Source organism: Amblyraja radiata, chromosome 14, assembly GCF_010909765.2.
Source record: "Amblyraja radiata isolate CabotCenter1 chromosome 14, sAmbRad1.1.pri, whole genome shotgun sequence".
Taxonomy (NCBI): domain Eukaryota; kingdom Metazoa; phylum Chordata; class Chondrichthyes; order Rajiformes; family Rajidae; genus Amblyraja; species Amblyraja radiata.
In genome coordinates, this window is record NC_045969.1 from 17094876 (window position 1) to 17239054 (window position 144179).

General features: G+C 40.5%; 3 protein-coding genes and 1 long non-coding RNA gene across 10 annotated transcripts in view; 1 reads left to right on the plus strand and 3 right to left on the minus strand.

Annotated features, from left to right (window-relative positions):
- Positions 1-2604: 2604 nt before the first annotated feature.
- tbc1d23 (TBC1 domain family member 23) lies at positions 2605-68443 on the minus strand. 4 transcript variants are annotated; one of them, XM_033032628.1, is made up of 19 exons: positions 68301-68443; positions 55576-55687; positions 50311-50416; positions 44586-44790; positions 41468-41591; positions 37969-38093; positions 36705-36751; positions 33491-33594; positions 31078-31200; positions 30158-30250; positions 29148-29318; positions 27295-27337; positions 21601-21710; positions 20554-20696; positions 20057-20101; positions 10442-10530; positions 9621-9756; positions 8817-9011; positions 2605-3690 (listed from the first exon to the last, which is right to left on the minus strand). In XM_033032628.1, exons 1-19 carry the CDS (start codon positions 68363-68365, stop codon positions 3609-3611), a joined length of 2118 nt encoding a protein of 705 aa, XP_032888519.1. In that variant the 5' UTR covers positions 68366-68443; the 3' UTR covers positions 2605-3608. The 4 variants fall into 4 exon arrangements, with proteins under 4 accessions (XP_032888519.1, XP_032888522.1, XP_032888523.1 ...); XM_033032631.1 differs by lacking the exon at positions 68301-68443 and adding an exon at positions 56444-56547; XM_033032632.1 differs by lacking the exon at positions 8817-9011.
- A 701-nt stretch (positions 68444-69144) lies between these two features.
- LOC116980434 lies at positions 69145-78703 on the plus strand. The gene is made up of 3 exons (XR_004413960.1): positions 69145-69465; positions 76175-76177; positions 78694-78703. It is a non-coding gene; the product is annotated as an uncharacterized LOC116980434 (long non-coding RNA).
- Positions 72761-87637, minus strand: LOC116980433. The gene is made up of 7 exons (XM_033032633.1): positions 87309-87637; positions 85802-85921; positions 80457-80579; positions 77518-77648; positions 77185-77346; positions 75290-75516; positions 72761-73913 (listed from the first exon to the last, which is right to left on the minus strand). The coding sequence occupies exons 1-7, from the start codon at positions 87373-87375 to the stop codon at positions 73793-73795; spliced, it is 951 nt and encodes a 316-aa protein (XP_032888524.1). The 5' UTR covers positions 87376-87637; the 3' UTR covers positions 72761-73792.
- Positions 87638-107414: 19777 nt separating this feature from the next.
- filip1l (filamin A interacting protein 1 like) overlaps positions 107415-144179 on the minus strand; it is a 202941-nt gene continuing 166176 nt past the window's right edge. For 3 of the 4 annotated variants that reach the window (XM_033032634.1, XM_033032635.1, XM_033032637.1), the window contains 2 exons: positions 133119-135903; positions 107415-109119 (listed from right to left, as the gene is read on the minus strand). In XM_033032634.1, the coding sequence (XP_032888525.1) occupies positions 109000-109119; positions 133119-135903 (2905 nt within the window). In that variant the 3' untranslated portion in view covers positions 107415-108999. Of the gene's footprint in view, positions 109120-127451; positions 127713-133118; positions 135904-144179 lie in introns of those variants that run through there. The other variant, XM_033032636.1, reaches the window with a different exon arrangement.

The window sequence follows — 144179 nt, forward strand, 5'->3', positions numbered from 1 at the left end:
TGTTCCAGGTGTCAACTTCTCTACATCGGCGAAACCAAGCGCAGGTTCGGCGATCGTTTCACTGAACACTTCCGCTCAGTCCATCTTAACCAACCTGATCTCTCGGTGGCTCAGCACTTCAACTCCCCCTCCCATTCCTAATCTGACCTTTCTCTCCTGGACCTCCTCCATTGTCAGAGTGAGGCCCAATGCAAATTGGATGAACGGCACCTCATATTTCACTCGGGTAGTTTACACCCCAGCGGTATGAACATTGACTTCAGATAGCCCTTGCTTTCTCTCTCCATCCCCTTCCCCTTCCCAGTTCTCCCACTAGTCTCCGCCTACATTCCATCTTTGTCCCGCCCCCTCTCCTGACATCAGTATAAATTAATAATGAGGGTGCTTGACAGGGTGACGATTAGGGGGGCTGTTGTGTTCTGGATGGCATCAAACTGCTTGTGATATTGATAAACTCAACCAGGCACGGAGTATTATATCATGCTTTGTAGTTGGGGGAAAGATCTTAGGTCACCAGGAGGCTGCTATACAATACCCAGTCTCTGAGCAGCTCATGTAGCCACCCTGTCCACCGACAAGATTTGGATTATCTTTGGGCAAAAACGAATAAGGAGCATGTAACATTCACGCAACAGAGACACAATTTCTGTAAAGAGTGAATGATTTCACTTCAAAAATGATATTCCAATCTCTAGGATAAAACGGGCCACTTGATTGGTATAGCAGCAATTGCTTGAAATATTTACTCCATTCACAAACAAAAGTGGCCACAGTAGGTGTGAGCTACAAGATGCATTGCAGTATATCAGACTCATTACTCACTGTCATGGTGCATTAAGCTTACCATAACAAAAACAAAGGCTACAGGTGTAGCACAGGCAGCATCTGAGAGCAGGGAAACAAATATAACATTTCTAATTGATGACCTATTATCCAGAAATATTATCTTTGTTTCCCTTCTCTCAGATGCTGCCTGATATGCTATATCTGGTTTCTCAAAGAATGGTTTTGGAGTTAATAGATTTGAGTCCAGCAGCCCTGCTAGTAGTGCCACTGCATCGCAGTGCCAGAGATCCAAGTTCAATCCAGATACATTCTTCCTGTGATTATGTGGGTTACCTCATGGTACTCTGGTTTGCTCCCGCACCCCAAAGATCTGCAGTAGGTAGGCTATTTGGCCTCTGTAAATTGTCCCTAGTGTGTCGGTGAGGGGCAGAATCTGAGAAATGATGAGAATATGGAGTTTGTGTAAGAATAGTGCAAATATGATGGTCCGGGCAGACTTGGTAGGCATGTTGCTATGCCCTCTCAGTGACTCTAGATTTATTTGATGTTATTAGATAAAAGCCATAATTTCTCATATCATTATGCTGATGGAAATCAAGATGATTTATGGATTCAAAACTGAAATCTCTAGAAGATTTACCAGTCAGATTTTGAGAAACCAGAGAACATTCTTATCCAGCAATATAAAAGGTATAGAAGTGTGAAAACACACATCCAGATACAGGGACAATTTCTTCCCAGCTGTTATCAAGCAACTGAATCATCCATGATTACTTAACATCCATGATTCAGCCATGATCATATTGAATGGCGGTGCAGGCTCGAAGGGCCGAATGGCCTACTCCTGCACCTAATTTCTATGTTTCTATGTTTCTATCCTACCACAACCAAAGAGCAGTGCTGAACTACTATCTACCTCTTTGATGACCCTCGGACTATCCATGATCGGACTTTGCCGACTTTACCTTGCACTAAACGTTATTCCCTTATCATGTATCTATGCACTGTAAATGGATAGATTGTAATCATGTATTGTCTATCTCCTGACTGGATAGCTCGCAACAAAAGCTTTTCACTGTACCTTGGTACACGTGACAATAAACAAAACTGATATCAGATTCCGATGGAACGACAGTTGCCAAGAATTCTGCTCATTTTAAACAGATTGATGATGCTTTAAATGATTTTAAAATACAATGCAAGCGTTTCAACAACTCTTGCTTATTGTATCAGAGACCACAGCAAGGCTTTGAAGTTTGATGTTTCATTGCTTTTGTAGTATAGATACTTCAATGTGCACATCACCTACAACCTTTTTACTTTCCTGTTTCCAGAGTTTTCCAGTTTTGTTTCCAGATTCTTTCTGAACACACAGGTGCCTTACTGTGGCATGGCTCCTATTAAACATATCACTGTATTTTGCTTGATGTACAGGATTCAAAATAAACGATTAACACTGGAAATCATAGTCAAGTATGATTCCAATTGTATTCTTATTTCACAAATATATAATTCTACAAGGTGTTGCATACAGATTTGGAGTGGGATTCCTGAACAGTTATTCTTCTGTTGGTCTAACAAGGTAGCAAGATTCACATTCATCAGTTCAGTAGATCTTTTTTAAACATTACTTAGGAACCGTCTTAGCTATTTAAATGGCATGTGAAAAAGATTTAAGCAGTAGAACTTTTCTATCATCTCCTTTAGAAATCTAGGCTTTAAATGAAATTTTTGAGATTTACAGAATTGTGACATAGAACAAGCTAATTATATTCATTTTTCATTACTGTGGAGATAGTGCAATGAGACAAGTTTGAGGAAGATCAAGTTGCTTTTATTAAAAATACAGACTCTGGATAACAAAAGGATTTCTATAATTGTGGCATGCAAAATGGCTGGAGCATGTGCCTTTGATGCTAATCAATGTAAGGGAAAACAACCATGTTATTAAATTCTGTTAGATTTTAAAATCACAAACCTCAAAAAAGTTTTCGGGAAATCTCCTGTTAAACTTATCCAAAACACATCTATTGTAAATACTGCAGTAAATCAGCGTTTAACACTCTGAAATGGCAATTCTTTGTAAACAAGAAATTCCTGACATTACCCTTTTAACATGTAAATGCAAAGTTGTATTACACTATATAGAGTTATAAGTGACAAAGACAAACAAGTGCCAAAATTAAGATTAATTTCTGCCAGTTTATTTACAGCTATTTTATGAACAGAAGTGGGATCCAGTAAAAAATGTTTGCATTAGTTTACTGAAAATTATATGACTGAAATAGGCACAAAGTAGTGGTTGCATCAGGAACTTCAGAGAACAGAACTTGAGATAAATCATGAACTGAGTATGCCTGGTACATGCATATTTATGCTGAAAGCCTTGTGAAAATAATTTTAGTCCCTTTGTGCTGTATTAAAAGATCCTATACAACTTAAGGTACTTAAACAAAAACATCCAAGGTAAAATCTGTTATTATTTATACAGTGATTATTAAATTGAAGGGAACAACTGTAGATAGTAAGGATATTTCAAATGAAATCGTTTGGAAAAACACATCAACAATTATAAGTTAAGAATATTCAAAACAATCTGAACACTTTGCCTTCAACTGAAGTCGAGATTTTAGGAGCTTAGTTCTCAAAAATCGCCACCCTTGTCATATACAGGCTTCAAAAAGTTTTAATGAAACGCCCACAAATCTGTGTGGATTTTAAGCCAAGCTCCAGATGTTCCACCATCAGAAACAGGATCACCGTTAAGTCAATCTTGTCTCAGTCTCTTTAATTTTGGAAGGCAATGTCTTCTCTCCTGTTAATCAGCTTTCTAGTGCATCAAGGACTTTCATGATTTGCTGTTTTATGGCTTTAGTGGCATCTCCTGCGTTTGGTATTAAATACCTGGGTGGGAAAAAAGTAAAATGTTTCTATATTTGACGGCAACTTGTTCATCATAATTCAGAGAGTGTCATTAATGATAAATTGGAAATCCAGAGTAATGACCAAAATTCTGACGTCCACAGCAAATTCTGTTAAAACCACCATGCAATCTTTCACTGTGCTGGCCTGATGATAGATGACACACTCAAAAGGTGAAATTTGGTATTTTTATTTGAACATTCTTCTAAGAAACACATTCTTGTTCACCATATATCAAATGATAAAATTAACCAACTTCATGCAAATGTGGGCACTTTGACTATACTCAAATATTTGCAGAACATGAGATGCTTGAACATGTTTTATAGCTTAAAATTAGAAGAGTTTTGAGAAATCCCACCCCCTCCCCTCCCCAAAGACTTAATTGAACTTCTGTGAGGTTGAAGAGGAACCTATTGCCAACATGGATGGAAAAAAATCATGTAAGCTTTCTAATCACTGAATCTGTGAGAACTTGAAAGATGGAGGGAAGTCACATCCACTTCCGAAAGCCAATTACAAAACAAATCAATGCTGCACATACATTTTATAAAAGCCTTGCCCTGCACATTAACTACTCACTCATGGATAATTAGACTTCCAGACGGACCTAGCTGCCTGCTGATCAGTAAATGAAAAGTAGGTAAAGTACAGTGGCTTGCAAAAGTTTTCATACCCCTTGAACTTTTCCACATTTTGTCACGTTACAACCACGAACGTAAATGTATTTTATTGGGATTTTATGTGATAGACCAACACAAAGTGGTGCATAATTGTGAAGTGGAAGGAAAATGATACATGGTTTTCAAATTTTTTTACAAATAAAAAACTGAAAATTGTGGCGTGCAAAAGTATCCAGCCCCCCTGAGTCAATACTTTGTAGAACCACCTTTCGCTGCAATTACAGCTGCAAGCCTTTTGGGGTATGTCTCTACCAGCTTTGCACATCTAGAGACTGAAATTTTTGCCCATTCTTCTTTGCAAAATAGCTCAAGCTCAGTCAGATTGGATGGAGAGCGTCTGTGAACAGCAATTTTCAAGTCTTGCCTGAGATTCTCAATTGGATTTAGGTCTGGACTTTGACTGGGCCATTCTAACACATGAATATGCTTTGATCTAAACCATCCATTGTAGCTCTGGCTGTATGTTTAGGGTCGTTGTCCTGCTGGAAGGTGAACCTCCGCCCCAGTCTCAAGTCTTTTGCAGACTCTAACAGGTTTTCTTCCAAGATTGCCCTGTATTTGGCTCCATCCATCTTCACATCAACTCTGACCAGCTTCCCTGTCCCTGCTGAAGAAAAGCATCCCCACAGCATGATGCTGCCACCACCTTGTTTCACCGTGGGGATGGTGTGTTCAGGGTGATGTGCAGTGTTAGTTTTCTGCCACACATAGCGTTTTGCATTTAGGCCAAAAACTTCAATTTTGGTCTCATCTGACCAGAGCACCTTCCTCCACATGTTTGCTGTGTCCCCCACATGGCTTATGGCAAACTGCAAACAGGACTTCTTATGGCTTTTTTTCAACAATGGCTTTCTTCTTGCCACTCTTCCATAAAGGCCCGATTTGTGGAGTGCACGACTAATAGTTGTCCTGTGGACAGATTCTCCCACCTGAGCTGTGGATCTCTGCAGCTCCGCCAGAGTTACCATGGGCCTCTTGGCTGCTTCTCTGATCAATGCTCTCCTTGCCCGGCCTGTCAGTTTAGGTGGACGGCCATGTCTTGATAGGTTTGTAGTTGAGCCATACTCTTTCCATTTTCGGAAGATGGATTGAACAGTGCTCCGTGAGATGTTCAAAGCTTGGGATATTTTTTTATAACCTAACCCTGCTTTAAACTTCTCCACAACTTTATCCCTGACCTGTCTGGTGTGTTCCTTGGGCTTCATGATGCTGTTTGTTCACTAATGTTCTCTAAAAAACCTCTGAGGCCTTCACAGAACAGCTGTATTTATACTGAGATTAGATTACACACAAGTGGACTCTATTTACTAATTAGGTGACTTCTGAAGGCAATTGGTTGCACTGGATTTTATTTAGGGGTATCAGAGTAAAGGGGGCTGAATACTTTTGCACGCCACACTTTTCAGTTTTTTATTTGTAAAATAATTTGATAACCATGTATCATTTTCCTTCCACTTTACAATTATGCGCCACTTTGTGTTGGTCTATCACATAAAATCCCAATATAATACATTTACGTTTGTGGTTGTAACGTGACAAAATGTGGACAAGTTCAAGGGGTATGAAAACTTTTGTAAGCCACTGTATATATTTGTGACACATATGCTATCAATGATTAAATTCGTGCAAAGTGCTTTAACGATGTATGTTGCAGAGGAAATGGAGGCATAGTGTGCAAGCATACTTTGAAAAAAAATCAGTTATAGATATTTATTTGGTAATTTTCTGGTGGGCCATTATTAATATCTGCCTAAGTTTGCAGATGACACTAAAATTGCTGGGGTCGTGGACTGTGAGGAAGGCTGTCAAGGTATACAGCAAGATATAGATCAGCTACAGAAATGGGTGGAGAAATGGCAAGGTGTTGTACTTTGGGAAGTCAAATTTAAGGGGAAAATATACAATTAATGGCATGATCATTAACAGCATTGAAGTAGAGGGATCTTGGGGTTAAAGTTCATAACTCCCTGAAAGTGGCAACACAAGTAGATAATGACAAAAAAGGCAAATGTTATGCTTGTCTTCATTGGTCAGGGTATTGATTCAGGATATCATGATGTGGCTTTATAGGAATGTGGTTAGGCCACATTTGAAATACCGCGTGCAGTTCTGGTCGAGGGTGGAGACTTTGGAAAGGTTACAGAGGAGGTTTAGAATAATGCCCGGATTAGGAGCATTAGCAACAGAGAGAGGTTGGACAGAATTGGATCGTTTTCTCTGGAACAGGGAGATCTGATAGTAATATGTAAGATTATGAGAGGCTTTAATAGGTAGACAGTTAGAATCTTTTCCCCAGGATAGAAAAATAAAATACTGAGAGCATAGCTTTAAGATAAAGTGGGAAAGTTTAAAGGAGATGTGCAGGTCAAGTTTATTGGGCCGTGGGTGCCTGTAATACAATATACATCAATGATTTGGATGAAGGGATTCAAAGTAACATTAGCAAATTTGCAGATGACACAAAGCTGGGTGGCAGTGTGAACTGTGAGGATGCTATGAGAATGCAGGGTGACTTGGACAGGTTGGGGGAGTGGGCAGATGCATGGCAGATGTAGTTTAATGCGGATAAATGTGAGGTCATCCACTTTGGTAGCAAAAACAGGAAGGCAGATTACTATCTCAATGGCGTCATGTTGGGAAAAGGGGAAGTACAACGGGATCTGGGGGTCCTTGTACATCAGTCTATGAAAGTAAGCATGCAGGTACAACAGGCAGTGAAGAAAGCGAATGGCATGTGGCCTTTATAACAAGAGGAATCGAATATAGGAGCAAAGAGGACTTTCTGCAGTTGTACAGAGCCCTAGTGAGACCACACCTGGAGTATTGTGTGCAGTTTTGGTCCCCTAATTTGAGGAAGGACATTCTTGCTATTGAGGGAGTGCAGTGTAGGTTTACAAGGTTAATTCCCGGGATGGCGGGACTGTCAAATGCTGAGAGAATGGAGCAGCTGGGCTTGTACACTCTGGAGTTTAGAAGGATGAGAGGGGTGCTCATTGAAACATATAAGATTGTTAAGGGCTTGGACACGCTAGAGGCAGGAAACATGTTCCCGATGTTGGGGGAGTCCAGAACCAGGGGCCACAGTTTAAGAAAAAGGAGTAAGCCATTTAGAACGGAAACGAGGAAACACTTTTTTTCACAGAGAGTGGTGAGTCTGAGGAATTCTCTGCCTCAGAGGGCATTGGAGGCAGGTTTTCTGGATGCTTTCATGAGAGAGCTAGTTAGGGCTCTTACAAATAGCAGAGTCAGGGGATATGGGGAGAAGGCAGGAATGGGGTACTGATTGGGGATGATCAGCCATGATCACATTGAATGGCGGTGCTGGCTCGAAGGGCCAAATGGCCTACTCCTGCACCTATTGTCTATTGTCTACAACTTCCAGTGGTGGGGAAGGCAGTGGATTTTAAGAGACATGTTGATAGGCACATGGATATGCAGGAAATGGAGGGATATGAATAATGTACAGGCAGATCAGAGTTGGTCTTGGCATCATGTTCGGCACAGACATTGTAGGTTAAGGGCCTGTTACTGTGCGGGACTGTTCTATGTTCTATCTGTATTGTGTTTTCCAAAATTAATACAAAAGGCTAAAATGTTTTTGTTACATCCATGGTTGAAGCTGGTTACCAATTTCTATCAGGCAACATTGTTAAAGAAAGTTCAACTACTACCTCTAGTTTAGTCCCATGGCCTTACTATCTGTTTAGTTTGGGTAGACAGTGGGACTATCTGAATCTAGTCTACTATCTGCATCCCAGCTTCCATTAACGCCAATTCAATTTGACACGGCTTAATTCTTCTTCCAAGCTCCAGTGATCTCAGAGCAACAACTTATTTGCTGTTATCCTCTAAAATCTTATCCCATTTCCAATTGCAATATCATTCCCAATACTATCAAAGACCCAGCCACTAATGATCGCATCCCTTCTTTGGCATTGAGAAGCATGTCTGTGTACTTTTGATACACTTTGCATTTTACAGGGCATTTTCGATTTGAAACAGCCTATAAAAATTAAATGTGTCCAAAAGAAAGTTGTAAAATAATGCATTTTCACAAGAATGGACAGGTTAATAAACCAAATGTTAACTAATTCATCCTCAGAATGAATGAGAAAAATGACATTTGACTAAGTTTGAAGCCCTGCAGTGTTCCAACACTTCACACCAATGCCTTGATAACTCAACACTCCAACACTTCACACCAATGCCAACGTAACTCAATCTCTAACTGTAAGCCATGTCACAGGAGATCTTTACTGAGATAAGATAATGCATGTTATATCTTATATAACTTGTATAAGATACAAGCAAGTTGGTTTAGATTCATAGAAAATCGCAAACACAATGCTTCAGCAAATTCGATTCATTTTCATCAAGTGTCCAATCAATTGTATGTTCAAGCTCAAAGTGTATTTATAATCTTACCTTTCTACAGCCAAAATCTCTACTGGTGAGACATTACTGTTTCCAAATTTAAATGTGATCAGCTCTGGGTGCTTTTTCTTGGAGGTAATTTTTACCATAGAAGTTAAGGCCTGTCGTGATTGGATATAAGCAAATCCTTTCCGAGATGGAATTTCTCGCAAACAATACATATGCGATGCTGTTACCATTAGGTGACTAAAAGATCAAATAAAATAAATCAGCTGCAATATTATTCATTATCAACTTGCATTAATTCCAATTATAAAAAGGTGGAAAGATTTGAAGAGCGTAGTAAAAACAGTCAGTCAATTCTGCATCAAATTGCTGAGTAAACTGATTGCATAAAGTTACAGCAGGTTTTACAGGTCATTCAGATGAATAAATCCATGTATGAGCCCATCTCAAAATAAATTAAATCACATGTAAGATCACACCGATGCACTCGTAACAATACTGGAAATTTACATTAAAGATATCCTCCAAGATCTACCCAAGAACAGGATCTGCAGCATTGCAAGTAATGACATTCAGATTTGGAACAGAATAAGAAAGAAACTGCTAAATAGTTTGACCAATGTCATTGAATTTTTTTCCAATTTTTTTTGAAAGGCAGCTAAAAATATTGAGTCAATAAGATTTTCTTCATAGTCTATAGTATATTGTTAAATTGTAGCTGTTGGCAAAAGCCAACCAACTTTCCACAGGGGTAGATATTTTAAAACTTAAGATAGAGCTGTCTTGATATTGTTAAATGTTAATATTTTGAAAAATGTACAATAAGCAGGTCTATTGTCCATTACACACCTTGGAAACATATGTCCTGTCTCTTTCACCTCATTACATGGAAAGTGGTGTTTAATGTCAGGCTTGTTCAACCATGTCTGAATGTTCACCATCTCCTTCCGATCATCATCAGACATGGAAGAGCTATCAATCTCATCTATAAAAATAAGTGAAGATAAAAATATCTTTCATTATTAGTATTTAATTAAAAGGACCAAAAACAAAGCAGGTAAATAAACATTACAGTATTTCTAAAAGTCAACTATTGAGTCATGATTTATTATAGATACTATACATAGTCGTAGATAAATGCTTGAAGGAACTGCTTTCAGAAATACCTCAAATGTGTAACAGAGGTGCTGTATATTGTGACGCAGGCAATTGAATCCTGTCAAACAACTTTTTTCAATTTGGCACTTTGCCACCACAGGGTTAAAACTGAATTTTAATTTGCAGGTTTTGTAAAGAACATGTATGAAGAACATCCAAGGAACCAAGCCACTATATCAAAACCAGCTTTTAAGGAGTTAATCCATGATAAAAATTAAACATTATCCTCTCTGCCGTCCTGACCAAATTCCCAATCTTAGTCACATCATTAAAGTAGAACTGGAATTGGCATTGGCATACTATCAGCCACAGGAGACACATGTACCAAAATAACTTGTACAGTCAATTATGGTAAGAGAGTAACAAGGTTTCATACTCCCATTTAACTATTCTCGACCAACTGGAAAGCAGGTTAAAATTTTATTGTATGAAAATAAATAATTATAAAAAAGATAGATTAATTTATTCATCTAGTTGAGCCACCTGGAGATACCTGTAATGGATTTAACTACCTGTATCATATTCTTCTTCATCTCCAATACTGAAGACAGGCTTTACCCCACGATAGGGTTTTCCTACTCTGTCACTGCTGCTTACATGCCTGCAAGGCAAACATAGACATCAATAAATATATATATTTAATTAAACCAAGTACTGCCATATGTTAACCAAAGAACATTCACACTACAAAACGAGTTAAATTACTTCAGGTTTCCCGGCATAATGGAGACTGCAAATCTTCTTAGATATATTGGCCATCCTTACATTTTTGAGTAAAATTACAGAACTGGTCTTAGCAGCTAAACAGATACACTAGCAATTGAACAGAGGACCAGCGAATTTAGCATTTATATATTTAGTCAAGAAATTTCAATATTGCAAGGCGTTGATGTTGCAGGCTCTGGGATTTTTGGATTACTTAGTATTTTTTCTAAAATATAAACATTTTCACATCAGTGGCAAAATGCTGAAACTAGCCTCTGGCCTGAAGCAAACTGCCAACTAAGATCAAGCCATCCGTGTGACTTGAATTGCCCATTTTTTAAATTTCTGTTGTTGTATGGAGTCAATAGCAATGGATCTCTGCCAACAGCAGTGAAACATCATCATTCAGGGTGAAAAGACAATCCCATTGAAGAACTCAAAGGGAGTAAATAAAATGCAAAATGCTCAATTTTTAATTGATAGTTAAAGCATTTTGCAGCGTGTGAAAGAACAATCGGAACATACAAAATTATAATAGATGTCAATGTATTCAAACATTTTAAATATGAGATACAGATTATTAAAACAAACACAGAATATTTAAATAGGTGCGCACATATAAAATTTGCTGTTAAGGGCCAGAAAGAGTATCGTGGTTATGATTTACTACGTCATTAGAACATACTTTTTGTTTTCATGCTTTAAGCCTCATGCTTAAAAAATTTGTTTTAGTAAGAATAGTTTGCAAATGCCTTTAGTTCTTATTAATTCATTGATCCATGAAAATGAACCTGGAGTAGGCTGGAAAATAGTGTACCCGACAGAGAAATAGGAAATCAAGGACAATAGCTTCTGGGTTTTCATGTTTGGCAGTGCGTGCGTGTACCTGAACAATTGCTGTAAGGTTCATAATTTAAATACAATGAATGTTGGCAGTTTTGCCAATATCACAAACTCAGGGTTTGAGCCAACAAATCAGCAGTTATGCTTGAGGAGCTGAAGGTAGAGACGACAACAGTGATTGTGTTGGAAAAAGTTGTGCAAATATGACAACCATGCACACTTTGAGAAAAGATGTTTCATTTTATCGTTAACTCTGAAGCAAGTGTTTGTATAAACAATTCTTTGATATAACGTTAAGTATTTAGTAATTAATATTGACGTATTTCCTCTTGAGTAAGCAATCTCTATAACTTTTATCTGATTTCAAACACACATTTGCTATAGCTCTGAGTACTCATCATTTCCTACATTAAGTCTAGGTTTTGGTTTAGTTTAGTTTAGAGATACAATGTAGAAACAAGTCATTTGGCCCATCGAGTCCATGCCGACCTTCAATAACTTGCACATTAGTTCCATGTTATCCCACGTTTTGCATCCTATACACTAGGGACAATTTACAAAAGACAATTAACCTACCCACCTGCACGTATTGGGAATGTAAGAGGAAATTGGAGCTCCCACAAAAACCCATGGGACACAGGGAGAATGTATAAACTCTGCACAGACAGCACGTGGTCAGTTCGAAGCCGGGTCTCTGGCACTGCGAGGCAACAGCTTTACCACTGCACTCATGTGCCTCATTCAAATGACACCATCTCTGTATTTTGCACAGTGGTCCAAAGAATTACCAACCTGATCAGTCAATAGTGTTAGAGTCAGAGAAATACAAAGGCACTTTCGCCCACACTGACATTACGTGACTCAAACACCCATTTACGTTAATCCTACATGAATCCCACTTTTATTCCCTCCACATCATAGAAAACATAAAAAAAGTACAGGAGGAGGCCATTCAGCCTTTCGAGGCAGTACCGCCATTCATTGTGATCATGGCTGATCGTCCCCTATCAATAACTCGTGCCTGCCTTCTCTCCTTGACTCCACTAGCCCCAGAGCTCTATCTAACTCTCTCTTAAATCCATCCAGTGACTTGGCCTCCACTGCCCTCTGTGGCAGGGAAACCATAAATTCACAACTCTCTGGGTGAAAAAGTTTTTCTCACCTCAGTCTTAAATGACCTCCCCTTTATTCTAAGACCGTGGCCCCTGGTTCAGGACTCACCCAACATTGGGAACATTTTTCCTGCATCGAGCTTGTCCGGTCCTTTTATAATTTTATATGTTTCTATAAGAAAGCCCCTCATTCTTCTAAACTCTAGTGAATACAAGCCTAGTCTTTTCAATCTTTCCTCATATGACAGTCCCGCCATCCCAGGGATAAATCTCGTGAACCTACGCTGCACTGCCTCAACCACAAGGATGTCCTTCCTCAAATTAGGAGACCAAAACTGTGCACAATACTCCAGATGTGGTCTCACCAGAGCCCTATACAACTGCAGAAGAAGCTCTTTGCTCCTATACTGAAATCCTCTTGTTATGAAGGCCAACATTCCATTAGCTTTCTTCACTGCCTGCTGTACCTGTAAGCCAACTTTCAGTGACCGGTGTACAAGGTCGCCCAGGTCTCGCTGCACCTCCCCCTTACCTAACCTAACCCCATAGAGATAATAATCTGCCCCCTTGTTTTTTCTGCCAAAGTGGATAACCTCACATTTATCTATATTATACTGCATCTGCCCACTCACTCAACCTGTCCAAGTCACCCTGCAACCTCCTAACATCCTCTTCACAGTTCACACTGCCACCCAGCTTTGTGTCATCCGCAAACTTGCTAGTGTTGCTCCTAATTCCCTCTTCCAAATCATTAATCATAAACAGTTGCGGCCCCAACACCGAGCCTTGCGGCACTCCACTCGCCACTGCCTGCAATTCTGAAAAGGACCCGTTCACTCCTACTCTTTGCTTCCGGTCTGCCAACCAATTTTCTATCCATGTCAACACCCTACCCCCAATACCATGTGCTCTGATTTTAGTCACCAGTCTCCGTGCGGGACATTATCAAAGGCTCTCCACTACATCCACTGGCACCCCTTCATCCATTTTACTTGTCACATCCTCAAAAAATTCCAGAAGATTAGTCAAGCATGATTTCCCTTTCATAAATCCATATTGACTTGGACTAATCCTTTTACTGCTATCCAAATGCCCCATTATTACCTTTTTAATAATTTACTCCAGCATCTTTCCCACCACCGAAGTCGGGCTAACTGGTCTGTAATTCCCTGTTTTCTCTCTCACTCCTTTCTTGAAAAGTGGGATAACATTAGCTATCCTCCAATCCACAGGAACTAATCCTGAATCTATTGAACATTGGAAAATGATCACCAATGTGTCCACTATTTCTAGAGCCACCTCCCTGAGGACCCTGGGATGCAGACCATCAGGTCCAGGGGATTTATCATCATCAGTCCCATTAGCCTACCCAATACTATTTCTCGCCTAATGAAAATTTATTTCAGTTCCTCTACCCCCTTAGATCCTCTGTCCTCCAGTACATCTGGGAGATTGTTTGTGTCTTCCTTAGTGAAGACAGATCCGAAGTACCTATTCAACTCTTCTGCCATTTCCTTGTTGCCCATAATAATTTCACCCGTGTTTGCCTTCAAGGGGCCCACATTTGACTTTGCTACTCTTTTTCCCTTAACATATCTAAGGAAGCTTTTACTGTCCTTCTTTATATTCCTGGCCAGCTTCCCTTCGTACTTCATCTTTTCAGCCCGTATTGCCTGTTTTGTTTCCTTCTGTTGTCCTATGAAAGTTTCCCAATCCTCTGGCTTCAGGCTACTCTTTGTTGTGTTATACATCTTTTCTTTTAGTTTTATTCTATCCCTAACTTCTCTTGTCAGCCACGGTTGCCTCCTACTCCCCTTAGAATCTTTCTTCCTTTTTGGAATGAAATGATTCTGCGTCTTCCAGATTATGCCCAGAAATTCCTGCCATTGCTGTTCCACCGTCATTCCTGCTAGGATCCCTTTCCAGTCTACCTTGGCCAGCTGCCCTCTCATGCCTTCATAGTCTCCTTTGTTCAACTTCCGATTTAACGTTCTCCTTCTCAAATTGCAGATTAAAACAAATCATATTATGATCACTACCTCCAAGCGGTTCATTTACCTCGAGTTTTCTTATAATATCTGGTTCATTGGACAACACTAAATCCAGAATTGCCTTTTCTCTGGTCGGCTCCATTACAAGCTACTCTAAGAATCCATCTCGGAGGCATTCTACAAACTCTTTTTATTGGGGTCCTGAACCAACCTGATTTATCCCAGTCTACCTGCATATTGAAATCCCCCATCACCACAGTGGCATTACCTTTGTTACATGCCAGTTTTAACTCCTGCTGCAACTTACACCGTACATCCGGGCTACTATTTGGGGGTCTGTAGATAACACCAATTAGTGTATTCTTGCCTTTACAATTCCTCAGCTCAATCCAGTGATTCTACCTCATCAGTCCCTATGTCTTCCCTCGCAAGGGACATCATGACAAAGGAAACTGGGCACTAGGTGGTCACCTGCTATTGTTTATGTGTCTGACTTGTCGGGATGGTAACACAGTTCATCTCATTATAAAACATGAAAGGCGAATGATTGCCAGTCAAACTCTGTTTATCCATGTCCTCTACAGATGCTGCCTGATCCACTGAATTACTCCAGCTCTTTGTGTTGTCTTATATGGCAATTGGTTCAATGGCTTTAAATTGAAGACATTGCATACACCACTTCACAAAGTTATCCAATGCACTTATAGACATAAACTATGATGTGCATTGTTTTCCACTGTTCTATTGACTGTACACCAGTTTTTATTAATCCACATGCTCTCCGCATGCCATAAAGTATGATTCAGAATTAGGAATACAACAGGAGACTTGTGTCAGGTCAGAAAAGCAGCTTGTGTTATGATGGCTATCTGGCCCTTTTGATATGTTTAAAAAAATTCTAAAGCACTATCCATAGAAAATGTAATGGTCGACCTTTTTAAAGACATATGATTATTCTCTGCAGCTGCAAACTGTGCAGATATGTGAGCAGCCTGAAGGGCCTCGACCTGAAACATCACCCATTTCTTCTCTCCAGAGATGCTGCTTGTCCCGCTGAGTTACTTCAGCATTTTGTGTCTACTTTCGATTTAAACCAGCATCTGCAGTTCTTTCCTACACAACTCTTCACAATGCAATTTTGATCGGGCACTAGAGAAGCACTTAAATGACATCCGCAATAATCACACACTGTTGTATCTGAAGAATACGGCTGCTACTTTAACCAGTGGACAAGTGATCATTTCTATTGACACTTGTGCAATGATACTCGATTAATCAATGTAACATACATCCTTAAGTATTGTCATCTTGCAGTGACAAATATAAAAACTTACAACTTTTATAAAGACCTTTAATTTTGAAGATCCTGTGGAAAAAAATAACTTATGCGATTTTGAACGTTTCTATTCCCTAAACTCCTTTCCCCCACTGACACAATTATTTTTAAAACGTGAATTTCAAGGGACGCAACAATCATGAAACAGCAGAATTACTTGTACAAGCGATATTTTAGGGTTTAGATTTTACTGTGAAATCAAAAATAAATTAATAGTGCACTATCAGCCTAGAGGAATCTCGTAAACAAAACCACAGAGGTTACATTACAGACTAAAAGGTGAACTGAATTATTAAATGAGTACTGATATCAAGTGGAAAGCCAAAATCCAGCCTCATCAAATTATTGCATTTCATGTAAAAGAGCGTTTAAGTATTTCGCAGAACCATAATTTCAAAACTACCAATGTGCAAAGGGAAGGCCCCACCTCCTCTGGCGGAGGGTGACAGCCCGGGCTTGAGAGCAGCCGGTCCCTGTCCCGCCCCATCGGGTGACCGGGGGGCTCAAACGTGTGGAGTACTGGTGGTTGAGCAAGCCCCCGCTCAGCCGGAAGTACTCATCGGACCAAGGCGCCGTAATCCATCCCGGGAGCCGGTCCCACACAATTTGAGCCGCCTTTCCTCGACACCCTTCGTCTCCCTCCGAGACGCAGGGAGGCGTGTCCTGTACAGGCTCCTCCTCCACACCCTGCACTTCCTCGCCCTGGTCCACCGTCCGGACACCAAGTGGCGGTCGGTGTTCCCTTCCGGTCGCGAGGGGGGCCCCCGGTGGGGGTCCCTCTACGCAGGGATTCTCCCCCTCTACATTGGGGACCTGGGGTGGAGGGTATTGCACCGAGGTGTTCCCTGCAACCTGTTTCTCTCGCGGTTCACAGACTCGCCAGCCGCCTGCCACTTTTGCGGGCTGGAAGAGTCTGTGTACCACGTATACATGGAGTGCGTGAGGCTGCAGCCACTGTTTGAATATCTAAAGGGGCTGCTCCTTGCCTTCTGGCTGCATTTTTCACCCACCATCCTCATCTTTGGACACCCTGTGCGTAGGGGAGAGGGTAGGGCTGAAGATGTCCTGGTTGGGTTGCTCCTGGGCCTGGCCAAGCTGGCCATCCGCGAGTCACGGCGCCAGACTGTGGAGGGCTCTACCCGAGCCAGCTGCCTGCCCCTTTTCCGGGGATACGTCCGTGCCCGGGTGCAGATGGAAAGGGAATACACCCTGTCTACGGGCACCCTGAGGGAGTTCCGGGACCGCTGGGCACCGAGGGGGGTTGAATGTATCCTTGACAAGGATTGCAATATAATTGTTTAGCAGTTGCTGAGCATATCTTTTCGTCTTGTATTATGGTGGTGTTTTGTTTTATTGTAGTGTCAATACTATTTTAATATTTGAATAAATATTTTTGATTAAAAAAAATAAATTAAAAAAAATGTGCAAAGGGAGAAAGGAGGCAATATGAATATATAACCAGATCAGACCCACACTGATCAGACATCGATAAGATCATAGCTAATCTGATTTATGACCATGACACTACTTTCAAGTTTATGTATTCATTCAAGACACCCCCATAACATTTCAACACATATTTTTGCCTAAAAAGTATCCCAAAACTTTGCTTCCACTGTCCCTTGTGGAAACATGCTCTGAAGAATTATTAAGCTCAATAAAAATATTTGCATAGATCTCTATCCTTTGTATTATTCTTATTTCTTATTGTGCTCCTAGTTCTAGATTCTCCACAGGACAAAATATCCTCCCCACATTCCACTGTCAAGTTCTCTAAGTTAAGTCCTCAGTTAAATCCCTTAAACTGCAATGGATACAAGCCGATCCCAAATTTTCTGCATTAGATATTTTGCACGTTCCATTCATTCAAATCTTTGAATTACTTCCAAAGCATTAACAGAACTCCAGCATTAAGCATCTGCACAGAACTCCAAGTGCAATCTTGCCAATGCCCTGTAATTTAAAGCATAACCTCTTTACTTGAGTTCCCTGGCAAGAAATGGCAACATCCGTTTGCTTTCGAGTCATATTTATCGAGTGATACAGTGTGGAACCTTCGGCCCGACTTGCCCACACCGGCCAACATGTCCCAGCTCCACTAGTCCCACCTGCCTGCGCATGGTCCATATCCCTCCAAACTTGTTCTATCCATGTACCTAACTGTTTCTTAAACGTTGGGATAGTCACAGCCTCAACTACCTTCAATGGCAGCTTGTTCAATACACCCACCACCCCATGTGTGAATCAGTTACTCCTCAGAGTCCTATAAAATCTTTTCCCCTTCACCTTGAACCTATGTCCTCAGGTCCTCGATTCCCCTACTCTGGACAAGAGATTCTGTGCATCTACCCGATCTACTTCTCTCATGATTTTATATACCTCTATAAGATCACCCCCCATCCTCCTGCGCTCCAAGGAATAGAGACCCAGACTACCCAATCTCTCCCTATAGCTCAGACCCTCGTCCTGACAACATCCTCGTAAATCTTCTCTGAACCCTTTCAAGCTTAACAATATCTTTCCTTTAACATGGTGCCCAGAACTGAACACAGAAGTCTAAAGGCAACATGACTTCCCAACTTCTATACTCAATACTCTGACTGATGAAGGCCAATGTGCCAAAAGCCTTTTTGACCACCTTATCTACTTGCGACTCGACCGTCATGAACCATGCACCTGCACTCCAAGATCCCTCTGCTCAACAACACTCCCCAGAGGCCTACCATTCACTGTACAGGCCCTGCCCTTGTTAGACATTGCAATATGCAACACCTCAATTAGACAATAGACAATAGGTGCAGGAGTAGGCCATTCAGCCCTTCGAGCCAGCACCGCCATTCGTGATCATGGCTGATCATCTGACTAATTGTTTGAACCTACGTACTAACCTTTTGCAAATCATGCACTTCATTTACTGGATCACGTTGCATCTCAGAGCCCTGCAATCCCTCACCATAATATGCTTTTTTTTTTTAATTTTCCTTCCAAAATAGAAAACTTCACATTTGCTTGAATCATACTCCATTTGTCAGATATTTGGCCACTCCGCCTCACTATAAACTGCTGAAATAATTTCCACAACTTACTTTTCTACTTGTGTAGGAAGGAACTGCAGATACTTGATTATATAGAAGTTTGACACAAAGTGCTGAAGTAACGCAGCAGCATTGCTGGAAAAAACGGATGGGTAACATTTCAGGTCAGGTCGGGTTGGAAAATCTGAAGGGTTCCCACCGGAAATGTCACCCATCCCTTTTCTCCAGAGATGCTCACTGACCCGTTGAGTTACTCCAGCACTTTGTGTCTTACTTTTCTACTTATCTTTCTATCATCAGCAATTTTAGTATGAATACCAGTGTAAAAAGTTGAGACTACAGCACTAATTTATGTTGGACCTCACTTGTTACATCTTGTCAACCAGAAAATGCATACACACATATATATATATACAAATATATGTATGCCAACTTTTTCCTGTTAAACAACTGTCCATCCACACCAAAATGTTATCTCCTATACACTGAGCTTGAAGATAGATAATCTGAAGTTTTAAGAAAATAATTCACTCCCTTTATCCACCTGTGTACATTGCTCTCCAGGCCATAATTTACATTGATAATGTTGATGATTTGAGTGGCTTGATTGCCCACTTCAGAAAATGGGTTAGAGCCAACCACATCCTCTTGGCCTAGTATCACATACAGGCCAGACCATACCAGGATGTTAATAAGCATGAATAATCAATTACAGCGTAAATTGGGGAAACTTATATGTCAGTATACATTCATGGTTAAATACCAATAATTTTATGATTAGAAATTATGAAAAAATACACAAAGCTCAGAGCAATGGCATAAACAAATAGCATAACTTAATGGCAAGATGAACTTTGCAGTAAATTACTTTGCAAGACCCTCACAGATGCCAGACATGGTCAAATATACCATGTTACATATATGTTTACCTTGTGGAAAAGCAAGAGCAATCCTCTCTACAGATAGACAAACCAAGTAGAAATATAAACACATAGTCGTTGCTCAAGGCATAAGATGCTGCAGCAAAGCAGTGAAGTTGAAATAGAAAGAGCTTGCACAACATGCTGAAGTACACAGGCCAGAGCTATTCTGAACACCATCTTACCAATCTAGGTTCACCTTTTCTGGCCAAGGAAGATGAAAAGTCATTCTATTTTAATTAATAATAGAAGAAAAAAAACATAATAAATTTCAAAATGGAAAAAGCTACAAAAACAAATTAAAAATTAAAACTATGACAGATGTCAATTAAAAAGAAATAATCCTCAATCGAAAGACATTCAATTTTTTTACTTCTGTATTCAGACACCTTTTTATGTCATTTGGATATATATATAATAATGAATACTCATACAGATTGGATGTAATTCCATTTCAATACTGGAACCAGATTCCTAAATTGGAAATGGAAGCTCTATTAAATTGAACCTTTATCTAACTGGAAATGTAATGCAAAAAAATCATTAACAATGAAAGACAAAAAGTACTTTGTCTTTCAAAATTTCTCCCAACAGAGGAAACAGCTGCTTAAAATAGCACACAAGCTACCTTTAAGTCAATATGGTTATGAATTACATTAAAAACCAAGTACTCCTACATTACCTTTCAACAGGGGCAGACGTATTCTCAATGAAACTGATCACTTTCTCTTTTACATTTACTGATTTGGACTTCAGGGCAAAGGTCATTTTGTTGACTAAAGACTTCACACCTCTTCCATCGCCAGATCCGTTTGGTGACTCACCCTGCAAAAAGCATTCAATAAAATATAATTAAAGAAAACTTAACATGCAGCACTCTGTGCTTTGTAATTTGTTAACAAGTTCATGCCGTATAAGAATTCTGGAATGAAATGTGATGCAAGAATAAGAACTTTTTTTTAGAAATCTTTGCAATTTTATATATAGTGCCCTCCATAATGTTTGGGACAAAGACCCATCATTTATTTATTTGCCTCTGTACTCCACAATTTGAGATTGTAATAGAAAAAAGTACATGTGGTTAAAGTGCACATTGTCAGATTTTATTAAGGGGTATTTTTATACATTTTGGTCTCACCATGTACAAATTACAGCTGACATATGATGTCACGGTATAAAGTTCCACACATCGTCATTGTACATGACCAAAATCCAATTAAAATCTCAGTCAGACACTAGACATTTCTGGACACCCATTATGCCTACTCCATGCCAACCTCAAGATGTGACAATGCAGCATTTTTCAGCGTATTTTCATTCCCTTCTTTGGATATTAACGCTGGGTAGGAGCCAGGAAATTAGCAAAGGGTCTTTGAACATGCATCCTAGTTTTAAAGGGAGTGCCTGTTGTGACATATTTCCGAATATTAGTAGATTTAATGAAAAAATACTTCAGCATCAAATACTTGATAAAATAAAGAGAACAATTCAGAAGGCAGCCCTTAATGTTGCAGTGGAAGAAGTGGATAGATACATTGCATGCTGGTGTTGCACATATTCTAGAGTGAAGAGAGAAACATATCCAATTGTAAAACAAGAAGTATTTTCTACTTTTAAATCAATTCTGATTTATACATTTCATGCTTTACTTTAACTGAACCCGTGAGCTCTTCAACATTAATCAATCATCTTAATTAAAACAAAAGTGAAATAAGGACAATGTACTTACATCAGCTGAGGAAGAGATACTGCCACGTGACCCAGATGTACTAACAATCCAGTGACCGTAGCCATTTTCGGGCCCATCTACATTTATGTCCACAAGGTGCTGCTGCAATGCTGCAAGACAGTGCATCTTATAGATACTGACAATACTCAAACAAACCCAATCTTACTTCAAAAATTAATCTTCAGAAAACTTGGTAACTAGAATGCTGTTCACCAGGATAACCTTTCAATTTAATCAGATTAAGTTCAAATCTAAATTCAAGTTTATTGTCATATGCACAAGTACGTTGATGTACAGGTACAGGTACAATTAAAAAATCTGTTTGCAGCTACATCACAGGCAGAGACTTGACAAATACACAAAAGCAAATTACAAATAACATTTTAAAAGAATGAAGAGTGTGCAAAAACATAATTAGAAAAAAATCAAGGCCAAAGTAGTGCAAGAGGCGAGCTGTAATGTGACTGCTTATCTATCGCTGTTTGATCGTTAATTAAAATAAATGTAAATTTGATGGAATAGTTTCGCTTCTTCATTGCGAGGGATGAAATAATTTAATATTACAAATTACAATTTTGATGTCGTTAATTATGAATGTACTACCAACAAAGGAAACACGGCTCTCTGGTGAACTAAAATATGCCATGATTATGGAATGAATTATTGATGTGAATCATGCTTTTAGGAAAAATAAGTTTTTATCAGTTTTTATAAACAGTACAGAAACGATTCATTTTCCATTTTATTCATTATTATAGATCTTGCAAAGCAGTACAGATGAAGATTAAAAAAAAGCACAAGAGCCATGAAACATTATGAATTAAGAATGATTATAATTTGATGGTTGTATCATCTTATACCTCAGGAAATGGTCCTTAAAGGGTGCATTAATTGCTAACAAAATAAATTAAACCCAATTAATGCAGATATAAATCTCCAAATTAACAAACTGAATTACTTCAACTAAAATAATTAAGCTTTTATTGTTACTGGGAGGGGGATATTCTGTTTGACCAAATAAGACAGATTTGGGGCCTAGCACCGTGGAGCGGCCTCCAACTTGAACGACCCGGGGACTCGGGAGACTGCGGAGCTGCGGACTACTCACCATCGTGGGGCTGGCCGGCCTCGGAGCGTGGGGAGCAGTGGTGACTCGCTGCTGCGACTCGACTCCTGTGGCTCGGAGGCTCCAGCAACGCAGCCGCAGGTCCGGTGGACTGGGACATCGGGAGCTCGCGGGTCCGGGGGGAGAGAGAGACCGCTTCCCGGAGCTCCCGCAACGCGACTTCTCCAGCCCGTGTCGCGGGGTTGGAACGACCCGGAGCGGGGTCATACATCGCCCGGCACGGCTTCATGGCCGTGGGACATTCCAGCGCCCGCCGGGGGCTCCAACTTCGAGACTTCTAGACTGGGAGCGGGGCCGTAAATCGCCCGGCACGGCCTAAAATGGCCGTGGGACTTATCATCGCCCGCCTGGGGCTTCGACATCGGGAGAGACATGGAGAACAGGGGAGAGAAAAGACTTTGCCTTCCATCACAGTGGGTTCACTGTGATGGATGTTTGTGTGAACTAAATTGTATGTATGTCTAGGAATTGTCTTTGTTTGTATGGCTGTGGAAACAGAATTTCGTTTGAGCCTCACTGAGGCTCAAATGACAATAAATTGTATTGTATTGTATTGTATTGTATTGTATTTGGTTTTGCAGTGCAAGATAAGAGATACCATGTGGTCCCCATGAGGAATACAGTAATTGGAGAAGATAGCTGGCCTGGTCCTACTCGCAGCATTAGAGTGATCAAGCCTGTAACTGAAGAAAGTCAAAGTAAAAAATAAATGGTTTCGGAGGCTGAAATCAGATAAGGTCTTAGAGGAATTTAAAGGAAACAGCAGATAACTTAGACAGGGTATCAGGAAGGCTAAAATGAGCTATAGAACCATAGAAAATAGGTGCAGTAATAGGCCATTCGGCCCTTCGAGCCAGCACCGCAGTTCAATATGATCATGGCTGATCATCCAAAATCAGTACCCCTTCTGACTTTTTCCCCCATATCCATTGATTCCCAGCCCTTAAAGCTAAATCTAACTCTCTCGACATCAAGAAAGGGTAGGGGTTTTGAAGAATGTTTAGTAAGTCCACAGGCCTGATGGGAACTATCCCAGGTTATGGAGAGAGACATGAAAGGAGATTACTGGGGAGCATTGATGAGGGGAAAAAGGAATAGGTGACGTTTCGGGTCGAGACTCTTCATCAGACTGAGGATCAGCTCAGTCGGTATAAACCAGCATCTGCAGTTCCTTCTTACACATTGACTCTATATAGACAAGGATAAGTAGCTAACATTGACGATTACCAGCTCAAATTGTATCTTCCCAATAACAGACTATACTACTCTTCACAAACTGAATCCAAGGAGATTCTAAACCAGGACACTAACAAAATGATACAGAAAAGGACGCAGGGTGCTGGAGTAACTCAATGGGTCAGGCAGCATCTCTATAGAACATGGAAAAGTGACACTTCTGGTCCCCAAGTACCCTTCTTTAGATTGATTGTGGGGTAAAGGGAGGAGGGGGGAGGGGGGGGCTGTCACTAGTTACAGTTAGTGAGAAGAGGGCAATATTTCTGAATATTAATTTGTACTATAATTTCAGCTCCAGGATGGCAGGACAGCAAGTCTTACATTGAGTAACATCATACCATTTGTAATCGGTAAATATCGGCATTTATATAATAAATACAAGTTTAGAAGTTAGAAGGCAGTGGAGGCCAAGTCAATGGATATTTTTAAGGCAGAGATAGATAGGTGTCAGGAGCAATGGGGAGAAGGCAGGAGAATGGGGTTGAGAGGGAGAGATAGATCAGCCATGGTTGAATGGTGGAGTAGACTTGATGGGTTGATTGGCCTAATTCTGCTCCAATCACATGAACATGAAATCTTTTTTTGCATCCTGTAACTCAGTACTTTGCCTCAGAAAAATAAAAATATCATATTGTACCTTTTGGGAAGAATAAAATGCATAAAATTTGAGTATTCGGAAAATATTCTGACACACAAAATATCTGTATACAGATTGAAAGGAAATCTATTTAACAGCTTTAAACCATATTGCTACTACCATTGTAAATAAACTTTAACTTGAAACTAAAGTTATTCTCCACCTGCAATATGTTATTTACCTGAGAATCCAAAATACTTAATTAAAGAGCTCTAATTTGAACAAAACAATAGTAACTGGTTCCCATTCTTTATGAAAGTTGTTTGAATACAACAATTTTTTTGTCTAACGTGGAATTCTGGAGAAAATTGATGCAATGGATCGTAAAATCTTTGATGGAATAAAATCTGAATATACCAAGAATGTCATTATCATCATTGTTGATGTTGAGTGTTCATTAATGAAATATTTTGCAATAACACAATGTAACTACAGAAATGTGGACAAAAAAGAATGTCCTCTGCAACTACAAGTTTGAAATTTAAAAAAATTTCTACCTTGCTTAGATTGGTGAAAATTAAAATACATAGAAGAAAATGTAAATAATGTAGATTGGAAGCAAACACATAATTTCAGCAGATATGCTTTTGACTTTAGTTACAGCGTGGAAACAGGCGCTTCAGCCCACCGGATCTGCTACGAGCAGCATCACCCCGTACACTATGACTATCCTACACACAAGGGACAACATAATTTTACCGAGGCCATTTAACAAAACTATGTCTTTGGAGTGGGAGGAAACCGGCGCACTCGGAGAAAACCCACAGGGAGAACGTACAAACTCCGTACAGGCAGCACCCTGTAGTCAGGCTCATACTCACCCTTTCCTCATGCTCAACAATTCCTAATTGCTATCAAACATATATTAAGTATGCCTCATTTTCACCGGTGATTTAATTAAACAGTTCTTCAATCTAAGACTGGTCATTCCAAACCACAACCTTCGGAGAAAGTATGGTGCGATTCCAAAACCTAATTAATGACTTTTCTGAATAGATACTTTAAATTGTTGAGTGTATTGTTGAGGCGCCGACCTGTAGGGGGTATGGCTGCCTAGCCTGCAGCTGTCTGTTTTTTCATCTTTTTTCTTATTTTTAGTTAGTTTAGTGTTTTGTTTTTGAGGAGTTCTAGCTTTTTTATGTGTGGGGGAGGGGGGGGGGGGACGGGGGAAACAAATTTTCAGGGTCCCTACCTGGTCGTAGATGCAGCTTTTCTCCGGGCTGCACTTTCGACCCGTCCTCGCGGCCTACCAGCGGGCCTGGAGCGGCGTTTCCTGAGGGAATCGCCCGGGGCATCGGCGGCATCGGCGGCGGCTGTGGGTCCGAGGAGCGAGGGGACCACCCTGAGCCTCGGCATCGGCGGCGGCGGCAACGGCACCGGCATCGGCGGCACCGGCATCGGCGGCGGAGCTGCGTGTGTGAGGATGGCGGTGCAGCGCTGGAGCGCCATTGCGGGGCGGGCGGTGCCTTGCCGGGGTCGCCGCGCTGGAGCTCCGGTGAGCTGGGACCGGCGTTAAAAACATCGTGGAGCTGCGGGCGGCGGCGCTGAAACTTTACATCGGGAGCCTGGGATCTCGCGACGAGATCGCCAGTTGAGCTCCATTCGGCGCGGCCTTGTCGGCTCCGGAAGCCACGGTCTCGAGTAGGGAGGCGGCCGTTCCAGGGTTCCCAAGCCGCTGAGAAGACTCTCCCGACGCCAGAACACCATCACCCGGCGAGGACGGCCTGGAACATCGGGCCTCCGTGAAGGCAACTGTGGAGGCCTCAATAGGCCCAACTATGGGTGAACATTGGGGATGGAACTGGACTTTGTGCCTTCCCCCATAATGGGAACCATTGTGGGGGGATGTTTTTATGTTTTCATGTTGAAGCTATTTATTATTGCTATGTTTGTATTCTTTTTTATGTGCTGCATTGGCAAAAAGAATTTCACTACACCTAGGTGTATGTGACAATAAATTTAACCTTTGAACCTTTGTATCCTTTCTTACTTGTGCTGCATAATCCTTTACGTAAAACTATGAAGGAAGGGTCTGCCTTCAGAAAATGGCATGCTAACTGAGAAATGAAAGGTCGGTGAATGGACAACCATGCTACTCTATAAAACCTGCAAAGTAACATTAATATGGTGACAAAAGTTGAAAGCACATGATAACTAAAATTAAAAAAAATAATGAAGTGACTGCTGAATAGCATCGTCATAAAACTGACAAAATTTGTGAACACAATAGCTATAGATTAGTTTGGTCCACATCGACCAACGATCATCACCCATTCACACTAATTTTAGATTATCCCACTTTCTCATCTACTTACTACACACTGGAGGCAATTTACAGAGGCCAATTAACCTACACATAAATATTTTTTTAATTGCACAATTTCTGTAGTAACATAATCAAAACAGCAGTGTTGAAGCCGATAGATTGATTACAAAGAATGAAGCATGAATGGAACCAGAATGAGCAATTTTTGGCCAATCAATCTAAAATGGAAATGTATGCACAAAATACTTGGCAAGAATATCTTGAATATTTATATATATATTTCCAATCAAATTAAATTATGGAGCAGGATTGGGATGTGCTTTTGTCAATAAAGTGGGAATTTGATCAATAACTTCAGTACTTCATTGCAGTATCAATTTGATTTGCTGTTGAATAAAATGAAGTAATAATCAGATTTTGAGAACTTACCCATGAAACCTCCTCTTGCAATACTAACATATTCTTTGTTTTTCTAGAGTAGAACAGAAATATTTAAATAACATTTAAATATTGAGCATAATCATAACATACATACAGTGCCATCCATAATGTTTGGGACAAAGACCCTTCATCTATTTATTTGCCTCTGCACTCCTTAATTTGAGATTTGTAATAGAAAAAAAATCACATGTGGTTAAAGTGCACATTGTCAGATTTTATTAAAGGGTATTATTTATACATTTTGGTTTCACCATGTAGAAATTACAGCTGTGTTTATACATAGTCCCTCCATTTCAGGGCACCACAATGTGTGGGACATATGGTGTTTGTAATTGCTCAGGTGCCTCCTTAATGCAGGTATGAGGGCTCTCAGCACCTAAACCTTTATTGCTGTTTATCAACATGAGGACCAAAGTTGTGCCAATGAAAATCAAACAAGCCATTATGAGACTGAGAAACAAGAATAAAACTGTTAGAGACATCAGCCAAACCCTAGGCTTACCAAAATCAACTGTTTGCAACATCATTAAGAAGAAAGAGAGCACTGGTGAGCTTATTAATCGCAAAGGGGCTGGCAGGTCAAGGAAGACCTCCACAGCTGATGACAGAAGAATTCTCTCTATAATAAAGAAAAATCCCCAAACACCTGTCCGACAGATCAGAAACGCTCTTCAGGAGTCAGGTGTGGAGTTGTCAATGACCACTGTCCACAGAAGACTTCATGAACAGAAATACAGAGGATACACTGGAAGATGCAAACCATTGGTTAGCCTCAAAATAGGATGGCGAGGTTACAGTTTGCCAAGAAGTACTTAAAAGAGTAACCACATTTCTGGAAAAAGGTCTTGTGGACAGATGTGGCAAAGATTAACGTATATCAGAGTGATGGCAAGAGCAAAGTATGGAGGAGAAAAGGAACTGCTCAAGATCCAAAGCATACCACCTCATCTGTGAAACAGTGGTGGGGGTGTTATGGCCTGGGCATGTATGGCTGCTGAAGGTACTGGCTCAGTTTATTGATGATACAACTGCTGATAGTAATAGTATAATGAATTCTGAAGTGTATAGACACATCCTATCTGCTCAAGTTCAAACAAATGCCTCAAAACTCATTGGCCGGCAGTTCATTCTACAGCAAGACAATGATCCCAAACATACTACTAAAGCAACAAAGGAGTTTTTCAAAGCAAAAAAAATGGTAAATTCTTGAGTGACCGTCAATCGCCCGATCAGAACCCAATTGAGCATGCCTTTTATATGCTGGAGATTAAACTGAAGGGGACTAGCCCCCAAAACAAGCATAAGCTAAAGATGGCTGCAATACAGGCCTGGCAGAGCAAAGGGTCTGATTCAGTCTGAAGGGTCTCGACCCGAAAGGTCACCCATTCCATCTCTCCAGAGATGCTGCCTGTCTCGCTGAGTTACTCCAGCATTTTGTGTCTACCTTTGATTTAAACCAGCATTGCAGTTCTTTCCTACACTTTTGTTACTGTTGCATATTTGAATATCAAGCATATGCAGGGTCCGAAAAGGGTCAAAGGCAAGCATTTTACTATATTTTATCATTTGTAAAAAGAACCGTAAGATGCAAACAGAAACATTTCTTCCTTGAAAATATTTTCTGATGTACACTTACAAGGCTTCCTGAAATATCAGGGTCACCTGTGTATATATTCTGCACAATGAAAATTTCATTCTCAATAAGTTTTTTTTATACTCAACATATTTATACAACCTGGTTGTTTTGCAAAGGTAAAATATAAATTCTTAAAACATTGCATGGACTTTGAATTTTACATTTCCTGTATGATCAGGATGTCTATGACCATGTTATATCACACCTGAAGAAAGTGGGCCAGCACCATGTTCATGTACATATCTTCCTCCTCTCTGCCACTTCCCATGAAGCACAGATGTTCACCACTTGCTACTGATCCAGACTCTATGGACTGTTTCTGTGCTTCCAAAAGAGATTTAACCGAAAGTGCAAACTCTGCAGGGTTTTGTAACATCTGTGGAGAATTATAAAAGTTACAAGACACTTTGCAATATATTTACGAACACATTTCAGATTGCGGTGCATTTTACATAAAAATGAAAATGAGTCCAAAAATTTATACAAAACATATTTGAATTGTGGTTGCGTTAATTTCAGGTTTCCTTTATGAAGCTTAAGAAAATGACTAATTTTTACGAAGTTCTTTGGGAAAATCACCATCCATTGATAATACCTTTGTGATCTCAAATAACTCTGAAATGCATATAATTATTTTTTATAAACAGATTTACCGCTTTTGCTCAACTACCATATACTCAAATGAAAAACAAAAATCCAGTTTATAGGCTTGCTAGTCATATGCCCACTGCCTTTACGCTGTATTTATATTATCCATCCTCAACATATTAAAAATTGAAGCAGACATTTTGCCTGAAATAAAATTCAGTTTAGCACTGAGATCGTTTCCTTAACTTGATGATCAAAACCAGGAAATAATTCCTCTTGAGCCAATTGTCCAAAACAGTACAAAATGTCCCAACAGAACCTTACTAAGGATCAATGAGGTTTAATTTTTTAATTTAGAACTGTCCTAGTCCATATGTGTATGTGCTGATTCATGGAATTTCCAAAGGTTCCTTTAAAAGCTCCTTCCAAACTTTCCAGTAACAGAGCCCCTGCGTGAAATCTAATGGAACTTGAACCTGCAAGGCAGGCAAATATCTCACATTGTCTAGAAACTCCCAATAAGGAATCCAAAAATAAAACACAATAAATCTCCCCATATTAAACAACCTTCGTACATGTATGCTATAAATACATTTATCCAATACTTTACATTTAGCTTTCACTTACCAGGTCTGAATCCAAATGAAACGCTGTAGACAGGTGTCCAGCATTATATTGTTCTGCAGGTCGACAATCCACTACAAAGAACCGAACACCGTCCTGTAATGAGGAAAAAAAGGCGAATAGCAAACATACTGGATGTATCTACAAGTGTAGTGATGTAAAGTTACTTACTATATACTAAAGAATCCCAATACTAAATTACGCCATCTTTTTATCTAAACATTCTTATTTCTGAGGAAAGATCATTGAGTCACGAGGAAAGAGCATTGAGTCACGAGGAAAGATCATTGAGTAACTTTGCTTCTCTCCCCACTGATGTTGCTGAACCAGAGTGGTACCAGCATTTACTGTTTCATAGTTCCATTGTATTTTTATAATATTGATATCTCAATGCAATCTTGTCAAACTATCACATCATCCTGCAACTGTAAAGCAAATATCTAATCGGAGGTTAATAAAGCTGTTGTAAATTTCTAATCCAACAAAACTATTGCCTTTCATCTATGTGTGGTAATGCAAAACTGAATACAATTATGGTTTAGGACGAGATGAAATGTTTGTGGTTGTGAAGAATCTGTTTTCATTTAAACAAGTGAGGTCATTAAATAAAAAATATACAATCAAACAGCAAGAATGATGCATCATCTTTTGATGTTTTGTACCATCAAACTATAATGAATAGATTTCTTTTGAACAGCAGTTTCTGCAATGATTCTGGCATTCCAATTAATGTCTGCTTAACCTATCTTTTGCTTTTTTTAATTGTTCCATTTACTTTTACATATCATCATAATCTCTTTTGATATTTGCACAAGCACCTTCAGTACTATCTGACCTTCCCTTTTGTTCTTTCCTCCCTTACTCACTAACACTATTCAATTATTTTGTTTAAATATGCTGGCCAGTTTAATTTTAGATCTTACCCCTTGAAGTTGATTTGCCTGTAGTATTTCTGATACCGAAACAGGCAAGCATAACGCTTGGCTTAGATCCATCTCATCATCCCTCAGGCCCAGCAGATTACTTCCGAACAGATTTTGGTTATCCTGCAAACATTTTAAATGTTTAAATTAACAATCGCTGTCAACAGCTATACAGCAATAGTTGTGCAGCTGCTAAAAATATTAGCAATTGAACTGGAGGTCGTATAGAACATAAGATTCACAAAAAAACACTGGAAAAGTGAAAACAACTTAAACTTTGGAGATTACAAATCAAGATGCAAGGAAGACTTCCACTTTCCTTAAAAATGTTGCTATTCGATAAAAGAAAGTGTCCAATTCTTTATTAGTCATTTGTTATGAATTTTGATGTTTATTAAGATGAGGGAAGTCAGGGCAGAAAAATAATGATTTAATTTCACTTTTTGAATTTGTGGTCAGAACAAGGTAGTTAAAGGTGAGATATAGAATAAAGCTCTGTTTTGCAGTACCCCAATAACAGGCATTTGCAACAACACTCAGTATCTGTCTTGGCTCAGCAGAATCCTTACTTTTGAGTAATAGTTGTAGGTTCTCCAGAGATACCAGCACATGATCCAAGTTCTTAGCTTAATGGAATCACGAGGGAAGTGTTGCATGATCTATCGGCTGAAACTATAGAGATAAAAAAATCCATGATTCTATCTTAGACATTGGAGATGGATTTTATCCATATGGAGGAGTTTTCTTAGCCAGATTTCATTGCCACAGATGGTGGAGGGTGCCAAGTCATCGGGTACTTTTAAAGTGGGGATTGATAGGATCTTGATTAGTAAGAGTGTCAAAGGTTTTGGAGAGGCAGGAGAATGAGGTTGAGAGGGAAAAATAGATCAGCCGCGATCAAATGGTGGAGCAGACACGATGGGCCAAATTGCCTAATTTGCTCTTATGTCTTATGAGCTTATCAGCATCTGCCCTGCAAAACATTATCAAGTTTTTTCTGGAAATGTGGTTCATTTTTTATAGGATCATGCTCTATGCATACTGACAGAAAAATCAAATCTAACAGAGTCTATTTTAAAAGTAATCCAGTAGCTAAAATACATGCTAAAACAAAATAGAAAAGTGTTCTTTTAACCTAATCCAATGCTAATAATCTGCCTATCTCTTGTATAATTTAATCCTCGCAAAATTATTGACCTGCTAATATGGTTCAAAATTAGTGATGTTCTGTTACATGGGAGTGCACTTAAGATTTGGCTTCAGATTCCACATGATTCAAGGCTGCTGTGAATGACAAAAAGTTCAGCTGCATGACTCCGAGCCACATGAGAGAGACAAGGATTTTCTAATGAAGAACATTAAATAACCATTGAAAATTGTCTTCAAACCGTGAGGTTACGATATACAAATTACTTTATTCCCTATACATTACTTATTTTATATGAAACTATGCTCGCCTTTTCTTCTCCCCATGAGCCATCCAAGTCTCCACAATGGTTCTAATCATTACCTAAGGATTGGCTGTAATGGGAGCAGTCATTGATCCTCTACAACTGGAAAACACAAAGACACCAAATACAAAATATAGTTTGACAGATGAATTTATCCAAGAAGGTTTACCATGATAGAGCTACACTTGTCCATGTCCCACGGCAATGAGAGGCACATGCATGGTTCGGGTTCAAAATAGTAGTGAGAGCATTTATCTGAGGGTAAAAAATTAGAAAAGGGTGGAGAGGAAAAAGGAGAATTAGGGTGGAAAATGACAAAGAGAAGTGATTGGAAGTGGACGTGTGTTTGAGACGATGGGAGTAGCAAAGCAAATCGAGGTGGTAAAGTTAAACAGGTAGCACGTTTGCATGGAGGCAAAAGATAAGAAGGGAATGTGGGCAATCTTGGGGAGAATTGTTTAATTATATTCTTGCTGGGAGAGAGAGAAAATTGTAAATGTAATGGAAGATAAGAGGAACAACCTAAGATGCTTGAAGTACCAAAGGAGACAGAGGGCACACTCCAGTTTGATTTACAGTTGACATCCATGTCTGCATTACAATGGTCTCCGATCTTTTGATATCAGCTTATCATTTCTCATATTTTGGCTTTAGATGAAAGCATGGCCCACTTTCTCAAACAAACTCAAGATACTTTTGTTGTGATGGAAAGCATTTTGCATTTTAACTCTGGTTAATTTTAAACATAGTAAAAACATCTTGTTTTCCCATATTCTTATATTTTCAAATAGTTTGCAGATTGAAAAGTGCAAACTATTGGTTTAACGTTTATGCTTTCTTTCTTTTACAAAAAACATGCACATTATTTGAAGGAAATCTGCCTTACTTGAATCTTGTTTGTATCCTTAGTTGACATTTACCTATCAAAAGCCCACATTACTTGATTTTCAAAATGATTGTACCTTTCGGAAAGAAGCAGGCGTTCTGGCATGATAATACAGAGCCAAGGAATACAGATCTTCTACATCTTCCGTTTCCAGGTTGCATGGAACATTTTCAAGTGAACCTGAAATTTAAGCATAGTGCAATGATCTCACACATTCGGACAACAAAAAAGGAAAAGGATAAACCAACACGAATATCCGTACAACAATGGGGTTTTGTAGTGATGTGGACCTATTGATGTCACACCGGCATGAACCAAACAAACAATGTAATAAATACATTTGCATTGGCCTTAATTATAAATCAAGAGAGGTACTGCTTAAGTCTACTTAAATATTTATGGCATACACCTGGCAGATTTCATACATATTCATTGCAACAGTTGAATCAGCAGCTCAAAATTTCAATCATAAAACAAATAATTAAAGACAACTCAAAAATAGATTTAAAAAAGTTTTAAAGTACCTATTCGTAAAATTAAAAAAAATACTTGCAGGGAGTTAACAATTTTAAGCTTGAACTTCTTCTGAAGTAACTGACAGGAAAAATAGTGGAGACACAAGAGAATACAGATGCTGGAATCTTGTGCAAAAACCAAACTGCTGGAAGAAAGTGCTGGAGTAACTCAACGGGTTAGGGATCATCCCTGGAGAACATGGATAGGTGACGTTTCTGTTTGGGTCTAATTAGGAGAACCATCAAATTACTTAAATTTACTTAATGCATGGGGTAGTGTTATCGGCAAAAAGCATCCCTTAGCTTTGGACGAATGAATTTCACCAGTCGACTCAACATTGAGTCCATTAGCGTTGCAACGGGAAGCTTCCATATTTGATCCCCAACGTTTTCTTCTGATTTTCATGATGCAATGTGCTGGTGTGAAACAAGGTGACCACACACCACAGAGTTGCTGGCTGAAAATAAGTGCAGTCAGATGCATTTACTCACCATTACATTCCACACAGCCGATTTCACGTGGAAAGTGTCCATTTGACCTAATCCTGTTGTGGCAGCTCTGTACAATTGCAATCCAGTTAATCTTTCTATCTTACACTTTTCCTGCAGCCCTGCAAATTATATCCTTTCAAAGACATATCCAGCTCTCATTTAAACATCACAACTAAATCTGCCTTCAATACACCCCAGTAGTTCTTTCCAGATTCTAAATTCCTTTCCTCAAGACACTTCAAATCTTATATCAATTTCATTCATTCAACATCCTCTCCGTCTTGAAGCCCCCACCAGCTTTTCTCTGTCAACTATGGATCCTTCGTAATCCCTTCTCAATCCCCTCTGTTCCAAGGAGAACCCCGCCAGCATCTTCAGTCTGAGCACGTAACTAAAGTCCTTCATCCCAGAAGCCATAGGGGGAAATACAGGTTTGACTCGTTACAATTTCTGGCCAACATGATTTAAAAGCAAGTCTAAAATTGAAATCACGCATCGATCTAAAGAAAACTACTTTCAATATCTCCCTGTAGAAGAGCTAAACCTGTATTATGCAGACAGCTAATAACAGGTCAGCATCATGTGAATAATTCTCTGCCTCAGCAATTAGCCGATCAATGACACTCAAAGGAAACATTCTGGCAAAAGTCTGAAAATAATTTGCATGATAGTCAAACCATTAATGCTGTGACAAATCAGCAAATTGCAGAAGAAACAGTGCTCGAAGTACAAGTGTAATAGAAAACTAGTTCTATACTCATAATACAATGCAAGGGAAAATATACTAAACAGAAATTCATCTCTCTTAAAGCACCACAAAATTCTGAACATTTCCTATTTTAGTCGCTGGTGTGACATCAACTGGCTTAATTTCTCCACACCCATTGTCCAATCCAATCTCACCCTCTCTGAATGCACAGTCCTCAGTTCATTCAATAACAATCCAAATATTAAAACCCACCAATAAGGGAGGCGCCGTTTTAATTTGGCAGACTGATCTCTACCATGCCGAGGCCAGATACCAACTCTTGGACACCTCTTCGTACCTACCACTTGATCATGGTCCTACAGACGAACACCAGGTCATCCTCTTCCAAACTGTTGCCGATTTCATCACCTCTGATTTCCAGAATTCACACACAGGCCACAGTTTAAGAATAAGGAGTAGGCCATTTAGGACTGAGATGAGGAAAAACTTTGTCACCCAGAGAGTTGTGAATCTGTGGATTTCTCTGCTACAGAAGGCAGTGGAGGCCAATTTACTGGATGTTTTCAAGAGAGAGTTAGATTTAGCTCTTAGGGCCAAAGGAATCAAGGGATATGGAGAAAAGGCAGCAAAGGGGTACTGATTTTAGATGATCAGCCATGATCATATTGAATGGCTGTGCTTGCTCGAAGGGCCGAATGGCCTACTCCTGCACCTATTTTTCTATGTTTCTATGATCTTCTCCCCACAGCCTCCAACCATACAGATCCACAGCCCTGTATTCCCTGCATCAATCTCCTTCCCAAAATACACAAACGTTATTGCCCCGGCAGACTCAATTGTTCCTGCCTGCTCCTGCTCCATAGAACACATCTCCAAATACCTTGATTCCAGCTTATCCCCCAGCCAGTCCCTTCCGACCTACATCCAACGCACCTCACGTGCCCTTCAACTCTTTGATAATTTTCAATTCCTAGGCCATTATTACCTCATCTTTCTTCGTTACGACATTATTACCTCATATTACTTCGGGACGACAGATGGCACAATGGGCTAAGTGTTCGGCTGGCAACCGAAAGGTAGCCGGTTCGAATCCCGCTTGGAGTGCATACTGTCGTTGTGTCCTTGGGCAAGACACTTCACCCACCTTTGCCCGTGTGTGAATGTGTGTGAGTGATTGGTGGTGGTCGGAGGGGCCGTAGGCGCAGAATGGCAGCCACGCTTCCGTCAGTCTGCCCCAGGGCAGCTGTGGCTACAGAAGTAGCTTACCACCACCGAGCGTGACTGAGGAGTGAATGAATAATGCGATGTAAAGCGCCTTGAGTATTAGAAAGGCGCTATATAAATCCCATCCATTATTATTATTATTATCTTTTACCATAAACGTCCATCCCCTTTACACCTCCTTTACCTAGCAATACCTATCCATGTTTTTCTGAGATGCTGGCTGTCCCGCTGAGTTATTCTAACACTTTGTGTCTTTTATACGCATGATTTAAAAAAATTACATAGTATATTAGATTTATAGTTTGAATATGCAAGTTTAATTCAGAAAAACTTTAATTGGGCATACTTACGAATGAGTTCCTCCTTACATTCTACTTCTTGGGATAATGCAATCTCTCTGGGGGAAAAAGGGAGGGTTTGTAAATTAGCAGATTGAATGTAACATTGAGCACTGTAAATATACAGAGGAGCTTTGTGGAAATGTCATGTTTCTGACTAATATTACTGCTTCTGCTTATATATTACGCTTAATGGAATGGAATGTCCAAAGGCACCAGAGAAAATTAAACAAAATCTGACACCAAATCTGAATGTATCATATGTTGATAGAATGGAGCGGCTGGGCTTGTATTCTCTGGAATTTAGAAGGATGAGAGGGAATCCTATTGAAACATATAAGATTATTAAGCGATTGGGCACGCTAGAGGCAGGAAACATTTTCCTGATGTTGGGGGAGTCCAGAACCAGGGGCCACAGTTTAAGATTAAGGGGTAGGCCATTTAGAACAGAGATTAGGAAATACTTTTTCATCCAAAGAGTTGTGAATCTGTGGAATTCTCTGCCTCAGAAGGCAGTGGAGGCCAATTCCCTGCATGCTTTCAAGAGAGAGTTAGATAGAGCTCTAAAGATAGCGGAGTCAGGGATATGGTGAGAAGGCAGGAACGGGGTACTGAATGTGGATGATCAGCCATGATCACAGTGAATGGCGGTGCTGGCTCAAAGGGCCAAATTGGGAACAAAGAAGAAGACCTTCGTCTATTGTCTATTAGGAGATATTAAGGAGCAGTAGTAAAGGAGGAAACACATAAAGAGATTCAGAATTCTATAATTTGGGCCAAGGCAGGCAAACTGATGGATGCCAACAGTGCATTGCATTGCAAATCATGGAGAGAAAACACATTAAAAAAAAATATTTTTCATCAGTGTATCTTCTTTAATATAGAAATTTTAACAATGCCTTACGGTGAAAAAGATTAAATTTAAGGACCAATGGGAAGCTTCAAGTGTACACAAATTATGTGGCTCAACATAAGGACAATATTCAGAATTAAGATGAATCAAATTTAAAATTAGTCTGTAATTTTCAATATAATAATTTGCTATAAGTAGATAATACTTAATGCATTGCTTTAAATTGAAACTAATAATGTAATGTATATATAGGAATTAAGAAATGTATGCAAGTCAAATACTCCTTTATAATAAAGAAGTTTAAAGTGCAAATCAAAATCAACTAGAAACAGCAGTTTTATACCAATATGGCATTACAAATATCCAAATGTAAAGTGAGCCTAATCATAACAATTAATTTTTTTTTTTTTTAAAGTCACTTACTTTGCATTAACTAGAATGACTAACATGAGGAAGAAAATTAGGAAAGGGTCTGCTTGCTGTAGATACACATCCCACATCAGTTGGGCAACATCTCCTGTACAGCAACCTGCAAATAGGCTTGCTCCCTTCAGAAACATATAGAAAAGGTAGAAGTAAAAGTGTTCCATAAATTAAACTGAAAGTTAATCATAGCTTCTTGGCAACACATGCTCATTTAAAAATGCTTTTTAAAGAAAATAATGGATTGTGCGTTGTATTTTTATCAGGTATAAGCCATAAATTAAGTGAAATAAGTTTAAGACATCTCTGACTAATTACACGACAACATTGTAATACTCCATTTTTTGGATTACTTAATTCATCTAGCCAGATTCAAAAGTCTTACGGCAATTCACCATTGTATTCAGCACAAAAGATTAATGCACTATTTAAGACATACCACTTCCTATATTATAAAGTATAATGTATGAACATCACAATGAATATCTTTTAAAATGCATTTGAAAATATATTTTAGTTGTGAAAACAAAGTACCCAATTTTAGAATAGTTTGTCAAAGTGTTATAGCCAAGACAATAGTTCCAATACAGGAAGGGGGGGGGGGGGTTGAGGTATTTAACAAATGCCCCACAGAAAATATTTTTTTCTTCAAGTCACTATTAGAATTTATTGAATATAAATTGCAATACAATTATTCTATTAAAACATATTATGAAAGCAGTGGATAAATTCTGGATTCAATGTGGGCCATAAAAATATCACAAACCCCCTGCTGGACCTTCTGCAGTTTGCATACCGGGCCAACAGATCAGTGGATAACGCAGTCAACCCAGGCCTGCACTTCATCCTCCAGCACCTAGACCGCCAGGGGACCTATGGAAGGATTTTGTTTGTGGATTTTAGCTCTGCATTCAACACCATTGTGCCAGAGTTACTACACTCCAAACTCTCCCAGTTGACTGTGCCTGAACCCCTCTGTCAGTGTATCACCAACATCCTGACAGGCAGGATGCAGCATGTGAGGCTGGGAAAGCACATCTCAGACCCGCAGACCCTCAGCACAGGAGCACCGCAAGACTGCATTATCTCCCCTCCCCTTTACTCTCTCTACACCAATGACTGCACCTCCACAGATTCCTCTGTGAAGCTTCTCAAGTTTGCGGATGACACAACCTGATTAGACCGATCCGGGATGGGGAAGAATCTACCTACAGACAGGAAGTGACACAGCTGGTGTCCTGGTGCCTTTGTAACAACCCAGATCTCATTTCTCTTAAGACAGTGGAATTGATAGTAGACTTTAGGAGAACTCCCCCTCCCCTCACCATCAACAACACCACAGTCACATCTGTGGAGTCTATTAAGTTCCTTGGGACCATCATCTCCAAGGACCTTAAATGGGGTGCCACCATCGACTCCAGTCAAAAAGGCCCAACAGAGGGTACTTCCTGCGGCAGCTGAGGAAACACAATCTGCCACAGGCAATGATGGTCCAATTCTATACCGCCATCGTAGAGTCTGTCCTCACCTTCTCCGTCATGACCAGGTTTGGCACCAAGCACGACATCCGGAGGTTGCAGCAAATCGTTCGATCAGCTGAGAAGCTTGTTGGCTGCAACCTTCCCCTCATTGACGAACTGTACACTGCAAGGGCCAGGAAGCGAGCGGGTAAGATCATCTCTGACCCCTCTCACCCTGGCCACAAACTCTTTGATTCACATCCCTCTGGAAGGCGACTCCGGACTGTCAAAGCCGACACGGCCAGACATAAAAACAGGTTTTTACCATGAGCAGTAGCTCTACACAATAAACAAAAGTCTGTAGCCTCCTTTTGCTCTGATATTTTATTTCATTCACATGTTTAACCTATAATGTTTTATTCTTAATGTTTTAATGTATTAATGTCAATTGTTTACTGTATGTCGTGTTGTTACTTGCAAGTGAAGCACCAAGGCAAATTCCTTGTATGTGTATATACTTGGCCAATAAACTTATTCATTCATTCATTAAAAAAACCAAAATTCATAATTTCTCATTTTTAATTATCTACGTTCAAAATATGTCACCCACCCACCCAGCAAATTATTAAGTTAGAAAATCATAAACTGTAGTAAATGAATTGTCACAAAATTATACCAAAACAATTTGAGGGGTAAAATTTCCCATTTCAAAAATTCATTCATTTCCAATATTTGTCTGACTTACTGCAGAAGATATTCAGCATGATGTTGCCTGGAATGGGGATCCAGAGATTGGATCGGCTGAGTTTATTCTCAATGGAAAGTAGGATGCTGGGCTTTACAAAATTATGGCTTAGAAATATAAAGAATGAGGGCTAGGACAGATTGGCTGAATCTATTTTGCAAGAAAGGGAGGATTTGCACAAAAGGGGACAGGTGTAGGTAAGACAGCATAAATTCAAAAGAGATCTGAAAGGCAAGTTTCCACACAAAGAGTGGTGAATATTTGGAATGAATTGCAAGAGGACGTATTGGTGACAGATATTGTTGCAATGGTTTAAAGGCATTTGGACATGTACTCGGATTGGAAAAAAAAGAGGAAGAGAAGCCTAATGCCAGCAAACAGGATTAGCATAGAAACATAGAAATTAGGTGCAGGAGTAGGCCATTCGGCCCTTCGAGCCTGCACCGCCATTCAATATGATCATGGCTGATCATCCAACTCAGTATCCCGTACCTGCCTTCTCTCCATACCCTCTGATCCCCTTAGCCACAAGGGCCACATCTAACTCCCTCTTAAATATAGCCAATGAACTGGCCTCGACTACCCTCTGTGGCATGGAGTTCCAGAGATTCACCACTCTCTGTGTGAAAAAAGTTCTTCTCATCTCGGTTTTAAAGGATTTCCCCCTTATCCTTAAGCTGTGACCCGTTGTCCTGGACTTCCCCAACATCGGGAGCAATCTTCCTGCATCTAGCCTGTCCAACCCCTTAAGAATTTTGTAAGTTTCTATAAGATCCCCTCTCAATCTCCTAAATTCTAGAGAGTATAAACCAAGTCTATCCAGTCTTTCTTCATAAGACAGTCCTGACATCCCAGGAATCAGTCTGGTGAACCTTCTCTGCACTCCCTCTATGGCAATAATGTCCTTCCTCAGATTTGGAGACCAAAACTGTACGCAATACTCCAGGTGTGGTCTCACCAAGACCCTGTACAACTGCAGTAGAACCTCCCTGCTCCTATACTCAAATCCTTTTGCTATGACTAAGCATGTCACAGACTAAGCATGTCACAGAGTTTTGCTCAAGCATGACATTAGGGTGGCTGTAAGGACCCGTTTCTGTGCTGTAAGATTCTGTGATGTTGGGAACCTAGATTGAAAAACAAATTCATTTAATTGAATTCTATCAAAAACATCAGCTTTTGTGGAGATGCATCTTCCATGAATTTAAGTAATTATGATACATAGTTAACAGGAATAGATTATATGAGATACTATCATTGATAGCAACAATTTTGTTTCAAAGATAATATTTACCCAGCTTATCGCATAGGAGTCTGGAGTTATCTTCTTTGTGTCAAGAAAAGAACAAAGCTCTGGCTCATGATACTGTAGCAGTAGCCTGAAGAGATGGAATGGTCGACCACGGGGAACAAAATCCCTGTAAATTACAGCATTCCAGTTTCAAAAACAAATCAAAGTTCAATTTAGCACATGGTTAATTATGCCAGCTGGACTTCTGAAAATACAGGACATGTGATTCGTTCAATCCTAAACAAAGCAATTAAATATTCTAAAATGCTGGAAAAATAATAAGCATTGTAAGGCAGAATGGGTGACTGCACTGGTGCTGTCTCCAACACCTGTGCAATCCGATTACCGTCGGTAATAATTTTCACTCTGCTCTTACATCGTCCATCTGTGGAGAGTTTTGGGTTGGGACCCTTCTTCAGACTACTTCAACATAGACAGTATGAGATAGTGACCAGAACATTCCCTCCACAGATTCTTGCTGACCTGCTGAGTTCCTCTAGCACTTTCTGTTTTGCTCAAGATTTCCTCATCTAGTGTCTTCTGTTCCCTTAATCCGTATTTGACTTTGCCCTTCTCCCATTTGAAATTTCTTTCATCACAGGGAGTTCTCTTGGTTGCACAGAATTGAACAGAATCCTTTGTATGAAGTTGGGTGGATGGAGGTCATCCACCCAACTGCAGACAAAGGATTCTGATCAATTCTGAGTTTGCCAATGTTTTTGTATTTGTTCTGTTGATGAAACACAAGCGCTTCTGAGGCCTTTCCTTTTCCTTCACTGTAACTCTCATTGTTGGCTGTCAACTTGTGCGTTCCATTTTCCACACATCTGCTCCAACCCCCTCATCTCCCACCTAGAGCAATATTAGTAGCCTTTATTCTCACCAACAATTTCATTAGTTTCCGCATTGATTAGATCACCCATCCTACACACGTTTCAGCACCTTCAACCCAGTGCCATTGTCTTACTTATTATTTCCTCTGCTTTCAGGTTCCAAAGGATTTTTTTTCCAAACACACCAATTCATTCTTTTATCTCCAACAAAAACCCATTCTCTTTGTCTCAGCACCTTCCCAGGCAATTACTGGACATGCAACATCTGTTCTTTACCTCTTTTCTTCCCTCTATTCAGGGACCCAAATATTCCATTCAGATTAAACAAAAAAAAGCTTACATTTCTTCCAATTTATCATATCCCCTCTACATTAGAGACATCAAGTGCTGATTGGCTTTACAGAACATCTCCATGCGTGCATACAAGGACGACTGAGTTACGGGTTGCCTTAAGCTTTATACCCCACTTTATCTTTGGCCTCTGATATTGATCTATAAAGCCAATCTATAAGGTCAATTTTCCAACTAAGCATGTCACAGAGTTCAGCGCTCAACATTGAATACAACAATTTGAGGTAACCAACCTTTCAGTTTGGATCAGAACTGGCAAAATCAACTTGGAACATTATTTCAATTTTTGTCCACACAGAACTGACACAAACTGCTGGAGTAACTCAGCGGGTCAGGCAGAATTCATGGAGAACACAAATATGCGTTGTTTTAGGTCAGAACCCTTCTTCAGTCTGAAGATGGGTTCCGAACCGAAAGGTCACCTATCCATGTTCTCCAGGGGCGCTACCTGACCTGCTGTATTACTCCAGCATCTTTCTATCTATCATCTAAACTAGCATCTGCAGTTCCTTATTACTGCAAAGAGAGAAGTTTTGATACAACATTACAGGACACTGCTGTGACCACACACGGAGCACAGCGTGCAATATTTATTTATCTCTATGTTTAAGGAAGGACATGCTTGCAATTAGGCAGTGCAGAGACATTTCAGTGGGTTGACTCATCAACCCTTCAAGTGAAGGGTTGCTTGATCTTCATATCTGTGGTAACAACAGAGGATAATTATTCATTGAGGACTTTGCCCATCTCCTGCAGTTGCAAGAATGTCCTTCCTCAAATTAGGGGACCAAAACTGGAGTATTGTGTGCAGTTTTGGTTCCCTAATTTGAGGAAGGACATTCTTGCTATTGAGGGAGTGCAGCGTAGGTTTATAAGGTTAATTCCCGGGATGGCGGGACTGTCATATGCTGAGAGAATGGAGCGGCTGGGCTTGTACACTCTGGAGTTTAGAAGGATGAGAGGGAATCTTATTGAAACATATAAGATTGTTAAGGGTTTGGACACGCTAAAGGCAGGAAACATGTTCCCAAAGTTGGGGGAGTCATGGGCCACAGTTTAAGAATAAGGGGTAAGCCATTTAGAACGGAGAAGAGGAAACACCTTTTCTCGCAGAGAGTTGTGAGTCTGTGGAATTCTCCGCCTCAGAGAGCGGTGGAGGCCAGTTCTCTGGATACTTTCAAGAGAGAGCTAGATAGGGCTCTTAAAGATAGCGGAGTCAGGGGATATGGGGAGAAGGCAGGAATGGGGTACTGATTGGGGATGATCAGCCATGATCACATTGAATGGCGGTGCTGGCTCGAAGGGCCAAATGGCATACTCCTGCACCTATTGTCACACACAGATGACCACTGATTTATGTGGGGCCCTATTCTCTCTCTGGTGGTACTTTTTCCCTGAATAAACTTAGAACATCTCTTTGGATTCTCCTTAATCTTATCTTCTGCTCGTTTTTGTCTTCCTGTTTCCCTTGTTAAGTATGCTCCTCAATCCCTGAATAATAAAACTGTGCTCACTTGTCCCAAAAGACTGGCCCACTGACACTTCAGTCACCTGTGTTGCCCTATTCCCTTAATGTAAGTCAAGCTTTGATCTCTCTCTTGTCCGGACTTCTACATATTGCCTGAGGAATCTTTCCTAAACATATTTAACAAATTCCACCACATCTAAGCCCTTGGAAACATGCCAGTCCCAGTCCCTTCAACATAAAACAAATATGATTTATAAACTTTTCTTCATTCTGACGAAAGGGCATCAAACAGAAACATTAACTCTGTTTCTCTTTCCACCAATTCTGTCTAACCCACGGAGTATTTCCAGCACTTTGTTTATATATCAGATTTCCATTAGCTGCAGTTTATTGATTATAGAATAGAGACATCATTTTCACAAGCCGTAATGAATGGTGATTAATTCAGGCATCATAGACATTTCCTTACCTGGGAATATATTTGTTCATGATAGCATAAAAACAATTATATAAATCATTGCGTGGCATTCGGAGTGGAACAAGAGGTTTAAGTAAGTCTGTCCACCCAAGACTCTGGGTATAGATGACATTTCTGGATTTGCAGTAAAATGTGATTACAGATTCAATGTCTGAAAGTAACTGCTCCTTTTCTTCATCTGGCATTGAAAGACGATCTACAGGAGATAAAATATTGAGATACAAATCAAAAATGTATTAGTATTTATGGGAACATTGCATGAGATTTCTGAAACTGAAATAATGGATGTATTTTTTATTTTAAAAGGACATTTGAAACCACTAATTTTGAAATCCATAATCTATATGGAAAGGTAACAATCTCAGGATTACTGCCTGTGCCACGCGACAGTGAGAGTAGGAATGGAGCGAGGTGGAGGATAAATGCGTGGATGAGGGACTGGTGCAGTGGGTATGGATTCAAGTTTCTGGATCATTGGGACCTCTTTTGGGGAAGGTGCGACCTGTACAGAAAGGACGGGTTGCACTTGAACTCAAGGGGGACCAATATCCTGGCGGGGAGATTTGCAAAGGCTACTGGGGAGACTTTAAACTAGTATGGTTGGGGGGAGGGACTCAAATTGGGAAAGCTAGCAGTCAGTGTGTGAAGCAGGGGGCAGAGAATGGTAGCACTCTGACCCAAAATGTAGGGGAGAGAGAAGAAAAAGAAAATAATCAGAGAATAAGAGAGGGTGGGTTTCTTAAATGTGTATATTTTAATGCTAGGAGCATTGTAAGAAAAGTGGATGAACTTAGAGCCTGGATTGACACCTGGAAGTATGATGTTGTGGCGATCAGTGAAACATGGTTGCAGGAGGGCTGTGATTGGAAACTAAATATTCCAGGATTTAGTTGCTTCAGGTGTGATAGAATTGGAGGGGCAAGAGGTGGAGGTGTTGCATTGCTTATCAGGGAAGATATTACAGCAGTGCTTTGGCAGGATAGATTAGAGGGCTCGTCTAGGGAGGCTATTTGGGTGGAACTGAGAAATGGGAAAGGGGTAGCAACACTTATAGGGGTGTATTATAGACTGCCAAATGGGGAGCGAGAATTGGAAGAGCAAATATGTAAGGAGATTGCAGATATTAGTAGTAAGCACAAGGTAGTGATTGTGGGAGATTTCAATTTTCCACACATAGACTGGGAAACACATTCTGTAAATGGGCTGGATGGGTTGGAGTTTGTAAAATGTGTGCAGGATAGTTTTTTGCAACAATACATAAAAGTACCTACTAGAGAAGGGGCGGTACTGGACCTCCTGTTAGGAAATGAGATGGGTCAGGTGGCAGAGGTATGCGTTGGGGAACAGTTCAGGTCCAGTGATCACAATACCATTAGTTTCAATATAATTATGGAGAGGGACAAAACTGGACCTAGGGTTGAGATTTTTGATTGGAGAAAGGCTAACTTTGAGGAGATACGAAAGGATTTAAAAGGAGTAAATTGGGACAGTTTGTTTTATGGGAAAGATGTGGAAGAGAAATGGAGTACATTTAAAGGTGAAATTTTAAGAGTACAGAATCTTTATGTCCCTGTTCGGTTGAAAGGAAATCGTAAAAATTGTAAAGAGCCATGGTTTTCAAGGGAAATTGGACACTTGGTTCGGAAAAAGAGGGAGATCTACAATAGTTATAGGCAGTATGGAGTAAATGAGGTGCTTGAGGAGTATAAAGAAAAGCTAAAAGAAGATATGAGGTTGCTTTGGCAAGTAAGGTAAAAGTAAATCCGAAGGGTTTCTACCGCTATATTAATAGCAAAAGGATAACGAGGGATAAAATTGGTCCATTAGAGAGTCAGAGTGGCCAACTATCTGCAGAGCCAAAAGAGATGGGGGAGATATTGAACAGTTTCTTTTCCTCGGTATTCACCAAGGAGAAGGATATTGAATTATGTGAGGTGAGGGAAACAAGTAGAGTAGCTATGGAAACTATGAGGATCAAAGAAGAGGAAGTACTGACACTTATAAAAGGAGATAAGTCTCCAAGTCCGGACAGGATATTCCCTAGGACATTGAGGGAAGTTAGTGTAGAACTAGCAGGGGCTATGGCAGAAATATTTCAAATGTCATTAGAAACGGGAATAGTGCCGGAGGATTGGCGTACTGCACATGTTGTTCCATTGTTTAAAAAGGGGTCTAAGAGTAAACCTAGCAATTATAGACCTGTTAGTTTGACGTCAGTGGTGGGCAAATTAATGGAAAGAATACTTAGAGATAATATATATAAGCATCTGGATAAACAGGGTCTGATTAGGAACAGTCAACATGGATTTGTGCCTGGAAGGTCATGTTTAACTAATCTTCTTGAATTTTTTGAAGATGTTACTCGGGAAATTGATGAGGGTAAAGCAGTGGATGTTGTGTATATGGACTTCAGTAAGGCCTTTGACAAGGTTCCTCATGGAAGGTTGGTTAAGAAGGTTCAATGGTTGGGTATTAATGGTGGAGTAGCAAGATGGATTCAACAGTGGCTGAATGGGAGATGCCAGAGAGTAATGGTGGATGGTTGTTTGTCAGGTTGGAGGCCAGTGACGAGTGGGGTGCCACAGGGATCTGTGTTGGGTCCACTGTTGTTTGTCATGTACATCAATGATCTGGACGATGGTGTGGTAAATTGGATTAGTAAGTATGCAGATGATACTAAGATAGGTGGGGTTGCGGGTAATGAAGTAGAGTTTCAAAGTCTACAGAGAGATTTATGCCAGTTGGAAGAGTGGGCTGAAAGATGGCAGATGGAGTTTAATGCTGATAAGTGTGAGGTGCTACATCTTGGCAGGACAAATCAAAATAGGACGTACATGGTAAATGGTAGGGAATTGAAGAATGTAGGTGAACAGAGGGATCTGGGAATAACTGTGCACAGTTCCCTGAAAGTGGAATCTCATGTAGATAAGGTGGTAAAGAAAGCTTTTGGTGTGCTGGCCTTTATAAATCAGAGCATTGAGTATAGAAGTTGGGATGTAATGTTAAAATTGTACAAGGCATTGGTGAGGCCAATTCTGGAGTATGGTGTACAATTTTGGTCGCCTAATTATAGGAAGGATGTCAACAAAATAGAGAGCGTACAGAGGAGATTTACTAGAATGTTGCCTGGGTTTCAGCAACTAAGTTACAGAGAAAGGTTGAACAAGTTAGGGCTTTATTCTTTGGAGCGCAGAAGGTTAAGGGGGGACTTGATAGAGGTTTTTAAAATGATGAGAGGGATAGACAGAGTTGACGTGGAAAAGCTTTTCCCACTGAGAGTAGGGAAGATTCAAAGAAGGGGACATGACTTGAGAATTAAGGGACTGAAGTTTAGGGGTAACATGAGGGGGAACTTCTTTACTCAGAGAGTGGTAGCTGTGTGGAATGAGCTTCCAGTGAAGGTGGTGGAGGCAGGTTCGTTTTTATCATTTAAAAATAAATTGGATAGTTATATGGATGGGAAAGGAATGGAGGGTTATGGTCTGAGCGCAGGTATATGGGACTAGGGGAGATTATGTGTTCGGCACGGACTAGAAGGGTCGAGATGGCCTGTTTCCGTGCTGTAATTGTTATATGGTTATATGGTTATATGGTTATAGATCTAACAGGATGGGAGCTACTCATATGAAGATTTCTTTAATGCTGCATTGTATACTGAACTTCTGCTTCAAAGCTGAAAGTGCATAAGAAAGATGTGCCTGCATTAATTGTAATGCTGATGTTTTCTTCTCATCATAGCACATTATGGTGGAAATCTCTGCTTTGTTTGAAATTCACCTTTCTCCTTAGCCATTATGTCATATCAACTGTTCTGGCACTAAGCCAGATTTCTTGTGTACATTTCTGACATTGTCCTCTGGTACTTTATGTAATTTTGTATTATTAATGAGGGAAGTTAGTACCAAAAAGTCATTTAAACTGCCCATGGCTGCTTAACCCTTAAACCATGAATTCCTATTGGCCCAAGTTCCGATTTAAGTATGCTCTTCGAACTGTGTGTTTCTCTGCTAACTTTTTCCTACGTGGCTTAGTCAAATTTTGTTTTACAATACTCTTTTAAAGTGCCTTAAGACATTTTATTGTACACACAATCAACATTATTGCAAATTGCCGCTGTCACATACCCATGCAAAAAACACCAATTTCTTATACATATTGCAGGAACAAGAACTTTCAATGAATTCCCACTACTAATTCAGGTTGTTGTTACCAAAGACACCTTTATAATAAACGAGCATGAGTAGGCCATTTGGCCTCTTGCACCAGTTCCTTAATTCAATAAGGCCATTTCTGATCTTTTACCTCAGCACCAATACGTCACTAATCCAAATCTCTTGATTCTATTAATTAACATCCCCAAATCCTTGGATCTCCTTCGTGAATGTAATCAGTGACTGAACCTTTTTATCCATCTCAGGTAATGTTTTCAAAAACGACCTTATGGGTGAAGATAGTTTTTCTCATCTATTTCCTGAGTGCCCAATATGGATTATGAACGCCATGCAACTTGTACATGCACTAGCGTGTTTGGGAACCAACAGGATGGATGGGGATGTATTTGCTGGCTCTGCAGTGCTACAGGCATCTTTTGCCAGGGGAATGGAGAATTTTCACGTGCCTTCTTTCCCCATCCCCCCACAGCCAACCACAATCGCGGGTTGGGTCGAGCCAAGCAGATTCACTCGTCAGGGAAACCAGCCGGCGGCTGTTCTTCCCGCGTCTGCTCACTCTTCCATCACAGCTGTTTCCGGGATCCTCTCCTGCAGAGATTTTGTTCATTTCCAACATACAAATAGCTCAGGTGACAATTAGTTGTCAGGAATTGAACTCCGTCATAATCTGGGGATTTCCTGCCAGGGAAAATATCAACCATTTTTCTGCCAAATTCTGTAAAATCTTTGTTTGTCTCAATGAACCTGCTCCATAGTTAGTGGCAAATGAATCACTGAAGCAAATTCCATCAAGTACTTCAATTAGTACTATAAAAAGATACTGCAATAAATTGTCTCAAAGCACTTCACAGGGGTGTAATTTGACCTAAACTGATGCTGAACTACGAAAAGCATTCTTAAGACAAAGAAGTGGTTGAAGAAGTAATTTCTTAGGAGCCTTAAAATTGGAATACACAAGCGACTAAGGGAGAGATTCTCAACTCTGGGGTGGCTAAAGTTTTAATCACAATAGCAGAACGAACAAAGGCAAAAAAATGGAGAAATGTAAAATGATGAGGATATGAACAGAATTGCACACATAGTAATTTTCAAATTGAAACATAGGTGGACTGAGCTTATTTCATCTCATTTAGGGATTGGATGCTAAACAAGCAACATGGAAGCACAGATACAGTGAAGATGTAGAATGGGGTGCTGCAAACTTACATGTCCAAAGTAAACAAATGTAAGATTTAGGAAAGAGCTAAGGAATGAAATTCAGAATTCTTTCAGTCATTTGCATAGGGCAGACTTTGAATGAGCTTTGCATTGCAAACTTTTATTTCTCCAATATCTTTCAGGTTTTAAAACTGAAGGTTAACATGACCAATCATCATTTTTTTAGACTTTAAATGTATTGGTTTCAGCTTTGATGGCATCCTGCATCCTACACCTCAACATTCCCCTTGTCATCCTGCTAGAATGCCATGTTTGATGCGGGTTGTTATAAACAATAACCTGAACATAGGCAAACATTCCATGCTTCACAATAGTTACTTAATTACCTATGAGCTTTTGGCAATCTTCTTGAATGAATGTTTGTTCTGGCAGGTCCAGAGATCCATCCCATGATCCCAGACTACCTACTTTCCCTGCCACATTGAGTGAAATCTGAAACGAAGAACCAGTTAAAATGTAAAAGCAGCATATAAAAAATGTTTTGCATTCACTTGGTACTGCTTTTAGAATGCAGTAACAATCGTAATAGAGGCAACACAGATAATTCACACACATTGGATTTTAGTTTAATAACCTTCCATCTGAACTGGCAATCAATATCGATAGATATTAAGATCAGAAAAGATTGGGACTGGAGATAGTGCAAAGAAAGATAAATATGGTTGGGAGCCCTGAATATGATAGAGGGGAGAAACAATGTTTGAGAAATAGGAAGATATCTTGGAAGCACTGGCATGGAAGGTAGCATTTTCCGATACAAATACCAGGAGGTAAGGAAACCAGGAGGGCTGAATAGAGTCCTCACAAGATGACGTGTGTAAAGGAAGAATAGTCAAGATAGTTATAGGAATCAATGAACTGGTGGCCTATATCCTTAAATTTAACCTTTATTTGTTCACAGGACAAAAATGTTTATTAGCGAGGCCTGTGGTCATTTTGTATCACAGAAAAGGAAGAGAACAATCAGAAAAAGATCAAGCAAAAGTGAAGCAGGATGGAAATTGTAACCAAAAGGTATGAATCAAGGGAACAGGAGGGGATCCAAGTATGGATTGGGCCAAAGAATGTTCATATAATCCCACAATTTCACCGACACATTTTCCAATAGCAACCCTTTTTATATGGAGAAAGTAATTGGAGTTACAACTGGAAGCATCCATGTGAGAACATTCAGCAAAGTGGAGATCAGTAGTGGGCCTATTAATTGGATCTGTGTTCTTGGGAGAAGTGAAAAGCTGCTCTGGTCTTCCTGGTTGTAGTTGGAAAGTGTGTTATTTTGGGTGTACAATAAAAAATAGAGATCAGCGAGGATATTGCAACCATGTCAGTATTTTACTGCAATTCGTGTCATGGCACCTTCTCGATCAACTTCAACTGACCTTGTGGATTTAATGCATCATCAGAAAGATGCCACTTTCGACATTGCAGCAATTCTTCAGTGCTGCACTGGAAATTATGTATTTAGGCCTCTATTATGGGTCTTGCACTCACAGACTTCTACGTTGAGTGAGACTGCTGGCAATAATCTCAGGCATGCTTAGTATGTTGAAATGTGTAAGAAAGAACTGCAGATGCTGGTTTAAATTGAAGGTAGACACAAAATGCTGGAATAACTCAGCAGGACAGGCAGCATCTCTGGAGAGAAGGAATGGGTGACGTTTCGGGTCGAGACCCTTCTTCAGACTGATGTCAGGGGAGTGGGAGGGACAAAGATAGAATGTAGTTGGAGACAGTAAGACTGGTGGGAGAACTGGGAAGGGGAGGGGATAGAGAGGGAAAGCAAGGGCTATTTGAAGTTAGAGAAGTCAATGTTCATACCGTTGGGGTGTAAACTACCCAAGTGAAATATGAGGTGCTGTTCCTCCAATTTGCGCTGGGCTTCGCTCTGACAATGGAGGAGGCCCAGGACAGAAAGGTCAGATTGGGAATGGGAGGGGGAGTTGAAGTGGTGCGCAACCAGGAGATCAGGTAAGTTAAGACGGGCTGAGCAGAGTGATTGCCGAGCCAGCGCTTAGTCTCGCCGATGTAGAAAGGTTGACCCCTGATACAGTAGATGAGGTTGGAGGAGGTGCACGTGAACCTCTGTACTTCCTATTAAACAACTGTAGCTAAATTCATAACTTCCCCTCCTCAAATCATTTACGTGTTAGCACTGTACCAGGTTGCAGAGATGGGAACCATAATACCCTTAGCTTCATTACATCACAATACACCAAATTTACACTTCTTTTTCCACTCCGCCCCTGACCACTGTGATTCTGAAGAAGGGTCCGGACGTAAAATGTCACCTATCCTTGACCTCCAGAGATGATGCCTGACCCACTGAGTTATTCCAGCACTTTGTGTCTCTTTCTTTGTAACCCACCATTTGCAGTTCCTTGTTTTAGCAGATTTACAAAGCATTTCATTTGACCAAACAACATTTTCTAAAATGTGTTTAATTTCCATTCAGTTCATTTTTCCTGAAGGTGCACCAGACTGGGGTACAATTCCATGGCACTGGAACAGAAATGGGCCATTCAGCCCGAGGTTAACAGTAGCAAAGGAAAATTCATAGGGAAAAGCATGCATTTTTATGGATGGAATATCGAAATTACACATAATTCATAAGAGCACAGGTACAGATGAACTGAGGGTTCATAGACGGCACAGTGGTGCAGTTAATGGAGTCACAGCCCCATAGTACAGTTACCCGGTTTCAAACATTACTGCATCTGTGTGAGATTTGCATGTTGTCCCTCTGGTGCTCCAGTTTCCTCCTACACCCCAAAGGTGCCCATGTTTGTAGGTTAGATGGCAATTGAAAATTGCCCTGAATTTTTATACGAGCGGCAGAATCATGATGAAAATGTAGGGAGAATTATAAAATGGGATTATTAAAGGAAAATGGATGTTTGATCGTCAGCGTGAATTTGTTGGGCTAAAAGGCCTGTTTCGGTACGGTATCTATGATTTTTATGTGCATAGTTTTTGAAATTTACAGGACTTATTGAGAGAGTACTTGGCAAAGCATGTGTGATTTTGTGGTTTAGAAATGTTGGTGTTGAAACATAGAAAACAGGTGCAGGAGTAGGCCATTCGGCCCTTCGAACCTGCACTGCCATTCAATATGATCATGGCTGATCATCCAACTCAGTATCCTGTATCTGCCTTCTCTCCGTACCCCCGATACCTTTAGCCACAAGGGCCACATCTAACTCCCTCTTAAATATAGCCAATGAACTGGCCTCAACTACCTTCTGTGGTAGAGAATTCCAGAGATTCACCACTCTCTGTGTGAAAAATGTTTTTCTCATCTCGGTCCCAAAAGATTTCCCCCTTATCCTTAAACTGTGACCCCTTGTTCTGGACCTCCCCAACATCGGGAACAAAAGTACAAAAGGAGAGGTTACGTTCAACACTACTAAGTTTCAGTTGGATCACAATCAAGAGCAGTGTGCCCAGTACCAGGCCCTACACTTTTGAAAAGATCTGAGGGTTCTTGAGAGAGTGTAGAAAAGATTTATCAGAAGGTTTAGGTGATGAGGTAGTTGGGCTACAAAGTTAGGTTGAAAAAGCTGGAGTTCGTACGTTGAACAAAGGAGTTTGAAGAGAGATTTGCCAGATGTGTTCAGATTTAGGTGGACAGAGAAACTCTTCTCATCAGTTTATGACAGAAGACAAGGAGAACACAAAATAAGGATTTGAATAATCATGAAGAACATTTTATACAGTGAATAGTAATAGCCTGGAACTTGCTGCCTCTGACAGTTGTGAAAGTAAACTTGATCAATGATTTCAGGATTAGAGCGAGGGAGCGAATGAATTACTGGTTCTGTGGAATGTAGGTTGAATGTTGTTCCTCCCTGCTATAATTATTTCCTTACCTTAACCCCCCTATTCTTCTATGTTTCTAGTAACCTTTAGGTCAAGATGAGATTCCTACTGTCACTTTTGAATGGAATAGCTTTGATTTTCAGATTGTGTCCCTTTGTCCCATACGTCACTGCTAGTAGAAAAGAGTTTCTGTCCCCTTTCAATATCTTTCAAGGTCCCCAAATTTCAACCATCCAATTATATACAACGGATAAAACCCCATTTTATGGAATTCCTCCTCACATTCTTTGAAGCTCTGGTAATGTGCTGCATTCCTTTTGGTACATACACTTTTCAACTGAAGTTCTCTACAGTGGCTATTCACATTTATACACGAACAATGGGTATAGTGATTAGAAACAAGTCATGCCATCAAATTACACACTAACAAGAGTTATCCTCTGTAAAAGAGGAGGAAATATTGCACATTAAATCAACATTGTGCCAATGCATGTGACCGTTTTGGGGACTCAACACAATTTAAGCACTCATTGGAAAGCATGCTTTAACCTGTTGAAACAATTGAACTTGCTACATTTACATGAAATTGAGAGCATAGCCATGCATGTATTAATCTAACAAATTAAATTTTAAATATGGAAAGCAGTCAATGAGTGTGGGTTCTGTTAGAATGATGCAAGAACAGAAATCTCTCGCTAAATTGATGTCATTTGGATGTAAACAGCTGCCTCATCCATGTATCCATTCTTTATTTGAAAGTTTACGCAGACTAGTTGATGCATTCTCACACAATCACTGGATTACAATTGTTAGTTCTGATTGTTCCTACTGCTTTCAGCCCACTGAAGTGAGGTCAACTCAAGGGCTTGTCCCACTTGGGCGTCATGCAGATGGCGCACGAAGATTTTGTACATCCCAAAATCCTGGGACTCCGTGCGCGACTGCCTATGTCACCAGGCGCGCATCATGTGCACCATGTGCGCATCACGACGTGTGCGCCATGACGCGTAAATGATGTCGCGTAAATGACGCCCAAGTGGGACAGGCCCTTAAAGCATTACAATTTCTTTCATTGTTGTGACTGGCTTAATCTATACATAGAAACATAGAAAATAGGTGCAGGACGAGGCCATGCGGCCCTTCGAACCAGCATCGCCATTCATTGTGATCATGGCTGATTGTCCCAAATCAATAACATGTGCCTGCCTTCTCCCCATATCCCTTGATTCTACTAGCCCCTTGAGAAGCATAAGTACTTTTTTTCTGGTCTGTATAGCTTAGTACAAAACAATACAGAGGAACTGCAAAACCAGGTCATTGTTATGTTTGTGTTAATCAGAAACAGTTAGTTATCCCATTTGCATTTTGCTTTCATCGCCACATGATAACAGTAGTTATTGCAAAATAAACAAAGCTCTAAAATAAGGTTAACAGTTTCTTCAGATACATTCCATAACTGTTTCTTCGGATGATCAAACTGCATCTCTTCACCTCTGCCTATCCTTAGCCCCACGTCCCCCTCCCTTTTCATCTGTGCTTGAATTGCCTCATATTGTGTTTTGAATTGAATTCTGTCTTTAATTTGTGTACTAGTCATGTCTCTACTATTTATTTCATTCCGCTTACATGTTTTTCCTCTACTTGCTAAATTTTTGTAAGGTGTCCTTGAGACTCTTGAAAGGCGCCCATAAATAAAATTTATTATTATTATTATTATTATTAAAATCTCATTTTGCGAGCTGAAAAATGTTGCATTTCTACACCATTTTTTTTACCTTCCACACTTTGGCTCTTTGGTCAGCTGGTATGCATCGTCCTTGAATTATATTTCTGAGTGTCTCCAAGTCACAGCCTCCTTCATCCAATGCTTCAGCTAGATCTTTATCCCTAAGACAGAAGTGAAAGGCCAACAACTTAATAATAAGATCATGATTGAAGGGTTTATTTACATAATTTAGAACACTTTTACTGGCAACTCAATAATTCAGGTTGTGTTTGTACAAATACATCAGTAGAAAAGTGTTACAAAATCTTAGCACTGGCTGACTTGGAAGTACTGGAAGGGAATTTAGTCCAATAAGGCCACTTATTAGGACTAAAAGGTGTATGTAAAAATAAGTAATATTCTTTATATGAAAATTTGAGAAGCCATAATAATTGTGTATGATAAATAAAACTGGAAATAATATTAGAAATTAAAAATCGAGGCAAAGTATATGCAAATATGAGTTCAACTCACGTCAACTTAAAATATTAACCGTCCTCTGCAAGGTCGTTAATTCTCATGCAGATACCACTAAACACCGAGTTTTCAATCTCTCACCATTAGAAAACTCTTTCTATTTGTTTATCAAACAGAATGATCTAATTTTTTTCACTTTATACTCCATCTGCCACGAACTTGCCAACAGAATAGCATGTTGATATCCCCCTGACACTTCTTTGCATTCTTCTCACAACTCACATCATCATCAGTAAACCTGGATATATTGCACTCAGTCTCCTCACCAAAATCATTGAAATTGAATATGAACAGCTAGGGACCATCCATTAGTCCCTTCAGCCCTTCATTGCCCCAAACCCAACAATGAAATGTTTACTCTTACATTCAGGTAAGTGTTTGTTTATTAATCTTCAACTCACATCAGTATGCTAATGAGACTTCAGTAACGTCTGACAGTGCCAGAAATCCAGGTTCAATCCTGACCTCGGGTGTTGGCCGAGTGGAGTTTGCGCAATCACCCCGCGACCGTGGGATTCCTCCGTGCCTCCCATGTCCCAAAGATGCGTGGGTGTAGGTTAATTTGCATCTGTAAATTGCCCCAAATGTGTGGGGAGTGGATGCGAAAGTGAGATAACAAAGAACTCATTAAATGTGTGATCGATGGTCAGTGTGGACTCAGTGGGTCGAAGGGCCCGTTTCCACACTGAATCTCCAAAAACTAAACTAAACTAAGGAAGATTCAATTTGAAGCACTCTTGCTAAAGGCCAATGTAGATGTAATGGGCCGTTGAACTCCCTTCTATGCTGTACATTTCTATGGTTACTCTCATTGATCAATTGCTCTTGCATTAATGCATTTGTAGTTAACACTAATACAACCCTATAAAACATTTTGCTATGTAGCCAATACTATGCAAAACGAATCTGAAAATAACAAATACATTGAATTCGGGTGTAACAGTTCCAAATAAATATAATTATTATTTCAAATTAATAGGAACATAAAACCATTTGGACAGCAATTTAGAAAGTGCTAGCTCATATATAAAGCCTCACTTTCGTATCCTCAAAACTTACAAATAGCAGTCAACTGCTGCTCCTTTTAAAAGGGGAATATTAAATGATGCGATTATTCAATTAGGAGCTTCACATGGAGAAAAAAACACTAAAGGGCCTGTCCCACTGTACAAGGTAATTCAAGAGTTCTCCCAAGTTTAGGGTTTCGGCCCGAAACGTTGCCTATTTCCTTCGCTCCATAGATGCTGCTGCACCCGCTGAGTTTCTCCAGCATTTTTGTGTTATCTCCCAAGTTTCCCCTGATTCGAACTCGGAGAATTACAGTAATAGCCGTTCGTAGGTACCCGGGGCACTCGTGGACATTTTTCACAGTGCTGAAAAAACGTCACGAGTTACCGCGTTTCCCGAGTACCTGCCGTTAGCTTTACGAGCCGCTACGGGACATCCACGAGCTCTGACGTAGCCGCTACGTACTCACCACGAGTGATTTTTTTTTTAAACTCGGGAGAGCTCTTGAATGACCTCGTACAGTGGGACAGGCCCTTAATGTCGTCTTGAATAATAGCAAGTGCTGGAAACTCTCTGTAGGCTGAACAGTAGTATCCATTAAAGGCCCACCAACTCACAATTATCTGGATTATCTCTCCTCCCACAATGCTTCCCATAAGGACACCATTGCATTGTCAGAGTTTATCCATCTCTTTCCTATCTGCTCCACAGATCTCTTCCTCTTTTCTTAACTCCAGCTTTCCATCTTTCATAGTTTTCAGGGCTCTCGTGTGCCTCCTCTATTCCCCTTGTTTCTATTTTACCCTCGTCTTTCTCTGTAAGAATGAATGTATGGGTCCCTTTATTTTCATTTTCCACTCTAGCAGTCCATATTCAACAGAACATCTTCTGCAATTTACATTATCTCAAGAGGGATACTACCACCATATATATCTTCCATACCATTTAAGCAATCTGATGGGATCAGTTTCTTCATGATAAGATCATAAGTGATATGAGTAGAATTAGGCCATTCGGCCCATCAAGTCTACTTCACCATTCAATCATTGCTGATCTATCTCTCCCTCCTAACCCCATTCTCCTGCCTTCTCCCCACAACCTCTGACACCCGTACTAATCAAGAATCTATCTATCTCTATCGTAAATATATTAATTGACTTTGCCAACACAGCCTTCTGTGGCAAAGAATTCCACAGATTCACCACCCTCTCACTAAAGAAATTCCTCCTCATCTCCTCCCAAAAATAACATCCTTTAATTCTGAGGCCATGACCTCTACTGATAGACTCTCCCACTAGTGGAAACATCCTCACCACATCCACTCTATCCACGCCTTTCACTATTTTGTACGTTTCAATGAGGTCCCCTCTCATTCTTCTAAACTCCAGCGAATATAGGCCTGGTGCCGTCAAACGCGCATCATATGTTAACCTACTCATGACTCTCTTCTCCACTCTTCCATCTCCACAAACTACTTTTGCAACACCTGTCATTTTACTTCACTCCTTCCCACCATTCAGTGACATGCAACATCTATCTTTTTACTTCATCTTTCCCAGCATTTAGGGTGCTTACAGGTGAAGCAGCAATTCACTTGCACTTATTCCAATCTAGAGTATTGCATTCAGTAGAAACAGAGAAACTAAACTACTGGATGACCACTTTGCAAAACACTTCTATGCACTCCAATTTCAATTGCTAGTTACTTTTATTGTCCATCCTCTTCCTTTAATGACATTGCTGCCTTTGGCCTCCTACACCATTCCAACAAAGTTCAAAGATCAGGGAATACAATCTCATCTTGTCTGGGTACATTGGAGCCTTCAGATCTTGATAATGAAGTCAATAGTTTTTGATAACTCCTTTATTCTGCTTGTATCCAAACTGTCTAGTTCTTCTGCAAGATATTTCTCCTATAAATTGCAGCACAGCTGGAAGAGGTGCTGCTCATAGCATCAAAGACTTGGGTTCGATCCTGACCTCAGGTGCTATGTGTGGAGTTTGCACATGCTCCCTGTGACTTTGTGGGTTTCCTTTGGGTGCTCCTGTTTCCGCTCACATCCCAAAGACTTGGTTTGTAGGTTAATTAACCTCTGTAAATTACCCCTATTAGGTAGGAAAGAGGGATAACATAGAACTAGTGTGAACTGGTGGGTAGTTGGTCGGCGTGGACTTGATGGGCCGAAGAGCCTGTTTCCGTTCACTACTTATAAAACTAAAAAAAATAATATTTGTTGAGGTTTATGCTCTTTCCACAGACACAGCAAGATCTGCTGGAATAGCCAGAATTCCCCATTTAGTTTCAGGGTTAGCAGCAGCTTTCACCTGCACAATACAGCTTTGCACTTCCCTTTCTTTTTTCTCTAACTACACTCATTAACCAGACAGCTTGTAAACTTTGGTATCGACTCACCGTACCAGAGGTATTCCCTTTGTCCTATCCATTACTTCCACACCCTCTTTGGAATTTAAAACTAGCTTGCTTTCTCAAATTAGCAAATCTTTGCCTAAAACATTAATACTTCCTCTTTTCTTAGATGCCATCTGACCTACTAATGATTTCAAGCATTTTCTGCTTTTATTTCTGTTCCAAGTAACTGCAGCTTTTTGATAATCAATGAATGTCCCAGATTTGTCTTTTAGTCAAAGAAAACGGATCAAGGAAGAGTAAGAACCAGTGACTGATAACACACTAGATTATTTAACAATGATTTGAATTTGTTCAGTTTTTTACTAATGCAAAATAGCCAAAGGCCCTACTCAGAGAATAAGTAAATACAATCTTAGCTTTGGAAGCTGAATGTTTTGCTGCAGTGGTGGAGCAACTAACTTTAGAGATGATCAAGAGGCCAGAATCTCAGTAAAGGCACAGACAGATATCTTCAAAAATGTGGTGCTGAAAGAAATTGCAAAGAGAAGGAGTGTCAAAATATCTCCTCAAATAAATGTTGAGAGGAATTTCAAAAGCAATGTGAAAATGAAAAAGAATTTCAACATCAAGCTGCTTAATTAGGGCCAGTGTAATTACAAAGCTGATCTTTGGATTCAATGTGGCAAAGCTAAAGGCTATCTGAGTCAGCTTCAGGTACGAAGGTGTTTGCAAAGACGCAAAGCTTGTAGCAGTGACCAAAGAGAATAGTTTCTCAATCTTTAATTGGTGGAAATATCTTCATAGCGAACACTAAATGTTAGACTATAAAGCATTCAATTGCAATTGTTAAAATGATTCAAATAGTCCAGCTACATTCCCACGAGATGGAAAGGGAGGGCAATGAGAGCCAGAGTACCCTGGATAGATTTAGAGTAAAATGAAGCAGATTAAAAAAGAGCATGCCATGGATTTCAGGTTGACACCACACGAGAACCAGGCTAATTCTAGAATGCACAGAGAAAAACTAATTACGGAACTGAGAAATTATGTTGGTATATATAAAATTCCAAAAATATTCTTTAGAAATATAAATAACAAATGCTTCTATTGACAGATGTATACCAATATTCCATTAAACAATATAACAGCCACAGATACTTAAAGCCCATCAAAACCATGGGACATCCTGATTAAATACCATTGCAACTAGACAAGAGAAGATAACAAACGTTCATATCAATTTGCCCTATTCAACAGCATTTTATTTACAATACTGTTGAGGTACGGTTACAGTACAGTGATTTTGTGTATTTTCTGACATATGGACAAAATTAACCAAAGACTTGGCATAATTGGCTTCTGAAACAAATCTTGACTGTTGGGCGTAGATCCTTGCTGGTTTTGAATCTTTGTATGTCCATATATTTGTTCATTATTATGATAGACTGAGTATGACATGTTCACAAGGCATTACAGGACATTTGGTCAAATGCAGAGGAGACAAGGGCCAAAGCTAGGATAGATAATACAAAGAGCCTGTGTAACAGCAATGCATGTTCATATTTTGAGAAATGCATTGAAACTCAGAGCCAGGACCATTGCCATGGGACAATACTGAAAACTAGGTATGCAACATACAGTGCCCTCCATAATGTTTGGGACAAAGACCCATCATTTATTTATTTGCCTCTGTACGCCACAATTTGAGATTTGTAATAGAAAAAAAAAAATCACATGCGATTAAAGTGCACATTGTCAGATTTTAATAGAGGCCATTTTTACACACTTGGTTTCACCATGTAGAAATTACAGCAGTGTTTATACATACTCCCCCATTTCAGGGGACCATAATGTTTGGGACACAACAATGTCATGTAAATGAAAGTAGTTATGTTTAGTATTTTGCTGCATATCCTTTGCACGCAATGACTGGTTGAAGTCTGCGATTCATGGACAACACCAGTTGCTGGGTGTCTTCTCTGGTGATGCTCTGCCAGGCCTCTATTGCAGCCATCTTTAGCTTATGCTTGTTTTGGGGGCTAGTCCCGTTCAGTTTTCTCTTCAGCATATAAAAGGCATGCTCAATTGGGTTCAGATCGGGCAATTGACTTGGCCACTCAGGAATTGACCATTTTTTAGCTTTGAAAAACTCCTTTGTTGCTTTAGCAGTATGTTTTAGCAGTTGTATCATCAATGAAGATAAGTGAGCCAGTACCTTCAGCAGCCATACATGCCCAGGCAATAACACCCTCACCATCATGTTTCACAGATGAGGTGGTATGCTTTGGATCTTGGGCAGATCCTTCTCTCCTCCATGCTTTGCTCTTTCCATCACTCTGATATGTTAATCTTCATCTCATCTGTCCACAAGAAATTTTTCCAGAACCGTGGTTGCTCTTTTAAGTACTTCTTGGCAAACTGTAACCTGGCCATCTATTTTTGCGGCTAACCAGTGGTTTGCATCTTGCAGTGTAGCCTCTGTATTTCTGTTCATGAAGTCTTCTGCGGTCAGTGGTCATTGACAAATCCACACGTGACTCCAGAAGAGTGTTTCTGATCTGTCGGACAGGTGTTTGGGAATTTTTCTTTATTACAGATAATTATTCTGTCATCAGCTGTGGAGGTCTTCCTTGGCCTGCCAGCCCCTTTGTGATTAGTAAGCTCACCAATGCTCTCTTTCTTCTTAATGATGTTCCAACCAGTTGATTTTGGTAAGCCTAAGGTTTGGCTGATGTCTTTCAGTTTTATTCTTGTTTCTCAGTCTCATAATGGCTTCTTTGACTTTCATTGGCACAACTTTGGTCCTCATGTTGATAAACAGCAATAAAAGTTTCCAAGGTTGATGGAGAGACTGGAGGAAAGACAAGGTGCTCAGCGCTCTCTTATACTTGCATTAATGAGGCAATTAAACACACCTGAGCAATTACAAACACCTGTGAAGATATTTGTCCATATGGTGCCAGCGCAATAACCTGGCCCTCAACACCAGCAAAACCAAGGAACTGATTGTGGACTTTGGAAGGAGTAGGACCCACAGCCCCATTTATATCAACGGGTCGATGGTTGAAAGGGTCAAGAGCTTCAAATTCCTGGGCGTGCACATCTCTGAAGATCTTTCCTGGTCCGAGAACACTAATGCAATCATCAAAAAAGCACATCAGCGCCTCTACTTCCTGAGAAGATTACGGAGAGTCGGATTGTCAAGGAAGACTCTCTCTAACTTCTACAGGTGCACAGTCGAGAGCATGCTGACCGGTTGCATCGTGGCTTGGTTCGGCAATTTGAGCGCCCTGGAAAGGAAAAGACTACAAAAAGTTGTAAACACTGCCCAGTCCATCATCGGCTCTGACCTTCCTTCCATCGAGGGGATTTATCGCAGTCGCTGCCTCAAAAAGGCTGGCAGTATCATCAAAGACCCACACCATCCTGGCCACACGCTCATCTCCCTGCTACCTTCAGGTAGAAGGTACAGGAGCCTGAAGACTGCAACAACCAGGTTCAGGAATAGTTACTTCCCCTCAGCCATCAGGCTATTAAACCTGGCTCGGACAAAACTCTGATTATTACCAACCACTTTCTGTTATTTGCACTATCAGTTTATTTATTCATGTGTGTATATATTTATATCATGGTATATGGACACATTTATCTGTTTTGTAGTAAATGCCTACTATTTTCTGTGTGCTTAAGCAAAGCAAGAATTTCATTGTCCTATACAGGGACACATGACAATAAACTCACTTGAACTTGAACTTGAAGCCATGTGTCCCAAACATTATGGTGCCCTGAAATGGGGGGACTATGTATAACACAGCTGTAATTTCCACATGGTGAAACCAAAAATACCCTTTAATAAAATCTGACAATGTGCACTTTAACTACATGTGATTTTTCTATTACAAATCTTAAATTGTGGAGTATAGAGGCAAGTAAATAATGATGGGTCTTTGTCCCAAACATTATGGAGGGCACTGTATCAGATGGCTGAAGACAGCCACTAAAAGGAGTGAATAGACCAGGTGGCAGGGAGAAAATATATAAATGAGAATGAAGGCAGCCAGCATGATTATATCAGGAAAACATCATTAAAGACTCAAAGTGCTGGAGAAACTTAGTGGGTCAGGTAGCATCTCTGATTGTTGACGTTTTGGGTTGGGATCCTTCTTCAGACTTCTGAAGAAGGGTCCTGACCTGAAACGTCACCCATCCTTTTTCTCCAGAGATGCTGTCTGATTCACTGAGTTACTCTAGCACTTTGTGTCTGTCTTTGGTATAAACCAGCATCTGCAGTTCCTTGTTTCTTGTCGATCATTAAAGACTCTTTGGACTCAAAATTATGCATTGAACAATGGATGACCCAACTTGCATTCTGTTGCTGGACTAAACAAACGCCATTACAGTCACATTTACTGGCCAATCGCTCCTCTACCAATTATTGTCGTGTCAAAATATTGCAACATACTATGCATTCTAAGATCCAATACCTTTAGTTTGAATTTCCTTGCAGTATCTTGTATCGCTATTGTAAAGTCCTGCTACATCGGGGTTTTGCCTATTTGTGGTAATCATCCACAATAATTCAATGACCACAATTATAGAACTGGCTTTTCAGCAGTTTATATCACCCTATTGTTTTTTTTAAGCAGAATGGCATGGAAAAGAATGGATTGATTCATAACTCTGTTGAAGAGAAAATTGGGAACTGAAATAGGATCAAAAGCAAAATGAGGTCACGACGGTGGATGTCAACAAAGTGAACAAAAAGATTTGCAACAGTTGCATAAAATGTCGCAGGCTAGTAGCCATAATAAGGCTATAACCTAACCAATAGATAAAGACAAATGTACTTGGTTCGGAAGGAGAAAACTAGATTTTGTAAGGTGAGCTTTTCTTTGTGTTTAATGAACCAAGTATGATGCATGTTTATTTTTTCAATAGACGCGTGTTGCTTAAAATTGTAATTTGGAACATGAATAGTTAACCATGCATGCAAATAACTGTGAAAATTACTCAGCTGATAGTCTACCAAGAAAGAGTAAAATTGATCAACAGTTTCATCAAAAATCCAGCAAAACAAAATTAGACAGACCACTGCAGAGAATGTAATAGAAACATCTTTTGAAATTACATGGATTTCAGCAAGACATAAAAACTACATGCACTGACAGAGAGATCGTTAGAGTGTTTTTCCCCTCTGTTTAAATCCTCCATACAGATTTCAAGAACAACCCTAAAAGATATAGGACGGCAAATTGGCTGGCAAAACTATAATGAAAAGGATAGAGGAAATGGAAACAAAATAAGAAAGACAACTGTTAACAGCACCTATTTCATCAGCACCGGATTTTAGCTAGAGTGAATGAAAATACGCAAATGATGGCTCTGAATTTTGTATCTCTGTTCATTTCCAGAAAGATTTGGTTTTGGGAACTGTTTACTATCTTGGAAAGATCATGATGAAAACATTTGGACTGCACATTTATTCATTTTGTTGCTGACAATAACTTGGTCTGAATGAAGCTAACATCTATGTGTGCAGATGGTGTGCTAAATAGAGGGAAGGAGAATAGATTGACTGGCCTGAAGAGGAAATGAAAGGAAATAATCAAATTCACTGGGCACCACTGCATTCTATACGGAAAAACAATTGCAGATTAAGTTAAAATAAATGAAATGCACAATGTCATGCACTTAGTTATAAAAGGCGATAATTTTTTTTTCAAGAGCGCTAATTACTTGCAGTTTCAAACATTATTGTAAGAGAATGGTTATTTCGTAATACAGAGTGAAATGAGAAGTTTTGAAAGACTTTTGGGTCTTCTTCCTCTGATTTGTAAATTGCCTGCAATCAAGCAGAAGTAGGAGAATGATTTAGTGAATAGAGTGGATAATTAAGGTTTTTGACTGTTATGACCTATCACTTGAATATACTAGATCTGCACATGCAAGTTCCCAGTACCTGTTGCATGTTACAACAGCTTTCCAAAACAAGATTTGATTTGAATTCAAAAATATGATGTACAATTTTAAAAAACATTTTATTGAGAATTCCTTACACTTATGTTGTCACATTTGTTGTCAGTCATTGCAAGTATTTGTTTGTGTAAAGTGGAAAGTGACATTTTGGAACATCAGACAAATTATATAATTAAGTCTGAACATGAGACAAGCATTGTGTGGGAAGGAACTGCAGATGCTGGTTTAAACTGAAGATAGACACAAAAGGCTGAAGTAACTCAGCGGGACAGGCAGCAGGTAACGCCTGCATTCCCTTTCTCAAAGGGTCTCGACCGGAAACGTCACCCATTCCTTCTCTCCAGAGATACGGTGCAGGCTTCAAGGGTCAAATGGCCTCCTCCTAAAACCTATTTTCTATACTGCCGGTCCCGTTGAGTTACTCCAGCATTTTGTGTCTCTGAGACAAGCATTTATCATTTTGGGAATATGGCTCCTGATATACAACACCTATCTCTGAAACAGTGTGTGCAAAAAATGCTGCTTTTTTTTTCTTTTGCACGTATGCATGCCATGAATACTGTAAAAATAAAATAGAAGAACAAATTAACCATAAGAATTTGGACTGCCTTAATGGAATTGCAAGGATCGACTGCAAATAAGAATAAGAAGCAGAAGGCACACTTACTATCACCCAGTTTTAAATTAATGTTTGCATTATACTTCCTTTAAACAAGTTTGATTGCATAGGTGACTTTCTAATTCCAGAAAGTTTCCTGCATTTTTTTTTTTAAAGTGCATATTGTTTTATTGTACCAACCAACTGCTCAAATTATACTAGATGCTCTGTTAAATTACATTGTTAAAGAATAGCAAGTCATGTATTAATAGTTATTGTGGTTCTCACATTAAATAATTGTTTTTGTGTTTGCTTGAAAAACAGTTATCAACAGATTTACTTATTGAAGGGAGAGATGATAATTGATTGTTTACACTGGTCTTTTGCAAGGAAGATCCAGTCCGAGTATCAGCAAGCAAATGTATTTTAAATACTGGATGAGCTAAAAATTGAGAAATGACATTGGAAAAGCTAACTGTATTTAAAAGATCACTTGATCTAAAAGGGCTGCATTCCAGGATTCTGAACAAAGGGTGGAAGTTGCAGAACTATTGGATACAATATTCCAAACATCTGTTGATGCTGGGGTCATGTTCGAGGACTGGAGAATTGTACATATTACACGGTTGGTAGTAAGGAAGTTTTGGGGAACAATAATCAAGAACAGTATTGGCAGTTACGTTGTTATGGGTAGAATGGTTAGGTAAAGGCAGCATGGATTTAATAGAGCCAAATCATTAGAATACTAATGTGAAAGCAAGATAATAAGAAACAGGAACAGGCCTTCAATAAGATCAGGCCTAATCCAATCCTGACCTCAACACCATTATCCTGTGTTCTCCCAATGTCCCTTGACTCCTTTGTAAATGGTCTAGGGGATACATCCACTTAAGTTAACCCAGGTTTTCCAATATCTGCCAGTTATCAATTTTCTGCCTGTGCAGTGGATCAATTGGGGATTTTTTATTTAAAAAAGTAAACAAGTGCTTTAAAAGGTGCTTGATAAACGCATAATGAGTTTGTCATCAAGAATGAAATAAAAGGGAAGTAGTGAAATGTATGTAAATTCAGCTTGATAAATGGAAATAGCAAATGGTTAATTCTTAAAGTGAAGGGAAACTCGCCAGGGGGGGAAAGGGTTCAGTGGGGTAGATGGGGGAGTGGGGGTGGGGTGTGGGGTGTTACTAGGAATATTGTTCCTAGTAACACTTTCAAACAACAAGCTTTTCTGCTTGACAAGCATCATGTCCCATCTCTTTTACAGCCAACACATAGAAAACAAATGTTCTCAAAATACTTGACAGCAGCAGAAACCAAAGTAATAACAATAACCATCTCACCCAACTGATGTCATAATAAAATGCAATGTGAACACTGTTAGACCATAAGCACATGCACAAAGATCTGCATTTTGTCCAGAAATTACAAAGCTTGATACAACTATTCACGGATCACTCAGAGTGGCTTTTCTCTAATAATTATTATGGTAGCATTTTTGACAATTTAGTCACCTTGAACAGAACAAAGTTCAGCAAGATGATAATTACACATCCATTCCAGCACTTAATGGAAGATTTGAAGACTAATTATGTGGTGTTTGTGACAATTTTAATGCGAGCGTGTTTTTAAATTCATTCAAATTATGTTCAGCTAATTGCATGGGAGAAAGTAATAAAGTCCAGAGTGATGCTTTTTGATATCAAATGTCAATCAAAATACCTCACACTACACCTGCTCTTTAACAAGGTCAAAAAATATACAAAAATAAAAACCGTGTCTCATCACTCAAACCTCCTCAGCAAATTGCTACTAGCCGCTTGAAAACAACAAGATTGCAGTTATTCCTTTAAACGTAGTCATTTAAAATTAAAAGTCATTCATCGTTAAAAGTGACAAGACGAGCAATGATTGCCGAAGTGACTGTGGTTGTACAATCTATCTTCGAAAAATAAAAAGTCTGTTGGTTTATTAACTGTTAATGTCCACATTTTTCGCAGAATTCAAGATTTTTACGAACTTAATTTCCCACAGGAGGGGGAAGAGTCTGGGCTCGCGTTTTTTTTTTAATGTGGGAACACACACGGAACTGAAATCAAGAAGCTGTCACACTCAGCCCGTCCTCTCAATCAAATATACTTTGCTCTCAATCGATCCTCTGCCCAGCTTCAAGCTCTTTGCCTGGACTCGGTGGTGAGGAGCTTTTTCTACCTCACAGAGAAGCTGCCCCACTCTGGGCAGAATCAAGGGGGGGTGTTAACTCCTTTCCGTTCAAGATTAGCCACAAGGCAAGTTACGCTTCACCCACCAACTGCTGCTGGCGCCGCCGCCACCGCCCGGTACCGGCAACTCATCCTCAGCCGCCGCCGCCATCCTCTCGCCGCTTCCACGTCTGTCCCTCAGCTGTTGCCGTAAACTGTATCGCCGGATCTTTCCTCTCTCTGCGACCGAGCGTCGTGAAAACAACAGACTTGTAGTAATGGAACTCCTAGGACAAGTCGATTTACGGCAGGTACTGCTTGGGTGTTGGTCTTGGATGTGAGAGTTATCACGATGGTAAAGATGTTGTTACTCTTACTCTTGCAATATTTATTTGGATCGTCGTAAAATGCACATGCATCCCCATTGCCAGATTTTTTTTTTAAATGGATGGCATCGTCTGCTGGAAATGGGAGAGAACAAAAGTACTACGAATACTCGAAGATGGACACATCTCTGGAGAGAAGGAATGGTGACGTTTAGGATCGAGACCCTTCTTCAGATTGGGAAGAGTCAGGGGAAAGGGAAACGAGAGATATAGACGGTGATATAGAGAGATACTCAGCAGGTCAGATGGCATCTGTGCAGAACAAATCTTCTTTCCTGATCTCAAGTCAAAGTCAAATCAAGTGGAGTTTATAGCCAGCCACGCGCACAAGTACTGAAGTACAGGTGCAATGACAATCTTGCTTACAGGCACATAAACTCCGTACATTTTACAAGGAAAAGAAAGAAACAAAACCAAAAATAAAAAAAATCTGAAAACAAATCAATGCTAGTAAAAAGGGCATAGATTATATAGTGGGAATCCTTGATAGATGCCGCTTTTTCGAGGCAGTACCTCACATAGATGCTTTCGATGGGGGGGGGGGGGGGGGGGGGGGGGACGTGAGAATAAATGGGTCTGTGATGGACTTAGCAGAGTCAACCACTCTGGAGCTTGATGCGTTCCTGTACATTGAAAGTATTGCATTAGTCCAGAAAGGCCACTTGCCACAGCACATCTCACTGAGCATCTCACTAAAAGGACCTTGGGCTCAACTCGTCCACGCTGGCCAAGATGTCCATCTAAACTAATCCTATTTGCCCTCATTTGACCCATAGCCCTCTAAACTTTTTCCACCCATGTACCTGTACAACTGTCTTTTAAATGTTACTGTACCTCCCTTAACCACTCATCTGGTAGCTTGTTTCATACATTTTCCAATGTCTATGTTAAATGTTTGCTCTCAGTTTCCTCTTAAATCTTTTCCATCTCGCCTTCATTTAATTTATAGGTACAGCATGGAAACAGGCACTTCAGTCCACACCAATCATCGACCACCCATTATCCCACTCTCTCATTGCCTCTCGCTACAGGAGGAACAATTTACAGAGGCCAAATAATAACCTATAAATATCTTTGAGATGTGGGAGAAAACTGAGCAGCCAGAGGAAACCCAGGCAGTCACAAGGTGAATGTGCAAACACTCCAGGCACAGTATCGAAGGTCAGAATTGAACCTCTACCAGCTACACCAGTGTACCACCCAAAAACCTTAAAGCTGTGTCTTCTTCTTCTAGACTACCTTGGGGCACAACACTGTGCATTCACTCCATCGAAGTCCTTCATGATTTTATATACCTCAGATCAGCCCTTAGTATCCTCCATGCCCAGGAATTAAGTTCTAACCTGTCCAATTTTTCCATGTAACTCAGTCCTTTGAGTCCTGGCAATATCTTAGTAAATCATTTCTGCACCCGTTCTAGCGTAATGGCCTACTTCCAATGCAGGGTGACCATGAATGAACACAAAACCCCAAGTGCAACCTTGTCTTGTACAACTGTAGCATGACGACCCAGCTTCATTACTCAATTTCCCAACTAATGAAGGCCAGAGTACCAAAAGCCTTTTGCACCACTCTGTGACGCCATGTTTAGGCAACTATGAATGTGTGCTCCTAGGTTACGCTGTTCCACAACACACCCCAAGGCCCTATTGTTAAAGGTGAAAGTCAACCCTGTTTTGACTTAACAAAAGGCATTATTGTGCACTTACCTGAATTACATTCTATTTGCCATACCTCAGCCCACTCACCCAGCTGATCATGATCCCACTGTAATTCTTGATAACTTTCGAAATTATCTATGAAACCAATTATTTTAACATCTATAGAGGATTCTTAGAAACATCTTTAAAACATCACTCATGGCATGAGTAATTAATTTATTTTGACACCAATTCTTTCTTCAATCAGAACTGAAATCTTATCAGTCACACTCCTGAACAATAACTTGAGTTCTCTCCAGATATTGTGTGCTTTAGATTGTTTATTAGTGCATACCCATTTACTCTTACTAAATTGCATGAGTTCAGTTTGCCAGAGTGCTTTAAGTCGAGTTCTTTATAATTGTACGATAACTTAATTTTTCTGAATTAATTAAATGCAAGGCAAAATAAATACAAACCCACAAGGTTATCAGACACTTGCAATGCAGTAATATCACTGCTCTCAGGTGAAAGTGATTTCTACACCTGATATTGCAAAGTATTAGTAAAAATAATTATCTTTATTTTACTAACCATTGCCCCATTTTTGCAGTGCTATTATGTAGAATAACTCAGAATCTTTTAAGTTCCTGCTTCCATTGGCATTCCTTTTTTGTCATATTTACACCGAAAACCTGTGTGGCAAGCACATTAAACATGCTTGGCTTTTGTTATACCTTCCACAATGAAATAGTTTTTAGTAGTCCTGATGTTGTAATCGAAGAACAAGCTATTAGGGCATGAGCGTTGCAGAGCTGTACCACAGTAACAATTTGTGCCTCTGCAATGAGAAAATATAGACTGAATTAGTAATCAAATTAAGCATAAAAGCATGGCTTTCTCAATCTGCTAAGTAGATGCAAGAGAAAATATGATACAAATCGAAGTACTTACAAAACAACAACTCGTTTCAATTTCATCCCTGATAATTTACAATAATTCATAATCTATAGAAGAGGGACATAGCTATGTGGACATCACTGTGAGAAATTAGGAAGCGAGGCACTAAACTTTCAACGTCTTTGAAAGAAATGGTAAGTTTGATTGTGGACGAACATGCTCAAGACCAGGAGTACATGCTGCAGGATCTACCCAAACAAGTTGCAACCTATGCAAATAATCTATGGATTGTTTTCTAAGAAATAAAGCAAATTTGAAAAAAGCAACATATTTTCAGATGTTACTTCAGTAGTCTCTTTAATCTATCTTCTGGGTTTCTAGAAGCAACTCCTTGTGGGTTTGTTTAGATAACCAAAACTAGGTTTAGACTTGTGGAATGAGATTAGATATTAACAATTCTTGCTAACCATTTGAACATTGTGTTTAATTTCAGCTTTTAAAAGATGCAAATTTCATTGAGGTACATTAGAAGAATCATAGAACAATATAGCCCTTAACCAGGACACTCTGCCCAAGCTGGCACCTTGACAAAAAAAAAAGCCCCATTCTATCCTTTTCTGCAAATACTCACTCAAATCTTTAATTTTCTTTTGCATTTATCATTGAATCTCTTACCTCCACTATTAGAGACTATTATTCCATACGATAACAGTGCGCAATTCTATATCTCATGCCGTCTGTGCTCCATTTATTAACTACCTTAAATTAATATTTTCTACACTGGAAAGTTTTTCATTATTTCTTCAAAACTTCTTTTGGATTTATCTGCTAGCCAAGCTTCAACAATAATGTAGACCAAGCCAATATTTGCGAAAACTGCAAAATACAACCTTCTGAAGCATCACGATGTTAAAGCGACCTCTAATGTAATCCTCTAAATAAATAAAACCACATTCGTTCTCTAGCCAAGTATTTTCAGAAAGTTCTTCCCATTCTTTACCCCATTACATCTATTTTCTCCAAGAAATCTTTGTAAATACTTTTTTTTTTTTTGATATTTCTATTATTTACCTGTGACATTCTAAATTAGAGGATGCAAACAACACATTTTTCTCACGTGCGCCTTAATTCTGGTAATACAGATTCCATCTTTGAACTCGTAACTACCTAACTCATTGCTGGCGCACATATTTGAATAGCACATTCATCCCTTTAATCACGCCCCGACCCAAATTTTGAGCAATTGGGTAATGCAAGGATAAAGATTCCTTTTCCAGCGATTCTTAAGTAATTTGACTCTTATTTTGCAGAGGTAAATCCAATCCACAGATTAACTGGTGCTGTAGGATGGAGACAAGTAATATCGCACCTAGATCAAGTATAAATAAGATACAAGGTCCATTGAATATTGGGAGGAAAACCGCACTAGTAAGAAAAAATTTGACATCACATACATTTCAGTCAAAGAAAGGGTGCAAAGGCTATATCCGTTGTAAAGTTGTAAATGGCAAGGCAAATATTTTTCCCGACGATTTTGAGCAAACAGTGAATTTATCTGTTTAACAACTTGATTGAGTCACTAATTGGCAAATGTATTGTTTTTGAATAGGACCTTAAACCCCTCTAGTAATCTGCATGATATAGAAGTGATCATATTGTGTTTTATTTTGCAACATTTACAAAATAGAGAATTTACAGGCCCACTTTCCATGCATTGATAAGGTTATAAGTTAGTACTCACTTTATTTGAAAACCCTTAAACACCAAATGACTCAATTACCAACACATAAATTACATATTTTCCACTCACAACATGTTAGATACATTGGATTTCAGTGTTCGAGTAACAATTAACATATTACATTACGCATAACTAGATAAATTTATACTTAAGAAATTCATACATAAATTAATGAAAATAGTTTTTTTAACATATGAAAATATTTCCAACTAGTCGAAATTCCTTCAAACATTTTTTGGTTTAATACCAGAAACTCCACATTAAAAACAGTATGTAGTTAAAGGTTAAAGTGCAATTACCATTATTAGGTTACTAATATTGCCATTACACTACATTTGTGGTACAACACGTCTACCTGCATACTATGACATCAACAACATTCATTTTTCTTATACAAAAGGAGTTAAATAAAATGGTTCTCAAAATACAATTTGCATTCAAAAATCTCAAGTTTTATACTGCAAGGTTTCCATGAAACACGTCTTCAGAAATATCTGAAATGACTCGTACCAATACTTACACAAACCTCCACAAGAAACATCAACCTAATTGTCAAAATTGTATATTCACTCAAGTCGGAATCCTGCAGCTAAAAGTTACAGGTTGCTCTTCCTTTTGTTACAAGGATGGACAATTTAAGTTAAAGGACAAAGGCTACCTTTCACAACTAAGCATTAAAAAAAAAAAACTATTTTCTCTTTCCTCTTTAAATGACAAAAATCCCTCCTTTTAATTCCAATTTCCATTTTCCTATGTTGTGCTGGACCCATTCCAATGCACAGTAAAAATACTCATGTATGGACTTTTTTTTTGAACAAATAGATTTGATATCAATATGTTTTTTGTGCTCAACCTGAAGCGGTCTTTTTCCTATTAAGGCATACAATATTTTTAATTATGGACACACTGCACTTCTTATTCAAGTTGAAATTTTAAGGACTTAGACAAGATTGATTTTGTCCTGGAGAACCGCATTCCAAGACTACAAGCATAGTTTCCATCTCTTCAAGACAGGGTTTGATCAGCTTGTTTTGCGTATATGCAATTCTAAGTCTGAAACAGAAAGAATTGTTAGTTCAAAGTTTTTTTTAAACATGTAAATTGCAATTGTATTCTCCCTTCTCTCAGTTACTCAGCTACTAAGTGCCAGAGTCAAACCAACAATGTTATCATCACCAAATCCCATATTCATTGTTGATGAAGCACTTCTGCAAACTCAGACAGCAAAATTATAGTAACTAGATTACTTTTAGAAATGAATGAATGCATCTGCCTTGATATGAAGATATGCCTAGAAAGGGTCTTGTGCAAGTGAAAATATATATTCCTGCAGGCCCTGAGTTAATATGTCTATCCCCATTGTTTCATCAACTTAACAATTTTGTCACAACATTGCCACATCAGCAGGCAGTGAAGAAAGCTAATGGAATGTTGGCCTTCATAACAAGAGGATTTCAGTATAGGAGTAAAGAGGTTCTTCTGCAGTTGTATGGGGCTCTGGTGAGACCACATCTAGAGTATTGTGTACAGTTTTGGTCAACTTTTCTTTCCTAAGGCCAAGCTCAGGTCAAGTTACCATCAGCTGGGTCGGAACTTAGAAACGTCCTAGTTTCTACAATACACTTTACAACCAAACATTCTGGAGATTTTGTCTATTAAAGACAAAAGTGCAAATCTCAACCTCAACTAAAAAAAGGTTGATCTTTGCTTTTTGAACTTTAGCATTATATAGATAACTGGCTTGCATTCTACAACAAAGTTTTAAAATACCAACCAAGGTTTACAAGGTGAGTTTATTATCCAATCCCCTCATCCATGATGTTGAGAAAAGATTCAACTCATTTTTTAAATTATGCACAAAATGTTAGTTAATTGGTACTTTATTCAAGTTTTCAAACTACTATGCAGCTACTTCAAAACAAAATGCATTAGAGGGTTGACTTGATGATTCCACCCCACCACCTCACAAAATGCACTAAGATTTTCCAAACCCATATCCTGAGAAACAAGGTCAATCTTATTTTTCATGCCAGACATTCCATTTTCTTTTTAATTAATAGTTTATGAGTAGGCGACACAGTGGCGCCTTACAGCTCCAGGGACCCGTGTTCGATCCTGACTATGGATGCTGTTTGCATGGAGTTTGTGCGTTCTCCCCGTGACCTGCGTGGGTTTTCTCCAGGATCTCTGGTTTCCTCCCACACTCCAAAGATTTTCAGGATTGTAGGTTAATTGGCTTGGTATAATTGTAAATTGTCCCTAGTGTGCAGGATAGTGTTAATGTGCGGGGATCGCTGGTCGGTGTGGACTCGGTGGGCCGAAGGGCCTATTTCCAAGCTGTATCTCTTAACTAAACTGGAGAGGACTTCAACCCCACTTCCAGAAATCAATTATTTTAATTTCGTAACATCTCTGTACAAGCAATTTACCTTTTCCTTAGTTGTTTATACTTCTCCAACGCCAGACAGCTTCGTTGCAAAGCAGTTAAGCACTGAACAGCTAAAACCGCAAAACACTGTTGTGTACATTCATTATGGAAACTATTATCCCACTGTGGAAGTTCACTCGTGTACCTCCACGCACTCAGTATGTAGTTTAAGGCAGTCTCCCAGAGTTCTGCTTGCAATAATAGCTTTCCTTGTTCCAGGCATGTTCTCTGCAAAGAAACAAAATTTAGTTTAGTTTAGAAATACAACGCGGAAACAGGCCCTTCCGCCCACCAATTCTGCACCAACCAGCGATCACTTTGTATACTAACACTATCCTGCACACTAGGGATCATTTACAATTTTACCAAAGCCAATTAACTCAATCTGTCATAAAATTTTCAAAGTCACTTCAGTTGATTTGAATACATTTCACATAGCCAATAAGAACATGACAGCACTTTTCCATGTAGGAAAACATGCCTCTGGCTCAATCAGTAGATGCATTTGAACCAGATAAGATAGGTTCCCAATTTCTTCTCCTTCAGTTGCTTAAAATCAGGATGTTGAGACCATACCTGTGAAGGAGGAATAGATTGTTTCATTTAATTCAAATGTTAAACTAGCAAGGCTTTTGGACCTTGCAGCAAGAGGAAATTGTTGGTTTGGTTCCTGGAAATAACCAATTACATATGAATGTAAACACTGGACAAAACTGGTGTAGTGGGGTCAAGGGAAGATACATTGTAAACATTAAAGCTGGAGTGAACCCCCTACCACACACCCAAAAGATTGGAACTCAATGTATTGAATTTTATTTATGCATTCAGGCAGTTGGAATAACATACAACTAAATTCAAATCATTGGGTGTGCTGCCAAGAGATGAGAGAGTTATTAAATTATTTGTTTAAGCAGTTAGAAAACAAAAATAAAATGTAATAATGCAAGGTACACCACGGATTCAGAGAGTTAGAAAATCCACAAAGGATAAGGGTGAAATATTGCCAGCATTTTGGAGACAACTGATAAATTGCAAAGTAGATAGAATGCCAAACTATAACTATTATTGAAAACAGACAAAACAAATCAGGCTGTATTTGGGATAATGTGCGCTTATGGTCAAGTCTTAAGTTTTGAATGGTGGGCGAAGACACAACTTTGATAAAGCACCAGAGAAATTTGCTTTTTACAATCTTCAAACGAAATAAAAGGTAAAGAGATCCAGAACATCACTTCAGACCAATCCTGTTTGGATAAAATAGATTATGTACCCAACAAAAAAACAAACTTAGAACTAAAACAAGCAAGCTCTTCACCACAATGCAAGGCGATGAAAGCAAATTGCTCTGCAACCCCGCAGAGGTTTATTTTTAGGAAGAGCCACATTGAACTAAATTGTCTCACTATTTATTCATCTCGTCAAGACCAAGTTTAGTACAAATTTTGATGCCTTATTCTCATCTAATCTAATACTTCCATTAAAGCATACCTACCTAAAATAATAAATATATAATATTTCCACTGAATGTGTTCAGTAATAATCCCAATAAAAACTGAAAATACTGGAATCACATAGCAGTTCAGGCAGCAGTCAAGCAGTGTTGAGTGTTTCCACGGTTTGTTTTTTCCCCCCCCATTTAAGATTTCAAATATTTGGAATGGTTAATTTTAACTTCCTCTACATTAATATCAAGTAATTTGGTCAATCTGTCAAACGCCCATGGGTGTATAATTATATTTGGGCAAAGAACAATCTTAAAATGGTAAATCAAGACCTTGCATTCCTGATCATGATTTCAAATATCAATTGAAACATACATAATATATATACAGAAAATTGTAGGAAAAACAAACACCCTATTGGCCTTCCATTCAATCTTTATCAGAAAATACAAACCTTGTAAATGCGAAGATGATTATGTGCTTTGCGGTAACAGTAGGCATCTCTGTTGGATCCCAAGCGCCATCGTGGTATTGATCGATAAACACTTCTTTTAGTTAATGCCAGCTGTTCTTGAGCAAATTTCAAGATCAATGACGGAAGAACCAGGTTCCTGTCCTGTTTCAGAAAAAAATGCATTGGTTTTGATATAGTTCGCTCCCAACAGCACAAATTACCGTGCATTTTTAATTTGATCATTAGAGGGAAGCTCTGGTGAGACTGGTTGGGCTCAAATAATTTTTTAGACTGTGGTTTATTCAGTTAGTGACAGGTAGTCAGCTGGCATACCTCATCATCAATTGCAGGATATCTGTGCAATACGAAAGTCTGCACCAGCTGAGATGATAGTAGGTGGTTTAGTTTGACTTCCAAATCTACACCTCGCTTAAAATGCAGTCGTTGTTTCTTGAAAGGAGATTCTGAAATAAAAAGTTAAATTTCTGTCTGTTCTTTCTTGGGTAGGTTTTTTTTTTAAATAGTCAATTTCACAACATTAAAAAAATGATTCAACTTTAATATTTATTGGGTGTGCACATTTGGTCTGCCTGCAAACAACATGCCAGAAGAAATCATAAAATAATAAAATTACCATCAAACCAAGAAACTCTCGGCACAGATTACATTTAGCGGATGATCAGAATCACTTTCATTTGGGCCAGTCTGATCATCTGTCAGTGCTCTTGCTGGCTTACGGACAAAGATTGAAGCACAAGGTACCAATGAAGAGAATCACACACCAGTGGACTGAGGAGGCAGAGGGTCTACTTCAGGGTCTATTATTGGAACATGTTCAAGACAACTTTTCCAGTCTGAATGAATATATCTCTATCATGACTAGTTTCATCAAGAATTATGCCGACGACTGTATTCAGACAAAGGCAATTGGGATCTATCTTATTCAAAAACGTGAATGAATGGGAAAGACTCTTCTAAAGTCTAGATGCAAGGCTGTATTTTCCAGGATCTGTGAAAGGCTATCAGGGATGCCAAAGGAAAATTCCAGAACAATTTAGAGGTTCAATTTAATCAAGTGATGCCAGACAACTGTGACAAGGCCGGTGTACTGTCACAAGCTATTAGGCAAAATTGGGGAAGTGGGGGATCTCTAGCAATGGCATATCTCTACTGGTTGAAAATGGATTTGAAAGTCAGATGTGCTTTCACAAGGATAAACTCTTGGAAAGCAGTTGGCCCAGATGGAGTCTCTGAACCGATACAGAAATCATGTGCTAGTCATATGGTCACCTTGAATCTCTCACATCAAGGAAACTGCTATAATTACAATCCCCAAGAAAAGTAAAAATGACATATCTCAATGACTACCACCAGGTAGCTCTAATATTGACCACAATTAAGTGTTTGGTATTGTCCACATTATCATCAATCTCCTGGACAATCTAGGGCCTAGCAATTTGCGTAAAGGAAAATAGGACCATGGTGGACCCCTTGCACTACATGATTAAGCTCTGGATCACCTTGTTAATAAAAATGCCCATGTCTAAGTAGAGCCACAGTGATACAACGTGGAAACAGGCCCTTTGGCCCAACTTGCCCCAATAGCACTAGTCCCACCTTCCTGCGTTTAGTCCATATCCCTTCAAACCTGTGCAATCCATGTACTTGTCTAACTGTTCCTTAAACGTTGGTTTAGTCCCTGCCACAACTACCTCCTCTGGCAGCTTGTTCCATCCACTCAACACCCTTTGTGTAAAAAAGTTACCCCTCAGATTCCTATTAAATCTTAAACCTATGTCCTATGGTCCTCGATTCACCTACTCTGGGCAAGAGACTGTGCATCTACCCGATCTATTTCTCTCATGATTTTATACACCTCTATAAGATCACCTAACATCCACCTTGCTCCAGGGAAGAGAGTCCCAGCATACTCAACCTCTCCCTATAGCTCAGACCCTCTAATCCTGGCAACATCCGTCGTAAATCTTATCTGTAGCTGTTCCAGCTTGACATCTTTCCAATAACATGGTGCCCAGAACTGAATACAATACTCTAAATGCGGTCTCACCAGTCTTACACAACTACAACATGACCTCCCAACTTCTATACTCAATGATGAAGGCCAATGTGTCAAAAGACTTTATGACCACCTTATCTATCTACGACTCGACCTTCAAGGAACCAAGCACCTGCACTCCTAGATCCCTCTGCTCTACAAAACTCACCAGAGCCCTACCATTCACTGTGAAGGTCCTACCCATGTTAGACTTCCCAAAATACAACATCTCACATTTCTGTGTAGATGCTATTCATTGACGACAGATCACCCTTTAACACCATAATACCGAATAAACTCTTCACAAAGCTCCTGAATCTTGGCCTTGGGGCATATATCTGCAAATGTTTTTTCTGACTGGCATAACTGAGAATTGGTCATCATAACAATTTCTTCACCCCGACTCTCAATACTGATGCTCCCCAGAATTGCTCTCCTCCCTGCACACCAATGACACTGTCTACGTACAGCAGTAACTCAATCTTTTAGTTTGTTTCATGCTGCTCTGCAGAAACAGATGACATCCCACTGCTTTGAGTCAGTGAACTGGTCCATATTCAGGGAATCAACAGCCAGCCTGAATGAGTTGGCCACTGCCATGACTGACTTCATCAGCAAGTGCGCAGCGGAGTGCTGAAGAAGACAATCAAAGTGTTCCCCATTGGAAACCATTGATGAATTATGAGGTACATTCCCAGGTGAAGGCCAAGACCAATTCCAGGTGGTTCAAGAAACCTCACTATAATCTTTGCAAAGTCATCAGGAATGCCAAGACAATACATTCAGACACACTTCTACTGTGGCAAGGCCCGAATGCCATAACTGCCCGCAAAGCAGTCAGGCAGCATCACTGGTCACAGTGCAGCCCTCCCTGGTGAACTTAATGCTTGTTTTGAGAAGAAGGCCAACAGGACAGTCAGAATTTTGAACTCATCATTACCGTAAATGTTTACTCTATGGGCTTCATGCAAAGGAGAAATTTCATTGTATGCTGGTATATTTGACATTGAGCTAATCTGAGATATGACATCCAATCATAAAATGAAAATAACTGTTCGATGTCCATTATCATATATCCATGGTACACTTGGATCCCAGGTGTGGAAATATGACCGCCAACACATAGTTATCTGTAAATGGATGCAAAATGAACTCTGTAGAACCTGTTCAGGTTCATATAAAATGGTATACAATATCAAATTCAACAGGCACACACCTTTCTCACTATCATTTTCCAATGATTTTTTGTTACATATGAAATTTGATAAACTGGTGTATGTTCTTCTTCTGGCTCCAAACTTTCTTCTGGCGAACGATGAGACTTCAGAAAAATCTTGTGCTGGAAAACAATAAAGTGTACTTTCAGCAAAGTAATAAGATGAATAGCTGCCAATAGCCATCATATCAATCTACATCTGCTTGTCATATTAGTTTTAGTCGGTCTTTTACAAACACCGGGATAAAATAATAAAGATTGGTAAAGCTAATAAAGGCATAAAATAATAGTCTGCTTGAAATTATACCTCTGGATATAAATATGGCCATGAAAATCCTTCAGGATTTCGACTCGGTGATTACATTCTTAACAAGTCAGTAAGCTTTAGGTTCATGTACCAATCCAGAAAATTTACATACCCAAACTACAAAATGACCATTCTTTGTAGAAATAAGGAGGTCCTGGGCCATTGGAAGGAACCATGATAACAAAATCAAATTTTTTATTGGACAAAGGATTCTGTGCACTATTCATAGACAATGAGTGTTATCTGCAACACTAATAGATCCTTCAATCAGCATTAGGGCAGATTTTCTGGTTATCTCAATTTTCATTTGATAGACTTCACCGCACATTGGACATCAAGCACACTTTTACACTAATCCTCTGCAAAATGCATCTTTTCGATCCCATCATTCAATGGGAAATTCCCATCAGCAAAAAAGTGCCAAAAGTAAAACAAAAAAGATTCCCTCTGTATTCATGTTTAAGAAAGAACTGCAGATGCTGGAAAAATCGAAGGTAGACAAAAATGCTGGAGAAGCTCAGCGGGTGACAGTATCTATGGAGAGACGGAAAAAGCGACGTTTAGGGGCGAGACCCTTCTTCAGACTGATGTCGGGGGGGGGGGGGGGGGGGAGAGGAAAGACAGGAAGTTGCAGAGACAGTAGGCTTGTAGGAGAGCTGGGAAGGGGGAGGGGAAGGAGGGAAAAGGCAAGGACTATCTGAAATTGGATAAGTCGATACCGCTGGGGTGTAAACTACCCAAGCGAAATATGAGGTGCTGTTCTTCCAATTTGCGCTGGGCCTCACTCTGGCAATGGAGGAGGCCCAGGACAGAAAGGTCGGATTTGGAATGGGAGATCTGAGCCACCGGGAGATCCAGGTGCCAACTTTTCTACATCGGATACCATGCCAGTGGGCCACATGAGTGGCAAGGGTGGGGGGGGGGGGGAGAATAAATTTGTGATTTGGGGAAACTGTATTGTATGTATGTATAGGCTCCGAGAATGTCGGATGGAGTTTTGTAAGGATCATGTATTGTATATATTTATTTCTCAAATAAAGTCTATTTTGAAAAAAAAAGCTTTTCTACATCGACGAGACCAAGCACAGGCTTGGCGATTGTTTCGCCCAACACTTCCACTCAGTTCGCACTAACCAACCTGATCCACTCGATGGCTCAGTACTTCAACTGCCCCTCCCATTCCGAATCTGACCTTCCTGGCTTGGGCCCACTCCAATGCCAGAGTGAGGCCCAGCGCAAATTGGAGGAACAGCACCTCAGATTTCGCTTGGGTAGTTTACACCCTAACAGTATGAACATTGACTTCTCTAATTTCAGATAGTCCTTGCTTACTCCTTCCTTCCCCTCCCCCGCTCTCCCATAAGCCTACTGTCTCCGCCTCTTCCTTTCTTTTTCCCGCCCCGTCTGAAGGGTCTTGACCAGAAACTTCGTCTATTCCTTCTCTCCATAGATGCTGCCTCACCCGCTAAGTTTCTCCAGCATTTTTGTCTACCCTCTGTATTCATGGTAACAAGTGAATGGAGTGGTTAAGTAGCTTGAACATGACATTGGCAGAGAGACCTGTCTACGCATCAAAGTCCCCATCAATCATGTCCAAGGCCTGTCAAAATGTTCCACTAACTAGCCAAGCTAAAGCCTGACATTGGCTATTTTATATATTGATTTTAATGCTAAGAAACTTCACGAACAGTAAATCAAGTCGAAGCTCGTGAATGGCGGTACCAAATTAAACAGCTAAATTGAAGAACTTGCTGCGTGAACATCCCAATTTATTGGGGGAATAGCCCATCATATAAATGAAAAATATTACAAAATGATCTTCAATAATATGGATAGACAACTGGAAGTATGATGTTGTGGCGATCAGTGAAACATGGTTGCAGGAGGGCTGTGATTGGAAACTAAATATTCCAGGATTTCGTTGCTTCAGGTGTGATAGAATTGGAGGGGCAAGAGGTGGAGGTGTTGCATTGCTAGTCAGGGAATATATTACAGCAGTGCTTTGGCAGGATAGATTGGAGGGCTCATCTAGGGAGGCTATTTGGGTGGAACTGAGAAGTGGGAAAGGTGTAGCAACACTTATAGGGGTGTATTATAGACCGCCAAATGGGGAACGAGAATTGGAAGAGCAAATATGTAAGGAGATAGCAGATATTAGTAGTAAGCACAAGGTAGTGATTGTGGGAGATTTCAACTTTCCACACATAGACTGGGAAACACATTCTGTAAATGGGCTGGATGGTTTGGAGTTTGTAAAATGTGTGCAGGATAGTTTTTTGCAGCAATACATAGAGGTACCTACTAGAGGAGGGGCAGTGCTGGACCTCCTGTTAGGAAATGAGACGGGACAGGTGGCGGAGGTATGCGTTGGGGAGCACTTCGGGTCCAGTGATCACAATACCATTAGTTTCAATATAATTATGGAGAAGGTCAGAACTGGACCGAGGGTTGAGATTTTTGATTGGAGAAAGGCTAACTTTGATGAGATGCGAGATGATTTAAAAGGAGTGGACTGGGATATTTTGTTTTATGGGAAAGATGTAGAAGAGAAATGGTGGACATTTAAAGGGGAAATTTTAAGAGTGCAGAATCTTTATGTTCCTGTTCGGTTGAAAGGAAACAGTAAAAATTGGAAAGAGCCCTGGTTTTCAAGGGAAATTGGACATCTTGTTCGGAAAAAGAGGGAGATCTACAATAATTATAGGCAGCATGAAGTAAATGAGGTGCTTGTGGAGTATAAGGAATGTAAAAAGAATCTTAAGAAAGAAATTAGAAAAGCTAAAAGATATGAGGTTGCTTTGGCAAGTAAGGTGAAAGTAAATCCAAAGGGTTTCTACAGCTATATTAATAGCAAAAGGATAACGAGGGATAAAATTGGTCCATTGGAGAAACAGAGTGGGCAGCTATCTGCAGAGCCAAAAGAGATGGGGGAGATATTGAACAATTTATTTTCTTCGGTATTCACCAAGGAGAAGGATATTGAATTATGTGAGGTAAGGGAAACGAGTAGAGTAGTTATGGATACTACGAGTTTCAAAGTAAAAAAAGTACTGACACTTTTGAAAAATATAAAAGTGGATAAGTCTCCAGGTCCGGACAGGATATTCCCTAGGACATTGAGGGAAGTTAGTGTAGAAATAGCCGGGGCTATGACAGAAATATTTCAAATGTCATTAGAAACGGGAATAGTCCCCGAGGATTGGCGTACTGCGCATGTTGTTCCATTGTTTAAAAAGGGTTCTAAGAGTAAACCTAGCAATTATAGACCTGTTAGTTTGACTTCAGTGGTGGGCAAATTAATGGAAAAGATACTTAGAGATAATATATATAAGCATCTGGATAAACAGGGTCTGATTAGGAACAGTCAACATGGATTTGTGCCTGGAAGGTCATGTTTGACTAATCTTCTTGAATTTTTTGAAGAGGTTACTAGGGAAATTGACGAGGGTAAAGCAGTGAATGTTGTCTATATGGACTTTAGTAAGGCCTTTGACAAGGTTCCTCATGGAAGGTTGGTTAAGAAGGTTAAACTGTTGGGTATAAATGCAGGAATAGCAAGATGGATTCAGCAGTGGCTGAATGGGAGAAGCCAGAGGGTAATGGTGGATGGCTGTTTGTCGGATTGGAGGCAGGTGACTAGTGGGGTGCCTCAGGGATCTGTGTTGGGTCCTTTGTTGTTTGTCATGTACATCAATGATCTGGATGAAGGTGTGGTAAATTGGATTAGTAAGTATGCAGATGATACCAAGATAGGGGGTGTTGTGGATAATGAAGAGGATTTCCAAAGTCTACAGAGTGATTTAGGCCATTTGGAAAAATGGGCTGAAAGATGAAAGATGGCAGATGGAGTTTAATGCTGATAAATGTGAGGTGTTACACCTTGGCAGGACAAATCAAAATAGGACGTACATGATAAATGGTAGGGAATTGAAGAATACAGTTGAACAGAGGGATCTGGGAATAACCGTGCATAGTTCCTTGAAGGTGGAATCTCATATAGATAGGGTGGTAAAGAAAGCTTTTGGTATGCTAGCCTTTATAAATCAGAGCATTGAGTATAGAAGCTGGGATGTAATGTTAAAATTGTACAAGGCATTGGTGAGACCAAATCTGGAGTATGGTGTACAATTTTGGTCGCCCAATTATAGGAAGGATGTCAACAAAATAGAGAGAGTACAGAGGAGATTTACTAGAATGTTGCCTGGGTTTCAACAACTAAGTTACAGAGATAGGTTGAATAAGTTAGGTCTTTATTCTCTGGAGCGCAGAAGGTTAAGGGGGGACTTGATAGAGGTCTTTAAAATGATGAGAGGGATAGACAGAGTTGATGTGATCAAGCTTTTCCCTTTGAGAATAGGGAAGATTCAAACAAGAGGACATGACTTCAGAATTAAGGGACAGAAGTTTAGGGGTAACACGAGGGGGAACTTCTTTACTCAGAGAGTGGTAGCGGTGTGGAATGAGCTTCCAGTGGAAGTGGTGGCGGCAGGTTCGTTGGTATCATTTAAAAATAAATTGGATAGGCATATGGATGAGAAGGGAATGGAGGGTTATGGTATGAGTGCAGGCAGGTGGGACTAAGGGGAAAAAAGTTGTTCGGCACGGACTTGTAGGGCCGAGATGGCCTGTTTCCGTACTGTAATTGTTATATGGTTAATAATAAACAAAGTTGCTGATCCGTCTGCAGAATTCCCCAGCATTACAGAAATCAAATTTCAATTCACTCTACATGCTGGAACAAGCCAAGCATGTTGGCTCTAAAAAGCACACCAACCAAGACTATTTTTGACCAAGATCCTGATTGGAAAGAGGGGATGACATCTAATGTTGATTAGTACAGATGTCAGGGGTTATGGGGAGAAAGCTGGAGAATGGGGCTAGGAGGGAGAGATAGATCAGCCATGATTGAATGGCAGAGTAGACTTGATAGGAACAGAATTATGCCATTCGGCCTATCACATGACCTTATTGCAGCAAAGTTCGTATACACATACACACAAACCTGATGTAACATTCATATCTTGAATTAAACAATTACCTGTTGGGCTGTTCTCCATTCTTAGAAAAGATGTTGGAGGAACATTGGCATGAAGTGCTGTTAAACGTGTTTGCGCCCTCATGGAATTCATAATTTCTTCATAGGTCCTGCGAAGATGGACTGGAGGGGGAAAAAAGTGTTTTGTTTTTTTAAAGAAGCAAAATGAATGACTGAATCTGCATATTTTTTTCTAAGGCAACATGGACTTGGAAGGGGACCAGAGGGGCAACTTTTGTTTTTAAGAGGGTGGTGGATACATGGAACACGCCGCCAGGGGCAGCTGTAGATGCGAAAACATGGGTAGGAAAGGTGTAGAGATTTCTGGCCCAAAAGCAGCCAAATGGGACTGGTTCATCTTGGACGGCATTGATGAGTTGGGTGGAAGAGCCTGCTTCCTGTGCAGGGTAACTCTTGGTCTCTGCTTAAGACCGCCAACTACATCCTCTGCACCGTTGATCTGCTGAAAATGTTTAGTTCTGAGTGTTATTATTCGTAATATGTCAAATTTAAATACTACGAGTGATGCTCTTTTCACCACGGAACCGCAAACACTTGCATGCAAGAATATTTGTGAATGATTATTGTATAAGCCTCCCGCGTTAACATTGTAACTTCTGCTTATTGCTGGATCGTTCAATTTATAAATTATCTGTCCGGATATAGTATACTACAGCCAAAAATGCACTGTACGTGAGAATAGTATATATTTTTAAATTAGGAAAATAATGAGTATAATGAGAAATGTGGCCTATAGGGGTCTCACTATCTATTCAAAAGGTCAGCTTTTAAAAGTTTAAGAAATCCCCATGTTGCATTCATGCTTAAAGTAGAAATAATATCTATTTTATCCTAGCTTTCTTCTTTGCGTCGACAATGCTTGTATCAGATTATATCTGGTCAGTTTTACCAACAGCTGGCCACTATTACCAATGTATTGTGTCCACGCACTATAAAATCATCAATGTCAATCCATATAAAATACAAACACATATTTAATTTAGTATCGCATCCAAAAACCCGAGAATTATTTTTTAATCAATAGTGTAATCAATAAGGATTCCCATCAATTGTTGGCTCACGTTTGGCGCTTCCCGCGTCTTCCATTGCTACAATAAAGATATTGCAATGATCAACATCCTCAAATTATTTCAGCTAATAAATTAATATCATACATTGAGTCTATTAAACTATAATATATTCTATTTCAGATGCTAAACATTACAATTTGGGTGAACGTGCGGGATGGAAACTGCTTTCTCATCTACCCGCCAATATTGTGGTAGAGCAGCAATTTTATAAAAACATAACTGATCATTTTTTTCGAACAATAGTGCAGATTGATCATTTAACTGAACAGATGCAATACTCAAAATCAATGATCATCATATTGACTTTCAACTGTGTTTAAAACTAGTTAACAAGAGTGTTCCCCTTCCCTCCCCCATCGCCTCGTCTCAGTTAAGCGCCTTATTTTTTTCCGCGTCTATTTAAACATGGGTTTACGTACCAGCAATCTTAGGCTGCGGGTTTGGAATTTCCATCAGCACTTGTCTTAGGTTTTCAGCAGGAGCCATAAATATATTAGTAAAACGCAAAATCAATGCGTATTGAAGTCCACTTGCTGGAGAGAAGAACAAAATAAAACAAAAAAATAAATAAACTCCCGGCGAAAGTTTCGGATTTTCCTCCTTGCTTCTCGTGAGCAATTATGAAGAAGAGGATGGGGATTTTTCTCTTCATAAATTTCAGTCCTTGTAATTGTTTCCCCTTTCCCCCACCCCCCTTCCCTACCTATCCCTTCCTCGCCGTGCACCGAAGTGAATGACGGACTGCAGAGAAGATTCACCGTTCTCTGGCACCAATGTAACAAAGTGAAAATTGCCGCGCGGGCGGAGCTTCCTGAACTTCACCCAATAACATCATCGCACAATGGTAGGAAACATGCACCAGATGCTCGTTGGTCCTTTTAACCGGAACTCCAATCTACCGCTTGCTTGTATACTCCTACAAAGTGGACGATTTTATAGCTATCTTATGATAAACATATACTTAGAGAATGGTAAATTTCACCGACGGCAAAGCATCCATGAAAAAGATTTGTGAATTTTCAGAGAATAAGTAGGTTAAGGCAAAAATCAAAGTGCTGGGGGAACTCTGTGGGTCAGACAGATGATGTGGGTCAGACAGATGACAGTTGACGTTTTGAGTCAGGACACTTCTTCAGACTGATAAAGTAGGGCTGAGAAAGCTGGAAAACAGAGGTGAGGAGGCAAGGCCTTGTGATAAGTGGATACAGGTGAGGGAATTTTGATTGGTGGGTGAGGATAGTGACAAAGGCTAGAAGCGAAAAGGAGACAGAATGGTGTCAAATAAGGAAAAAAGGCTGGAGGGAGGGATATGACTGGAAGGGTAAAGAGGGAATAACCAAAATATGGGACTCGGGGATGGGAGATGAGCATATGGAGGGTGTGGTGGGAGCAGGGGAAAGAGAGGGGCAGAGGTGTATAACATTAAATTGGAGAATTCAATGTTCATACCATTTGGGTTGTAACCTACCTAAGCGCAGTTTGAATATGGTCTCACACTAATGGAGGAGGCCAAAGACCGAAAGGTCAGAATGGGAAGTGGAGTTAAAATAGTAACAGGGATATCTTTTAGGCCTTGGCAGTCTGAGTGCGTGAATAGCAAAATGGTCACCTAGTCTATACTTAGTCTCACTGATGTAACAGAGGCCACATCGGGAGCAAAGATCTATAGCTCCGCTATAAGATCTTTGATCGGGAGCACCAAATTCAATAGACGAGATTGGAAGAGGTGTACATGAAGGAACTGCAGATGCTGGTTTACACCGAAGATAGACACTCCAGACAGTCCCTCTTCTCCCCTCTACCATCAGAAAAGAGGTACAGAAGTGTGAAAACGCACACCTCCACATTCAGGGACAGTTTCTTCCCAACTGTTATCAGGCAACTGAATCCTCCTATCACCAACTAGAGAGTGGTCCTAACTTGCCATCTACCTCGTTGAAGACCCTCAGTCAATCTTTAATCGGACTTTACCAGCACTAAATGTTATTCCCTTTATCTTGTATCTGTACACAATGGATGGCTTGATTGTAATCATGTATTGTCTTTCCGCTGACTGGATAGCAGGCAACAGAAAAGCTATTCACCTATCTCAGCAAATGTGACAAAAATCTAAACTAAACCAAACTAAATGAGGGCATGACCAAGGTGGTGTGGGTCTGATGATGCTGGCTGCCTTTTTGAGGCAGCAACTGCTTTGATGGTCGGGAGGTCAGTACCTGTGATAGACTGGGCAGCGTTCATTAATTTGTGCGATCTTCTTCAGTCCTGGGCGCTCGCGTTGCCAAACTAGCTGTGTTGCAACCAGTCAATATCCCACTACTGTATTTGTGTAGAAGTTCAAGAGTTTTTTCGTCAACATACTGAATCTCCTCAATCTTCTAAGGACGTAGAAACATTGAGGCAATCATAGAGAAGGCCTATCAATGTGCTGGGCCCAGGGTAGATCTTCAGAAATATTCCATCATTTGCAGTTTATTGTATTTCCAAATAAAATTTAGCGATGAGGAAAACCGAAAATCAAGAAAGCAAGAGTTTTTAATTGTCATATGCACCTGGACCAAACAATGCAATTCTCACTTACTAAAGCTTTACAAGTACTTTAAACACCACAACACAACAAATATATATATACATCAATTTGAAGAAGGGTACCGACCCAAAATGTTACCTTTCCATGTTCTCCAGAGATGCTGCCTGACCTGCTGAGTTACTCCAGCACTTTGTGTCCTTTTTTTTTTGTAAACCTGCATCTGCAGTTCCTTGTTTCTACTTCTTAAATATATATAGAAATTTTGCCTCGGGTCAGGAAATATCTGTCGAGAGATAAAAAAGTCAATATTTCAGGCCGATGAGCCAGTCTTTCATTGCAGTAGAGAGTGATGACAAAAAAAAATAGCTTATAAATAATTACACAGAAAGGGAAGGAACTAAAGAGTAGCGGTCAAAAGGAATCCAGTCAGGAAATGAATGATGGTACGTGATAAAGGCGGTGATAGCAGACAAGTAGACAATGAAGAGACGAGTTGTAAATATGAAAAAATAGAAGGAGAGAGAAGCAAAACAAACCAATCTGACTGTTAAAATAATCCTATGGTCCAGATATGAGAAAGACTTGGATGCAGACCTCAGAAAGCTGGACCACTGCCGGCTACAAAAAGGATTTCCCAAAATACCAGTTTATACTTCCTCACCAGTGACTCGTTCTTTACTATTGCCAACTGTGTGGTAAAAAATTAAGATTTAAATTTGGTAATGAAAAATGTAAAGTGCCTTATGCAACATGTAAGGGATATCCTTTTTCTCAAGCTTTTGTTGGGGTTCAATGATTCAACTCAGGAGAACAAGATCACAGTGAGGGTAAGATGGTGAAGAATCTCAAGATCTCATGTGCTAACAAAATGAAGATGTTCTAAAATATAGAACAGGGATATAGATCCCTTATTATGTGTTGATTGAACAAAATCAATGGTTATAGTTTAAAGTGAAGTAAATGGTATTAAATTACAGATTACCCATGTTTTAAATGGTAGGTGGACCATGTTTGAGGGTCTAAGTTAACTTTTCCTGTTTGTAAATCTGTACATAATACATATATAATTTTATGATTATCTGTGATTAGTTATGGATCTCTCCTGATATTAAGTATAGATCTTCAAGGGAAATTCTAAAGTTTGACCTGGAGTATTTGGTAACATAACAATTAAGGATTCTCTGGGACTTCCAGAGTCAACCTTCTTAAGTTTGGACATATAGATTTGAGACCTGTAAGTACTCAGGTTCCTTTTCTCGATTTCTCTTTGTCCATCTCAGGGCTGAAGTCAGTGACCAATATCCATTACAAACCCGTGGATTCCAATAATTTTCTTGATTATACATTTCTGACCAGGTTCGGACTTCTTGTAAGGACTTGCTTCCATTTTCCTAATTTCTCCAGCTCTGTTCTGAGTAAAATTTGTACACTAGAGTTTCCAATTGATCTTAATTTTTTTATCTCTTCCACTATTGTTGATAGGCTCTCAATTATATCTCCTTAATTTTGTACATGTGTTTTCATCCACTCTTCTACTTTGCAAAACAAGTATGCGTTCTCCTTATTCTTATCTTCCAACCCAACAGCCTCTTCTAGTTTGGAGAAAAATACAGATTGATTGACTGCTTTGCAGATGGAGGCAGAGTAGTTCTATCAAGAAAAGGTGAGACTCACCATCATGTCTTAGTGATAAGAATCAGTAAGACATGATGCAGCTTCGTAGAAATTTGGTTTGCTGCAATTGCAGTATAGCATGCAGTCTGGTCACACCATTACAGGAAGGATGTGAAGGCTTTGGAAAGGGTGCAAAGGAGGTGTAACAGAATTATATAATGGTTATTAGTTACAGGGAGAGGCTTGGATTATTTTCTCTGGAACGCCAGAGGTTGCCTGAAAACCTGGTAGAAGTATATAAAATTATGAGAGGCATAGATAGAGTAGATAGTCAGAACCTTCTCTTCAGGATAGAAAATGTATTCTTACCTGGGTTAGCACGGGACAAAAGTTTTTCACTGTACACGTGACAATAAACTAAACTAAATAAACTAAACTGAAAAATCAAATATTAGAGGTGAGAGGGGCAAAGATGAAAGGAGATGTGTGGGGTGAGAGATTTTTTACACGGAGGGTGGTGAGTGTCTTGAACGCACAGTCGGGGGTGGTGGGTGAGACATACAATAGTTGCATTTAAGAGACCTGATAGATTTATGGATATGTAGGTAATTGAGGGATATGGATTATGTGCAGGCAGATAAGAGTTGGACTTGGCATCATGTTTGGCACAAATATTGTGGCCGAAGGGCTTATTCCAGTACTGTACTATGTTCGAGCTCAAGATGGAGAATCAGTTTGAAGATACGATAGCCAGAGTAAGAAGTCACTGATGGGGATAGAATTTAGGTCTCCTAAATGGAGCTACACTGCAAAGCACAGTATAAACCAAGAAATAATGGAAACATGCAGGCAAAGTAGTGCAATTATTTTTTTGTCAGCATGTGCGAAGACTCAGGACCCATCAATAACTTCTTACTCTTGCTATCAAACTGATTCTACATGCCAATACTCATTGGTTTCATCAGGCCCCATCTCCCTTCTCCTCTTGCGTAGGAAACTGCAGATGCTGGTTGATACCGAAGATAGATAGTACGTAGTGAAGTCCTAGTGATAGGAGCAGGATTAGGCCATTCAACCCATCAAGTCTACTTGGCCATTCAATCATGGCTGATGTATTTCTCCCTCCTAACTGCATACTCCAGCATTTTGTGTCGCTCCTCCCTGCCACAGAGGGTAGTCGAGGCCAGTTCATTGGCTATATTTAAGAGGGAGTTAGATGTGGCCCTTGTGGCTAAGGGGATCAGAGGGTATGGAGAGAAGGCAGGTACGGGATACTGAGTTGGATGATCAGCCATGATCATATTGAATGGCGGTGCAGGCTCGAAGGGCCGAATGGCCTACTCCTGCACCTAATTTCTATGTTTCTATATTTCTTGCTGGGGCTATCGCTGTATTACTGCCCATCTCCAGCATCAGATAGACCACAAAATGCTGGAGTAACTCAACGGGGTTAGGCAGTATCTCTGGAGAAAGAGGAGGAGAGCTGTTTCACCGTAGGTATACCTTGAGGAGATTTTGCAGTGGAGCAGATGAAGGACATTTCTACACATTTTGTAGGTATGTTGCAAAGCCTACCTGAAGCGTCTTTGAAAATCTGCCGGTGCGGGTGTGCGCGATTTTGGCGCCGTTTAGAGGGGGCGGGTTTAAAACGCGATTTTCTCTAGGCTGTTCAAATCGCAGATGTTCAGCCTAGTTAATTATTAACGAAAAATCGCTGGAAGACCCCGTCGCAAAAGCTATTATTAGTTTTAAAGGCCTTGAATAATAGTTATAGTAGTTTAAAAATCAATCTCTAAACCCGCAATCGCCAGCAACCGCAGGGTCTCATAAAGCAGACAGCTGAAGGTAGGCTGTATATTTTTACATTAAAAAGGGCTTCTAAAGATCTCTTTATACAAAGTTTAATATTGCGAGTAGCTCAATTTGGGCCCATTATATCGCGCAGTATTTTTCTGGGCATTTGGGGCACAAATCTACCGCAATGTGAACGTTCTAAACCAGCGCGTTCCACAGGGACCCACTGGAAAGCTGATTTAAATGGGCATTTATTTACAGCAATTGAACACTGAATTCCTTCCATTTGGCCTATAAATTAATGTAAATAAGATTTAAAAATCATGTTTTATTGTGAATTATTTGTGAATATTATTTGGACATTTAGGCTATTTAAAAATGTTAATCATTTATTAAGAAATGGATAGATGTTTAGATCTAGTAATTGAAGTCTGAAATTAGCTACAATTAGGTAACTAACTAATTATATGCTTTAATTTCAGGTCATCCAAGTAAGATTATTTTATATTTGTTTCAGAATGCTTCAATCTATGATAACTGAAAATTTCATTCAGTTCTCTTAATTTTTAAGAAAGTTATGGGCTTTTGACTGTTCACGATCACAACTTTTTTGTTATGTCCATAGAAAATCAATAGGGAACAAGATGCTCATTTCCGAGTATGAAAATGGCCATAACTTTTTAAATACTTGAGATATGAAAGTGAATTAGGTGTCAAATTAAACTTATTTTTATGCTTTATCTGATGGGATAAATTACAGACTTGATTTTTAAAATCTCAAAATTTTGTAACATTGCTACATTTTGTCAGCGAAATCTCCACAAGGCACGCCTGCTTTGAAGAAGCTCTCCTCCTCTTTCTCCAAAGAAGCTGCCTGACCCGCTGAGTTATTCCATCATTTTGTGTCTATCTTCGGTATAAACCAGCATCTGTAGTTCCTTTCTGCACATTCTGTCTGCTCTACTGCGACCTGCTGAGTTACTCCAGCATGTTGTGCCCATTTCCGGCGTCATCCGGTTACCCGGGAAATGTGTAGTTTCATGTTCAGCGCAGCAGCTTCAGCAGACGGTGGACCAGAAGGGAACGAGAAAACTCACGATAGTTTTATGCATACGTTTTTAAAAAAACGAGCAGATACGAAATTGCATCGGCGCGACCCTCAGCCTTGCTGTTGGCCTTTCTAACATTAAAACAAATTAGATCTGGCCTGGCATTGTGTGGAAAGTGCTGTCTACGCCTTGGGTTGGGGGCCACGCTGCCAGCAGGTGGTGGAGCGGCGAGAGAGGAGCAGCGTGGCGGAGAATCAGCGCCAGGTATGTGGCTCCTCATTCCTGCCCAGCGGGGCAACAGGTCCGGAACAACATCCTACTTTCTAGGGGGAGGCGACGCCGTTACAGGCAATGAGTTTGTGTGTTGAGTTTCCGCCTTCATCGGGCCGCTGGTCGCAGCATTAAAACTCGTTGGACACAAAATGCTGGAGTAACTCAGCGGCAGGCAGGCAGGACAGGCAGCATCTCTGGAGCGAAGTCGGAGAGTGTTTTACTGTCATATGCTCCAGATAGAACAATGAAATACTTACGTGCAGCAGCACCACAGAATATGTAAACATATCACACTGTAAACAATATAATAAACGAGAAAAAGTCTATGTCTATATACATATACACATACATACACACACATCAATATATACACATGCATACATATACACATATCTATAGATATAGAAAATAGGTGCAGGAGTAGGCCATTCGGCCCTTCGAGCCTGCACCGCCATTCGATATGATCAAGGCTGATCATCCAACTCAGTATCCCATCCCTGCCTTCTCTCCATACTGATGATCCCTTTCTAACTCCCTGTGTATATATATATACACAGACACACACATAATGTACACGTAAAAACACAGGGTAACAGCAAAAAGACAAAACCAATGCTCCCAGGTCAATGACAGGGGCCGTGGAACTTTTTTGAAAGTGGGGGGACTGAGTGATCACTGGCCTTGGGGGTCCCCGATGAGGGAGTGGAGTGACCGAGTGGGCGGCGTCCCCCTCCCACCGTAGGGACTTTTTGAAATTTAATATATTAAAATCATGTTTTAATGTATTGTAGAGGTATGATTTCAATGTTTTTGTTTGAAGTATTTTTTAAGATAATGTAGGGCTACATGAGAGATAGGAGCGGGTGATTATTATTTTTGTTATTGCTCGACCTCCAAAACTGGGGGATATTAATACAGGCCATACCCGACCACAAAAAGTGAGGGGATATATCCCCCCCCCCCTCTCACCCCGGATCGATGCCAGTGCCTTCCACAGTACAGAAAATTTGACAAAAAAACTTTAAACGTGTTATAATTTCAAGTGCTATTTTTATTGTTTGTAGTTGGAAAAGGGGACAAGAAATAATCATAACACTTCCTGATTTTGCAAAGTGATACAAATTATGTTGTACTCGGGGGGAAAAAAATCAGAGTATGCGTTCTCCTTATGACGTATATTTTATTTTGATTTGAATTTAGAATCATCTAACCATGACATTAATAAAGGGGGTATATGTTTGTGCAAACATCACTTTTTTAAAAGTAAGACTTTCGATAAATCTAAAATGTATTAGAAATATACATTTCAATGCACTGAGTCTCTTGCCCAGAGTAGGTTAATGGAGGACCAGAGGACAGATTAAAGATGAAGGGGAAAAGATTTCATAGGAATCTGAGGGGTAACTTTTCCACGCAAAGGGTGGTGGGTGTATGGAACAAGCAGCCAGAGGAGGTAGTTGAGGCAGGGACTATCCCAATATTTAAGAAACAATTAGACTGATACATGAATAGGACAGGTTTGGTGGAATATGGACCAAAAGCAGGTTGTGTAGGTAGGAGATGTTGGTGGGTGTCGGCAAGTTGGGCCGAAGGGCCTGTTTTCACACTGTATCACTCTATGAGTACATTATACCTCCACCATGCATGAATGCTTCAAAATCAAGTGGTCGAGTTTTATTGCCATATACTCAAGCATAGAAACATAGAAAATAGGTGCAGGAATAGGCCATTCGGACCTTCGAGCAGGCACTGCCATTCAATATGATCATGGCTGTTCATCTAAAATTAGTACCCCTTTCCTGTTTTTCCCCCATATCCCTTGATTTTACTAGCCCCAAGAGCTAAGTGTAACTCTCTCTTGAAAACATCCAGTGAATTGACCTCCACTGCCTTCTGAGCCAGAGAATCCCACAGATTCACACTCTCTGGGTGAAGAAAGTTTGTCCTCATCTCAGTCCTAACTGGTCTACCCTTATTCTTAAACTGTGACCCCCTGGTTCTGGACTCCCTCAACATCGGGAACATTTTTCCTGCAGTTACAGTAAGTGAACATCTATCAGGCAAGCAGGATGCTTTTTCCAACCACCCCCATTTGAAGGCCACTATCTTCCGCCACTTCTACCCAGTGCTTGGTACCTACTTCCAGCAGCCACTGGTTCTCCTCCAGGATGCACCGAGCCGCAGCCTGGTCCATGCCGGTCACCAGGGGAATTCGACACAGAGACTCTCACGGCACCGGGTCAAGGCTTCCGACGTCTCCGACGGCCCTGGACTCTTGCACTGAGGCTGCTCCATGGTCGGAACTGCAGCGAGCGACTCGTCAGCCCGGCAAACACTCGCTAGCCCCAGCTGCCCGTCCGCATCTGCCCCCGCCGCTGCTTCTGCTTCCATCCCTCCCTCCGCTCCGGCTCTCCAACACCCACGACCAGGTTGCTCAGAGCACAGCAGCGTCTCGTCCAAAGCCGGAGACATTCAAACATGTCTAGACAAAAAAGTGCGGGGGCTGCAGCACCCCCCCCCCCCCCCCCCCCCACCCCCCCGGATCCGCGGCCCTTGCAGTTCAGAGCTTATTTGGCAGTTGTAGTGTTTAACAGCCTGATGGTTGTAGGAATGGGTCTCCAGAATGCCGCCTGTCCCGCTGAATTACTCTAGCATTTTGTGTCTATCTTTGATGCCAACCAGCATCTGCAATACCTACCTAAACATTAAAACTCAATGCTATTCAATCTCAATGTGCGGGGAAATTACACCAGAAGAGTACACCAGAAAACGTCTGTTTTTACTTTTTGTTGTTGTTTTTTGTTGTCTTGTTTTAGCTAAATTTTAGTTTATTAGGTTGTGTTATGGGGGGGTGAAACATGTTTTTTTGTCTCTTCCTTCGGAGGAATGCGACTTTCTTGTCGTATCCCCCTTCTCTGCCTCAGTCTGCGCTGAGGCCTAATGGCGGAGCTGGCGGTCTCCAACCTGCGACCGACCTCGAGGCTCCGGAGGCAGAGCCAGCCAGGACTCACTAACGCGAGGCTGGCCGACTTCGGGGCTGAGGCAGCGGTGGCCCGACTCGCTGATGCGGCGTTCCAGCTTTCGGCAGCGGCTGAGGCTGCGGGACTCGGAGCTGAGGCAGCGGGACTCGGAGCTGATGCAGCGGGACTCGGAGCTGATGCAACGGGACTCGGAGCTGATGCAGCGGGACTCGGAGCTGAGGCAGCGGGACTCGGAGCTGATGCAGCGGTGGCCCGACTCGCTGATGCAGCGGGACTCGGAGCTGAGGCAGCGGGACTCGGAGCTGAGGCAGCGGGACTCGGAGCTGAGGCAGCAGGACTCGGAGCTGAGGCAGCGGGACTCGGAGCTGAGGCAGCGGGACTCGGAGCTGATGCAGCGGTGGCCCGACTCGCTGATGCAGCGGGACTCGGAGCTGATGCAGCGGGACTCGGAGCTGAGGCAGCAGGACTTGGACCTGATGCAGCGGTGGCCCGACTCGCTGAGGCAGCGGGACTCGGAGCTGAGGCTGTGGCGGGCCGACTCGGAGTGGAGACGGCATTCCGGCTTTCGGCAGCGGCGACATCACCACGGAGATCCGCTGGACTGGAGGGCGGCATCTTCGGCCTGGGTCGCCTCAGCGCAGAGGGAGAACAAGGAGGGAAGAGACAGAGACTAAGACTTTTGCCTCCATCACAGTGAGGAGGTGCTTGGTGAACTCACTGTGGTGGATGTTAATTTGTGTTTATTGTATGTTTTGTTATTTATTATTATTGTGTATGACTGCAGGCAACGAAATTTCGTTCAGACCGAAAGATCTGAATGACAATAAAGGAATCAAATTCAAATTCAAAAATTCAAAGAGTATGTTTATGAAAACACTGCACTGTCATCCTGGTTTAGTTTGCAAACTGTTACAGTACTGCAAGGCAAAGTGTTGGAGTAACTTAGCAAGTCAGGCAGCATCTGCTTAGGGTATTAATAGCTGACATTTCGGGTCGGGATCCTTCTTTGGGCAAAATGTAGTCTATTCTTTCCTTCCACAGATACTGCCTGACCCACTGAGGTTACCCCAACGCTTTGTGTTTTGCTCAAGATTTCAGCATCGACAGTTCCTTGTGTCTCGGGTGGTGTATTGTTTTGTTTACTTGAATTTGGTGAAGCAGACTGCTTATTTGGGATAACTGGAACAGCTGAGTTCCAGCAGGGTGATATCTTGTTAACACACAGTGTTATTAAATGATGAAGGGAGGTGAGTATAAAGAAAGTATACAAAAACAAACAGAATTAGGTAATTCCAGAGCAAGAAAGTACTTGCTTTAGTTTTAAAATACAATCAGAACTGCATTTTGTTGTCTGTATTGTACACTGACAATGACAATTAAAGTTGAATCTGAATCTGAATCTGAGAAAATACTGGAAATCAGCAGGCAATGAATATGTGGAATGAGAAGCAGTTAATAAAACTCTTGTTTAATCATAAGGAAAGTCAGAAATAAGACATCAAAGCAAAATTAGGTTATTTGGCTCATCAGTGTACTCTGCCATTCAATCATGGCTGATCTATCTTTCCCTCTCCACCCTGTTCTCCTGCCTTCTCTCCATAACCTTTGACACCCGTACTAATCAAGAACCTGTCGATCTTCGCTTTAAAAATACCCAAATGTCTGTGCCAATGTTCAGTTCAGTTCAGTTTATTGTCACATGTGCGGAGGAGGTACAGTGAAAAGGTTTTGTTGTGCGCTAACCAATCAGCTGAAAGACAATACATGATTACAATCGATCCATTTACAGTGGAAAGATATATGATAATGAATAACGTTTAGTGCAAAGTAGACCCAGCAAAGTCCGATCAAGGATAGTCCAAGGGTCACAAAAGAGATAGATAGTAGTTGAGGATTGCTCTCTGGTTGTGGCAGGATGATTCAGTTGCTTGATAATAGCTTTACCCTCTGACTAAAAAAAATCCTCCTCATCTCCTTCCTAAAGATAGGTCCTTTTATTCTGAGGTTGTGATCCCAGACTCTCCCTCTAGTGGAAACATCCTCTCCACATCAACTCTATCTAGGCCTTTCCGATTCAGATTCAGATTCAAACTTTATTGTCATTGTGCAGTGTACAGTACAGAGACAACAAAATGCAGTTAGCATCTCCCTAGAAGAGTGACATAGAATATGAGCAATAAATAAATATATTGAAGTGCATACAGTCATCGTAGTGCAATTTTTTAAATTTGTATTTTATTTTATTTATTTTTCCTGGTGGAAGGAATGTCCGGGGGGGGGGGGGGGTGATTGGCAATCACCGAGGTGCAGTGTTGTGTAATGAAACAGCCACAGGGAAGAAGCTGTTCCTGGACCTGCTGGTCCGGCAACGGAGAGACCTGTAGCGCCTCCCGGATGGTAGGAGGGTAAACAGTCTGTGGTTGGGGTGAGAGCAGTCCTTGAAGATGCTGAGCGCCCTTCGCAGACATCGCTTGCTTTGGACAGACTCAATGGAGGGGAGTGAGGAACCGGTGATGCGTTGGGCAATTTTCACCACCCTCTGCAGTGCTTTCCAGTCGGAGACAGAGCAGTTGCCATACCATACTGTGATACAGTTGGTAAGGATGCTCTCGATGATGCAGCAGTAGAAGTTCACCAGAATCTGAGGAGACAGATTCATTATTCAGTAAGTTTCATTTGAAGTACCCCCTCATCCTTGTAAACAGCAACGAGTACAGGTCCAGAGCTGTCGAATGCTTATCATACGTTAACCCAATCATCAACACCAGCATACTACCTCTCAGATACAGGATCCCAAAACTGTTCACAATGCCTCAGCAATAGTTCCCTGTTTTCATATTCTAATCCGTTAAAATGAATGCTATTTATCTTCTTTACTACTGATTCAACCTGCAAATAAACTTTGGGAATCGTGCAGTTGTACTCCCCAAGTCCCTTTGTACTGCCAGGTTGCACATACCAACCAGCATTTTTTCAAATTATCTGGTGTTAAACTATGCCGTCTGTCAAAGAGAATATGCTACAGTTGTGAAAAACTTCTTTCTACCTCAGCTGAGGTCACTGGTGCATACCTGAAACAAGCTACAAATTCCACATTCATGTCGATATCTTGTGCATTACAACTACCTTTGAGAACTTTAGCTATGTTTTGTATTTCTTCAAGATCTTTGTTAGCTAGAATTACCCTCTCACAATTTCCTTGTATGTCTTCACCTACATCGCCAGGAACTTTAAGTACAAAGTACAGCAACTGAAGATGTAAACAACTGAGCAATAGTTCAGCTCTTTGACTTTTCCAATACTTCCGATGTCAAGAAATACTCCTTTGATGGTTGACCTGCCTCCAGTGTACCAATGACCACATTGGCAACAAATCTCCCCACAGCATCAGTTATCTCGTCTATTGAGATCCATATTTTGTTGCATGCAACTTCATCTCTAATTTCCTAATTTGAGGAAGGACATTATTGCTATTGAGGGAGTGCAGCGTAGTCTCACCAGGTTAATTTCTGAGATGGCGGGACTGACGTATGATGAAATAATGGGTCGATTGGGCTTGTATTCACTGGAATTTAGAAGGAACATATAGAAACATATACAAGTCTTAAAGAATTGGACAGGCTAGATGCAGGAAAAATGTTCCCAATGTTGGGGGAGTCCAGAACCAGGGGTCACAGTTTAAGTAGGCCATTTAAGAATGAGATGAGGAAAAACCTTTTGACCCAGAGAGTTGTGAATCTGTGGAATTCTCTGCCCCAGAAGGCAGTGGAAGCCAATTCACTGGATGTTTTCAAGAGAGGGTTAGATTTAGCTCTTAGGCCTAAAGGAATCAAGGGATTATGGAGAAAAAGCAGGAACGGGGTACTGATTTTAGATGATCAGCCATGATCATATTGAATGACAGTACTGGCTTGAAGGGCCAATTAACCCACTCCTGCATCTAGTTTTTAATGTTTCTAGGTGTATACGGAGTATAGTAGGGGGTATGAGAACACATCTGGAGGGCACTGTTGTTGAGAATTATTGTTGAAGAACTATCTCAACTATTCTCACTTATCCTCACTGAATGTGGTCTGTGGGTCAGAAAGTCGAGGATCAGTAGAGGGGGAGTAGTGATGCCTAAATCCAGAGTTTTGAAGATGAGTTTGGATGGAATTGTGGTGTTGAAGGTGGAACTGTGGTTGATAAATAAAAGTTTAACATTGGAGTCCTGTTGTCCAGGTGTTCATGAGATGGCATCTGTTGTGTACCTGTTGCAACGGTAAGCAAAGTGCAGTGGATCAAGTCTGGCTGGAAGGCTGGAGTCAATATGCACCATCACCAGCCTCTCAGAGCACTTCATGATGGTAGATGTCAGAGCCATTGGACAGTAGTTATTAAGGCATGCTACTTTGCCATTCATTGGCATCAGGATGATTGTGATCTTCTTGAAGTAGTATGAGGCCATTACTACTTCGAATGGAGTAGTGAGAGGTAAAAGATGTCTGTGAAGACCTGTGTCAGCTAATACGCACAGGTCTTGAGTATACGGCCAAGGACTCCATCCGACCCAGTTGCTTTCCACCGAATCACTCTCAGGAAGGCCAATGATGTGTCTGCCACAGTAACCACAGGTTCAGGTGCATTGGAGACTGGCGGGGCACACAATGTTATTCCACTGACCTTCTATTCAAAGTATTGAGCATTGAATGCATTGAGCTCATCCGGGAGAGACCCATTGTTGCTATCGATGCTGTCCACCTTTGTTTTGTAGCCCATGACAGTGTGCAAGTCTTGCCAGAATCTGCGGGTGTCCATGTCATTGCCTCAGAACTCCAGCTTAGTCCCGAATTCCCTCTTTGTATCCTTGAAAGCCGCTACAAAGATCATCAATCTATTTCTTGCACTGATCGGGATCATTTGACTTAAATGCTGCAGACTTGGACTTCAGCTGAGCGAGAACCTCACGGTTCATCCATGGCTTTCTGGTTGGGGAATACATGTATTGTCATCATTGGTGCACAGTCCTCTACACACTTGCTAATGAAATCTGTAACAGCAGTGGCATATTCATCTAGGTTAACCGCAGAGTCCCTGAATATGGAGCAGTCCACGTATTCAAAGCAGTTGCAAAGGATGTCGTTCATTTCCACAGATCAGCACTCCACGACTTTCTGTATCTGATTCTCTTGCTTTAGATTCCGCTTGTAAACAGGGACTTGAAGCAGAGCTTGGTGATCAGATTGCTCTGCCCCATACATGAATTTAGATCAGAGAGACACAAGGAACTGCAAATGCTGTAATATTGAGCAAAACACAAAGTGCTAGGGTGACTCAGTGGATCAGGCAGCATCTGTGGAGGAAATGGATAGGTGACACTTAGGATTGGCCCCTTCTTCAAACTGATTGTAGTAGTTTGGAGAAAGCTGAGATGGGGAGGTGAGGATGGGATAAAGCCTGGCAAGTAATAGGTGGATACAGTTGAGGAGGGTTAGATTTGCAGATGGGTGGGTTAGCTGGCAAAGGCTGAAAATGAAAAGGTGACAAAATGGTGTCAGATAAGGAAAGGCCTTCTTGATCATTCAGGGGCCCTATTCCTTCCCTCATTCGTTGTACAGTTTTTGATTTTCAACCTGTGGTAGAAATCTATTGAATAACCAGTTGGCACCCTACATTACAGAGCACTGACTTCTGTTTTCCATTGGCGAGTGTTTTTGTTGAGAGCAACTGATCTACCATAGATCACAATAGAGAATCCCAGAAACACATTATTTCAGGTAGCATCTGTGGAATGAGAGACACAGAACCTTTGTCACAACTAGAGATTAAAAAGATTGGACAGGAGAAAGAAAATATATGTGATAGGGTGAGACTGGATCAAAGGAATCAATGAGGGCAATTAGACTGCTTTGAAGAGCTGACAAGAGGAATCGGAGCTGCCAAGGAAAAGTACTCTGAGAGGTTGAAGAGCAATTCTTGGCTAATGACTCATCTCCAGTGTGGAAGGGCTTACAAGAAATCACCAGCTACAAGAGGAAACCCCCCCCCCACTCCTTGGACAATCGTCAGCTGACCAACGACCTGAATGAGTTCTTCTGCAGGTTTAAAAGACAGTAACATAACCCAGGTACCCCCTCTCCTATCCACTCCTCTCTGATCACCATTTCACACCTACTTACAGCCTGTCTCCAGTCTGCAAAGACTGGGCCCTTCCCCACTCACTCCTCCCCAATCACCATTTCACATCCACTTACAGCCTGACTCCAGTTTGCAAAGACGTGGCCCTCCTCCACTACCGACCCCCTCCTTGCTGCCCAACATTAGCCGTCTGGACATTTCTCCATCACTAACAATAGAAATTGAGGAGGTACAAAAGCTATTCAGGAGACAGAAAAGCCAGAAATCTCCAGGACGGGACAATGTTTCCCCCTCTACCCTCAAGCTCTGTGCCAAACAATTGGCACAGTCTACACAGACATTTTCAATCAGTCCCTGCAAACCTGCACTGTTCCTGTCTGCTTCAAAGTCTCCACTATTGTCCTATACCCAAAAAGACAAGGATTACTGGTCTTAATGACTACATGGCTCTGTAGTCGTGAAACCCCTTGAAGGACTTGCTGGCCCACCTGAAAAGTATCACAAACCCCCTGCTGGACCCCCTGCAGTTTGCATACCGGGCCAATAGATCAGTGGATGACAAAGTCAATCTAAGCCTGCACTTCATCCTCCAGCATCTAGACCGCCAGGGGGACCTATGCACGGATTCTGTTTATGGATTTTAGCTCTGTATTGTACACCACTGTGCCAGAGCTACTACACTCCAAACTCTCCCAGCTGACTGTGCTTGAACCCCTCTGTCAGTGGAGCACCAACTTCCTGACAGACAGGAAGCAGCATGAGAGGCTGGGAAAATACATGTTAGACCCACTGACCCTCAGAATAGGAGCACTGTCAGGCTGCGTACTCTCTCCTCTCCGTTAATCTCTTTACACCAACAACTGCACCTCCACAGACTCCTGTCAAACTTCTCAAGTTTGCGGACGACACAACCCTGATTGGACTGATCTAGGATGGGGAGGATTCTGCCTACAGACAGGAAGTGACACAGCTGGCGACCTGGTGCCATCGCAACAACTTGAAGCTCAATGCTCTTAAGGCAATGGAATTGATTGTAGACTTTAGGAGAGCTCACCCTCCCCTCCCCCCACTCCTCATCAACAACACCACAGTCACAACTGGAGTCATTTAGGTTCCTCGGAATCATCATCTCCAGGGACTTTAAATGGGAGGCCATCATCAACTCCACAATCAAAAAGGCCCAATAGAGAATATACTTCCTGCGGCAGCTGAGAAAACCAACCTGCCACAGGCATTGATGGTCCAGTTTTAAACTACCATCATATCCTGTCCTCACCTTTTCCATCATGGTCTGGGTTGGTTCAGCCACCAAGCACGACATCCGGAGGCTGCAGCTCATCGTTCGATCAGCCAAGAATGTTGTTGGCTGTAACGTTCCCCCATTGACGAACTGTACACTGCAAGGGCCAGGAAATGAGCAGGTATGATCATTTCTGACCCCTCTCACCCTGGCCACAAACTCTTTGGAGTACTTCCCTCTGGGAGGCAACTCCAGACAATCAAAGCCGCCCTAGCCAGACATACAAACAGCTTCTTTCCACGAGCAGTAGCTCTACTCAACAGCCAAAAGTCAGTCGCCTCTTTTTACTTTGGTACTTTATTTTCACATGTTTAAATTATAACGTTTTATTTTTAATTGTCTGCTGTATATCGTGTTTTTTACCATGTATATCGTGTTTTTACCATATGCGAGCAAAGCTCCAAGTCAAATTCCTTGTTTGTATACATACTTGTCTAATAAATTTGTTCTGATTCTGAGTCTTTGTTCTGATTCTTCTTTGTCTGTTTTATGTGCTGCTAATGGCGAGGCGTGGGACCTGCTGTAGGACTAAGGGTGAGAGGAAAAAGTGAACTAAGATCATTGATGGATGTCTTATAATAGAAATGACCAGGTACATAAAGTTGGAGAATTTGATATTGGGTTACGCAACATGCCCAGGTAGAAGATGATGTCTTGTTTCTCAGTTTGGGTTGTAACAACGCAGGTGGCCATACACAGTGAAATGGGGATGGAGAATTAGAGAGACAGGCGTTTGGAGATTCAGGATCATTCCTGTGGACTGATTGGAGGTGCTCTGTATTGTGAAAATGTATTCTGCATGTGGTTGTGTTCTTTCAACTGTTTGAATTTTGCTCAAGATTCCAACATCTGCGATCTCTTGTGTCTCCATTACCATCGCAGTTTGTCATCCAAGTTACAAACATTGCTGACATGGAAATATATCACCAGTCTTGCATTGCTTCTGGCTCTAATTCCCCGGAACCCCCTACCCAACAGGTCTGTGGGGTTTGTTTTCCAGCATGACTGCAGCAGTTCAGGAACATGGCTCACCATCTCCTTTGCATCTAAAATTATTAATGCCCTTTCCAGATATCCTCAATTAAGAAGGTTTAAAACACGGAAATAATTGTGATTCTACACTTTGCGTGTTGATGCAAGAGATTAATCCTGAAATGGAAAATGTTGATGTCCCAATTGGCCTTTGGGTTCAGACTTTTTATCGTTGCCAACACTAAGACTACCAATTTCCACTTACTTAGCCTTGGCACACATGCTGCAAAAACTTAATCCAGTCCTTGCAACTGTCCCCATGCACATCTGGCTTCATTCTATTCTGTAAAACAGATGTAATCCAAACTTTTGTTCTTTCTGCCTTCACTTGCACCCAAGTCCTGTTCACCTATTAGATAAGTATTTGATACTAGGTATGGAGATGGTGGGTCGAAAGGTGTGTTTCTGTGCTCCATATACGATACGATATAACTTTATTTATCGCAGGAGGGAAATTGATCTGCCAGCAGTCATATAACACAAAATACATGAAACATGAAATTAAAGTAACGAGTGGAAAGGATTAGGGTGCGCAAAGATTGTGGGGGGGGGGGGGAGGGGAGTCAGTCTACCCCACGACAGAAGGGGGAAGGGTTGTACAGTTTGATAGCCACAGGGAAGAAGGATCTCCTGTGACGTTCTGTACTGCATCTTGGTGGAACCAGTCTGTTGCTGAAGGTGCTCCTCAGGTTGACCAGTGTGTAGTGGAGGGGATGAGCTGTATTGTCCAAGGTGCTCTGCAGTTTGAGGAGCATCCTCCCCTCCAAGACCACCTCCCAGGACGGAGCCAGCCTTCTTGATGAGTTTGTTAATCCTATTGGTGTCTGCGGCCTTTGCCCTGCTGCCCCAGCACACGACAGCGATGCTGGCTAATAATATGACTCCATATGAATGGAGTTTTTTTGTGGTAGAAAGAACCGCTTTGTACTTTATAAGAGTTCTGACCCAAAATATTGATATTGACTGTTTATTTCCCTCCTCGGATGGTGCTCAATGTGTCAAGTTCCTCCAGCAGATTATTGCAATAATACTTACTTACCAGCAGGTGGCAATGTTGTATGGTATTTGATAAGCGTGTCCAAGCCAAGTGAAATTGTGCTGAATTTGTGCACTTTCGCATTTACCTTAGCTTACCTTAGGACTACTTGTGCTGGTGCTTGCAACTGAGAGGTGTCCATTGAAGCATAGCAAGGTTTCAGCAGCGAGTAGGCTTGCAGACTTTGTACTGCTGAGGCCCTTGTCCAGCCTTTGACAGAAGACAAAGCTGGGCATACTATTTTGTCTCTTGTCCAAACATGTAATGGCGTTTATTAACAATCTCAAAGCTATTTAAAAGCTCTCCTGGCACCATTCTTGTAAATCTTCTCTGCACCCATTCCGGCTTGACAACATCTTTCCTATAACACTGGTGCCCAAAACTGAACACAATAATCTAAATATGGCCTCACCAACATCTTGTATAAATGCACCATGAGCACCCAACGTCTCTACTCATGCTCTAATTTGTTGCCTTCTGAAATGATACGAGTGGTTATTTAAAGAAAAAAAAACCTTTCTCTCCATATTGATTTTGCTGCCACGTGATGATATGCAGAAGCTGGACATAAGTGAGCATTAATTCCATGATGGTCGCTACTGGAATTATATTCCTGATATATTGATCTATCCATTCACATATGATTTACCATCAGTTGAGTGTGAATCTCTTTTTTTAGGAAAGGATTGAAATCGATTATACTTTCATTAAAAACGGGCACTGTGAAATAACTGGGTGGTACATCTGGGAAGTGGAAGAAACAGAAAGAAGTTACACGTCAATGAAAATATGTACAGTTTCAAGAGCGTCAAGTAGGTTTAATTGTCAAATGTAACAACGATTGAACAATGTCATTCTTACTTCCTGCAACTGACAGGCCTGTAGACACAATAACACAACGATAATAATATATAATAATCAAAAATACAATAAATTAATAACACAAATACTAGGTAACTATAGAAAGTGCAAGTTTTTCCATGTGAAATGAGAGGCCACTACGCAGTAGGTATGTACCAAGCATAAAGATGTGGTGTGTCTATAACACATTTGGAACCATTCTCTTCTAACATGCATTATCACTGTTCAAACAAACTAACAGGTATGAATTGAGTTATTTTTCTGAATTTTTCATAGTCTTCATTTAATTTGAGAGCCTTATTCACAGATGATCAATTTATTCAAATCCTCCCACAATGATTTAGTGCATTCATTATTCTTGAAAGTCATATTCTATTTGAGTTGTTCAGTATATTTTAATCCTTTTGGAAAATACACCCTGTTCTTGGTTTTGATGTTTAAATTGACTTGTTCCCTTATTTCATAACATTGCTTTGAAAATCTATTTTGAACCAGCAGGTCACTGCCCAATAACACTAACTTATTTTGGTATTCTTCTGTGCCGTTTCAAAGAATAGCTCTATACCTTCAAGTTGTAAGTTCATGCTTGAGTTTCTTTATAGAGGCACATTTGTTAAGTTTATATTTGAACTGGAATGAAGAGGCCAACGATGCAATGTATTCATCAGTCTGAAGAAAGGTCCCAACCCGAAACATCATCTATCCATTCCACCTCAGATGCTGCCTGACCCACTGGGTTCCTTCAAAACTTCATTTTTTGAACAAGAATTCAGTAATCTGCAATCTCTTGTGATCATTCTTACGTTGGTCTTGGTGCCGTATCCTTTCTTGGGGACAGTTTCTAATGCCAGACAGTTTAGTTCTTTTCAGTGTGAATAATAACAACCCAAACTCCAGAGAGATTTGAGCTGGAAACTCACCATTTTAAGCCAATCTGACATAACCAATAAGTCAGATTAATCTTATTTCTATTATGCTGAAGGTTAATATCATTATCAAGTTATTATTCAGACATATGGATTTTGCCGCTGTTTTCTATATATATTAAGAATGACACAATGATCCAGGTGGTAGAGCTGCAGCCTCACAGTCAGAGACCCGGGTTTGATCCTGTCCTGGGGTGATGTCTGTGTGGAATTTGCACATTCTCACTGTGGATTTCCTTTGGGTGCTCAGGTTTCCTCCCACATCTCGAAGAAGTGCAGGTTTGTCGATAAAATGACCCCTCATGCATAGGGAGTGTTTGAGAAAGAGGGATAACATAGAACTAGTGTGGATGGGTGACCAATGGTCAGTGCAGGCTCGGTGAATCGAGGGACCTGTTTCTGTGCTGTATCATTAAACTAAAATGGTCAAATAACTTGCATCCGTTACAGATTCACATGGATACATTGACCATGCAGCCTCGAGCAAATGGTTGTTCATTTTTTCATGGGATAAAACATGTTCAATCTTTGTTCAAAACTATTTTGAGTACGGAAGTTGGAGGTAACTCTTTTTACCTATTTTCTTACAGGTTGTACTTATGAATGTAGCTCAGATTTGGAGACAAGTCTTTCAGGTATCTTGATCTTTATTGTACTGGATCTTGGTTTTGGGATCCGAGTTGGAAATGAATGCCGAACCATGTTCTCCTGTGCAACCTGCAGGAAAGATGAGTGGAACAGACATTAGAAATGGGTTTAGCAGTAGTATTTGTGTGTAATATAGTTTCGAGAAGTTTGTAATGAATTCCCGTGAATGCACCCGTTGCTTCTTTTCATTATTTGCTGCTGAATTACGCAGTTTAAAAAGAAGGGATTTAAATTATGGGTTTTTATGTGAGGTACAGTCTAATCTGTTGATTCACAGTTTGTATGACAATATTTCAGATTGCACTTCATTTGCAATATATGAAACTTGTCAAATACTATTGATTATTTTAATTGAAATGGACTGCTGCATAATTTTGATCCATTTGTTGCAGAAGTGCTTCCAGCTGTAACAATATTTGGCCAAAGAAATATGCACAGTTTTTTTTCTTAGCCCTGTAGATGGTGGTAGAGGTTTAAGATGGTAGTCCACTTTCTGCATAGAAAATCGACTGCTCTAAAGATGGGTCTTTTAAACATAATGCCAAGGATGGAAAGGAACTTGCTTTGTAGCAGCATCACAGGCGCAACACATGAAAACATGGATTATACATAAATTACACAAACATTCTGCTACAGTCATTTGGGATTAACAAAGACATTCTCACCACATTCTACTACGCATTCATTGAAAATGTAATAACCTTCTCTTTCACTAGCTGGTTCCACTCCATCACCCTGCAAAACAGAAACCGCCTGTTGAATGTGGTCAAGGTCTGCTCAAAAATCATTGAGCAGCCCGTCCGAACTCTCACTGCCCTTTGCGACCAACAGTCTGTAAAGTTAACACGCAGGGTTCTTCAGGACCCCTCTCACATCCTGTTTCCTGAGTTTGAGTGGCTCCCCTCAGGACGCAGACTCCGCTGTCCGGGTTGCCGGACACAGAGGAGGAAGGCAACCTTCATCCTAAGGGCTGTCCAGCTTCTTAATGCTGATCACTGACTCATGAACATATGAAATGAAATAACCTTCTATATGCACTTTTTAATTGAAGGACTAAGGAAGCACTTTAAAACTATTACTATGTGTTGAATGTTGATATGCGGTGTGTGTTGTGTGATTGTGCAGTGTGTCTGTGAAATGCGTGTGTTGGTTGATTGTGCAGTATGTGTGCTGCTTATGTTTGTTGATTGTGTCCCTCTTTTTTTTTTTTAAAAGCTACTGTAATGCGCCTTTTTAAATTGCCCCTCGGGGACGAATAAAGTGCTTTGAATTGAATTGAATACAGTGGAAAGAAAAAGGGATTGTGCAAAAAAAAAAAGGCATTAATGTAAAAATATACATTTTGGGGGAAAAAATGTGCAAGATGTCCCTGATGTGCCTTTGGTGAGTTAGGATTAGGCTTGTGTGAGTTATTTCAAGAATCTGATAGTTGTAAGTATGTAATTATTCCTGAACTTGACTTCAGGCTTCTGTACCCACTGCCTATGGTGACAGTGAGAAGACGGATGGTGGAGATCCTTGACGATAGACTCTGCCACATTGAGGCAACACCTCATATAGATGCTTTCAATGGTGGTGAGGGGCTGTTCCCTTGATGGATGGTGCTGAATCCACCTTTCTCTGCAGCATCTTGTACGTAGTAAATAACCATGTGTTGGAATTGCTATGATGCAACCAGACAGGATATTTTCTACAGTACATCTACAGCATAGAAAGAGGCCCTTCAGCCAAACTTGTCCACGCTGACTAAGATGCCCCACCTGTATCTGCTTAATTTCTTACCATGAGACAATCTGCTGTGCCCATTATGTTTCAGATTTTGTGCTAGGTGGACAAATGCATTTCCTCCCATTGATGGCTCCTTGTTTTAACTTAGACTGCTGGTCATGCTGGAGAGTAGTTGCAGGGCAATGAGGAGCACAGCAAAGACTGCTCTGAAGGCTCTCAATGCTATGTTCTGGGCATTTCAGTGCTCTGGACTGCTGAGAGTGAGAGAGATTGTATTGCTTTGTCGCTATCTGCTGCATTCAACACAGTTCCTCTGAGGGTGAAACTCTTGCTGATAAGCAACCTTAGGAAGGGCATGAGGCTGGCAGAAAATAAAGATAATTTGGGGACAAACAGTCAGCACATGTCTGCTCTTTATTTTGGCTCACAGACTGTTTGTTCTGCTGTATGTCAGTGACATGTTTTGATCTTAGGATGAAAAGTGGTGCTACTTTATATTTGGTCATGACCATCTCAAATAAATGGAAACCTGAAAGCAACATTCAAAGACATTACTATTGCCGAAGCCCTCCCTACTTGCGGCAAAATGTAGAAATTCCAATGAACATAAACACATCTGGCCCAGCCATTTTATTGTTTTGCTTGCAACTTTCTGCTGGATGCTGAATGAACTGTGGTTTATGAATTTACTTTATTTATCAAAGCGATTCCAAACCAAAGGGCCACAAATAGACTGAGGAATGCTTTCTGCTTGCCTTTATGAGAGAAGTTCCAAAGATAGCAGTGCATCTGGAATGCTTTGAACACAAAATAGCTTGCTGTATTGCCACACCATAAGCTACCTTGAAGATTTGCAACAATAACTATACTTCCTTCCATTACATTGGTCTTATATTGCTTGGAAAGCCAAGTGCACGTCTCAACATTTGGAATCTTCATCTTGTGTAGGTGACATTCACAATGTTGGTGCTGCCTCAAAGTGATAGAAGAAACAAACCAATGACCATGTAAAACAATTTTTTTTTTTGTGTAAATCAGAGCAATGCTATAAAATTGTTCATGAATCATTCACGTCCATTTCCAAGTACTTGTGCCCTTCATGCGTTATTTGTTGCACAACTATTACACTTTGTTTTCTTGTGGGTTCTTCTGATCTACTGGACGTTTGGGCAGTAAATGTAGAGGATGTTTCAGTTGGTTGTAAATGGCAAGTAGTTCTAGGCTTATGTGGCATGCTTGTAGCGCATGCATTCTCAGAAAGAGTGGCTGCTGAGGGGCAACAGCTCTGAGAAATAGTGGAGGAACAATGAACACTGTCAGCCTGACTAGACGGCATTGTTATAGTTGATGGATCTCCAGTGTTGTCCCCAGGGCAACAAATTGGCAAATGTAGCAAAATGCTGGGAGATGGGTTGCTGGAATGCCTTAACAGTCTCAAAATCCTGACATCACCAGATCCAGAGCCACAATTATTTTGTCTTCCTCCTTATTGCCCAGCCCCATTGCAGTCATATTTCTTAGTAGTGAAAAGCATGTTTCAACACTCGATAATTGGTGTTGGATGATCCCACGGCATGCAACGGTAATTCTTCAGCAGTGAGCAGAAGGTGCTCTTTAGACTGCCTCTCACTGAAGCCACATGTATTAGGTTAGTTGAAGTATTCTCATTTTGCCATATCTGCCCTTAACCTGCCAATTTAGGTGTGAAAACATTTTATAACTTTCCAGATGGGTGCATGCATCTTCTGTCCTGACAGGAAACTTGCTTACCTTGATGCTAGTACTCATGGCCTCAAGTTATATCTGCCATATTTCCTCACAAACAGCAGAAATGCTTCATATCTGGTGTCCCTAGCAACTTCTTGTGTAACTTCTGATCATGCAGATTTTGTCCGGTTCTTGTCCATGCAGCTCGTTGCCATGGGCTTTCTGAATATCTGGCTTTACTGTTGCAGCAAATATATACCAGCTATTGATGTTAGTTTGATTTAAAAGGAACGTGATAATTTGGCAGCTGTTGTTTAGCATTAGATTTATTTTCACAATGTGGATGAAAGATTCCCATCATAAGCAACCATATGATTTCTTCTCAAGTCTTTCTAATGGAAGGTGACCCCACTCCTTGTGCCAGTCAGTCTTTTGCTGCCGACAACAGTTGACAGCATGTTACATTTAGCAGGGGATATATTTAATTGTGTGTTAAAAGAGGAAGATAAATATCTCAGCAATTGTGGGATGCTCAAGACAGGCACAAGAAATTTGTGGTATGTATTGCACTTCAATTTTTCCCCAAAGAGGCAAGTGTAGAATGCGGCATTGCACTGTATACCAAGCCAGTTTGTTCTCTGATATATTGCAGAGTCAATAGTTTAGGGCCACAATACATGAAACTATAGAATTATTATAGAGTGGAAGGCAAGCACTATGTCCCAGCTGTGTGTGTGGTCTATACCACTTTTTAGATAAATTGATGCTTAACTTTTCAAATGTTAACTTCATATCTAACTCCAAATTAATCAGTTACTGAACAGCATATGTTTATCTGCTTTGCTCACATTTCAGACAAGTACTGTACATATCGAATGAGTGGCTCTAAAGATATTATCAGTAACTGAATTATATCTTGAAATTACTAGCACACATTCTTATTTTTTCAAAGTGTTATGTATTAAATTAAATACATGGTATATCAATTAAAATAAAATTGTTTTAACAGCTGGATAGTGAACTGCCTGTCCTGTACAATGCTTTTTTTTAGCAGAGTACATGGATTGGAGTTGTTGACCACATTAACCAATGTCACGTTTATTGGCTTCCAATTTATAGCGAGAATGAAGACCTTCAATGGCAGATGAAGATTTTTTGTAAAAGGTACAGTTTAACACAACAGAGATTTCAATCTGAGTCTCATAAATATCATGTAACTAGATTATAATCGACACAATCTTGAAATGGGTGGGGAAAGAGTAAAATAAATTCTGAGACTGTGACATCATTGACTGAAGTCTCGGTCTCTCTTGAATTACTTGTACTGCAGCAGAACTGCTCCAGTCATGCGCTGGAGAAATAACCACAAAGTCAAATTACATCATAATTTGAAACCTAATAAATGCTTTCTGTTTGTTTGATGTAACTCAGTTGAATCTATAAGGAAACTTCACACAAAAAGCCAGACTCCTCTTTAAACTTTGAGCTTCATCCCCCTCCTTGAATTTGTAGTGAAGAATAAAGGCGGCTCACCAACAGAAATACATGCCAGTTTAGCAGCCATAGCAAAGTGTGATGACTTAAAACTAACCATCTACAAAAGGAATTGTTAATTGTTTCAGATAACCTTTTTTTTAGATATAATATTGTTTATAGCTATATTATAAATCCTCAGTATTTGGATTACAGAATACCCTGGTTAATTACAGGTAACCCCTGTTTTTCTGTAGTCGGGTTTTAGAAATTAGCCTTAACAAAATTTACTAATCACGATTCAAAAATTTGAGATACATAATCGACTTTGCCCTCTGGCATTTGTATGTGGGTGGGGGAGTAAATAAAGCAACATATTTCTTTCTTAACTCGCAATTCTTGATGCATTCACATACACCGCGGCTTTGCATTGCGAGAAGGCTTTTTTTTAGAATGCAACTTGCTGTGTTAAGGGGGAGAGGGTTTGTATTGGTAATAAATATATTGATCACGTTTCCACCAAGTAAATTTATTGTTAAGTACTTTGCTTTTCTCGCAGGCTGTAAACAAATCGATCATGGGTATTAAAATAAGCATCTCATTTCTCATAAATGGCCAGGAACCTAACACCTAGCAAAGTCTCTGGATAAATGGCGCAGCTGGTGGAGCTGCTGCATCATAGTGCCAGAGACCCGGGTTTGATCCTAACCTTGGGTGCTGTCTGTGTAGAATTTGCATATTTTCGCTGAGACCATGTGGGTTTCCTCCAGGTGCTTTGGTTTCCTCCCACACCCCAAAGCTGTACGGGTTTATAGGTTAATTGGCCTCTAAAATTGCCCCTAATGTGTCGGGACTGGATGAAATTGTGTGATAACATAGAATTTATGTGAACGGGTGATCGATGGTTAATGTGAAGTTGGTGGGCTGAGGGAACTGTCTCCATGCTGTATTTCTAAACTAAACTATGTATTATTTTAGGTACACATAAATGCTGGAGAAACTCAGCGGGTGCAGCAGTATCTATGGAGCGAAGGAAATAGGTGACGGTTCGGGCCGAAACCCTATTATTTTGCTGTTATTTGCATGCTAGCTGGTTCCATTAATGAGAAAACGTCCCAGGAGAGAAAACTAATTGTCTAACTGGTTTCTGCTATTGCATTTCCTAATACATTAATTAGCCATGCCAATAAATTATTTGCAGACAATAACCCAATTCACATTGATTGAACGGTACCCGGACGCGGCGCCGACAGTCAAGAGGCCGAAGCAAAGAAGCCGAAGCCAAAGAACCGAATAAAAACGAGGCCGAAACCCCAATGAACCGAAAGAGTCTGAAGACGAAACGCCTACTAACCGAAAGGATGGGACGCCTAAATGCAAACTAACCGAAAGGCCGGGATACCTAAACGGCAACGAACCGAAAGGAAGCGTCGCCTAAAAGGACCGACTGCCGCTCACCAGAAAAGTCCAATAATGGACTTGACGTTGCCGGTGGGTGGGACTTGTCAGCGATTGGTCCAGACCTCCACGTCCATCACATCACTGTGAAGGCATGAACATTGTCCCAAACCTCCGCTCCACGCGACCCGCGGAGGGTGGCCTTGGGAGAGTGGGGCTGTCCCGAGGAATGCACACCTTCGGACGCTTTCAACTTGGTGCTTGGGTTCAGATTGCCCAGTCACCTATGGCTTATGTGGAAAATGAACCCCACGCTCCCGTCTCCCCCTTCTCTCTCTCTCCCCCCCCCTCTCTCCCCCTCTCTCTCTCCCTTCTCTATCCCTTCTCTACCCTCCTCTCTCCCCTCTTCTCTCTCTCCCCTCTTCTCTCTCTCCCCTCTTTTCTCTCTCCCCCTCTCTCTCCCTCCTCTCTCTCCCCCTTCTCTCTCTCTCCTCCGTCTCCACCCGTGGGAGCGTCCGATGGCGGTGCATCGCGGTCAGTGACTGTGGGACGATCCCGCGGGTGGAGACAGAGAAGGGGAGAGAGAGAAGGGAGAGAGAGGAAGGGAGAGAGGAGGAGAGAGAGAAGAAGGGAGAGAGAGAGAGAGAGGGGGAGAGAGAGAGAAGAGGGGAGAGAGAAGGGGGAGACAGGAGTGTGGGGTTCATTTTCCCACACAAGCCATAGGTGATTGGGCAATCTGAACCCAGGCACCAAGTTGAAAGCGGCCGAAGGTGTGCATCGCTCGGGACAGCCCCCACTCTCCCAAGGCCACCCTCCGCGGGCTGCGGGTCGGGTGGAGCATTCTATTCTATTCTATTCTAGGTTTGGGACAATATTCATGCCTTCACAGTGATGTGATGGACGCGGGGGTCTGGACCAATCGCTGACAAGTCCCGCCCCCCAGCAAAGTCAAATCCGTTATTGGACTTTTCTGTTGAGCGGCAGTCGGTCCTTTGGCCTGTAGGCGGCGCCGCCTTTTGGGTAGGTGGCGTTTCGACTGAGCGGCCATTCGGTAAGTTTGGTTTTAGGCGACGCAGCCTTTCGGTTCGTTGGCATTTAGGCGCCCCGCCCTTTCGGTTAATTTGCATTTAGGCGTCCCATTCATTCGGTTCATTGGCGTTTCGGCCTCGTTTCTATTCGGTTCTTTGGCTTCAGCTTCTTTGCTTCGGCTTCTTGTCTGTCGGCGCCACGTCCGCACACGGATTGCACAGCAGTCATTTTGCATGACTGTCACAAGGTCCTATTGAATGAATTTGCTTTTGGCCCGGTAAATGTGAAGTTGTTTAAACGCGCATTATGTCCTTTAACTCCGCATCCTGAGGCAGGCAGATGATTGTGTTCCTAGAAAATGGTTCCTTTCGCGATTTACCACAATATGAAGCCATATTATCTGCGCATATGTCAAGAAATTATGTGCTTATTTTTTATCACATAAATTTTGTAAGAATAGAATTTGTATTCTGTATCCCAGATCTTCTGGTAGTGATTTGTGAATTCTGTAGGGAGGAATTTTGAGTACCCAAACTGCTGCAACTCGGTTGCCTGTAATATTCTAGTCATGATTAAAACAGAGAGCCGGATGAAAATGTATTCTACATATGTGCTGACAAATGTTTTGTATTCCCACTTGAGAAGGCGAATAGTTTGAAGGGGAGCGACTGAGTGGTTGGCAACTACTGTGTAAACTTAATTTACCCCATAATGATCTTATGAAAAACAATCCTTTAATCTGCTATGTAAAATTGAAGACTCATCTAAATTAAACCAGTTTTTAACAGTTAAGGACTGGTTGCATGAAATTAGCATGTATACTCTTGAGTATAGAGGCTTATGGTGATCTAATCAGATATTTCTAATTATATTGAAGATGCAGATCAGCTGTTTCCTCTCATGGGGGAATCTGGAAGATGAAAGTAATCTTGAAATTTAGAATTTGACCATTGAGGAATAGAATTTAGAACTTAAAACAACAGTGGGAAATTATAACTTGCCTTGTAGATTTTGGTCATTTGATATTTTCAACACCTTTTGAGCTGTTTATTAGGTAAGACTTCCAGGGAAGATGGGTGAATGAAACTAAAGTGTTGACCAGACAAGATCTAATTGAATTGTGGTTGATACAGGGATGCAGTAGTTGGTGCTGTTGCCTCACAGATTTGTGGCCTGGGTTCAACCCTGGACTCAGGTGCTATCAGTGTGGAATTTTCATGTTCTTTGCGTGACCATCTGGGTTTTCCCCAGTTCTCTGGGTTTCTTCCAGGTACTGAAGATATGCAGGCAGGATAATTGGCTGCAATAAATTACCCTTAGTTTAGCTATATGGCAAGTATCAAAGGGTAATTCAAGGGCATGCGAGAGAGAATAGGTTGCAGGGCTGCAGGGAAATATGAAGGGGATGGGACTAATAGGGGTTACTTTGCATGGATGTGGTGGGCTGAATAGCTTCCTGTGTCATTATAAGTACATTATTGCTCAAGGGCTGATCAATCTATCATTGCTTTCACATATTCATTCTGCTGTTCAAAGGAATATGAAGCTCTCAGAAAGCCTCTGGTTTGTAAAAGCCTCTGACATTCAAATATTTTTGAAAATCAATTGTACGATAAAAATTGTAAAAGCTTTTTTTTTTAAAGAAATAAACCACCTAAAAGAAATTACAAACATTTAATTAAACTGATTAGTTAAAATGTTGAGTTAAGTTTGAGTTTAGTTTATTGTCATGTATACCGAGGTACAGTGAAAAGCTTTTGTTGCTTGCTAACCTGTCAGCGGAAAGGCAATATATGATTACAATAGAGCAATCTTCCTGCTGGACTAGTGGCCAGAGGATCTGGGGTGACGGAGGAACTGAAGGGAATCCACAATAGGCAGGAAATGGTGTTGGGTAGATTGATGGGACTGAAGGCCGATAAATTCCCAGGGCCTGATAGTCTGCATCCCGGGGTACTCAAGGAAGTGGCTCTAGAATTCTTGTATGCATTGGTGATCATTTTCCAATGTTCTATAGATTCAGGATCAGTTCCTGTGGATTGGAGGGTAGCTAATGTTATCCCACTTTTTAAGAAAGGCAGGAGAGAGAAAACAAGGAATTATAGACCAGTTAGCCCGACATCGGTGGTGGGGAAGATGCTGGAGTCAATCATAAAAGATGAAATAGCGACACATTTGGATAGCAGTAACAGGATTGGTCTGAGTCAGCATGGGTTTACGAAAGGGAAGTCATGCTTGACTAATCTTGTGGAATTTTTTGAGGATATAACTAGGAAAATGGAAAAGGGAGAGCCAGTGGATGTAGTGTTTCAGAAAGCATTTGATAAGGTCCCACATAAGAGATTACTGGGCAAAATTAGGGCACATGGTATTGGGGGAAGAGTGCTGACATGGATAGAAAATTGGTTGGCAGACAGGAAACATAGAGTAGGGATTAACGGGTCCCTTTCAGAATGGCAGGCAGTGACTAGTGGGGTACCGCAAGGCTTGGGAGCTGGGACCGCAGCTATTTACAATATACATCAATGATTTAGATGAAGGGATTCAAAGTAACATTAGCAAATTTGCAGATGACACAAAGCTGGGTGGCAGTGTGAACTGTGAGGAGGATGCTATGAGAATACAGGGTGACTTGGACAGGTTGGGTGAGTGGGCAGATGCATGGTAGATGCAGTTTAATGTGGATAAATGTGAGGTTATCCACTTTGGTAGCAAAAACAGGAAGGCAGATTGTTATCTAAATGGTGTCAAGTTGGGAAAAGGGGAAGTACAATATGATCTGGGGGTCCTTGTTCATCAGTCAATGAAAGTAAGCATGCAGGTACAGCAGGCAGTGAAGAAAGCAAATGGCATGATGGCCTTCATAACAAGAGGTGTTGAGTATAGGAGCAAAGAAGTCCTTCTGCAGTTGCACAGGGCTCTAGTGAGATCACACCTGGAGTATTGTGTGCAGTTTTTGTCCCCTAATTTGAAGAAGGACATTCTTGCTATTGAGGGAGTGCAGCATAGGTTTACAAGGTTAATTCCCTGGATGGTGGGACTGTCATATGCTGAGAGAATAGAACGACTGGGCTTGTATACTCTGGAGTTTAGAAGGATGAGAGGGTATCTTATTGAAACATATAAGTTTATTAAGGGTTTGGACACGCTAGAGGCAGGAAACATGTTCCCGATGTTGGGGGAGTCCAGAACCAAGGGCCACAGTTTAAGAATAAGGGGTAAGCCATTTAGAACGGAGATGAGGAAACACTTTTTCACACAGAGAGTTGTGAGTCTGTGGAATTTTCTGCCTCAGAGGGCGGTGGAGGCAGGTTCTCTGGATGCTTTCAAGAGAGAGCTAGATAGGGCTCTTAAAAATAGCGGAGTCAGGGGATATGGGGAGAAGGCAGGAACGGGGTACTGATTGGGGATGATCAGCCATGATCACATTGAATGGCAGTGCTGGTTCAAAGGGCCAAATGGCCTACTGCTGCACCTATTGCCTATTGAGATCCCTTCTTAAGATTGCAACAATACATTTATACTTGCTTCTCATTTTTATCCTTCCAAAATATTCACTGTATGTAAATCAAACTTTTGTTCATATGTAAAACATTTTGCATTATATACAAACAATATTTTGGTTTACTATGAAATTATGCACAGTTGGTCATTGAGTAGTGATAAGGAGTGAAACTGAAATAACACAAATTAATGGCAACATTAAGAATGAATACATTTTAATAATTGGGACACTATTGTATGTCCATAATTATTCTTCAGAAAGTGGTGGTGAGCTGTTAAACCTGTTGCAGTTCTTCAGGTGATTTTTACACAACCCTCATAAGTAAGAAGGTCCAGGATTTAGACCTAAGGACGATCAAGAAATGCAAATGTCTTTTCAAGTCATAGTGGCATGCAGTTTGGAGGACAAACTGTTGGTGATGGTAAACCCACATGCATACTGTCCTTATCGTCCTCGGTAGGATTGATGGTGGTGAAGCTAGGGCAGGTAACAGAAGTGTATTTAGAAGAGGGTATGCCAGTGATGAAGTGAATCAATGAATAGTAATGGATGGGATATTGGTCAAGCAGGCAGCTTTGTTTAGTTCAGAAATACAATGCGGAAACAGGCCCTTCTACCCACTGAGTCCTCGCTGAACGGCGATCCCTGCACACTAATGCTATCCTACATGCACTAGGGACAACTTACAATTTTTACCAAGCCAATTAACCAACAAACCTGTACGTCTTTGCAGTGTGAGAGGAAACCGGAGCACCCGAAGAAAACCCACCGGGACACGGGGAGAACGTACAAACTACGTATAAACATCATCTGCCGTCAGGATCAAACCCAAGTCCCTGGCGCTGTAAGGCAGCGACTCTATCGCTGCACCACCGTGCTGCCCTTGTCTTGGAAAGTGCTGAGCTATTCATACGTGTTGTAGAAGTTGCACTCAGTCAGGCCAGTGTGTAGTTGTTCATCACACTTCTTAGTTGTTTCTCGTGGAAAGATATTGATGCGTCAGGACACAAGTCACTTGTTACAAAATTCCTTGTTGATGAACCTGGTCTGTATGATTGTGGCTGGCCCAGTTAGGTTTGTGGTCAATGGGTGTTGATGGCGGGGGATTCAGCAACGAAGAAGGAATTGCGGATGCTAGTTTACAAGGTGCTGGAGTAACTCAGCTGGTCAGGTAGCATCTCTGGAGAACATGGATGGGTGATGTTTCGGGTCGACATCCTTCTTCAGACTGATTGTGGGGGAGAGGGGGGGGGGGGAGTGGGAGGAACAGAGGAGGGGCGGGAGTGGGAGAAACAGAGGAAGGGCTGGACAAAGCCTGGCAGATAACAGGTGGATACAGGTGAGGGGGGAAGGGGGTTGATGGTTATTTGCATGGCCTGATATGAATAAACAGAAGGTGTAATTCAAAAAGATTGAAGAGTTGCGAATTGTGAAGCTAGAGGATGAATATAGTTGGAAATAGAGGGGGAGGGAGAAATACATGAAGGTCCAGGTGGGGCACAGAGGAGAGAGGGGGAGGGGGGTTTAGTTACCTAAAATTGGAGAATTCATTGTTCATGCTGTTGGGTTGTAAGCTACCCAAGTGCTGTTTCCTCAGTTTTTACTCTGGCAATGGAGGAGACCAAGGACAGATAGATCAGTATGGAAATGGGAAGAGAAGTCAAAAAGGTTAGCAACTAAGCGATCCAGCAGACTGAGTGTAAGTGTTCTGCGAAATGGACACCAAGTCTCGCTGTTTGGTCTCGCCGATGAACAGGAGGCCTCATTGGGGACATTGGATGCAGAAGATGAGATTAGAAGAGGTGCAATGATAATGGTCTTGAATGTAAAGAAGAGGTTAGACGTTCCTTTGTCGGAGATAGTCATTGCTTGGCATTTTTCCAGCAAGTATCACCTGCCTGAATGTTGTTTAGATTTCAATTCCTTTAGGTGTTGACTAGTTTACAAATTAAACATTTTGCAATCACCAGTCTCTTCTGACTTTGTGATAGAAGGAAGGACTCTATTCTGACGAACACCTTAATCACTTTACTGAAGATGGAGAGTAGACTAAGTGGGTGGTAATTAGCTGGATTGAATTTGCAGTTGGCAGTTTGAAGGAGGAATCAAAAATTTCCACTCAGTGAAAGCTGATATTTTTCATGAAATAAAATGCTCCCATGGAAATTGCTTTTGGCAGCATGCATGGTTGAAAGCTTAACATATGAATAACATCCTCTGTCTGTTATTTTAGCTTTCTTGAATAACTAAAGTAATAATTATTTCAATTGTGGACATAGAAATATCACATGTTAAATATTTCTTCACGACTGTTGTTAACTGCCCTTTGTAGAATCTGTTAAATATGTGCAAGATTTTGAACGGTGAAGCAAAAAAAAATCTCAATAAATGGGCTGCCTGCTGCATAGAACCTTCCAAGGCATTATACCTGGCTCAGCTGAAGCTCTCCACATTTTGGGTTTAAAGCCATTCTCGGAATTTTAGTTTACAGAAATGGTGTTGTTCTTCATTATTGGAAGGTGTTGTCTCTTAAATGAGGCAAGAAACCATGTCTATGGTTATTCATTTATATTTGTACAAAAGCATACCATGGCACTCTTCAGGGAAGGGTAGGAGGGTTTCCCTGTGTCTGGTTTAATGTTTATCCCTCGATCAACAACATTGAAACGTTTTTATTGGCAGGTTATCCTATTGTTTTTTACTGTGACCTTTGACAAATTTCATCAATTAATTTAATTGAGTCTACTGAATAATTGATTCTAAAGTGATGTAAGATATCCGGTTGATGCAAAAGATGCAATAAGTGCAAATTATACAAGATCTGGGTGTTGATATTTAGAATAGTGCATGCAATGGTGATTTTATTGAGGCATGTTGGATCTAGATGAGTTGGACTTTTAATCAGTGAACATTGAGTTTATTTAAGTGAAAACTGGACGTGTGGTCTGGGATCACCTCACATAAAAGATAGGTATCATGTAACATCAGAACCAGAGTGGATACCCAATCCAATTTTATTACATTTTTACTACTTGAGGTATTAGGTGAGGAGATTAGAAGATGCTTTTATCATTGATTGGCCTTAGAAGTATGGACCAGTGGGCCGTGCAACCAAATGGAGGGATCGGTGTCCTGGCCCCTGCTCGTCCCCCAAGGACTAGAGAACTGGAAAGGAGGATGGTGGGATCCGGCGATGGCAGAAGCAAGTGCAAGATCCAGTAAGAGAGTTAACCAGGGTCTTGGCTTCCGCAACCTCAAGGTTGGCTGCGGGAGGAGTTCCTGGGGCACAAAGGCTGAAGGTGGCGGGGCGAGGAGAGGGACTTTGGTTTGCTTGACGATCCGGACGGAGGCAACGGCTTGAGGCTCGCCTGGTTTGGGCACTGCTCCAGAACATCAAGTGCATGGACTGGACTTTGGAAAAAGATGCCAAAACCTGGCGGCTCTTGCATGCGGTCTCATTGGACTATTTCTATACAATTTGTCCTAATCGGAGATTGTGCTTGGGCATGGCGATACTCTACTGAACTGTATGCGAGAAAAGAATGTCACCAATTCTGTACATGTGATAATAAAGAACCATTGATTGACCATTCTTATATTTTCTTACTTTGCCCAGTCAATTGAATTGTTTTGGGTTGATCGGGAAACGAGTTTTGGGTGTGATGCACACAAGATCACATTGATGGCTGAATGAACCAGTAGCATGCCCTTTGCTATATAGCCATTGTCCACATGTGGCTTCCTTTACATTGGCGAGACCAAGCATAGACTACGTGATTGTTTCACCAAACATTTGCGCTTAGTTCGCCAAGGCCTGCTAGAATTCCTGTTTGATAATCATTTTAACTCTCTTTCCCTTTCTCACACTGACCTTTCTGTCCTTGACCTCTATTGCCAGAATGAGGACATATGCAAACTGGATATGTATCGCGTATTCTGCTTGGGTAGCTTGCAACAATGGTATGAATATTAAATTATCCAGCTTCAAGCTATTTACACCACACCCACCTTGTACGCACCTATTTCTCCCACTAGAATAGAAACTATTCTATTCTATTCTATACCCCCCCCCCCCCCCCCAATCCCGTCACCTTCCTCCTTTTCCCTCCTTCACGCACTTATCTCCCAATCCTGAATCTCACATTTCCCTTTTATCTCTTCCCCCACCCCTCTGCCCCTTCTTTTGTCTTTGGCCCTGTCCTTGTACCCACATTACTGCCTTCCGGCATTTCATAACAAATAGTTCAATTAAATGTGCTGACTGCTACATAGCACCTTCAACGGAATTGTACCTGGCTCGGCTGAAGCATTCCAAATTTTGGGTTCAAAGCCCCTCTCAGAATTTTCGTTTACTGGAAAGGTGTTGTTCTTCATTGTTGGAGGTGTTGTCTCTTAGATGAGGCAAGAAACCATGTCTACATCGATTCATTTACATTCACATGAAAGCATATTATGGCAATCTTCACAGAAAGGTAGGAGTGTTCCCTGTGTCTGGTCTAATGTTTATCCCTTGATCAGCATCACTGAAACATTTTTATTTGCGGGTCATCATATTGCTTTTTCTGTGACCTTTGACAAATGTGATCAGCTAATTTAATTTAACAATCAACAGTAATACTAAACTAAATGAATCCAGGAAATTATAGGCCAATAAGACTCCCTCCCCAAAGTGGTTGGATAGCTACTGCAGAGGATTCTTTGGGATAAGATTTACTCTCATTTGCAAGAGAATGGGTACTTAAAGACTCATATCACACCTCCTTTCCTCTCCTAAAGGGTCTGTCCCACTTGGGCTTATTTTGCGTGTCATTTACGCGACATAATTTACGCGTCATGATGCAAAACGCTACATCATTTACCCGTCACGCGTGCATGGCATGCATTATGGCGCATGGCGCGTGGTGAGGCGTCGTGGTGTAGGCAGTGACGTGCAGTCGTGCGTGGCACCCCAGGATTTTGGGATTCACAAAATCTTCGCGCACCACCTGCGTGACGCGCAAATGACGCCCAAGTGGGACAGGCCCTTTACTTGCCCTCATTTGTCTCCTTTTCACCTCCAGTCTTTCATACACTCATCTCCCTTTCCTGATTACTAATTTATCTCTTATTCTCCCCTCTTTGCCCCCCCCCCCCACACCCCTTCCATCTATATCCTTACTTCTGGCTTTACATCTCACTTCTCTTGTCTGAAACCCTTTTCTCTCCTTTTCATCTCTAGCCTTTGTTACTTCACTCATCTGCCAATTAAACCCCCCTTTCACGTAACCATCTACCATTTACCAGGTTTGTCCTGCCGTCTTTTTTTTCTATGTGTCTCCGTCCTGTAATCAGTCTAAACATCCAAACTGTTACCTATCCATTCCCAGTCCCGATTCTGCCTGACTTGCGGTGTTGTTTTGTAAATTTATAAACTAAACAGATGTGAGGCAGCAGCTCTGCCGTTGCGCCATTGTGCCTCAGCCCATTCTTTTGCAAACGAGAGTAAATCGTATCCTGAAGAATCCTCTGCAATAGCTTTCCAACCATTCAGGGGAGTCTTATTGGCCTATAATGTGGCATTTTGGTAAGATAAACCAGGATAAGACTTGCACAGTAAATGGCAGGGCCTTGGGGTGTGTTGTAGAATAGAAAGACCTAGGGGTGCAATTGCAGAGTTTCATGTTTCAAGTGGCAACACGGGTAGACAGTTTGGTGAGGCGGCTGTATGGTAACTCAAATATCACTGTACCTTAATTGGTGCATGTGACAATAAATTTGAAACTTGAAACATTTGCCTTTACCCGCCAGTGTATTAAGTACAGAGGTTGAGACATCATGTTCCACCTGTACAAGATATTGGTACTCCACATTTGGGGTACTGTGTAGAATTCCACTATAGGAAACCTGTCATTAAACTGTAAAGGGTGCAGAGGAGATTTATGAATCTGGAGGATATGAGTTAAGGAGAGTATGGATAGGCTTGTTCTTTTTTCACCTGGGTGGAAGTGGGCTAAGGGGTGACCTAGAAGTTTATAAAATCATAAAGAACATAGATAAGGTGAATAGCCACAGTCTTTTCCCCAGAATATATCTTAGACTTTAAACCCAAAATCTCACTGATCATCTCTTTCAGCCACTTTTTCCAGTATTATTTCCAATATATTAAATTATCCCTTCCACTTTCATATTGTTGTCATTCCACCAACTTTTCAAAACGGGTTATTTGATTCTGATAGCCATTTAGAAATGTTGATGCTGATCCTCGTAGCTCAATTAATATGTTAATGGTATAAGTTGTGAACTGCCAGGAAATAGAATAGGACAGGTTCCAGCTATCGAATTTTAATCTCACTGAGAATTTTCCATAGTACTAGCTCTTTGTGTTGTTAGCGAGACCAGCATTTAATCCCCCTTCTATTTGCCAATGAGATTGTCATCATGAGGCTGCTGCAGTCCTATGGTGAAAGTACTTTCGCCTTGCTGTGGATTTTGCCTCGGCAATCAAGGAGTGGTAATCTATTTCCAAGATGAGATGTGGATTCTGTAATTCATGATGTTCCCATGTGTCTACTGCTCTTCCAACCAGTAATTAAGTTTGTTACGTATATCCTATTTCTATATGTGTTTTAAGCCTGGGTATCACTGAAAATCTACCTCATGTTTGTTTCAGATTTCTATTCAGTGGTGATCTAAGTGTAATAAAATTACATCTTTTTTAATCCGTGAGAAATATTTTCAATATAAATACCAAAAAAACATTTGAAAATATTCTCTGACCTGATGAGTATCTATAAATAACAGTGGTTGACATTTCAGACTTTTCTTTATTTTTCTGGTCTTTGGACTTTCATTGTTCATTTCAGTATCCTTGCTTACTAAAATATCTTGTGGATGTATTCCTGTATATTGAAATTGCATCTACATGGTATTAGAGAGTGTAATGTAAGGGTTAAAATGAGTTTTTCAGCTAAAATTGAGTTGTCAGTTAAAAATTCCTATGTCGAGCAAGCAGCCTTGCGAAGAATTAAATGCTGTGGAAAATAATTGGGCGCGCTTGGAAGAGCTAGTAAATCATAAGACCTCCAAATCTTGCAGTGTTAAAGACATATTGTAGTAAGACAGACAAACGTTCATTCCCAAAGACATCTGGGATTATCTCAATCCTGATATAATAAATAAGACTTGTTCCCATAATTACGAAGGGTATATAGTTTTAAACACATAGTTGACTGTTGCTTGTAGATTACGGAAGAAGGGCAGGCTTATTGAGTATTTAAGTGCATGCTGTGAATGAGCTCACTGGACTTCACCTTAGACCAGGATCCAGAACGGTGCCAGGACCCTCAAATTCTCCAGACCAGCCATTGCAAGCAGGAGTCCCTGATGGGTAGATGGCCGTGAGTCTCGTTGCTACCTGCCCCCGCTCGTATCATTGAAGACTCGACGAAACGAAGGGCATGCGATTTGCTGCTTTGTTCATTATTTTTCCTGTATTTTACTATAGAAAAACCTAGTTGTTTGTCACCTTGAAATATTCTTTCTCCAATCATTGATCTAAATCCTTGAAAACCTGCTTGTATCACTTCAGGGAAGGAATTGCAAATTTCCACAATTCTTTTATAAATCATTTTATGCTGGATTTATTTCTTCAGCTGTAGTTTTAAGATTGTTTTGACCACATCTCTCCCACCACCATTAAAAATGGGTTTTCCCACTGGAATAAATAGTTTATTGGCAAACTATGGAATGCAGCACTTTCATGTTAAAACCTATGATTAGTTCACCCAGCAGTCATCTTGATTGAAGGGAATTTAAGCAAACTATTACAAAGGCCTCTATATACCTGTAAATACAAGTACAGTTTGGTTATAGTTTACATATGCAAAATACTGCACATGTTCAGATTCAGTAATAAAAACACAAAATGCTGGAAAAATCCAGCCAGCGAAGGCAGTGTTTTCAGGCTGATGATCTTACATCAGAAATTGGCGCATCTCATTCGCCCTTTTTCCTTCGCTAAAATGTAGCAGTTTTCCCATCCTAACAGTGTTTATGTTTTGCAGTCTTGTAAAATTGTGGTGCCGCATTGAAGATGATTGTTCATTTACTTGCTCTCGCAATTATGAATGTATTTGTCACCAGCCTGATGATTGTCATTTGCAGTGCGGTATGAATAAGTGGCACAGATCAAAGTTGAAATGATTTTGAAAATCAGACATTGGTGGATCATGTTGAGAAATTTGGATAAATACCATACTACAAAATACAACATGGTTGTCCTAAGCGGATTTAAAGCCCTGTCCCACTGTACGAGTTCATTCAAAGAGTTCTCCCGAGTTTGCCCTGATTCGAACTCGGAGATTTACGGTAATGGCCGCTCGCAGGTAGTCGGGGCTCTCGTGGACATTTTTCAACATGTTGAAAAATCTTCACGAGTCTTCCCGAGCTTGCCTGCCGTTAGCAAGTCTCCCCGAGTATCTGCCGTTAGCGTTACGAGCCGCAAAGAGACGTCCCCGAGCTCCGACGTACCAGCTACGTTCATTCTATGTGCTTACCACGAGTTTTAAACTCGGGAGAGCGCTTGAATGAACTCGTACAGTGGGACAGGGCTATTATGCAGACGCAATTCCTGGACAAATCAAGCTACCTGGGTGTGCTGTTTTGCCAACGTTCAATGGTGTTGTGGACATTGAATGCTTCTGAATGTTTCTGACATTTCGAGACATTCAAAAGCATCAAAAAGTATTTTTTTAATCCGTGGAACAAGGATGTTTTTTTAACAAAGTTTAAAAACAAAAGCACTTTACAACACTTATGAAACAATTAAAAAAATAAGTTAAACAGTCATTCCTCTCCATTCAAATAAATGGGCTTGCTGTTTCTTTGCTGGTCTAATGAGGTGCTGGTTTAGTGGAGCGTAAGTGTTAGGGAGTTGTAACAAATTTAGACTTTGATATTGGATTAAAAATAAAATCCATATTAAAGCTCAGTAGTGAGCGCAGTGGAAACACTGAGTGTGCGATGTGTTCTCCCAGGAGTTCTGAACTCCATGATGTTTAGCCTATTCCCAGCATCTTTCTTATCCATATGATTTGATATTATTAAAACATTTGGCAAATCTGTTGGTGTTGTCCTTTCTGCTGTCTTTGTATTTCAGAAAAATTTAACTTGCATCTCTAATTTTCTGACAAAGTTGTGGAAGATTACATGTTGAACTCACTTGCTTTCCTTTTGACAAGCAATCATGAAATTGGGTTAGATTTTAATGTCACCAGTGAAATATTAGCACCCAACGTTGTTCACCTTGCAAAAATAAACTGCCACAAAATTTTAGCAAGCAAAAACATACAGCCATGGTGTGTGTCCCTTCTAACCTCCACTTGAATTAGGGCCTATGGTAATTGTGAGCAGCACAAGCAGCAGGGAGGCTAATTAATAATCTTTACAGATTTCAAAATAAATTGCGATTGAGAGAAAAAAATGAATACGTGTCATAGGTTATGGGGAGAAAGCAGGATAATGGGGTTAGGGGGGAGAGATAGATCAGCCATGATTGAATGGCCGAGTAGACTTGATGGGCCGAATGGCCTGATTCTACTATCTCTTATGATCTCATTATGAATAACTGTTAACAGCATAAGTTATAGCAGAGGTATATATAGCCCACGGGTTTGTTTGTTATCTACTGTATACGGAGACCATAACTGAGTGAAGTACAGAGGGATCTTGTGTATGAAGCATGAAAAGCTAGCAGGCAGGGTCAACAAGAACGTAATTGACATTTAGGCTTTCAATGCTTAGCAATTGGGGTTTAAAAATAGGGAGGTTTTGTTACAATTGTGCAGGGTATGGAGGCTTCACCTGGAATACTGCATACATACATGCTTACAGTTTTGGTCCCATTATCAAAAACTAATATAATAACATTGGAGGGAATGCAAAGGAGATTCACCAGGATAATTATTGGGATGAGAGGATTGTCCTACGAAGAGAAACAAAATAGTTTGGGCCGGTATTCCTTGGAGCTTAGAAGAAAGAGGGATGAAATGTATAAGATCATAAGGGGATTTGAAGCATAGACATTTCTCGCCTCCAGCTCTTTATCCCGCACCCCTCGACTTTCAGTCTGAAGAAGGACCCAATCCGAAACATCACCTATCCTTTTTCTCCAGAGATGTTGCCTGTCCCACTGAGATTCTTCAGGACTTTGTGTCTATCTTTAGCGTAGACGTTGGGATGTTTTCACTCATGGAAGACTCTTGCACTTTCCTTCTACATACAAGATAAAGAGCCAGTCATTTAAAACAAAATATGTAAAAAAATATTTTTGCAGATGGTGATGAATCTCTTGTATTCTCTGCCCAAGTGCATGAAGGAAGCTAGATTTTTTGGAGTATTAAGATCACCGTGGATAAATATTTGATAGATTGAGAAATAAAAGGCTGTAGAAAATTGGCACAAAAGAGACTATCATCGATTAGCCATGATACATTAAATGACAAAGCAGACTTGAAGGACCCAGTGTTGTGTATTCAGCCACTTGCTTTTGCTATGCTGTTAAATAAGGGGACATTGCTGAACCTTTAACTCTGCGCCATTTTCCTGCACAAACTTCATATCACTTGATCACCTTAGTAACAAAAAATCTCACTGGTATATACACAATAACTGAGTTCTTTTGGATAGTGAATTGAATGATACACTAGCCTAATATTGAAAATAAATACCTTTCAATTTTGTTTTGAATGGCTGTTCCTTACTTTGAGACTGCAAGCTCTGGTTCTAAACATCCCAGACAGGGGCAACCTCACTCTTATATCGGTGCGAACAAGCCAAGTAAGAATTTTGCTTTCACAATTCAATGGAATCACCTGTCATTCTTCTATGTTTGCGTGTGTCAGCCGAGCATAGTCTGGTAAACCTTTGCTGCATTCCCTCTGTTGTACCTAAATCGTTCTAGGAATAGGGAGACAAGATCTGCACACAATATTCCAGATGCAGCCTAACCAGGGATCCATATCATTGCGGAAGGCACATTTACTTTTGTACTCAATTCCTCCGTGAAGGCCTACACCTGCTGTACTTGCACTCTAAGGATATCAGTTTTCTTTGAGTATTAACACCTTTAAGTTCTTACCGTCAACTGAATAAAATGGATGAAATGTAAGTAAATGAGTAGAAAAATAAAGTATAGTTTGGGTAATAAAAATAGATTGAGGAGCAACCAAAATAGGAAAAGCAACATTTAACACAACAATCTTTCACAATTAATTTACTAAAGGAACACAACTGTTCTGATGTAAGATTGATTTGTTATTGATTGGTTTTTAAGATGTGCTGTTCAAACATTTGATGTCGCAGATTGAACATTTTCCATTGGCTTGAAGTGTTTCAGGGCGGGTAATTATTTTAAAATCGCATCTTAATTATTTCCCGGGTAATTTCATTGATACAACCTGCAGCAGTACACCATATTGGTCTTCACTTTTTAACTGATGGTGGTTGAATATCAAAAATTCTGCTCATTTTTCTCTGCAACAGTGAAAAATACTAAGTCTCGCTGATGTTTCTAAACAAGCTATTAACCAATAAAGATATTAAGTGCTGGAGTATCTCCGTGAGTCAGGCAGCATCTCTGGAGAACATGGGAAGGCGACATTTTGGCTCCATTACTCCAGCAGTTTGTGTCATTTTCGGTAAATCAGTTCCTTGCGCTTATGTTTGTGACCAATAAATTTGGTTAACCATTGAGATATCATTTTTTAAAATTCAGTGTATTAGTAAGCCTCATTCTTATGTTTTGTGTTTTGTTTACTTTATCGGAAAATAATTCTAATTATTGAATTCTAAGCTGTTTAGATCCAGAATTGTAGCTGGCAATTTTTTTCTATCTATCACTCCAAAGTCAATGAACAAGAACATTGCCCTGTGTACTTTAGCGTTAGTCTTACCAAACCATGCGGCATGTACCTCGTTTTTCTTTGTTCTCTATGCTAAGAGTTTTTATGCCTACCTGTGTAAAATATTGCTTACCTGTGTTGGAAGATGTGTGCTGTTTGACATTAGTCACAGGAGCTTTGTATTTACTGAAACGATTGTATGAATGCTCTAGGCATTCATTTGTAATTTGTCTTTCTTATTTTCATAGAACTTGCATACATTTAAAATAATTGGGCAATGCCTCCATTGAAGTAGCAGATGGATTTCAAATTAACATTTGGAATATTCCTGTGCATTATGATTCTACGATATAATTTACTGGTCTAAGAATTGTACATAGAAATCAGGCCTAACTGGATTGGCACTTGGTCCCAGAGATGAAATAATCTGTGGTAGACAGAAATGCTGGAGAAACTCAGCGGGTGAGGCAGCATCTATGGAGCGAAGGAAATAGGCAACGTTTCGGGTCAAAACCCTTCTTCGGACTGATGTGAGGGTGGGGAAGAAGAAAGGAAGAGGTGGAGCCAGTGGGCTGAGTGACAGCTGAGAAGGGGAGGAGAAAGTGGGGACTATCTGAAATTAGAGAAGTCAATGTTCATACCGCTGGGATACAGACTGCCCAAGCGAAATATGAGGTGCTGCTTCTCCAATTTACGGGTTTTGGCCCGAAACGTTGCCTATTTCCTTCGCTCCATAGATGCTGCGTCACCCTGCTGAGTTTCTCCAGCATTTTTGTCTACCTTCGATTTTCCAGCATCTGCAGTTCCTTCTTAAAGATGAAATAATCTGTGGTGGTTTCCAATTTAACAAACTTTGAAATGACACAAACAGACATAATGGATAAAGGCAATTTCCAATGAGCATACCTCAAACTTTTCCAGTGGTAAAATATATCTTCAAATGTGCAAAAGATGGGGAAAATAAAATAAACTCAACAAGCAAACTTATTCTAATGTTTACTGCTATTTGAACTGATTTCTCTATTACAATATATATCTGAATCTTTTTTTCCCTTTAACATCAGAAGCGAATACAATTTTTGGATTTTATACATGTGCAGATTAAATGGTGATTGACCTTTTATACAAGTCTTTAATGTTGTGGAGTTACAGTTTATAATATGTACACACAATTCCAGGATGATATTGATTAGGCGTAGGGTTTATACATAGCATGCACAAACCGGTTTAAAATTAAAACGAAAGATACAGGTAAAGTAAGTGGATCCTTTAATACTGAAACTAAGAGCATTGTTATTCTCATCAGGGTTTGGGTTGGGTAAGGGAGGTTAATCATAGACATTACTTACTGTAATTTGTGAATGGCGTGGGGCAGGAGTGGCTGTTGGTGTGATAGTAATGCAGCTGGTGATTTTATTAGTTGACTTATTTGGTGTCCCATTAGATATGGCTGGAGTTCTGATCTCGTGGATTGTACTGCAGGGGCTCATTGGTCTTGAAACGGGTGTGGCTGCTTGAATATGGGGGTTACCAAAGTGAATATGAATTTTATTGTCTTCAGTGGTAATTACATTAGGACTAGTGTTGGACTTCTGTATCTGACGCCCTTGTATCCTTTCAGGCGAAACTCTAAAGATGGTATGAGCTGAGGCAACTTCCTTTGGCTCAGGAGACAGTGTTCGATCTGGTGAGTTTATGGAATTAGCAGTTAGAGCAACTATTTGAATAGGCAACATTGTTCTTTCAGGAGTCATTGAACTGCATGAGTCTGAAGTTCTGGATTTTGATCTCGATATTGTAGTCCTGCTGAGGGGTGATAAGGCACGTTCTGGTGTGCAGTATCCATCCATTGGCTTTGATTTTGCAGGTGTGAGGGAGGCATTTTGTATAATGGTAATTCTTTGTTTTGGAACACCACAGTTGGGGATAACTGCAGTACTGGTGTAGGAAAATGAATTATCAAAAGTTGGACTAGTGATTTCAAGAGTAGCTGTGCTCTGTCCATGGTCTGGTGTTACCTTTATGTGAAGAGGTTGCCCTTGTTTCTGAGTAAGCACCATTTCATCTGCCTGGACAAGATTTCCATTCAGCTTGGTTACAGCATTTCCATTTTGTGCACAGGTTTCCTTGCTCTTCATCCATGGTGTCCATGATCTCTTATTATTATTGACACTGTTTACAGTTAATGAATTGTAGTTGATCTGCAACGATTGATCATCATCTTGGGCGCTATAATCGGTCTCTTCACCTTCTGTACATATTTTTCCATTTATTACTGCTTTCTCTAGAGGAATAAGGCTTCTGTAATCAGGTGGTTCACTGTCTATGGAGTCAGTCTGGATCTCTTTTGAGCAGAGTTGCAACTCTCCAAATCTCCTGCCATTCATGCCAGGCCGAAGACTCTTGCTAAACCTTCTGTACCTTTCCAATTCTTTGGTAAGATTTTCGGTTTCCCTTGTTAGTTCTTTGTTTCTGTTTTCCTGTTGAGTTATCTTTTTTTTCATTGATGTCTGCTCTGCTTTAAAATGAGACAGTAAGTCTTCTGTTGCCATATATTCATGAATTTTGTCTTTGAGGGCTTCCACTTCCCTTGTTAGATGACTTGATTTTGCTTGTTCCTCACTGAGTCTGTCAAACAGGATTTGTTCTTGGGTTGATTCGGTCCTTTCTACTTGCTTATATCGAGCTAGTTCCTTTTTCATGGTCACAAGCTCCCCTGTCAGTGATTTTAGCTGATGTTGCTCATCATAGTACCTATGCTCCAGTGAGTCATAGTCATTTTCTGTCTTCATTAGATCGTCCTCTACCACCTGTGCATCTTTCAATTTGCATTTCAGTCTTTCAACCTCATGAGTTAATTCTCTGATTTTAATGTCATCTTTTTGTAAACATGAAGGGGATTTGCCATACTCTTGTTTTCCTTTGTTTTTCAGATACTCATTTTCTATAGCTTCAAGAGATTGGAGTCTCTTCTTCATCAGATTGGATTTGGACAAGAGGTCATAGCCGCGCTCCTCCTCGGCTTTTAGCTTCTTTTTAAGCTCATCTCTTTCCTTAGTTAAATTGTATGTTTTCTCTTCCAATTCTGCTTTGGATTTAAGTGCTTTTTTACTTTCCTCAATTAGTTTCTCTGTCACAACTGTAACTTTATTTTCCTCTGTTTGAAGGTGCGAATTTGCACTCTGAAATCTGTGTTCTGTTTGCCTCATCTTCTCTGCCATATTTTTTCTTTCATCAACCAACATTACAGTTAATGTTTTAAGCTTGCTTAGGTCCTCCTTCATGGCCAATTCTGTTTTCTCCAGTTTATTTTCAATTGTTTCAAGTTCCCTAACTCGTACTTTTAAAGTTTCCAATTCATTTGCTAATTGCTTAGTTAGATTTTTTTCTTTTTCCAGGTTGCATTTAAGCACATAGCATTCTTGTTTACTTTTACTGAAGGCATCCTCCAATTTTTCTAATTCCATTATTCTTTTCTTTAGTTTCTCCACCTCAGTTTTTAAATTCCTGCTATGGCTTTCTTCTTTTTCTAATTTTCTGTTGAGATCTCTGCAATGGTCCTCCATTTTTGAAAGTTCCTCATCTTTTCCTTCTATTTCTAACACACGTTTCCGCAGAACTTCTACCTCTGCCATCAAGCTGGAATTTCCACACTCGCCTCTGTTTATTTTTTCTCTTAAATCCTGCAGTTCTTCTTCTGTTTTCCTCAGTGATTTATTAGTCTCCTCCAATTCATCTATCTGTCGGCTGAGTGTGGCCAATTTTAGTCGGAGTTGTCGATTCTGACTTTCCTCGTTGGTCAACTTGGCCATTATTGTTTCCTGTTCCTGATAAAATCTACTGGTTTGTGTTTGCAATTCAATCTCGAGAGCGAACACTTTATGTTCTTCTTCCGTTGCCCTTTCCTCAGAGGCTGATAATTTTCCCTGAGCTTGCTGTGCAACGACAGATAGGGCCTGGGCTTTTTGACTCTGTTGGTTGAGCTGATCTGAAAGCCGTTGCTGTTCATCCACAAGTATCAATGCAAATGATTTCAGCTTGGTAAGCTCTTCCTTTAGCTTTGCAATCTTCGTGGCATTTTCTTGTTCTTTTTTCACCTGATAGGCTTTTTCTTGTTCAATGAGCTTTTTCAATCTGAAAGGGAAAAATATGTTAAATATGAAAAGTGGCTTCACTTAAGATAATGCAATTGGCCTCTTTGTTGAAGCACATTAATTTATTTGATGTACATACTGAAATTTACTTTTTCTTGTTCTATAGCTTCCCCTTAAACATTTGAATACAAATATTTTGTAAGTTACAAGTCAAAGTAATTTTGAATGCTCAACTTCTAAAGTTAGAGTAAAAATCTGTAGATATTGGACACCTGAAACGAAAGCTGAAAATGCTGGAAACCTAACAATTCAATCAATATCTATGGAGAGAATGGATCAATTCCTTCCATAGATGCTAAATGTTTTGATCATGCACTGGTAGTGTTCAGAACTAAAATAATTTTGTAAAAATGTTTGCTTTCATCGTGTAATTAACATGGAATTATACACATTGAGCAAGAAAGAATGTAATACATTTAAGAGCCCATGGAATTATTCCCTAATTTAGAGATTACTTGCGGATTAGATAATCCCATTATTTTTCAATCGGAATCATTAGAAATATCCAAATGTACTCATCATGAACATGTTTTAAATTTTGCCATAAGCCGAAAAAGAAAATTGTTAACTATTGTTATTCAGAGCCTGAGTTCCAAATTGATTTGGCACCATGCAGTTTTGTTAAGATCATTGGTTCTCTTTGTTGGCGAGTTAACTAAATGAAAATGAAATGAAATTTGATTTAATACTCAATTAATTATATTGCTTGCAACGAAAATAAGATTCGTAATGTTAATTTCACAAAGACTTGACAATTCAGTCTAATTCCCCTCACGGTTCACATTTATACACAGACTGTGATTATCATAAATTTTGTATTCAACTAAATAACTTGATGGTATTTTCTTTTGTCTTGAAGTGTCTGTTTGAGTACTCTCGATCTCAGAAGCACAGATCAGAGTGGGGATCACTGTAGGTTGAATAGTTTCTGCAGGAAATGATCTAGTCCTCAAAAGTATTCACACATTAATGCATTTAAAACAGATCCCAAATCCAGGGAGTTATGCTGCCTGTGTTCTCTGTCTCTTGTGTGGGCTTGAGGAAATTCTAAGATAGCACCTTTTTTCAAACAGTCTTTTCAGGTGAGGCAGAGGATCACTTGCACCTCCTCCAACCTCATCTACCGTATCCGCTGTTCCAGGTGCCAACTTCTCTACATCGGCGAGACCAAGTGCAGGCTTGGCGATCGTTTCACTAAATACCTCCGCTCAGTCTGTCTTAACCTACCTGATCTCCCGGTGGCTCAGCACTTCAACTCCCCCCCCCATTCCCAATCTGACCTTTCTGTCCTGGGCCTCCTCCACTGTCAGAGTGAGGCCCAGCACAAATTGGAGGAACAGCATCTCATATTTTGCTTGAGTAGTTTATCCCCCAGCGGTATGAATATTGCTTTCTCCAACTTCAGATCGCCCTTGCTTTCTCTCTCCATCCCCTCCCCCTTCCCAGTACTCCCACTAGTCTCATTGTCTCCGCCTACATTCTATATTTGTCCCGCCCCCTCCCCTGACATCAGTCTGAAGAAGGGTCTCGACCCGAAACGTCACCCATTCCTTCTCTCCAGAGATGCTACCTCACCCGCTGAGTTACTCCAGCATTTTGAGTCTACATTTGATTTAGACCAGCATCTGCAGTTCTTTCTTACACCTTTTTTTCTTCCAAGGTACTCTGAATAATTCTTAATGTAGATCTGTAATTAATGCCTAGATGCAACAAATTGCAATCTAGTTCAAACGAGGACGAAGGAAACGTAAACTTTTATGACCAGTAATTCTTAAAATTGTGAAATTAGTGATATTGGCAGCACAGGTTTATATTTTTTCCCTGAACAATGATAGCGTGAAGAATTGGGTAAACAAAATGTCCTTTTTAAAAATTATTATGTGACACTAATTCATGGAAATTGAATAGATGGTAGCGAAATAAATAAATTATTGAACAATTTTAAGAATAATAGATTATGGTGCAGTTCAATGAAAGCTGAACTTTTACCTTTATAATTTTATTCAGTGGTACATATTGTCCTTCAAACCATAACCAACCAACAAACAATTTTTGTTATATGTGTTGGAAGGAACTGCAGATGCTGGTTTAAACCGAGGCGAAGATAGACACAAAATGCTGGAGTAACTTGACGAGAGTCTCGACCCGAAACATCACCCATTCCTTCTCTCCAGAGATGCTGCCTGTCTCACTAAGTTATTCCAGCATTTTGTGTCTAATATTTGTTATATGTTATGGTAATTACATTGGCCATTTGAGCTGTTTTTATTTTAGAGTCCTACGGTGCTGAAATTGGCCCTTCAGTCCATCGCCCTTTGCCATTTCCAATTTTTGTTTAACTGATTTCCTAAAATAACCAAATGAAATTATTAATTTGAACTCACGGAACATCCCTGTCTATCAAGGTAATTCTTAGGATTTGCTAACAAACAACATTTGAAAACGGGACACATAGTATAATTAAGTTTTAATGAACTCTATTTTGATGAAGGCTTTCAATGAGGATGGATTAGGGAGAGCCAGTGGATATGGTATATCTGCACTTTCAAAAAGCCTGACAAGGTCCCACGCAAGAGATTAGTGTGCAAAATTAGAGCACATGGTATTGGGTAGGGTATTAACATGGATAGAGAATTGGTTGGTAGGCAGGAAGCAAAGCATAGGAATTAATGAGTCCTTTTCGGAATGGCAGGCAGTGACTAGGCTCAGTGCTGGGACCCCAGTTATTTGCAATATATATTAACGATTTAGACGAAGGAATTAAATGTAACATCTCTAAGTTTGCGGATGACACAACGCTGGGTAGCATTGTGAGCTGCGAGGAGAAAGCTATGAGGCTGCAGGGTGACTTGGATAGGTTGAGTGAGTGGGCAGATGCATGGCAGATGCAGTATAATGTGGATAAATGTGAGATTATCCACTTGGTGGCAAGAACGTGAAGGCAGATTATTATCTGAATGGTGTCAGTTTAGGAAAAGGGGAGGTGCAACAAGACCTAAGCGTGCTTGTACATCAGTCACTGAAAGTAAGCATGCAGGTACAGCAGGCAGTGAAGTAAGCAAATGGCACGTTGGCCTTCATAGCAAGAGGATTTGAGTATAGGAGCAAGGAGGTTCTACTACAGTTGTACAGGGCCTGGTGAGACCACACCTGGAGTATTGTGTGTGGTTTTGGTCTCTTAATTTGAGGAAGGACTTTCTTGTTATTGAGGGAGTGCAGCATAGGTTCACCAGGTTAATTCCGGGAATGGCGGGACTGACATATGAAAGAATGTATCGACTGGGCTTATATTCACTGGAATTTAGAAGGATGTGTGTATCTTATAGAAACATATACAATTCTTAAGGGATTGGACAGGCTAGATGCAGGAAGAATGTTCCGCATGTTGGGGGAGTCCAGAACCAGGGGTCACAGTTTAAGAATAAGGGGTAGCCCATTTAGGACTGGAATGAGGAAAACCTTTTTCACCCAGAGAGTTGTGAATCTGTAGAATTCTCTGCCACAGAAGGCAGTGGAGGCCAATTCACTGGATGTTTTCAAGAGAGAATTAAATATTTAGGGCTTATGCAATCAAGGGATATGGGGAGAAAGCAGGAACGGGGTACTGATTTTGGATGATCAGCCCTGATCATATTGAATGGTGGTGCTGGCTCATAGGGCCGAACGGCCTACTCCTGCACCTATTTTCTATATTTCTATGTTTTAACTCGTAAAGAGTGAAAGATGTGCTCAGGGAATGTTTAGGGTGGAAATCCCCGAGTTTAGGTAATATAGTTCTTCCTCCAAAACTACAAATAATGGAAATTAGGGATGTTCACAAGGCCAGAATTAGAATAGTGCAGATAGTTGAGAAGGTTGTGTGGCTGGTGGTGTTGATAAAGATTTCAAAAGGTGGAAAGGTCATGTATGAGAATTTAAAAATTCCCTTAAATCATTACATAGAGGAAGTTGGAACTTGGGCCAGCTGAGGTTTTGATGATTATGCCAGAGTGTGACTGCCCTTGACAATTTGAATGATAATGGTACCTTGGAGTCCCGTTAAAATTGAATTTATTGGGGATTTGCAGAAATTTCTGCACTAGCTAGATTCATACTTGGCTGAGGATTATGGAAGTCAGTCATCTCCGCACAGGACATTCCTTTAGTAGTTCGTAGGGATAATGTCTTCGGACTGGCCACTTCCACAGCTTCATTGATGCCATCTGTCCACGATAAAGCTGACACTAGGGACATTTGCATTGTGTTTATTTCACATTGAATCTCCAGTAATGAAGCCACGTTTCATTTAGACAAGTTCAGGCATGAACAAGTGCAAGGAAATGGCCAAACTGACAAGAGAAAGCCTAACTATTCCCATTGGGATTCTACTGAATTATCATCACTAAATTCATGTGAGTACAAAAATTGGACTACCCATGTGAACACTGTTACAGAAAGATGTCAGAGGTCGAACTGCAGCAGCAAGTTACTCACCTTCTGATACCAATTATTACAATTTGAAGTACAGCTTTGACAAGACATTGTCAAGAGCAATCGGAAGCAGGCAAAAAATATCAGTAAAATTCACATTCTGTCAATTTCTAAGAAAAAGTTCCAAAGCTTTTCGACCAACAACAAGGCGCAAGTCAGAAATGTGATGAATACGCTCCAACTGGTTAGATAATTGCTGTCCCACCAAGAAGTCTGACATCATCCTAGAAAAGAACCTCATCATATGCATTTGAACCATACTTTCTCCTCCCCTATCTCAAAGTGACCTTATTGCATTTGCCATCTATGAAGATGGATATTTTGGTACTGAGAGCCACACTCCAGTACCATATTTTAAAAAAAAAGAATGACGTGAGTGTCTCCGGTTTCCAAAAGCATACCCACATGCCCTCTTTATTCCCACATGCTTGTATTTTACTCAGGATGATTTTAAATTATTTTTGTAGCTCTATGACATATAGTTGACTGCATAATCTATGCTTCAATATTGCTGAAACAAGTACCGTAGCATCCTTTTCTATTTTGTGTCCTGCAGACTAACAAAATTTGCTGTTATATTCCCACAGCAATTGCCATGTCCAACTTTATAATTTTACATAAATCCTCCTTAAACAACATCCTGTATGTGCGCTCAGCATTCTGCCCCTCTTTCCAAGCCATTTCCAACTGAGTTTATCCAAATCTGTTTGCATCTGCCATCACTGTGAAATAATTATAATCCCAGTATAATTAGCTAAATGTAATTATCATATTTACACCCCAACGGAATATGTTGTATGAACTTTATAAGCAATATATCTTTGGAAGCACCCTGCTGGTCACCACTTTTCATTGCAATGTAATGTCAATTATCCAACAGTCTATTCTCTTCCCAAATGTCATTAAAAACATTTAGGATATTTCTCATCTTATGGTTTAAAACATATACGTGTGTGCATCATAACACTGGAATTTTTTTTTTGTGGACCATGATTGCTATGACAATTGTAAAGTTGAAAATCAGTTGCTGAAAGTGATCGGTATTCCTGTGATCATCATTCTTTTGTTTGATAATTATTTTAATCTGAACCTTCTGGATGTTGAACCTCCTTAAAACAGAAGCAGTTTCTGCATGTATATTCTTATCAAAATCTTTCATGATTTTATCGCCTCTGATCGAAAGGGAACAATCCAAGCTTCTTGATTATCTCCACATACCTTAAGTTCCTCACCGCTGGGGTCATTCTTGTAAATCTGCTACATCCTCTCAAAGGTTGCTATAAAGCACTGTGCCCATAAATTTACATGGCAGTTGGCTGAGGTCTATTCTATGTATATTACAAAGGTTAAGCATGTTTTGGGATTTTATCAGACCTTGTTTTTGTCCTCTATGAAGGAAATATTAAACTTATAACTTTCAGTTTGAAATCTGAATTTGGCAAGCTCATGTTGTTGGAAACATGCAGCCTCTTGTCTATAATAGATGACTCATGATAAAATAAATGGCTATGTCCTTTCCAAATCCTGTGCTACAGGTAAAAAATAATGATATGCAGAAGCTTACATCTGTTCAGTAGGTCAGGTAGCACCTGTTAAGATAGAAACTGAGTTAACATTAGCTATGTAGACACAAGGAACTGCAGATGCTGGTTTACAAAAAAAAGACAAAGTGCTGGAGTAACTTGGTAGGTTAGACAGCATCTGTGGAGAATGGGGATTGGCGACATTTCAGGTAGAGACCCTTCTTCAGACTTAAGACCTGAAACGCTGCCAATCCATGTTCTCCAGATATTTTGCCTCATCCGTTGAATTACTCCAGAACTTTGTCTTTTTTTAAATATTAACTCTGATTCTCTCTCCAAAAATACTGCCTGCCCTAGTGAATGGTTCCATTCTTTGTTTTATTTTCTGCCAGATTTCAGTACCTGCTGTCCTTTGCTTTTACAATTATAGTTGTTTTTGTTTTACAATGTGACCAGACATTTGTAATGCCAAAAACAGAATTAGTTTGATGTAATTGAATTGACATTTTTAAATTGGCTGTTTTCTTATTCCTTAAGAAAATGTGAGCAAATGTCAGAAAAAGTGTACTGGCTGTAATAATAAACAATTCTTTTTTTATGTCTATAAACAATGATTAGTTGGCAGGATATTTTTGACTTTCAGTTATTTTAGGAGATTAAAAAAGTACAGATTATATGATGATAACATTTTAATGGATGTCCATAGAAACTCTGTATTTAGTGTGGGATTGTTTTTTGTTCACTTGCCTGCATGCTGTTTCTAAAGTTGAACTTTAGCCCAAAACTAAGAGTCACATAGTCAGGACCCAATGTATCCCAGGAAATTTTCACTCAGTCTCCCACCTGAAACTGTGGAAGAGTGGCATCTGGTTAGCACCAGAAAGAAGGATATTGAGCAATGGGATGCTGCTGCCAGGGCCAAGGAATTGTCTTGTGTGCTCAGTCAAGAGTGCTTAATTTTCATCTGTACTGGGACCAAAACAGTGAAACTCCTACTTGCAGCAACTTTAAAGGCACATTAAGCAAAGCATAAATATACAATAAATTATCAGTTACTCTAGATAAACCAGACTGTGATAGGGCAAGTCAAAATAGGTAGAGCAATCTTAGGTACTGAGGTATGTTTAATGTTGTGCAGGGTGTTCTAGAGTCTAATGGATGATGGCAATTAGGTGTTCAAAAGGGAACTGCAGATGCTGGAATATCGAAGGTACACAAAATTGCTGGAGGAACTCAGCGGGTGCAGCAGCATCTATGGAGCGAAGGAAATAGGCGACGTTTCGGGCCGAAACCCTTCTTCAGACTGATGGGGGGTGGGGAAAGAAAGAAGGAAAAAGGGAGGAGGAGGAGCCCGAGGGCGGGGGGATGGGAGGGTGGGAGGAGACAGCTAGAGGGTGAAGGAAGGGGAGGGGACAGCACAGGCTAGCCAAATTGGGGGAATTCAATGTTGATGCCATAAGGGCGCAAGGACCCCAGACGGAATATGAGGTGCTGTTCCTCCAATTTCCGCTGTTGCTCACTCTGGCAATGGAGGAGACCCAGGACAGAGAGGTCGGATTGGGAATGGGAGGGGGAGTTGAAGTGCTGAGCCACCGGGAGGTCAGGTAGGTTAAGGCGGACTGAGCGGAGGTGTTCGGCGAAACGGTCGCCCAACCTACGCTTGGTCTCACCGATGTAAATTAGCTGACATCTAGAGCAGCGGATGCAGTAGATGAGGTTGGAGGAGATACAGGTGAACCTTTGTCGCACCTGGAACGACTGCTTGGGACCTTGAATGGAGTCGAGGGGGGAGGTGAAGGGACAGGTGTTGCATTTCTTGTGGTTGCAACGGAAAGTGCCCGGGGAGGGGGTGGTGCGGGAGGGAAGGGAAGAATTGACGAGGGAGTTGCGGAGGGAGCGGTCTTTGCGGAAGGCAGACATGGGGGGAGATGGGAAGATGTGGCGAGTGGTGGGGTCACGTTGGAGGTGGCGGAAATGGCGGAGGATTATGTGTTGTATTTGCCGGCTGGTGGGGTGAAAGGTGAGGACCAGAGGGACTCTGCCCTTGTTGCGTGTGCGGGGATGGGGAGAGAGAGCAGTGTTACGGGGTATGGATGAGACCCTGGTGTGAGCCTCATCTATGGTGGCGGAGGGGAATCCCCGTTCCCTGAAGAACGAGGACATTTCCGATGCCCTGGTATGAAATGTCTCATCCTGGGAACAGATGCGGCGTAGGCGGAGGAATTGGGAGTAGGGGATGGAGTCTTTACAGGGGGCAGGGTGG

Coding starts and splice junctions, on each gene's coding strand:
- tbc1d23 (XM_033032628.1), bottom strand. CDS start 68,365: ATGGCGGCGGCGGCTGAGGATGAGTTGCCGGTACCGGGCGGTGGCGGC. Junction 30,251..31,077: donor AGGCAAATCAACTTCAAGGG/GTAAGATCTAAA, acceptor TCCTCATTACAG/GACGGTGTTCGGTTCTTTGT. Junction 21,711..27,294: donor TGCAAGAGGAGGTTTCATGG/GTAAGTTCTCAA, acceptor ACTGTCTTGCAG/CATTGCAGCAGCACCTTGTG.
- LOC116980433 (XM_033032633.1), bottom strand. CDS start 87,375: ATGGCTCCTGCTGAAAACCTAAGACAAGTGCTGATGGAAATTCCAAAC. Junction 77,347..77,517: donor ATCCTGCAATTGATGATGAG/GTATGCCAGCTG, acceptor TTTCTGAAACAG/GACAGGAACCTGGTTCTTCC. Junction 75,517..77,184: donor ATCATCTTCGCATTTACAAG/GTTTGTATTTTC, acceptor GTTTCTTTGCAG/AGAACATGCCTGGAACAAGG.